This window comes from Salvelinus alpinus, chromosome 2, assembly GCF_045679555.1.
Source record: "Salvelinus alpinus chromosome 2, SLU_Salpinus.1, whole genome shotgun sequence".
Lineage (NCBI taxonomy): Eukaryota > Metazoa > Chordata > Actinopteri > Salmoniformes > Salmonidae > Salvelinus > Salvelinus alpinus.
Genome location: NC_092087.1, coordinates 56,484,246 through 56,588,146, shown reverse-complemented (window position 1 = coordinate 56,588,146; position 103,901 = coordinate 56,484,246). Strand labels below are relative to the sequence as shown.

The 103,901-nt window shown below is 41.9% G+C and overlaps 1 protein-coding gene across 3 annotated transcripts; it reads left to right on the top strand.

Moving 5' to 3' along the window:
- Nucleotides 1–6,579: 6,579 nt before the first annotated feature.
- Nucleotides 6,580–75,129, top strand: LOC139565377 (N-terminal EF-hand calcium-binding protein 1-like). 3 transcript variants are annotated; one of them, XM_071385681.1, is made up of 14 exons: nt 6,580–6,868; nt 14,427–14,451; nt 44,195–44,303; nt 53,067–53,092; nt 55,588–55,685; nt 66,093–66,229; nt 68,560–68,655; nt 68,984–69,105; nt 69,425–69,504; nt 70,206–70,259; nt 71,056–71,147; nt 71,715–71,792; nt 72,272–72,363; nt 74,894–75,129. In XM_071385681.1, the coding sequence occupies exons 1-14, from the start codon at nt 6,743–6,745 to the stop codon at nt 74,917–74,919; spliced, it is 1,161 nt and encodes a 386-aa protein (XP_071241782.1). In that variant the 5' UTR covers nt 6,580–6,742; the 3' UTR covers nt 74,920–75,129. The 3 variants fall into 3 exon arrangements, with proteins under 3 accessions (XP_071241782.1, XP_071241774.1, XP_071241790.1); XM_071385673.1 differs by having other exon boundaries at nt 71,038–71,147; nt 74,894–75,126; XM_071385689.1 differs by lacking the exon at nt 68,560–68,655 and having other exon boundaries at nt 71,038–71,147; nt 74,894–75,124.
- Nucleotides 75,130–103,901: the final 28,772 nt, after the last annotated feature.

The following is a 103,901-nucleotide window of genomic DNA, read 5'->3' as shown; positions in this document are numbered from 1 at the left end:
CCAGTGAGCTGAGATAAGGCGGGGCTTTACCTAGCAGAGACTTATAGATGACCCTGGAGCCAGTGGGTTTTGCGGCGAATATGTAGCGAGGGCCAGCCAACGAGAGCATACAGGTAGCAGTGGTGGGTAGTATATGGGGCTTTGGTGACAAAACGGATGGCACTGTGATAGACTACATCCAATTTGCTGAGTGGAGTGTTGGAGGCTATTTTATAAATGACATCGCCAAAGTCAAGGATTGGTAGGATAGTCAGTTTTACGAGGGTATGTTTGGCAGCATGAGTGAAGGAGGCTTTGTTGCGAAATAGGAAGCCGATTCTAGATTTAATTTTGGATTGGAGATGCTTAATGCGAGTCTGGAAGGAGAGTTTACAGTCTAACCAGACACCTAGGTACTTGTAGTTGTCCACACATTCTAAGTCAGAACCGTCCAGAGTAGTGATGCTAGGCGGGCGGGTGCAGGCAGCAATCGGTTGAAGAGCATGCATTTAGTTTTACTAGCATTTAAGAGCAGTTGGAGGCCACGGAAGGAGTGTTGTATGGCATTGAAGCTCGTTTGGAGGTTTGTTAACACAGTGTCCAGGGAAGGGCCAGATGTATACAGAATGGTGTCGTCTGCGAGGAGTTGGATCAGAGAATCACCAGCAGCAAGAGCGACATCATTGACACATAGAGAAAAGAGTCGGCCCGAGAATTGAACCCTGTGGCACCCCCATAGAGACTGCCAGAGGTCCGGACAACAGGCCCTCCGATTTGACACACTGAACTATCTGAGAAGTAGTTGGTGAACCAGGTGAGGCAGTCATTTGAGAAACCAAGGCTATTGAGTCTGCTGATAAGAATGCGGTGATTGACAGAGTCGAAAGCCTTGGCCAGGTCAATGAAAAAGGCTGCAGAGTACTGTCTTTTATCGATGGTGGTTATGATATCGTTTAGGACCTTGAGCGTAGCAGAGGTGCACCCATGACCAGCTCGGAAAACAGATTTCATAGTGGAGAAGGTACGATGGGATTCGAAATGGTCTGTGATCTGTTTGTTATCTTGTCTTTCGAAGACTTTAGAAAGGCAGGGCAGGATGGATAAAGGTCTATAACAGTTTTGGTCTAGAGTGTCTCCCCCTTTGAAGAGGGGGATGACCACGGCAGCTTTTCAATCTTTAGGGATCTCAGACGATACAAAAGAGAGGTTGAACAGGCTAGTAATAGGGGTTGCAACCATTTCGGTGGATCATTTTAGAAAGAGAGGCTCCAGATTGTCTAGCCCGGCTGATTTGTAGGGATCCAGATTTTGCAGCTCTTTCAGAACATCAGCTATCTGGATTTGGGTGAAGGAGAAAGGAGAAGCGGGGGGGGGGGGGGGGGATTGGGCATGTTGCAGAGCTGTTGGCCGGGGTAGGGGTAGCCAGGTGGAAAGCATGGCCAGCCGTAGAAAAATGCTTCTGGAAATGATCGATTATCGTAGATTTATCAGTGGTGACAGTGTTTCCTATCCTCAGTGCAGTGGGCAGCTGGGAGGAGGTGCTCTTATTCTCCATGGACTTTACAGTGTCCCAAAACTTTTTGGAATAATGCTACAGGATGCAAATTTCTGTTTTAAAAAGCTAGCCTCAGCTTTCCTAACTGACTGTGTATATTGGTTCCTGACTTCCCTGAAAAGTTGCATATCGCGGGGGCTATTCGATGCTAATGCTTCACCAATGGTGGAACAAACTCCCTCACGACGCCAGGTCAGCGGAGTCAATCACCACCTTCCGGAGACACCTGAAACCCCACCTCTTTAAGGAATACCTAGGATAGGATAAAGTAATCCTTCTAACCCCCCCCCCTTAAAAGAGTTAGATGCACTATTGTAAAGTGGTTGTTCCACTGGATATCATAAGGTGAATGCACCAATTTGTAAGTCGCTCTGGATAAGAGCGTCTGCTAAATGACTTAAATGTAAATGTAATGCAATATGCCACATGATGTTTTTGTGCTGATCAAGGGCAGTCAAGTCTGGGGTGAACCAAAGGCTATATCTGTTCTTAATTCAACATTTTTTGAATGGGGCATGCTTATTTAAGATGGTGAGGAAGCACTTTAAAGAGGCAGGCATCCTCTACTGACGGGATGAGGTTAATATCCTTCCAGGATACCCGGGCCAGGTTGATTAAAAAGGCCAGCTCGCTGAAGTGTTTTAGGGAGCGTTTGACAGTGATGATGGGTGGTTGTTTGACCGCGGACCCATTACAGACGCAGGCAATGCGGCATTGATCGCTGAGATCCTGGTTGAAGACAGCAGAAGTGTATTTAAAGGGCAAATTGGTCAGGATGATATCTATGAGGGTGCCCATGATTTAGGGTTGTACCTGGTAGGTTCCTTGATAATTTGTGTGAGATTGAGGGCATCTAGCTTAGATTGTAGGACGGCCGGGGTGTTAATCATATCCCAGTTTAGGTCACCTAACAGTACAAACTCTGAAGATAGATATGGTGTCCAGGGCACAGCTGGAGGCTGAGGGGGGTCTATAACAAGCGGCAACGGTGAGAGACTTATTTCTGGAAAGGGGGATTTTTAAAAGTAGAAGCTCGAATTGTTTGGGCACAGACCTGGATAGTATGACAGAACTACACAGTAGATTGCAACTTCGCCCCCTTTGGAAGTTCTATCTTGTCGGAAAATGTTGTGGTTGGGAATGGAAATTTCAGGTGGCCTTCCTAAGCCAGGATTCAGACACGGCTAGGACATCAGGACATTGTAGTTCACATGGAGACAGCTGTGGGCAAAGCTAACCTCTGAAAACCCTACTGGAAAGTGTTTGAGAGCTAGGTTTCCACTGACTCAAGTTAACTCCATGGTGAAGGAAGTTTGATGAACTCCACCAATGGAGTTGAGCAGAGCCCAGGCTTTGTTTCGACTAGATAACACAGCCACAAAGTCAGATTTCCCACCCACAAAATCTAAATTGGCTTAAAAAATTTGTCTTGTCTTAATTTAAGGTTAGGGTTAGGCAAGTATTATTGTAATATTTTTTTTTTGTTGGGGGGGGGGTAGATCAGCTTTAATATTGCAGATAGATTGTAGCTTCCATCAATGTAATTGTCTGCATCATTTCTAATCCTGTAACGGCTGTCTTCGGGTGAAAGAGAGGAGGACCAAAATGCAGCGTGATGATAATCCATATTTTAATTAGGATATTTAAACGACGAACAAAAACAACAAACTGACAGAAGGAACCGAAAACGCTACAGTCCTGAACATGGGAACACAGAACCGATGAACACACGAACAGGAACAATCACCCACAAACAAACAGTGAAAACAGGCTACCTTAATATGGTTCCCAATCAGAGACAATGACAAACACCTGCCTCTGATTGAGAACCATATTAGGCCAAACAACAAACCCAACATAGAAACACAAAACATAGAATGCCCACCCAGCTCACGTCCTGACCAACTAAACAAAGACTAAACAAAGGAAATAAGGTCAGGAACGTGACAAATCCCCCATATATTTTTTTGTAAATATATACAGTATATAAATATATTGTCCTTATTATTTTCCACAAACCCCACCACCCATCCCCTAATTGGAGTAAACTAATGGACAACACTTAAGCTTCTACTTCCAGCTCATACATGCTATATACATTTTACGGACAATGTATTTTACAATAGTTCTTTTTTGTTTTAAATCCCACCCTTCAACTACCTTCAGTCCCTCCCATCTATCTCTGAAGACCATCCAGTGGGATTTCTATTTGCCATATATTTTTAACTGTGCTGTTTCACAAAAGTTCTGAACCTATATACATTTTACGGACACAGTATATTTTTTACATTGGTTATCTTGTTGTTTTAAGTCCCAAAGTTCAGCTCCACTCAACCACTCCCATCTATCTCTTAACACCATACATTTTTATTTCTATTTGCCATATATTTTTCAACTGTGCTGTGATGTTTCACAAAAGTTCTGAACCTTTCTCTTCTAATAGTATCTACAGATTGTAAATGAAAGATACACATTTTTGCTAAAAGTATTGTAATATTATTGATCGGTTGACTATGTTGCAATTCTTCAGCCATTCCTGGACCTGCGACCAAAAACAAGTTACATATAGACAGTACCAAAATAAATGATTCTGTCTCTTCGCAGCAAAATCTGCAGAGCTGGGATGGTTGTATACCCCAAATATATAACATATTTGGTTGCAAGAATTTGTATAATAATTGAAATGGAAAAATGTGATGTTTTGAATCCAGCGTCGTTTTGTGTATCAATTCATAAACCATGTGCCATGGAATCGGTACATCGAAAATCTCTTCCAAACAAATTTTCAATCTATATGGCACAGCTGTCAATTTTTTGGACCTTAAATGAAACTGGTATACTTACTTATCAGAATTTTCTTTAACCAATTTTGGTTTTTGATGCAGGGCCGACAGACAAGTTCCTTACTTTCCCCCCTCTTCCATTTCTGCAGTAATGCTGCAATTAGTTGGTTGTAATTGTGGATAGAGCAGACATTTCCATATATTTTAGTTAGCTGCATGTGTGACATAACTCCACCAGTCCTATTTATGATATAATTAACAAAGATTCTACTTGTTTGTTGTTGTTGAAAAACAGGTTAGGGTTAGACAAAGTTAAGGTTAGGTTTAATATCTGATTTTAAGAAGACACATTTGATAAATGGGCGGGGATTAGCCATAGTCATGACTTTGTGGCTATGTTAACAAGGGAAGACCGCTTGGGAACATCTGTGTCATGTGACCAACGTAAGGCGATGTGAGCAACAACATAGCTAGTAGGCCACGTTTTTTGCATGATAAATAAGAATTTCTAGAAATTAGAGATTCACTTCCAAAATGAAAATAAAATATTTTTACACATGGAAACTAAATCTTGTGGGAGCCAAAACAAGATACAATAAAGAAAATGTTAAACAAGCAACATTTATTTATTAACTAGAGTTTAGGTTTTGCTTGTTTGAAACAGGATTACAGCAATACATATTCATAAGAGTACACAAATCACAATCTCTGCACTGGACCTTCAGTGACAAAAGCTCTCCCCTGCACAGGTTGGGGTGCATATGTGAGAAGGGGAAAATAAGTATATATTAGAACAAATAATATGTTCTATTATATTATCTACAATGTATTGTTATCCATAGCCTATACTTTGTGTGTGTGTGTGTGTGTGTGTGTGTGTGTTTAAAAAAATATATATATCTGGTATTCGCATTCATAGGCTAGCCTATCACCAGCAGATGGCAATGTCTGGCCCAACAAACCTCAGACATCTATAGTGGGGTCAGAAATGATTAACACCCTCGATAAATGACTATAAAATATCGAATTCAAATACTGAGCTATATTGTATGCTCCCCCCAAAAAATGGAACTTATATTATTTTATACTAATACAATTACTCAGAGAAAGAGATTTTGTTAAACAAGTAATACAAAATTATTGACACCCCTGTTTTCAATACCTTTCAATACCTCCCCTGGTGAGGATAACACCACTGATCCTTTAAAAAAAAAAATTGGGAGGAATCTTAGACCATTCCTCTATACAAACACCTTCCAGATCCTTGATATCCTTTGTATGTACTCATGGACTGCCCTCTTCAATTCAAACCACAGGGTTTCAATGGGTTTTATGTCTAGAGACTGAGTTGTAAAATGTTGATTTTGTGGCCAATTAACCATTTCTGTGTGGATTTTGATGTGTGCTTGGGATTACTGTCTTGCTAGACGATTCACTTGCAGCCAAGTGTCAGCCTCCTGGCAGAGGCAACCGGGTTTTTGGCTAAAAGTTTATAATGAGGTTGACCTTAATAGGCCCCAGGACCAGTGAAAGCAAAATAGTCCCATAACATCAAAGAACCCCACCATATTTTACAGTAGGTAAAATGTAGATGCTAAACCTACCACTGGGGTGTACGCGGCCAAAGAGCTCTATTTTCATGTAATTTGATCAAAGCATCGGTTCCAATCCAAGTGCCAATGCCGTTTAGCAAACTCCAGGCATTTACCTTTGCTGTACAACATTTTGGCCACACACACCAGTAGTGGGTTTGGCGTTGAAATGAGAATGCATGAGCAGAAAAATATGGTGGTGGATCTCAGATGTTATGGGGCTATCTTGTTTCCACTGGTCCTGGGGCCCTTGTTAAGGTCAATGGCATCATGAACTTTACCCAGTAAAAAAGCTTGTATCATAAATAACTACTCATTATTATTTGTAGCTTGGTCACATCAATTTACCCATGATACATCACAGTTTTGATTCTCTCAAACAGGACCATTATCTGCTCATTTCGCTGAGTCTACCTTTAACCTACAGTTAGAGTTAGGCCAAATTTGATTTCCTTCATATCAACATCCTTATTGTAGCTCTATCAATCTTATTCGCTTCTAATGTTTGAAATTCGCCTATTCTAGCCTTTTCTACCATTTATATTGTAAAATAATGTTATTATTGCGCCACGTGGTAGCTTTTCCTCCTCTTGCCTTGCAGGGATGCGCAACAAAGATTTTGACCAATCAGCGCTCTAGAAGGTGGGGTTACCTACCGCAGAAAGTTGCAGAGCAGCATCACTGCTGGAGCACGGTTGCAGATCAACATCACTGTTGCAGCACTTTTGTCTCGGTTTAACAGGGCAGGGCGACACTTTTGAACCCCTTGTCAAAAGGCTACACTTTCCAAAGAGCAGGTGTCTACAAGTCGGCTATACATCTTCCACATCAAGATGTTGGCGTGCACAGAGATGATCACTATGTGCCTTCAGTCGGCGAAAAATAAGCATCTTCGCGCTCAGCAGGAACAACCGCAGCCACTGCATAGCCCTGTTAATGGACTTCCAATTTTCAAAGATGTAAGTAGTCACATATTCTCTCTGAAAGCTCTGCACACTGCTGTCAGAAACAATCAACCCTATTGAAATTCTTTATTTGCCTATGGTTGATGTATGTTAATTTGGGGGGTGGGTATAATTTGTTGAACGTTCCAACAGGAATCTGTTCCAATAACTTCGTAAATAACAAGGATGCCAACAAACAACGCATATAAAGTAGCATGATCAATTCACCTAGCTAACTAGCTGCCGAATAGGCATCAACTCACCACGTAGCTTATTCTTAATGTTTGTACATAGGCTACCAGAGTGAGGACAAACATTTTTCAGAATAAACGTGGTGAGTGAAAAACTAAACAAAATTGCCTCCCTACCTGGTATCTTATTCTCCCGCGATACAACTTTGTATGCGTTGTTTGTTTACAACCTTGTTATTTACTAAGTTTTTGGAACAGATTACTGTTGGAACGTAACACAAATTATACCCACCCTTGTAAGCATGCACAAAAACTATTATGCAGAGTTGAACTATAGGCTAATTGTGTTAAAAACCAGTGAACCTCTATGTATTTATAATCAATCATCATGGAGATTAACTACTTGTTTTGTAAGCATCTTGTTTTAAAAATTAATGGTAAATACATCTTGCCATATTGTGGCTAAAGACACCATTATCGACCTACTGTAACCGACACAAACATTCAATTGAGGTTAAGTGCCCATATCTCCACCACACCTTGCTGCACTCATTGACTCCTGATATGATATTTGACTACTATGTATTGAACTCAACCTTTGTGTGTGTGTGTGTGTGTGTGTGTGTGTGTGTGTGTGTGTGTGTGTTTAACAAGAATAGTAAACAAACAAATTTGACCAACTGGGGACATTTTGTTAGGGTTAGGAGCTAGGGTTAATGTTAGGTTTTTTGGGTTAGGGTTAGTGATGCACCGATATTACATTTTTGGCCGATACCGATATCCAATATTTTCCTTGCCAAAAAACCCAATACCGATAACCGATATTTAAAATTTTAGCGGCCTTTTTACGCATTCTAGTACAGTTAAATAGTTAACACACACACATGGACGCAGCGGTCTAAGGCACTGCATCTGTGCAAGAGGCATCACTACAGTCCCTAGTTCGAATTCAGGCTGTATCACATCCGGCCGTGATTGGGAGTCCCATAAGGCGGCGCACAATTGGCCCAGCGTCATCTGGGTTTGGCCGTCATTGTAGATAAGAATTAGTTCTTAACTGACTTGCCTAGTTAAATAAAGGTTACACACACACAAACACACCACACTGACCAAAAAGTTATTTTGTTGGCTTTACGTATGTCCCCATTACCAGTAAAACATAATCAAAACCTATTTCTTTCACTTGCTGTGCTGTTTTGTTGTTCAGTCGTTCCATTCTCAACCAGGATTTCTATGGAACACCGTTTGGGTCTTTGCGTGTCAAAAGAGACACTATTTAAAACTATTTGACCAATTGTTGACCAATCAGGACCTGAATATGACTGCACGTCACATAAAAATTTAACTCGATCATACATTTTTTTACGTAGTTATTACACATTGATTACACTATCACTTGTATTTCATATGTCACAACGATTCATCGATACGTATGCTATGATGCTAGTAAAGTTGTCTTGTGCACCTACAGTGCTGGTCATTAAAAAAACGCTAGCTAGCTCATGAATGCAAACAATGTTCTTCCCCAAAAACATAGCAAAATGACCATCTGTTTGACTAGCTATAGTTAGCTAGCTAACTATATAGCTAGGTGATATAGTTAGGTGTCATCATCTAAAATAACCCTAATTTATAAGACAGTTCTTATTTGATTCATGGTGGTCGGACCCATCTATGTGAAGCTAGCCACAATAAGGATTAGCCACAATAGTGGACTTTGCAGTTAGTCTTTGTTAGGTTCTTATTTTTTAGAGTAAATAACTCACGGACACGAGAGAAGCTTAACCAAGTTTAATTCTTCCCAAAGGGTCGTTACAGCTTTAATTCAGACAAACATTCAACACAAGCACTGATATTTAACCCTTTCTCCTAGGCTGAGTCTCCTCCTCCACAACCGAACAGCCAATGCATCTCTGTTACTAGACAGAACCTTAGTGATATCTATTCTTCCTCACTTCACCTAACCTGACCTCTACCCCAAAGTGCTCACTCCTTCCCAACTCAAGGCTGTCATGGTTATTGATACCAGACTGTGTCTCGTCTCCGCCCAGAGGATCCCTGATGGCTAACAACATATCCTGACAATGTAAACATGATACATTACCCTCTCTCCCTCAGTGACATTGTTAGTTTCTAAGATCTCCACCCGTCTCCCCTTATCAATGCCTGTCACATGTAATCGCTTCCCTGCACTCAACACATTCCAAGCTTAGTTGCACCCAGTATATACCTTCCTCCTATACCCCTTAAAGTCTGGTGTAGACCCTCAACCTTAGGACTTCATCAGTGACATGAATAAGTAACATTTCATATTCTCAGAACCCAACACCTTCAAAATAAAAGTATAGCATAATTCTACTATTTGTGTTCATTTGCATCACTTTCAATTACATACTTTTATTTTGAAGGCAACCTGCAAATTCCACTATTGTGCCTAATCCTTATTGTGGCTAGCTTCACAACACATAACCCGGTCCGGTCGAGCATCACTAGCCAGATGAATCTAGCTGGCTGCATATAACGTTAGCTTTGGGCAACAGGGTTAAGTAGCTGGCAAGCTATTTATTTTCATGAACTGAAGTTCAACTTCAATAGTTGAACAACAAGTGGCAACCTAGCTAAGACTTACTCACAAGGATTCCTAAATCATCGCTAAGAATAATGAAAATGACTGCAGTTTCTACTGGTCATTGTTTTCAGGCTGGTTGTATTGGTGCTAGCTAGGTACCAAGCTAAAGCTAGCAACCCCAGAAGTTGCGGTCGAACAAATCTTTCTTTATTACCTATGCGGTATTGTAAACACATCGTTTGTGGCCGGTGTTTGCTTGTTTGCTGACTGTTTTGTACAGCTTTGACAGTGCTACTATCTTTTTTGACATGCAAAGACCCAAACGGCGTTCCATCGTATGTATGTCATGAAGCTAATAGCAGTGACGCTATTACTGTGTAACTCCGGTAGGGCAACATCGGAAAAATAACGCACTTGGTAGTGTTAACCGGTTCTCGACCAGTCAGCGAAGCCAACATCACCCACAACAGAGAATGGTTGATTGTCAAGGGCAATGAAATTCCATTGTCTTGCCTTTTTTGTTACTCTTTGAAATGACTGCTTGACTTGTTGACTGCTTGATCCCAAAAGCAGACATTGTGGGCTAGTTTCAGAATGCTGTGTTGCACGCATAGTGCAAAATTTTACGTGGCGTCATTACATCATGTCCCTTCGTTATATAGTAATTCATGTCGGCTTTGACATCGGTTTTACACATCGGCATTTAACTAGTGAGTGGCTGATACCGATGTTTTCATTTTAGCTAATATCGGCCAATTCCGATATGTTCACCGATATATCGTGCATCCCTAGTTAGGGTAAGAGTACAGGTTAGGGAAAATATGATTTGAATGGGACTGAGTTGTGTCCCCACAAGGTTAGCTGTACAAGACTGTGTGTGTGTGTGTTTGTTGGGTGGTATCACTAGGGTTGGGCAGTATCCAGATTTTCATACCTTCATACCGTTCCTGTACCACACCGGGGTATTTGATATTACTGACAGGGGGCGCTATTGCTCTCCAAACCTAAAAAAGTATTTAAATTTTTTTATTTTTTTTGGGACACAACATATTTAGGCACCAAGGATCTTGATCCTGGATGGGATTGTCTTTGCTGTAACAAAGAAGTTTGGTCTAGCAAGCTAGCCACTTAGCTAGTAAGTTAGCAAACCAAATGTATAGCTGGAACCCTTAGTTAGAGATCATTTATTTGGCACATCTTAGATAGTTATAAGCAGCAGCAATGTTTCTGCAAAGCTTGACACAAGCAATAATGGAAGCAATAATGGAAAAGCTAGATAGACTGCTGTTTACATCGGCTTTTACAGTAACCTTGAATACTAGCACACTAAAGTGACAGTGTAGTTTTTACAGCATCCCTTGTTTGTTGGTTTATTTGTTCCTTGATCATCACAGTGAGTTTGGATCTGTTAATTTGTGTATATCTTATTCATATAACACACCGAAGCTCCGTTGAGGTTTTTACTGCCTACTTTTAATTGGATTCTTGTTTCTTTGTTTCATCACAGTGAGTTGGGATCATATGTTATTTATGTGACCCTCTCTCCTCACCATGCACTAACCAAAGGGAGAATAATGAATGCGCTTAGATAAAAATATGTCTTTGCCATCATCTCCTTGAAAATGTATTGTGCAGTTCAGAATATTGATTTATTGAGATGAATGCACTCCTGCCTGACAATGCCAACTGATGCCAACTTTTATTAGATTTTCTATCGCTCTCGAGATAAACAACCCAAATATAGCGTAAGAGAATGTTTGGCTAATTCACTTGGTTGATAAGTGGATGAGCTCTTTGTGATATGAATATATTACAAGGCTAAATAGTTCTGCGATACCGTTGTATATTTTGCCCTTGGAAATGTGTCATCTTATGTCATATTTTCCCCTATAGGTAACATAGAAAAGTCACAGTTTATGATAGCATTTTGAAATCATTGGAGTGTGAAGCTGTGCGTAATATTTGTAAATCGGACACAAATAATCATGGTCTTAAGCTGCAATTTGAACGCAATAGGAATACAACCTCAGATCTCAACTTCTTGAATTAGGCAGAAGGAGAAGGCAGACGCTTCAAAAGACTCTCCTCTGAAGGTTTGATGGCTTCTTTGTTGACCGTGTGTAAAATATTTGTGTGTACGTGACTGTGCGATCGTGCATGCGTTTCCGTACACTGAAAAACAGGAAGTTACGACGAGGGAGATCATCCTCAGGCAGTCACTTGGGCAGCAGTCTCCTTCCCCTCAGAGAACAGTGTCAGTAGGACTCGAGGTTCCCACTAGTTTAACACCTTCCCACGTGCCATCTGAAACAGACGCTCTGGGAAGCAAGACTGACCTTTATCTGCACGTTGTAAATGATGCATTATCCTCTCAAAACACTTTAGCAAAATATGGGGCCTTTCTCACTGCCATCTAGAAGCAAATGCCAAGTAAATAATATTTAGACAGATAAGAGAATGTGTTGGGCCAATTAGAGATAATGGGTTTCTTTAATACATTTTCTTTCATTTCCAAGGAAGACAGGAAAGCTAAGGTGTTACATTCAATGTGAATTGAAGTGTAAAATAGATGTCTTCAAATCTGTCATTCAAACAAGCAAAATTAATCATGTGAATGTACAGTTGAATTCGGAAGTTTACGTACACCTTAGCCAAATGCATTTAAACTCAGTTTTTCACAATTCCTGACATTTAATCCTAGTAAGAATTCCCTGTCTTAGGTCAGTTAGGATCACCACTTTATTTTAAGAATGTGAAATGTCAGAATAATTGTAGAGAGAATTATTTATTTCAGCTTTTATTTCTTTCATCACATTCCCAGTAGGTCAGAAGTTGACATACACTCAATTAGTAATTGGTAGCATTGCCTTGAAATTGTTGAACTAGGGTCAAACGTTTTGGGTAGCCTTCCACAAGCTTCCCACAATAAGTTGGGTGAATGTTGGCCCATTTCTCCTGACAGAGCTGGTGTAACTGAGTCAGGTGTGTAGGCCTCCTTGCTCGCACATGCTTTTTCAGTTCTGCCCACACATTTTCTATAGGATTGAGGTCAGGGCTTTGTGATGGCCATTCCAATACCTTGACTTTGTTGCCCTTAAGCCATTTTGCCACGACGTTGTTGTCACGTTCCTGACCTTATTTTCCTTTGTTTAACTTTGTTTAGTTGGTCAGGACGTGAGCTGGGTGGGCAGTCTATGTTATGTGTTTCTATGTTTAGGTTCAATGTGTTGCCTGATATGGTTCTCAATTAGGGGCAGGTGTTTGACGTTTCCTCTGATTGAGAACCATATTAAGGTAGGCTGTTCACACTGTTTGTTTGTGGGTGATTGTCTTCTGTCTTTGTGTTCTGCACCAGATAGGACTGTTTCGGTTTTCACATTTCTTGTTTTGTTGTTTGTAGTGTTCTAAATTATTCTTTATTAAATCATGTTGAACACTAGCCGCGCTGCATTTTGGTCCTCTCCTTCATCCCAGGAAGAAAACCGTTACAGTTGTAAGTATGCTTGGGGTCATTGTCCATTTGGAAGACCCATTTGCGACCAAGCTTTCTTTAACTTCCTGACTGATGTCTTGAGATGTTGCTTCAAAATATCCACAATTTTCCATCCTCATGATGATATTTTGTGAAATGCACCTGTCCCTCCTGCAGCAAAGCACCCCCACAACATGCTGCCACCCCCGTGCTTCACGGTTGGGATGGTGTTCTTCAGCTTGCAAGCCTCTCCCTTTTTCCTCCAAACATAACGATGGTCATGATGGCCAAACAGTTCTATTTTTGTTTCATCAGACCAGAGGACATTTCTCCAAAAAATACAATCTTTGTCCACATGTTCAGTTGCAAACCGTAGTCTGGCTTTTTTATGGCGGTTTTGGAGCAGTGGCTTCTTCCTTGCTGAGCGGCCTTTCAGGTTGTGTCGATATAGGACTCGTTTTACTGTGGATATAGATACTTTTGTACCTGTTTCCTCCAGCATCTCCACAAGGTCCTTTGCTGTTGTTCTGGGATTTATTTGCACTTTTTGCACAAAAGTACGTTCATCTCTAGGAGACAGAACGTGTCTCCTTCCTGAGCGGTATGACGACTGCATGGTCCCATGGTGTTTATACTTGCGTACTGTTTGTACAGATGAACGTGGTACCTTCAGGCGTTTGGAAATTGCTCCCAAGGATAAACCAGACTTGTGGAGGTCTACATTTATTTTTTAATTTTTTTTTGAGGTCTTGGCTGATTTCTTTTGATTTTCCCATGATGTCAAGCAAAGAGGCACTGAGTTTGAAGGTAGGCCTTGAAATACATCCACAGGTACACCTCCAATTGACTCAAATTATGTCAATTAGCCTATCAGAAGCTTCTAAAGCCACGACAATTTCCTGGAATTTTCCAAGCTGTTTGAAGGCGCGGTCAACTTAGTGAATGTAAACTTCTGATCCACTGGAATTGTGATAATGTGAAATAATCTCCCAAGTGATGGAGAAATCAGATTGAGCAATTGCTTGTCACATTTAAGGGTTGTTTTATGCTCTTTGTATTGAGTTAGGATCCCTTGTAAAACACATAAAATCTATGAGTATGAATAAATGTGTGGATAAGTGGATGTACGCATTTTTCTGCATGCTTGTTTCCTTGTTACAATATATATTTAAATTAGGATGGAATAGCGTACCCTCAAATGCTCCATTAACACAAAAGAATATCACAGTCTCTGGGAACTGTCTTTATGATGAATTACCCCAATTTGAAATAGCCTTGCAAGAAACCCTATTTTGACGCTTTGTTAAAATCAATACCTAAGTGTTTTCCCTTTTCTTTCAGATTTTCTGCCGCGCTGACAAAAACGGTGAGTAAACAACAGATTTTGTCTCCAGTGAATGTGTTGTTTTTACAGTTCTTGTTCCATTTCTAAAGGATCATCCTCACACGATACCATTTAGGGGGGAAATATGCGGTTGTTATTATGGTTCATTCAATCGTGGCTTTCGTGGCATTCCCACAGAACTAATATGCATACATTTTAAAAAAGAAAGTAAAACGCAGGCCTGTTCCGAATGGACCCAAGGACAGTCAGACCCATTTCTGAAAAAGCCTGTGGAAAACAGACCCATGCCCGTTCGGATCCGAGAGACTCTTTCAGATCCGAGGGTAGAGAGAGAGAAAGAAACCTCCGACCTGGCACAGCCAGTGCCATCAATAAACGAGGGATATTGGCCAAATGTGTTTTCAGCACACATTACGTGTCCTTAACAGCCTATAACAAAGTACAAAAACACAATTCCTTGTGTTTCGATGTGTAGCATATGCAAAACTTTATAGCCTATTTTAATCGTTTTTACTTTGCTGAAACAATACTTGTCCACCTCACAGTTCAGCTGTCAGATTTGAGCGCTAAATGCATCCAGGCATTGCATGCATAGGCCTAAAAGCGTAGTCGTTCACTGTATGACATTAATATAAAAAATAAAAGTTCAATAGCTTGATTTATTTTGTTGCTGTGGGCTCAGTTTTATCACTAGCACATAGAAGGCCGCAACTTTGGCAGCACACGCGCCAAACATAAAACAGCTTGTTGCATTGTTGCCATATACATATAATCCATAGAAGGGTTTTGGAACCAATTTGACCGTGAAACTCCTTGGTACGCTAGCAATGGCTGCCAGTCCTGACTTGGGAACTGCCATCTATGGATTATATTTCTGTGATTGGTTGTGGCTGTCAGTTTGCCTTTCTCCCGCCTCTCATCAGCAGCAGGTGCACGTAAAGGTGAGCGTCCGATACCAGTTTCAGCTGGACCTGGCCAGCCTAAGCTATAGGCCTACTTTTTATTGAGTTGCAATTGGCTTACACTGATAAAAAGCTTGCACAGTTCTCATCACCTCACACATTAAATGAACAGAGTACGGGTCCAATCAGGTTCCGTCAGTAAATACATTTTAAATTGCACATACCTGAGATCCGTGGCAATATATCAGACCTGACCCAGATCCGAGACAAAGGTCAGAATTGGGTCCCGGGTCAGATCTTGGAATTTTGGGTTTGGTGGACCCGTGAAGACCTCTAGTGTAAGTCAATTTTTCTCCATGGAAAACTGAATGGTGAACAATTACTGCTTATCCAATCATAGCTAGGGCCAGGAGTGTTTCCTGGTCTGGTCACAGGATCAGGAAAAAAACTTCTGGGCTCTATCTCAATTAAAGACACAACAGCAATTTATTTTAATTGTTCCTGTTGATAAACAATATCAAGTATAAATAAAACTGGACTAGACATTGAGAGAATGATTTTCAGAGGGCTGAGAAACAAGGCGATCTCCGAGTTAAGAAAATCGAAAGCCATTTTTCATTAACGTCACAAATTAGGTGAAAGGTGATTGTAAACAAATTTGGAAAAAGATAGACAGTTTCAGGCAAGACAAATTCAAGGGAGATATAAAACTGAAAATGTATGTAAGATTGATCGAGGATAGCTACTCTATAGCCACTACTTTTAACTATTTCTTTATTCAGTCTGTATAAGATCTGGGGGCGAAAGTTTACAGTGAGCACGATATGTATCACCCAATGCGAGACTCACTCAAAATGTTTGATATGATTCCAACTACTGAGGTGAGATTTAACAAAATCTTAAGCAGCTTGAAAACCACTAAAGCCAAATATGGTTTTGATCGTGGTTTTGATCGTGTTCTTTAAAACAAAGATATTTTAACCTCCCCAATAACACATTTGATTAATTTATCCATTAACCAAGGTATATTCCCAAAGGAATCGAAGTCAGATGTTGTTACCTTCATATAAATCTGGAGTTTTTTTTTATGATCAATAATTATAGACCTATAAGTATTTTGCCAATCATTTCTAGGGCTGCAGAGAGGGTAGTTGCTGAGCAATTGACAGATCATTTGAACACTAGTGATTTCTCATTGCACCCTATGCAATTTGGTTTCAGAGCTAATCATTCTAATGAGTTAGCAAACTGTTATTCTTTGGAGAATGTTAAATTGAAACTTGACAAAGGGGGAGTGGTAGGAGCTGTGTTCTTAGTAGGGATACACGACATATCGTTGAGCATATCGGAAACAGACGATATTAGCTAAAAATGCTAACATCGGCCCGATGTCTAGTTTAACACCGATGTGCAAAACCGATGTCAAAGCTGACGTGCATACCTATATAACGTAAGTAGATGACGTAATGATTCCACGAAAAATACAGCGCTACACAGAACAGAAGCAGAAAAATACTAAGCAAACAAGTTCAAGTTGAGCAGTCATTTGAAAGAGTAAGAATTTCCACGAGACAACTCAAAGGCGAAATCCATTAACGCCAAGATAATGGAATTCATTGCCCTTGACAATCAACCGTCCTCTGTCGTGGATGATGTTGGCGTTCGCCGACTAGTCGAGCCCTGGTACACACTATTTTTCAGATGTTGCCCTACCAGAGTTACACAGTATTGTTGAAACGTACATCTATGAGCTACTTGTTTTGGGCGTCACTGCTATTAGCTTCACGACTGACATTTGGACAAGCGGTCAGCCCCATGAGCATGCGGAGTCTGACAGCACAGTGGGTCGACCAGGATTTCGTACTGAGGAAAGCCATATTGCATGCTCAAGAATGTGCTGGTTCTCATACCGCCGCTGCCATCTCAATGGCATTTGAAACATGAACACACTCTTAGCGCCATTCGAACTGACTCAAGAAATAAGCTAATCAACTGCGCCTGCAGCAGACGTGATACCTTCTGTTGTGGCATTGAAATGCCTGCTTGACAAAACTGTCGACACATACCGTGGGGTTAAAACTTAAGGTTAAAATACAAACCGTGGGGTTAAAATACTCAGTGGCATTCTCTCTGAGCCTCTTTACTGTGTCGCCACCAAGCTCGATGCTTGGTACTAGGACCTCTACTTCGATGCAGAAAAGAAACAGGGTTTACGTGAAATGGTGAATACTGTACACAGCTGGACAATATGGAAACGGACACAGTGACACTGCGCACCGAGAAAGAGAGGCCACGGACAGACAGAGCTGAAACTTCACTGCTTGACACGTATGATGAAATCCTGGTTGAGAATTAAACGACTGAACAAATGAACGAAACAGCACAGCACGTAAGTGAAAAAAATAGGTTTTGATTATGTTTTACTGGTAATAGGGACATACATAAATGCCAACAAAATAACTTGTTCAGGTTACACACACTAGCAAGTCAGTTAAGAACAAACTCTTATTTACAACGATGGCCAAACCCGGACGACGCTGGGCGAATTGTGCTCCGCCCTATGGGACTCCCAATCACGTCCGGAGGTGATAGTCTGGATTCGAACCAGGGACTGCAGTGACGCCTCTTGCACTGAGATGCAGTGCCTTAGACCGCTGCATCCATGTTTGTGTGTGTGTGTGTTAACTATTTAACTGTACTAGAATGCTTAAAAGGCCGCAAAAATTTGAAATATCGGCATAGTTTTCTTTAGTCAAGACAAATATTGAATATCGGTATCAGCCAAAAATGTCATATGGGTGCATCCCTAGTTCTTAGATATCCTTCAACCTGCACCTATGGACTGACCTCAATCAATTTAAACCACGGGTTTTCAATGTGTTTCAATTCCGGAGACTAGTCCTGACCGATTGGTGCTTTTTGAGGTTGGTTCAATTTTGGTTTGATTATTTCTTTTTTTAAATAAACATTTTTTTTCTTTTTCGGTTTCATAATTTTTTGGGGACATTGTGGGTTGAATGCTGTAACACTGAATAAAACAATTAATAAAGGTCCCATGATGGTAGTGACTCCCCATTACTGCTTATCATAAACCATAATTGATTCACATTACTTTAATAAAAATATCTGATGACTTTATTATTTCATTCCAAGTCATAATTTCATCTCTATAGAGCTGATACCTATGCTGTCTGACAAAATCCCTATTTTAGTAGTTTATAAGTAATTAAGGCATACTTTTATGACTGTCACGCCCTGACCTTAGTTATCTATGTTTTCTTTATTATTTTGGTTAGGTCAGGGTGTGAATGCTGGTTTTGTATTGTCTATGGTTTTTTGTATCTCTAGGGGTTTTGGTAGTCTAGGTATATGTAGGTCTATGGTGGCCTGAATTGGTTCCCAATCAGAGGCAGCTGCTTATCGTTGTCTCATATTTAGGTTGCCATTTTCCCTTTTGGTTTTGTGGGTTCTTGATCTATGTTTAGTTGCCTGTCTGCACTATCCATATTAGCTTCACGGTTCGTTTTGTTATTTTGTTCGTTTTGTTCAGTGTTCGTTCTTTAAATGAAGAATGTACGCTTACCACGCTGCGCCTTGGTCTCCTCCCTTTGACGGCCATGACAGACTGCTGAGTATCAACTAAAAATCACTTAGATCATGTATTTTCATGCCGGTGAAGCAACTAATATATGCCATTTTAGCAGACACTTTTATCCAAAGCAGCTTATGGTCATGCCTATGGGTGGTCCTAGGAGTCGAACCCACTACCCTGGCGCTACAAGCACGATGCTTTACCAACCGAGATACAAAGGACCACCCTGCTGCTTTCTATTCCTCAATCGTGTGTTCTTTCTTCTGTGTCGCTCTGCACAGACCGGACAAGTTTAAGTGGGCGTGCAATGGATTATGGTCATTGTAATTAATTACCATGGTTCTGCGCTAAACTATGTCTACTGTCTATCTCTACTACATCGCACAGTTCAGGCTTCATCTGATTTACCTCTACAGAAACTGCACATTGAGCTCACAGAAAAAACCTAGACTGAAATGTAATTCAAATAATTTAACCGATGCTGGTCAACTAATTGTTTAAAAAATACCCGACATTTTGGTTAATCGCTCAGCATTTTACAGTAGGTATGGGGTTCATTTCTGCTCACTCGTGGCCAAAGAGCTCTATTTTCATGTCATTTAACCAAAGCACAGGATCCAATGCTGTTTAGCAAACTCCAGGCGTTTACATTTGTTGGATGACATGAAAATAGAGCTCTTTGGCAATGCACACCAGTGGTGGGTGTATGCATGCTGTGATATTTTCTCACATTTCCTATTGCGTTACAAGTTGGACGCAAGCAGGAGAAACGACAACCAAACTATTGAAATCTCTGTACAAGCGTGCATTGAAAGTTTTTGATCAGAAACCAAATTATTATTGTTATTAAATTTCCAAGCTGTCTGTCACATTCTGACCGTAGTTCCTTTGTTATGTCTTTATTTTAGTTTGGTCAGGGCGTGAGTTGGGGTGGGCATTCTGTTGTTTTTCTATGTTTTGTTCTGGTATGGTTCTCAGAGGCAGGTGTCAGTCGTTGTCTCTGATTGGGAGCCATATTTAAGTAGCGTGTTTTTCATTGTGTTTTGTGGGTGATTATATTTTCTGTTCTGGGTTTTGTTTCACCGTACAAGAGTGTTCGTTTGTCGTTGTATTGTTTTTGTTCAGTGTTCATTTTTCATATTAAACAATATGGACACTTACCACGCTGCGCATTGGTCCTCTTCTTCCAACCACGACAAGCATTACTGTCCCTCATACCATCACGATCACCTAATCATCCCCAGTTTACAATTGGCTCATTCATCCCCCTCTCCCCTGAAATTATTCCCCAGGTCATTGCTGTAACAAAGAACCTGTTCAGTCAACTTACCTGGTAAAATATTTGTTAAAAAAATTAATCACCACCATTGTTTGATTCTCGAGAAACTATTTTGTTAAGTTTGGAAAGTTTCTGTAAATGTTTTAAATCAAACAATGCTTTTTAAATGTTTACATGAACTTGCTCCACAACCCTTAAGTAGTCAAGTTACTGCTTTGCTATCTATATGGTCACATACTAGGGGAGAGTTTGTGTAGAATAGTTTTAGGTGAGACCACACATCACAATCGTATCAAGTTCACTTTCCCTCAACAAATTATTTTTCAGCAAAGTCTGTGCTAGTGGGAAAAGAAGTGTTTATTTTTACATTGCTATTGGACCTGTAATTTGTAAAAACCCATAGCAAAAAACAGCAACAAAATAATTTCCTAAAAAATATACACTGCTAAGTTTGGGGTCACTTAGAAATGTCCTTGTTTTTGAAAGAAAAGCAATTTTTTGCCCATTTAAATTAACAACAATTTGATCAGAAATACAGTGTAGACATTGTTAATGTTGTAAATGACTATTGTAGCTGGAAACGGCAGATTTTTTAATGGAATATCTACATAGGCATACAGAAGCCCATTATCATAAACCATCACTCCTGTGTTCCAATGGCACGTTGTGTTAGCTAATCAGAGTTTATAATTTTAAAAGACTAATTGATCATTAGAAAACCCTTTTGCAATTATGTTAGCACAGCTGAAAACTGTTCTGATTAAAGAAGCAATAAAACTGTCCGCCTTTCGACTAGTTGAGTATCTGGAGCATCAGCATTTGTGGGTTCGATTACAGGCTCAAAATGGCCAGAAACGAAGCACTTGCTTCTGAAACTCAGTCTATTCTTGTTCTGAGAAATGAAAGCTATTCCATGCGAGAAATTGCCAAGAAACTGAAGATCTCGTACAACGCTGTGTACTTCTCCCGTCACCGAACAGGGCAAACTGTCTCTAACCAGAACAGAAAGAGGAGTGAGAGGCCCCGGTGCACAATTGAGCAAGAGGACAAGTACATTAGAGGTGTCTAGTTTGAGAAACAGACGCCTCACAAGTCCTCAACTGGCAGCTTCATTAAATAGTTCCCGCAAAACAGTCTCAACGTAAACGGTGAAGAGGCGACTCCGGGATGCTGGCCTTCTAGGCAGAGTTGCAAAGAAAAAGCCATATCTCAGACTGGCCAATAAAGATTAAGATGGGCAATAGAACACAAACACTAGACAGAGGAACTCTGCCTAGAAGTTCAGCATCCCGGAGTCGCCTCTTCACTGTTGACGTTGAGGCTGGTGTTCTGCAGGTACAATTTAATGAAGCTGCCAGTTGAGGACTTGTGAGGCGTCTTTCTCAAACTAGACACTAATGCACTTGTCCTCTTGCTCAGTTGTGCACCGGGACCTCCCTCTTTCTATTCTGGTTAGAGCCAGTCAAAAAGGAAATTTCAAAGTGACCCCAAACTTTTGAACAGTAGTGTATATTTGTTGTTGCTGTGTTTTGCTATGGGGTTTCACAAGTTTTAGGTTCAATAGCAATGTTTCCAATGATTATTATGTACAATGTCTTGACTTCTGGGTGGAAACTTGTCTGTATGTTCTGACCTGTTTTTTGTTATAATTTTTATTTTATTCACCAAACTGGTTCCGCTTAAATTAAGTGCAGCTTATAAAGGCTTCATAAAGCGTTCATAAGCACTATACAAATGTGTCACAAATCATCTAACTATGTCATGCTTTATAAAGGGATCATAAATGTGGCATAACTGTGTGACTTAATTACCAATGTCAAATGTGTCATAACCCACTAGGTTGAATATGACAAACATGTGCTTTATAAAGGGTGACATGTTTGGCTTCAGAATGACACATGCTCCAAAGAGAAGTCATGTTAGTCACACCAGGCAACACTTACCTTGATGAAAGCCCCCAACATAAAGAGAATGAAAGTAGCTTTCTTCTGGAATCAAGTTACATGTTCCTCAGTTCACAAACAGCAATATAAGGAGCCATACTGTGCAGTGCTGGGCCCAGTCAGGTCTCCCCCGCTGAAAGATCAGCCACAAAATGTTGACACCATTGTAACAGGTTGTAATCGAGCCCTGGTCTCCAGCATGGGACAGAACGGGAATACCTTGTGGCTAGGCAGTCTCAGGTAGGACTATTCGAAATCATCTTGGCTCTGACACACACACACACACACAAATGCCTACAGTTAACCTGTGGATCTTGGGAACCTTCATAAATCAGCAGAACATTTATAAACAATGTATTAACACGTCATGTGGTGTCCTGTAATACTTTGTTTGAATTGCGACACCTTTTGGTCATTCATAACACACACATCTTAATGAGGCAAAGTTAAGAAATCATCACTATCAGCTAAAACAAATAAACATTCAAGAGAAGTTTAAACCATACATTTCCTTTTATTTTTACATTTTAAACCCTTTCCATTAATACCCCACCCTCATTTATCACATCTCTAACACATTGGATGGCAAGTTAAAACAATACAAATACATGGAGTTTCCAAAAGTCCAGCAATGCAATTACATTGAACATTACACAGGGTTGTGAATAGTGTTGCTTGTCCCGGAGCTGGCGAAAAAACGGTTCTTGCCTCTCTGCCTGCTGGTGGTACTGCATGTTGGTTCCAAGATGGCGTAGCAGACAGACGTCTTTGTCTTGTCTCGTCTCGGCTCATGTATATATCTTTTTATATACACTGCTCAAAAAAATAAAGGGAACACTTAAACAACACAATGTAACTCCAAGTCAATGACACTTCTGTGAAATCAAACTGTCCACTTAGGAAGCAACACTGATTGACAATAAATTTCACATGCTGTTGTGCAAATGGAATAGACAAAAGATGGAAATTATAGGCAATTAGCAAGACACCCACAATAAAGGAGTGGTTCTGCAGGTGGTGACCACAGACCACTTCTCAGTTCCTATGCTTCCTGGCTGATGTTTTGGTCACTTTTGAATGCTGGCGGTGCTTTCACTCTAGTGGTAGCATGAGACGGAGTCTACAACCCACACAAGTGGCTCAGGTAGTGCAGCTCATCCAGGATGGCACATCAATGCGAGCTGTGGCAAGAAGGTTTGCTGTGTCTGTCAGCGTAGTGTCCAGAGCATGGAGGCGCTACCAGGAGACAGGCCAGTACATCAGGAGACGTGGAGGAGGCCGTAGGAGGGCAACAACCCAGCAGCAGGACCGCTACCTCCGCCTTTGTGCAAGGAGGAGCAGGTGGAGCACTGCCAGAGCCCTGCAAAATGACCTCCAGCAGGCCACAAATGTGCATGTGTCTGCTCAAACGGTCAGAAACAGACTCCATGAGGGTGGTATGAGGGCCCGACGTCCACAGGTGGGGGTTGTGCTTACAGCCCAAAACCGTGCAGGACGTTTGGCATTTGCCAGAGAACACCAAGATTGGCAAATTCGCCACTGGCGCCCTGTGCTCTTCACAGATGAAAGCAGGTTCACACTGACCACGTGACAGACGTGACAGAGTCTGGAGACGCCGTGGAGAACGTTCTGCTGCCTGCAACATCCTCCAGCATGACTGGTTTGGCGGTGGGTCAGTCATGGTGCGGGGTGGCATTTCTTTGGGGGGCCGCACAGCCCTCCATGTGCTCGCCAGAGGTAGCCTGACTGCCATTAGGTACCGAGATGAGATCCTGAGACCCCTTGTGAGACCATATGCTGGTGCGGTTGGCCCTGGGTTCCTCCTAATGCAAGACAATGCTAGACCTCATGTGGCTGGAGTGTGTCAGCAGTTCCTGCAAGAGGAAGGCATTGATGCTATGGACCGCCCGTTCCCCAGACCTGAATCCAATTGAGCACATCTGGGACATCATGTCTCGCTCCATCCACCAACGCCACGTTCCACCACAGCCTGTCCAGGAGTTGGCGGATGCTTTAGTCCAGGTCTGGGAGGAGATCCCTCAGGAGACCATCTGCCACCTCATCAGGAGCATGCCCAGGCATTGTAGGGAGGTCATACAGGCACGTGGAGGCCACACACACTACTGAGCCTCATTTTGACTTGTTTTAAGGACATTACATCAAAGTTGGATCAGCCTGTAGTGTGGTTTTCCACTTTAATTTTGAGTGTGACTCCAAATCCAGACCTCCATGGGTTGATAAATGTGATTTCCATTGATCATTTTTGTGTGATTTTGTTGTCAGCACATTCAACTATGTAAAGAAAAAAGTATTTAATAAGAATATTTCATTCAGATCTAGGATGTGTTATTTTAGTGTTCCCTTTATTTTTTTGAGCAGTGTATTTCTCTTCGCATTCTTTTTAATATTTTTCCTAAACCTCAACTTCAAAATACTCCCCTATAACCCGCCTCACCCAATGTGGTGTGGATCTGTTTTTTTTCCTAAAGTTTTTCTATTTACCTCCGAACCGGAATACCTCAACTCAAGCTAGCTAGCTATCAGCTATCAGTCAGCTAACCTTTAGCTCGGAAAGCTCTTGCCAGTTCGTACAACGCGTTTCAAACCAGAGCATATCGGACCCATTTTTCTCTCCATATCCCCGGATTACTACTGCAAACTCTGAACCTTTTCATCTGGATCATGGCAGCTAGCTAACCGCAACCCGGATTGTCTACTCCTGGCTAATGTTTCTGTCCCGGAGCAAGCACCAACTAGCCCATGCTAGACCCATCTCCCGGCTAGGGCTCCTGGGCTACTCCTGAAGCCCACTCCTCGGCTACAATATCCGGACCCCTTCTACTGCCGGTACGGGGCATGGAACCCCGCCAATCCTTCACGACTGGAATACCGACAATCTACCCGAGGAACCCAACAGGCGCGACGTCCCCTGAAGGCCCATTCTGCTAACTGCGGCCTGCTAGCTATCTATAGCATATTGGACTGTTAGCTGATCCACCGGCCAGTTTCTTGGACCACTATGCCCATTTTGCCAATTGGACTTGGACCCCTCTGCTACTTGGAACCCTACTAATTCCACGACTGGTCTATCGACATCACCGCACGAGGAGGCAAAAATAGACTTTTCCCCATTATGCTAGCTTGCTAGGGAGGAGGTCATGTTCCAAGCACACTAAGACAGTCGTGAAGAGGGCATGACAAAACCTATTCCCCCTCAGGAGACTGAAAATATTTGACATGGGTCCTCAGATCCTCAAAAGGTTCTACAGCTGCACCATCGAGAGCATACTGACGGGTTACATCACTGCCTGGTATGGCAACTGCTCGGCCCCCTACCGCAAGGCACTACAGAGGGTAGTGCGAACGGACCAGTACATCACTGGGGCCAAGCTTCCTGCCATCCAGGACCTCTATACCAGGCGTTGTCAGAGGAAGGCCCTAAAAATGGTCAAAGACTCCAGCCACCCTAGTCATAGATTGTTCTCTCTGCTACCACACGACAAGTGGTACCGGAGCGACAAGTCTAGGTCCAAGAGGCTTCTAAACAGCCCCTACCCCCAAGCCATAAGACTCCTGAACATCTAATCAAATTGCTACCCAGACTATTATTTTTGAGATCAATACCACATTCAGTGTGGTTCATCTTAGGGACGTCTGTAATGGCTGTCAAAGTCGTTCTCCTCCTCAGACGAGGAGGAGCATGGATCGGACCAAGATGCGGATTGATAATTGTACATGTTTAATGTAAATAACAAGAAAACACTACAAACTACAAAACAACAAACGTGACATACCTCAAAACAGTCCTGTGTGGTCCAAACACTGACACAGGAAACAAACACCCACAAAAGCCTACTGCCTATGGCTACCTTAAATATGGCTCCCAATCAGAGACAAATGAATGACAGCTGTCTCTGATTGAGACCCAATCTAGGCAGCCATAGACATAACTAGACAACCTAACAAACACTATCCCATACACATACAACACCCATAGACTAACCAAACACACACAACATACAATGCCCACCCCAACTCACGCCCTGACCAACTAAACATAATCAAAATAACATAAAAATAGGTCAGGAACGTGACATAACCCCCCCCTCAAGGTGCGTACTCCGAACGCACCACCAAAAGTCTAGGGGAGGGTCTGGGTGGGCATCTGTCCACGGTGGTGGCTCCGGCTCTGGACGCTGTCCCCACACCACCATAGTCACTCCCCGCTTCCGTATCCCCCACCCAATGACCACCCTCCAACTAAACCCACCTAACTGAAGGGGCAGCATCGGGATAAGGGGCAGCACCGGGATAAGGGGCAGCACCGGGATGAGGGACGGCAGCTCCGGGCTGAGGGACGGCAGCTCCGGGCTGAGGGACGGCAGCTCCGGACTGGCTGGCGGATCCTGGCTGGCTGGCGGATCCTGGCTGGCTGACGGCTCTGGCCGGTCATGGCTGGCTGACGGCTCTGGCCGGTCATGGCTGGCTGACGGCTCTGGCTGGTCAGATCTGGCGGAAGGCTCTGGCTGATCCGGTCTGGCGGAAGGCTCTGGCTGATCCGGTCTGGCGGAAGGCTCTAGCGGCTCCTGTCTGGCGGACGGCTCTAGCGGCTCCTGTCTGGCGGACGGCTCTAGCGGCTCCTGTCTGGCGGACGGCTCTGTAGGCTCATGGCAGACGGGCGGCTTTGCAGGTTCATGGCAGACGGGCGGCTTTGCAGGCTCATGGCAGACGGACAGTTCAGACGGCGTTGGCTGGGCAGACGGGCAGTTCAGGCGCAGACGGGCAGTTCAGGCGCCGCTGGGCAGACGGCAGACTCTGGCCGGCTGAGACGCACTGTAGGCCTGGTGCGTGGTACCGGAACTGGAGGTACCGGGCTAAGGACACGCACCTTCAGGCTAGTGCGGGGAACAACAACAGGGCACACTGGACTCTCGTGGCGCACTCTAGGCCTGGTGCGTGGTACCGGAACTGGAGGTACCGGGCTGAGGGCACGCACCTTAGGGCGAGTGCGGGGAGAAGGAACAGTGCGTACCGGGCTCTGGAGACGCACAGGAGGCTTGGTGCGTGGTGCCGGAACTGGAGGCACTGGGCTGGAGACACGCACCATAGGGAGAGTGCGTGGAGGAGGAACAGGGCTCTGGAGATGCACTGGAAGCCTGGTGCGTGGTGTAGGCACTGATGGTACTGAGCTGGGGTGGGAAGGTGGCGCCGGATATACCGGACCGTGAAGGAGGACACGTGCTCTTGAGCACCGAGCCTCCCCAACCTTACCAGGTTGAATGGTCCCCGTAGCCCTGCCAGTGCGGCGAGGTGGAATAGCCCGCACTGGGCTATGCAGGCGAACCGGGGACACCACCTGTAAGGCTGGTGCCATGTACGCCGGCCCGAGGAGACGTACTGGAGGCCAGATACGTTGGGCCGGCTTCATGGCATCCGGCTCGATGCCCAACCTAGCCCTCCCAGTGCGGCAAGGTGGAATAGCCCGCACTGGGCTAAGCACGCGTACTGGGGACACCGTGCGCTTTACCGCATAACACGGTGTCTGACCAGTACGACGCCCTCTCACTCCACGGCAAGCCCGGGGAGTTGGCTCAGGTATCCTACCCGGCTTCGCCACACTCCCCTTTAGCCCCCCCCCAAGAAATTTTTGGGTGAGCCTCTCATACGTGCTGCCTCCTCATACCAGCGCTCCTGGGCTGTGGCTGCCTCCTTCTCCTCCCGAGAGCGGCGATTCTCTCCCACCTTAGCCCAGGGTCCTTCTCCATTGAAAATTTGCTCCCAACTCCATTCCTCCTCTCTCCATTGCTTTAGTTCTTGCCCTCCTTCCTCAATCCGCTTGGTCCTGTTGTGGTGGGTGTTTCTGTAATGGCTGTCAAAGTCGTTCTCCTCCTCAGACGAGGAGGAGCATGGATCGGACCAAGATGCGGATTGATAATTGTACATGTTTAATGTAAATAACAAGAAAACACTACAAACTACAAAACAACAAACGTGACATACCTCAAAACAGTCCTGTGTGGTCCAAACACTGACACAGGAAACAAACACCCACAAAAGCCTACTGCCTATGGCTACCTTAAATATGGCTCCCAATCAGAGACAAATGAATGACAGCTGTCTCTGATTGAGACCCAATCTAGGCAGCCATAGACATAACTAGACAACCTAACAAACACTATCCCATACACATACAACACCCATAGACTAACCAAACACACACAACATACAATGCCCACCCCAACTCACGCCCTGACCAACTAAACATAATCGAAATAACATAAAAATAGGTCAGGAACGTGACAACGTCCATGATAGCGATGACATGATTCAAGTTGATAGGCCACTTTGGAGTTGATTTATGGTGGTTTAAATTAACACGTAACAGATTTTTTTATTTGTAAATAAATCTATTTTTTTTTCATCAATCCCTTAGCTTTTCTCAAACTACAGTAAGTCAGGGCTACAGACTGAAACCATTTAATCACATTTTGCGACCCTTTGACTTGGCTGTGCGAGTTACATTTGAAATAGGTTGTACTTGTGCAAGCTGCACACTCTACCTGGTCACCTCAATCAAAACGTCCTGTTTTTTGGGATGTTAAAACCATGAATTTGTTCAACAGTAAAGTGCATTATCCTCATGATTCCTGTAATAAGTGTCTGCCCTGCCGCTGTTCCTGCCTGTTTCGCTGGGGCTGGCTGTTGTAATGAACGGGCCTCACACACTCTCCCACTCGTGTGCCCTCATGATTGTATAACATTTTAAAATGTAAAAAAAAAAAAAAGACTTTGGAAGCAACTACATTAGTCCATATTGAAGAGAGGATGGTCTCAGCTTTCTGTAGGTATACTTTTTATTTCTTAACGATCATTATTGAGCTCAAAGCACACTGTTTTACAATGAAGATATCTGATATGGCTTTGAAATACGGAGCGTGCTAACTTGCGTATCGGCCATTGTGAATGCAGTAGCCCTCATTACAATGTTTTTATTAGGACGTTACATTTACTGTTAGATGGCTACTAGCAGTAGGTGTTATATTCACAGTTAGTGATCTAGCTAATGTGTTTTGAGTTTCCACTACCACAGGTGGTAAATTGGCACCAATTCAATTAGGCCTATATTTAAAATTAGTGCACATAATGATAAAGGCAAACTCATCTATATGGAGAGAAAAAATCTGAACATTCTGGAGCCATATTTTGACAGTAAAATACAACCAAAAGTAAACCCAAAATTCATGACAGTCACTGGATTAGGTTGCATATCAAAATATGTTGAATCATGCATTCCTACTTGGACACGTTACAGTAGATGTAACAACCCACTTTGTAAGCCTCATACTACCGACATGCGTAATTAGAATTAAGTATTTGGAGCATATTTTTGCATATTAGCATATGTGCTAATATGCATTTACTGGTATAGTGTGGCCATTGAATGCATCAACATTATTTTCTCAAACTCTTTTGGTCTTTGGACTATTTTGATGAGTCCAAAGACCAAATTTGGAGTGAGTCTGACTTTTTAGTCAATGAGAAGATTTTGTAATGATTTTTGTAACCATTAGTGTTACATGGTTAAAAATGTGAATCGTTTCCTTATTTTTTAAGATATCAATGCCAAACTTAACATGGTTCACTGACGACCTTAAGTTGTTGATAGGCCATTGTGGAGTGGATTTACAAAGGATTTAAATGGACATGTAAAATCAGATTTTCTGATTTGTCAATAACTCAGCCATCTCTTAACCAATCCCTTAGTTCTCAAACTAAGTTAAAAGCCTACAGTGCAGTCAAAAATGTGATTTTCCTGTGTTTTAATATACCTTATATTTCCACACTATGAGGTTGGAATAACACTGAAAGTATGACAATTATGATAATGCCTTTTAGTGTAAGCGCTGTTTGAAAATACATTTCATCCTGTTTTGTTGGGATGGAGTTTTGGCCTGCCTGGTGACAACACCAGGTGCTAAATCAGTTAATAGACCAATAAGAGTTCCAAACGTCTGCCAATAATGGAAATTTTTTTGTTTTCTTTTTGACCATTTTAATTGAAAACAATCAAAGGTACCTAATTGTTAACCAGAAAATATTTGATTTTGAGATTTAAAAAAAACGGCTGCATTAGACCTTTTTAAATGTGCTACACCTAGAATTTCCTAGAACTTTTGTCCTATGTGGAATCGAGGTGAATTACAACAGCACAAGGCTGCATTCGAAACCAATCACACCCTCATCCCATTTCCCCGTACGTGGTGGAGACTCACGCATGAGCTTTTTACTTTCGGTTTTAGGCCACCGGCTTCAAACAGCTGTAAAAGCATACTTTTTTTGTTTATTTAGATGATACAATGATTCTCACAAACTGACAATGAGTAAACAGTGTAGAATTTTAGTAACCAGGAAATGACAGAGTGATTTCTACATGGACCGCTTGACCCGATTTCCACAAGATAACACAGCCACAAAGTCAAAACAGCTTTCCCATTTTGATAACAGATGCTGCTCCGACGGGAGAAATCAATAGGTGAATATCACAGCCAATCACAACACTGGCGGATAAATAATACTGTGAAACACGATCATTCCACTATTACTGTAGATATATTATGGAATTCTGATGAGCAACCCAAAGTTGTGGCAAAATGGCTTAAGGACAACAAAGTCAAGGTATTGGAGTGGCCATCACAAAGCCCTGACCTCAATCCCATAGAACATTTGTGGGCTGAATTGAAAAAGTGTGCGAGCAAGGAGGCATACAAAGAAATTCACCCAACTTATTGTGGGAAGCTTGTGGAAGGCTACCGAAACGTTTGACCCATGTTAAGCAATTTAAAGGCAATGCTACCAATTACTAATTGAGTGTATGTAAACTTCTGACCCACTGGGAATGTGATGGAAGAAATTAAAGCTGAAATAAATAAATCTCTACTATTATTCTGACATTTCACATTCTTAAAATAAAGTGGTGATCCTAACTGACCTAAGACACTGTAGGCTACACCTCAGTAAGCACGGACCGATGCTGATGCCTTTTGGGCGTCTTTTTTGGATGCAGTCCAGACCAGCCTTTCCACGGACATTGGTTTTTGGTCCGGACAAAATCTGAATCAGTCATAGACGTCTATGTTTGGTTCAGATTTGGTGCGGTCCAAACCGGCCTTGATTTCATCATCTCCGGACATCGATTTTTTTGTCCGGTCTTTGATTAGGCCCAAACATCGACGTCTATAAATTACGTCTTTTCAACTTTCATTCAGAACCCAAAATGTGCGTGATTTCAACATCCAAAAAATGCATAGTTTCAACCTTCATTCAGAACTGAAAATAAACCTGATTTCAACATCCAGAAAATACGTTTTTATTTCAATGTCTGGGAAAAATGCATTTTCTTAGTCCTGGAAAATACATATTTTCACCTTCAGAACCTAACACGGAACCCAAACCGTCTGCGTGCGTGCGCTATCGTGCATAAATGTATTTTGTCCCCCTACACCAAACGCAATCACGACACGCAGGTTAAAATATCAAAACAAACTCTGAACCAATGACATTAATTTGGGGACAGGTCGAAAAGCATTAAACATGTATGGCAATTTAGCTAGTTAGCTTGCACTTGCTAGCTAATTTGTCCTATTTAGCTAGCTTGCTGTTGCTAGTTAATTTGTCCTGGGATATAAACATTGAGTTGTCATTTTACCTGAAATGCACAAGGTCCTCTACTCCGGCAATTAATCCACACATAAAACGGCCAACCGAATCATTTCTAGTCATCTTTTCTCCTTTCAGGATTTTTCATCTTTGAACTTATATGGTGATTGCATCTAAACTTTCATAGTATTACCACGACGACCGGCAAAACATTTCGTCTTTCAATCACCACATGGGTATAACGAATGAGATGGCACGTGGGTACCTGCTTCTATAAACCAATGAGGAGATGGGAGAGGCAGTACTTTCAGCGCGATCTGCGTCAGAAATAGAAAGGAGTTATATTTTAGCCCTTGGCATCGCAGACGCTCGCGAGCAGTGTGGGTGCAACAATTGAATAACATGGATTTCTACATTTATTTTGAGAAGCTTGCGCACGCGACGTGTCCGGTCTGGTCAGCATGTAACTTCAACGCCTGGAAAATACGTGTTTTAGACTTAATTTTGCTTACTGGGACTATCCTAGTTTTGCAGGGTTGGCATTTTTTGGTCTTGCCTAGGGCGTCAGAACGGCAAGGACCGGCCTTGCCGGGAGTCATAACCCTCTTTAGGGGCATGTATTTCCAGCATACCGATGCATGGTCTTTTTTCCCTTCCATATAAAGTATTTAAAGCACAACTGAAGGCAACAAACAACTTCTCTGATAAAAAAAACTCCCTATGTGGCATCGATATTAGTCAAACATTGTAGTGTCAAAATTGACTGCAGTGTAAATATAATAATTTTGGTCATAAAGTCAATCTCATCCAAAAGTTCATCATGACCTACTTGAGCATTGGTTTTTCATTTTGACATTGCAAACTTGCCCAGTAACACGGGATACACAGCTGCGGTGATTGCACTCTATCCAATGCTACCGCAGAACACACAGACTGAGACTGACATGCCCAGCAGCACAGCGGATTGGACTTAGTTTACATAAGAGAGCACGTCGCACATTTTTTACTTATTAAATACCGTAGCTAGATATAAAACTGCGCGACTAAAACTTCCTCTGCAAAAACTTCTAATTTAATTACAAAATTCTTGAGTTATTAGATGCATTCTTACTACTTTGAAGAACTGATACTGGCATTGTTCCTATGGTGACTCATGGGAGACACATCAGTAACTGCCACATCAAACCACAACGCCAAGACTGAAATCTAGTTTCTTAATTAGCAACAGAGAAACACATGCGGAATCTGTGCTTTCAGTTGCTCCTTAATAATACAATTATACTGCTTAAAAATGATGGAATGCATATCAGTAGCACCGTTGAAATGTAATTAAACTTAGGATTAACCATCATTTTAATTGAATAAAAGTTCCCCCATAAACTAAGATTTAACAACTTCCACTTGTCAATGTTTTGTTTTCTTTGTTGGAGGACTGGAAGCATATTGATATTCACTATCTTATCTAACTCTAATGTGAACATAATCCCCAGATAATTCATACCCTTGAAATTAAAAGGGGTTAACCATAGCTGATGGGAATATTGTAGAGACTGGCATAGCCTCAGATTTATGCCAATTAGCCTTGTATCCAGAAATAATAGAACATATCTCCACAGTTTTGAGCAGTGGTTGGATCAATGACATGAAGTTTTTAAAATCAGCAACACAATGTCATCAGCATATAAGAACAAATTGTATTCCTCTCCCTCATTATATACTTGTTGAATATCAGGGTTTCCCCTTATAGAGATCGCCAGAGGTTCTTTCACTATCAAAAACAGTAAAGGAGAGAGAGGGTCCTCCAGTTTTGTAGATCTAGATAAATAAACAATTGCAAAATCATTCCATTAGTCTGTACAGCTGTCATCGGACCTGAAATACAGGACATCAATTCATAAACCCAGAACCAAAACCTAATCTACTGAGGACAAACTTGAGAAACCAGGGTAGATTTATTCAGCCACAAACGTCTGAAGCTATCACTTGAGTTCCTATTTTTGACACAGCCAACCTGGTCAGTGTGGATGATATCTGGAATAGTTCTCCAGTCTAGAGGCAAGACTCTTAGATAATATCTTTCCATCCACATCTATAACTTCCAGTGCGGTCAGGTCTTTATCCTTTTTGGTGATTGACGTTATTAAAGCCAGGCATACACTACACAATTTTGGTACTGATTTTAGATGTTCCAGACAAGTTTTTGTGATCGGGCACAAAATCCCCCTGTCGTTGCCTACACAGGGCGCGCAGCCGTCACCAATTCTCATTTAATGTGAGCAAGTCAGAGATACAATCTGAGGGCTACTGATCCCATCTTTGAGCAGTCCCAGACATCCCAGTATTTTCAAACAAAGACAAAAAATGTAAGTGCCTTTGAGCAAGGTATGGTAGTAGATGCCAGGCGCACCGGTTGGTGTCAAGAACTGCAACGCGGCTGGGTTTTTCACACTCAACAGTTTCCCATGTGTATCGAGAATGGTCCACAACCCAAAGGACATCCAGCCAACTTGACACAACATGCGTCAGCATCGCTGTGGAACACTTTTGACATCTTGTAGGGTCCATGCCCCGACCAATTGAGGCTGATCTGAGGTCAAAAGGTGGGGGTGCAACTCAATATTAGGAATGTGTTCCTAATGTTTGGTGTACTCAGTGTATTTCAATATATTGTTGTATATTTGTCAATACAGCAATATACTGATAAAGTATATATGGATGACATTGTTTCCGTTAGGAAAATGTGGCACTATACAACGTGACAGGGAAGATTTTAATTTACCTGGACCCATGTGGATTGGGTGCATAGCACATTAGGGCATCCACCCACAGTTCTCAGAATGACATAAATCACATTTAGATTATGGTAATGCATTTGCCAAAATGCAATTTGTGGGAAAACACCATTCTAAACAGCGCACCTGATAGCGGTTCCATATGTGACAGAGATAACAAATCTCTGTTAGAAACTTAGAAAGAAGTGGAATTTAAGGTCCAACAACTAGGATGGGTTTCTGATATGAGTAGGATTGTGGCTTTTGGCTTCTGAACAACGTTCATATGAAAACCAATGGAACAGCAGAGAAATGGCATAGCGGTGGGTCCAATAGGGAAGTAAATGGAAATGCATTTGCCAAAATTATAATTTCTCCTGTTTATACTAAAATTATTCAAATAAAAAAAATACTTCACCAGAGAGCATGACTTCACCACAGAAGAATTGACGACCATTAGCTTCTTTAAAAACAATAGCTGTGGATTGTTTCAAATCACAAGCTTGTAGGCCTATGCCTATTTGGGAAGCCCGCAATTTGGGCAGAGCGCATGTCAATAGGCCTAGCTGATTATTGAGTCACAGATCCAGTCACTGGGGATTTGAACTGGCTCATGCTGTTATTCTCTTCTAACCAAGGTAAATTCTCATAAGTACTTTAATCCCACAGCAGGCTACTCAATCGCTCTTCCTTCTGTCTGACCCCTCCGTACTAATGGATGAAATAAGCCGAAAACATGGCAATAATGTGCCTTTCTAAGTCGTCCTGGTTTCTACGAAGACAACATTTCCACCTAGAGCTGTCAAAAAAGTGAGCTCCCAGTAGTCACCATTGGGCTGCCAAAGAGCAAGGCATCAAATATAGTGGCTGGACGGCAAGACATGAGAGGTTTTCAATGAAAGAAGGGCACAGTCAGATGTTGAAGGCACACATCTATATCGGGATCTGTACAACATGAACTAGATCTAGTATCTATCCTTTCCTTCATCCTGTTTTTGAAACCTGTAAATGACATTATTTTGAAATAAGAACTATAGAAGAGTGCAGACGACCTCCCATTGTTTCTAGATAAAGCATCAAAATATTGTACCAGGTTTACTGCATATCTACTTCTATATCCTAAAAACTCAGATTGTGGAAGAATATTCCTTGGAGATTTCAGCCGTATTTGCCTGATTTGTCTTATCAATGAGCCACAATTCTGAACAAAGCCATTGACTGCATCATATAGGACCTAGTTAAACGATGAACCCTTTCATTTTGTCAAAATTGGCCTTTTCCTATTACCAGAACAAAGTTGTAAACATTGACTTTAATTCTGTTTTTAATTCTGTTGAAATACAGGACATCAATTCATAAACCCAGAACCAAAACCTAATCTACTGAGGACAAACTTGAGAAACCAGGGTAGATTTATTCAGCCACAAACGTCTGAAGCTATCACTTGAGTTCCTATTTTTGACACAGCCAACCTGGTCAGTGTGGATGATATCTGGAATAGTTCTCCAGTCTAGAGGCAAGACTCTTAGATAATATCTTTCCATCCACATCTATAACTTCCAGTGCGGTCAGGTCTTTATCCTTTTTGGTGATTGACGTTATTAAAGCCAGGCATACACTACACAATTTTGGTACTGATTTTAGATGTTCCAGACAAGTTTTTGTGATCGGGCACAAAATCCCCCTGTCGTTGCCTACACAGGGCGCGCAGCCGTCACCAATTCTCATTTAATGTGAGCAAGTCAGAGATACAATCTGAGGGCTACTGATCCCATCTTTGAGCAGTCCCAGACATCCCAGTATTTTCAAACAAAGACAAAAAATGTAAGTGCCTTTGAGCAAGGTATGGTAGTAGATGCCAGGCGCACCGGTTGGTGTCAAGAACTGCAACGCGGCTGGGTTTTTCACACTCAACAGTTTCCCATGTGTATCGAGAATGGTCCACAACCCAAAGGACATCCAGCCAACTTGACACAACATGCGTCAGCATCGCTGTGGAACACTTTCGACATCTTGTAGGGTCCATGCCCCGACCAATTGAGGCTGATCTGAGGTCAAAAGGTGGGGGTGCAACTCAATATTAGGAATGTGTTCCTAATGTTTGGTGTACTCAGTGTATTTCAATATATTGTTGTATATTTGTCAATACAGCAATATACTGATAAAGTATATATGGATGACATTGTTTCCGTTAGGAAAATGTGGCACTATACAACGTGACAGGGAAGATTTTAATTTACCTGGACCCATGTGGATTGGGTGCATAGCACATTAGGGCATCCACCCACAGTTCTCAGAATGACATAAATCACATTTAGATTATGGTAATGCATTTGCCAAAATGCAATTTGTGGGAAAACACCATTCTAAACAGCGCACCTGATAGCGGTTCCATATGTGACAGAGATAACAAATCTCTGTTAGAAACTTAGAAAGAAGTGGAATTTAAGGTCCAACAACTAGGATGGGTTTCTGATATGAGTAGGATTGTGGCTTTTGGCTTCTGAACAACGTTCATATGAAAACCAATGGAACAGCAGAGAAATGGCATAGCGGTGGGTCCAATAGGGAAGTAAATGGAAATGCATTTGCCAAAATTATAATTTCTCCTGTTTATACTAAAATTATTCAAATAAAAAAAATACTTCACCAGAGAGCATGACTTCACCACAGAAGAATTGACGACCATTAGCTTCTTTAAAAACAATAGCTGTGGATTGTTTCAAATCACAAGCTTGTAGGCCTATGCCTATTTGGGAAGCCCGCAATTTGGGCAGAGCGCATGTCAATAGGCCTAGCTGATTATTGAGTCACAGATCCAGTCACTGGGGATTTGAACTGGCTCATGCTGTTATTCTCTTCTAACCAAGGTAAATTCTCATAAGTACTTTAATCCCACAGCAGGCTACTCAATCGCTCTTCCTTCTGTCTGACCCCTCCGTACTAATGGATGAAATAAGCCGAAAACATGGCAATAATGTGCCTTTCTAAGTCGTCCTGGTTTCTACGAAGACAACATTTCCACCTAGAGCTGTCAAAAAAGTGAGCTCCCAGTAGTCACCATTGGGCTGCCAAAGAGCAAGGCATCAAATATAGTGGCTGGACGGCAAGACATGAGAGGTTTTCAATGAAAGAAGGGCACAGTCAGATGTTGAAGGCACACATCTATATCGGGATCTGTACAACATGAACTAGATCTAGTATCTATCCTTTCCTTCATCCTGTTTTTGAAACCTGTAAATGACATTATTTTGAAATAAGAACTATAGAAGAGTGCAGACGACCTCCCATTGTTTCTAGATAAAGCATCAAAATATTGTACCAGGTTTACTGCATATCTACTTCTATATCCTAAAAACTCAGATTGTGGAAGAATATTCCTTGGAGATTTCAGCCGTATTTGCCTGATTTGTCTTATCAATGAGCCACAATTCTGAACAAAGCCATTGACTGCATCATATAGGACCTAGTTAAACGATGAACCCTTTCATTTTGTCAAAATTGGCCTTTTCCTATTACCAGAACAAAGTTGTAAACATTGACTTTAATTCTGTTTGTCACAGCTTTTAAAAGAGTAATAGCCATTTGGTTGGGTTGTCGTTAGCTACAGTATTTTAAGTGAGAGGAGGTGGCGGTAACGGCCTTGCATCATCCTCCCAGCCAGCACATTACAAATTCAGAACAGCCATGAGGTGTGCCACGGAGCACGGCGAACAGATGGTCCTCAAATTTGCCCTTGAATTGAGCATAATCATTAGTCTGGAACTTCTGCCATATTGAATTATAATCATTGTTACCTTGTTGTGCGCAATTTGGCCAGATTGGCCTGACTATTTGGGCAGTTCGCTGGGAAGTAGCTCTGAGTTCTTTTTGAGTGTTATGATATGGTTTGCCCTTTCAAAGTGCTGTACTTTGTGTCCTAGGCAAGAGCTGAGAACTCGAGCCAAAGGCTGCAAGCCAATAGAGCTCTGCTACCCAACATTATACATCGAGTTAGGGCCGGGAAGGGCCTGTTTTTTTTCATCGGCAGGTAGCTTAGTGGTTAGAGAGTTGGGTCAGTAACCGGAAGGTTGCTAGATCAAATCCCTGAGCTGACTAGGTAAAAATCTGTTGTTTTGTCCCTGAACAATGCAGTTAACCCACTGTTCCTAGGCTGTCATTGTAAATAAGAGTTTGTTCTTAACTGACTTGCCTAGTTAAAATAAAAATCAACTAGAGTATTGGTAGGGCTCAGGTATCACTAAATTGACCACTAACATTTTGAATCTGAGCCATTTGCTTGTGCTCTGCTACACAGCACAGTCATATCTGATTCGAATCATAACATGGTGTCAGAAGCGCTTCGACCTCATCAAATATAAGACCGGACTATTTCACAGAAAATAATGGTCCTTGAGTTTCGTCAGAGTTTAGTGTGACAAAGTAGCTCACAGATTTCTCATGCCTCATCATTGAGGAGAGCAGCCCAAGCGGAGCCATTGCTATGCATGCAGAGCGAATTGCCTGCTCGCAGGGAGCGAGAGCGAGTGACAGACAGAGAAGAGCATCTAATGGTTTTTACTAACTAAGGAATTTATTTCTAATTTTGGGTTTCGGGCAGGTCTGGGTTTTAAATTTGGCAAAAGCAATCAGGCCTGAATGTCACGGGTATGGTTAGGGCTCAGGCTTAAAATTCATGCCCGTGCAGGGTTCTCCATCCCAAATGACACACTATTCCCTATATACACTGCACCAAATACCCTAGTTTCAGAGTCCTAATTACCCTGACACCTCATAAGACTCTAGCCACTTCCATGCCAGTTTGAAGAACTTAGGTGTTTTATCTCTGAACACTGGTTTCTCCACCGACTGCTGGATAAGGGGAACCATGAGGTGTTAACAACACTCAGTTGAGACTAGAGATCCTGACTGCCAATGTGTCCAGCCATGACCGGTATTTAACATAATACAAAACTCCCCATCAAAATACATCAGTTTGAGCTAGAGATATGTTTTTTTGACACTATATAAGAGTATTTGAGGTTTGGGGCAAAGCATTGAAATCTGTATCAGAGGCACAGTGTCATGATCGTCGTAGTGAAGAGACCAAGGCGCAGCGTGATGTGAATACATTCTTTTTTAAATTAATGAATGAACCACTAAACAAACGTGCCACTAACTACAACGAGTGCTGACATGCAACTACACATAGACAACTACCCACACAGACAGGTGGGAAAAGGCAACCTAAGTATGGGTCTCAATCAGAGACAACGATAGACAGCTGCCTCTGATTGAGAACCACACCCGGCCAAACACACAGAAATACAAATCATAGAAAAAAGAACATAGAAAGCCCGCACCAAATCACACCCTGACCAAACCACACCCTGACCAAACCGTGACACACAGTTTATTCCAGTTCAGAGAATTATGAATCGCTGTACATATTGCCTGTATAACGTGCAGTTTGCCAGGACTACAGAGACAGTAACTGTGGTAGTACCAGTTTCAAGCAGGGCTGCTTTTTAGGCGTTTATTTTTTACATTTTATTTCACCTTTATTTCACCAGGTAGGCAAGTTGAGAACAAGTTCTCATTTGCAATTGCGACCTGGCCAAGATAAAGCAAAGCATTTCGACACATACAACACAGAGTTACACATGGAGTAAAACAAACATACAGTCAATAATACAGTAGAAAAATAAGTCTATATACAATGTGAGCAAATTAGGTGAGATAAGGGAGGTAAAGGCAAAAAAAGGCCATGGTGGCGAAGTAAATACAATATAGCAAATAAAACACTGGAATGGTAGATTTCCAGTGGAATAATGTGCGAAGTAGAAATAGAACTAATGGGTTGCAAAGGAGCAAAATAAATAAATAAATACAGTAGGGGAAGAGGTAGTTGTTTGGGCTAAATTATAGATGGGCTATGTACAGGTGCAGTAATCTGTGAGCTGCTCTGACAGGTGGTGCTTATAGCTAGTGAGGGAGATAAGTGTTTCGAGTTTCAGAGATTTTTGTAGTTCGTTCCAGTCATTGGCAGCAGAGAACTGGAAGGAGAGGCGGCCAAAGGAGGAATTGGCTTTGGGGGTGACCAGAGATATATACCTGCTGGAGCGCGTGCTACAGGTGGGTGCTGCTATGGTGACCAGCGAGCTGAGATAAGGGGGGACTTTACCTAGCAGGGTCTTGTAGATGACCTGGAGCCAGTGGGTTTGGCGACGAGTATGAAGCGAGGCCCAGCCAACGAGAGCGTACAGGTCGCAGTGGTGGGTAGTATATGGGGCTTTGGTGACAAAACGGATGGCACTGTGATAGACTGCATCCAATTTATTGAGTAGGGTATTGGAGGCTATTTTGTAAATGACATCGCCGAAGTCGAGGATCGGTAGGATGGTCAGTTATACGAGGGTATGTTTGGCAGCATGAGTGAAGGATGCTTTGTTGCGAAATAGGAAGCCAACTCTAGATTTAACTTTGGATTGGAGATGTTTGATGTGAGTCTGGAAGGAGAGTTTACAGTCTAACCAGACACCTAGCTATTTGTAGTTGTCCACATATTCTAAGTCAGAGCCGTCCAGAGTAGTGATGCTGGACGGTCGGGCAGGTGCAGGCAGCGATTGGTTTAAGAGCATGCATTTAGTTTTACTTGTATTTAAGAGCAGTTGGAGTCCACGGAAGGAGAGTTGTATGGCATTGAAGCTCGTCTGGAGGGTTGTTAACACAGTGTCCAAAGAAGGGCCAGAAGTATACAGAATGGTGTTGTCTGCGGAGAGGGGGATCAGAGACTCACCAGCAGCAAGAGCGACATCATTGATGTATACAGAGAAGAGAGTCGGCCCAAGAATTGAACCCTGTGGCACCCCCATAGAGACTGCCAGAGGCCCGGACAACAGGCCCTCCGATTTGACACACTGAACTCTATCAGAGAAGTAGTTGGTGAACCAGGTGAGGCAGTCATTTGAGAAACCAAGGCTATCGAGTCTGCCGATGAGGATGTGGTGATTGACAGAGTCGAAAGCCTTGGCCAGGTCAATGAATACGGCTGCACAGTATTTTTTCTAATCGATGGCGGTTAAGATATTGTTTAGGACCTTGAGCGTAGCTGAGGTGCACCCATGACCAGCTCTGAAACCAGATTGCATAGTGGAGAAGGTGCGGTGGGATTTGAAATGGTCGGTAATCTGTTTGTTGACTTGGCTTTCGAAGACCTTAGAAAGGCAGGGTAGGATAGATATAGGTCTGTAGCAGTTTGGGTCAAGAGTGTCCCCCCTTTTGAAGATGGGGGTGACCGCAGCTGCTTTCCAATCTTTGGGAATCTCAGATGACACAAAAGAGTGGTTGAACAGGCTAGTAATAGGGGTTGCAACAATTTCGGCAGATCATTTTAGAAAGAAAGGGTCCAGATTGTCTAGCCCGGCTGATTTGTAGGGGTCCAGATTTTGGACCTTTCAGAACATCAGCTGACTGGATTTGGGAGAAGGAGAAATGGGGAAGGCTTGGGCGAGTTGCTGTGGGGTGTGCAGTGCTGTTGACCGGGGTAGGGGTAGCCAGGTGGTAAGCATGGCCAGCCGTAGAAAAATGCTTATTGAAATTCTCAATTATAGTGGATTTATCTGTGGTGACAGAGTTTCCTATCCTCAGTGCAGTGGGCAGCTGGGAGGAGGTGTTCTTATTCTCCATGGACTTTACAGTGTCCCAGAACTTTTTTGAGTTTGTGTTGCAGGAAATACATATCTGCTTGAAAAAGCTAGCCTTGGCTTTTCTAACTGCCTGTGTATATTGGTTTCTAACTTCCCTGAAAAGTTGCATATCACGGGGGCTGTCCGATGCTAATGCAGAACGCCACAGGATGTTTTTGTGTTGGTTAAGGGCAGTCAGGTCTGGAGAGAACCAAGGGCTATATCTGTTCCTGGTTCTAAATTTCTTGAATGGGGCATGCTTATTTTAGATGGTGAGGAAGGCATTTTTCTAAAATAACCAGGCATCCTCTACAGATGGGATGAGGTCAATATCCTTCCAGGATACCTGGGCCAGGTCGATTAGAAAGGCCTGCTCGCTGAAGTGTTTCAGGGAGCATTTGACAGTGATGAGTGGAGGTCGTTTGACCGCTGACCTATTGCGGATGCAGGGAATGAGGCAGTGATTGCTGAGATCTTGGCTGATAACAGCAGAGGTGTATTTAGAGGGCAAGTTGGTTAGGATGATATCTCTGAGGGTGCCCATATTTTTACGGCTTTGGGGTGGGACCTGGTAGGTTCATTGATAATTTGTGTGAGATTGAGGGCATCAAGCTTAGATTGTAGGATGGCAGGGGTGTTAAGCATGTCCCAGTTTAGGTCACCTAACAGCACGAGCTCTGAAGATAGATGGGGGGCAATCAGTTCACATATGGTGTCCAGAGCACAGCGTTAGGCTACTTGGAGATGAAACTATGAGAAATCAAGGGGCCTAGCTTTGGAAATTTGAGAGTAAAGTTAGTTTATTTCTTAAATTGTTTGTGTTTATTTTATAAAGTATCATCATTTTTTATACAATTTATTATACATTTTTTATGTTAATCTCAATTGTCAACCAGCCTTTTTAGCTTGGCCTTTAATCAATCACGGCTTTGTGTTTTATGTTCTTTGATAACATTTGATCTCTTTTATTGCCGTGCTTGTTTTTTAATTTTATTGTTTTAAGTGTGTTGCTATTTTAAATGAACTTCAAATAAATTCGAAATGAAGTTTGATTAGATATTGGATCTTTAATTGATGATTGTATGAATATAGACTCCATTAACTTTATAGTCTATCACTCTTAAGACATTTTTAAAATGTGTGAACTAGGTTAAAGACCTAAATTGGCCGGAATTGGGGCGTTATATGAGTTCAATAGACACGGTGTTAGGGGCTATTAGCATGACCTTCCAGAGCCGACTAATCAAGACTGATCCAGCTCTGTTTTTATTCTGACTTCTCAATACTGAGCTTCTACTACATATCATTAAAGATATTCTCCCTTGCATGTACACACTCGGAAACAGACCATTTTACGCATTGATAGTACACTACTTTTGACCAGAGCTTTATGGGCCCTGGTCAAAAGTACTATATAGTAAATGGAGTGTAATTTAGGATGCACCCAAAGTGTTATAAATCTGCTGATGACTTCCTTCTGTCCGTCAGTACGCCCAGTCTGGCTAGCCAGCTGCTGACTCCAGCTCCAACGTTTGTCTGTCTAGTCCTCCTGCCAAGCGACAGCTTAACACCAGGAACATGTTCATCACAAATCAGACAACTAAGGGCACTAAGCTCTCAAAAGTAGTGCACTATGTAGGGAACAGGGTGCCATTTGGGACGTAACCATTTAAGCTATTATATGTAGGCCAGCTCTATTTCGTCCAGACCCGGGTTCAAATAATATTTGTTTTCTATCAAATAATTTAAGCTGAGTTTGTCTGGCATAAATGGATGGACAAAAAATGGAATAGTCCCAAAAGTGCGAACTCCAAACATCTGGCACAGGCATGCCGAATCAAATGCTCATAGCATTTGAAAGACCGCAAATAGTATTTGAACCCTAGTATGATTTCCTTTGGCCATGTGTCTCAGTCATTGATGCATAAACTGTGGTCTTGTGTTGTCTTTCAGATGATGGAAAACTGTCGTTTGATGAGTTCAATGCTTATTTCGCAGACGGGATTCTCACCACTGAGGAGTTGCAGGAGCTCTTCTACTCCATAGATGGGCGGCAGAATAAGTATGTTCCCTCTCTGTGATTCCTCATGAAACTAGAACAAAACAAGACAATGATTTTGGGGGGATTTTCACGACATTTAATCCATAGAAGGGTCCTTTAGTAGAAGGAGGAAGGATTGTTGACATATATTTGACATTTGTATTTTAAAGCATAATTGAGAAATAATTGAGGCTGGAGTATTTGTGACATTACATTTTGGTCTTACCGAGGCCTCCTTTAAGACACCATCATGTCTCATCTGTAGGAACTAAAAAGCAACATTTTGGTTTCATATTACGCTTTACTGCTTGCTCTAAAATATGAGTAGTATTTTCTTACATTAATTTCTTACAACAATTTTCTTACATTTAATTTATGAATATTGGTATTATGAAGCTTTACCGCTTGCTCTGTAATATGAGTAGTATTTCCTTACATTAATATCTTACAACAATTTTCTTACATTCATTTATGAATATTGAAAATATACCATTTTAGATTTGGCACATTTTTCATATTGTTGAGCATAATATACTCTACAGGAATATCAAAGTTCCAGAGTGGGATCTCTGCTACTTTTAGAGTTAGAATAAAATGTGTAAGCATTACCAACAGCGAAATGGAAAATGGATTCAAAATGGTCGCCCTCTGCTGGTGATTTGCAGGATGTGTAATGATACAAGTAAAAGGAGGGTTGGGATTGCTTACATTCTCTGTATATAAAAAAACCATTAGAACTAGCAGAGATCCCACTCTGGAACTTTGACATGCCTGTAGAGTATATTATGTTCAACAATATTGATATTGCAAGCTAGACACTTAGCAAACCAAATGCATAGCTGTGGCCCTGAGCTGGAGAAAATGTATTAAGCACTCAGTTAAACTTACAGTTATAAGATAGCTGGCAAACATCAGTAGGGAATATCAAGTGTAACTTGAACACCTCTCTTGCGATGCACAACAGTGGACGTTTTTTTTACGGTATTAAAATTAACCTGTGGGTATTTTTTTAATTATATATTTTTTTAATGTAGCTACAGTATATGATCACACTGGTAATAGGTCACTTGTTGTATTACTTGTGAGGCTGAGTGAGCATAATCATTTGCTTTTTTTACTGGAGTGATGGTCAGCCTCTCACCCGACTCACCATCCCTCCTCTCTCCCTCCCTCTGCTGAGAAAAGGGGAATCAGTCTTCCAGCTGATGGCGAAACTAAAGTCGCACTGCATTATTTTGGCCTCATGCACCAATTCATCTTGTTACTCCTATGACCAGAGAAAGTTACATTTTCCTTGATATTAAAAAAGGCACAAGCTGCAAATAATAACAACGCAAGCTTATCAAAACCTATTCCCCCTCAGGAGACTAAAAATATTTGGCATGGGTCCTCAGATCCTCAAAAGATTTCACAGCTGCACCTTCGAGAGCATCCTGACGGGTTGCATCACTGCCTGGTATGGCAACTGCTCGGCCTCCTACCGCAAGGCACTACAGAGGGTAGTGCGAACGGACCAGTACATCACTGGGGCCAAGCTTCCTGCCATCCAGGACCTCTATACCAGGCGGTGTCAGAGGAAGGTCCTAAAAATGGTCAAAGACTCCAGCCACCCTAGTCATAGACTGTTCTCTCTGCTACCGCACGGCAAGCGGTACCGGAGCGCCAACTCTAGGTCTAAGAGGCTTCTAAACAGCTTCTACCCCCAAGCCATAAGACTCCTGAACAGCTAATCAAATGGCTACCCAGACTATTTGCATTTGTACCCCCCCCCCCACACACACACACACACACTGCTACTGCTCTCTGTTATTATCTATGCATAGCCACTTTAACAACCCTACCTGCATGTACATAATTATCTCAATTACCTTGACACCGGTGCCCTCGCACATTGACACATTGACTCTGTACCGGTACCCCCTGTATATAGCCCCGCTATTGTTATTTACTGCTGCTCTATAATTATTTGTTTTTCTCATCTCTTACATTTTTTTTACTTACATTTCTTTGGTATTTTCTTAATACTGCATCGTTGGTTAAGGGCTTGTAAGTAAGCATTTCACTGTAAGGTCTACACCTGTTGTATTCGGCGCATGTGACAAATAAAATTTGATTTGATTTTGATTTGAAAACACTTTGCTATACTCCTCTATTGCAGCTGCAGTGCTGGTTGTAGCGTGAGTGGAAGTAGGGAGAATGTGCATTTTATGGCTTATAAAACTGTTGAACAAAGTGTTGACAGTGCTGAATAACAATTTAAACATGAACTTACTCCTAAAACAGAAGCTCTTTGCTGTATTCGTTGAGTCTCTCTCTAGTCATGGTTTTAAAACTTTAGAAATCTCACATATCAACTTTGCGTTCTAGGCTTCTTTTTACAGTATATGGCGCGAGGAAACTGCAGACACAGTGATCTGAACTATCTGATTGGCCAGCGGTAGGGCTATAGGGTGCGCTTTATTTGCCCTCTGGGCTTGCCGGGTAGGCGGAGTTCTACCTTCAGGCACATGAAATGGTTCAAAATGGGAATACTTTGCCTTCCCGGCGCTAGGGCTGCTAAATCAAGTGCACCTACCGCCAACAGCTCAAACCAAATAAAGAAAATAGGAAAACGAAAGGCTTTATCATTGGGTTTTTTACAGAAATATTTGGTGATCGACTAAGATTAGCGATCGACCGGTTAGTGACCAGTGATCTATATCGTGGAAATTCTAATCAATAATGAGGAGAGACCAGGTCAATCACCAATCAGGATATTACTTTATTCAAAACGTATTAATAAGGAAAGCATGTCACACCACACACACCAGTGAATGATGTGAGTGCTCTGCAATAATGATGGCTGGTCGACAAACCACCCTTAGATGATTAGTTGAAAGCCCAACAAGCGGATTTGAGCCACAGCATTTTATAGCAAAGTACATCCTCCTGAATGTTCATGACAAACAACAGATGTGTGGAATGAGTCACAAGGTTAGGATTCGTATGAAAGAAATGAATCATTCACAGCGGACAGTATCTGCTGTAAAGACTATTCTCATTGTGTGGAAACCAGGGACTGTCCCCCAAAACAAGGTTCCCCTCATCATTATCCATACCCGAGCCATCTCCACCCTGGTACCTCCCAGTACACAAACACCAACTCATGCTATGGAATGCGGTCTTTAGGTTTTATCACCAAAGGCATCGTAAATCCACTGGCAGCATTAAGCCCCAGAGGCCCAATTCAGAAGACCACGCACAGATGAGTGGTCTAAGAACCTTATTCTATTCCATAAAACAACCATTTGATGCAATAAAAGTATTATAACATAATCTTGTAATTTTGCTCTCACATCTAATATGAAGTTTTAAAATCCCAAACTATCCATTTAAAAGCCAGCTTTTTCCATAGCCTTTTTCTCTCCTGAAGTGGCAAAAGTTGAACTTTCCATTGTTTAAGCCTGTTGAATGGAAATGTATATTAATTGAGCATCTACCGACGTGCTCCCCCAACATGAAGAATTTCACAAAAGTATAGAATTTGAAGTCCAACAAAACCCTTGTTAGGGAAATTAGCTTGTCCGTCAAAGTCCCTGCAGCTCAGATGAACAAATCGAGAAACCAAGATTGCCTGAAGAAGTTGTATACACAATTTTGAGATTATGTTAATGATTATGGTAATGAAAACCATTCTGGAATGGCAAGGGCATTTTCCCCCACAGTGAAGATCACCCCCTTCCCCAATACACGTGTAAATATTGGACTTTAAATTGTGCCTTCCTGTATTATACTTATGCTAAAATGTTTATTCTATTCTTCTGAGCCACATTTACTTTATGTTCATATTCTTGTCTTTTATTATTTCTTATTATTGCATTGTCGAGAAGGAACCTGCAAGTAAGCATTTTGTTGGACGATGTATACAATGCGTATGCCGTACATACGACTAGTACAACTTCAAACTAATGTTACTCTTCTAATGGAAACACATTGGCAGTTAAAAGGTAATTCCCTTTGAAGTGACAAAGGGCGTTGGGGCTTGTTGCTTTGAAAACAATTTTTTGCTTCAACGTTGATGAACGACAGTGGATGATAGTAGGAGCAATGCAGTTTGCACATGCCAATTACACAAGTCATTAACCAAGTTAACTTTTGCTGTTAATTTGGCCGTCCAAGCAGAGCCAGTAAAGGTCGTTAAATACCAGCAAAGAAGCACTCTCTCTGGATAAGGGAGATGCTTTTATACGTGCACATATTAGGCTCACACTGCATAACATGTAATTGTCTGCATCATTTCCAATCCCCCATAAAACATCATATATACTGTATATATTTTTTATATATTTTCCTTGTTTATTATTTTCCCCTAACCCTACCACCCTTCCCCTAATTGGAGTAAACTAATGGACAACAATACTTAGGCTTCTACTTCCAGTTTATACATACTATATACATTTTACGGACACAGTATATTATACATTAGTTATTTTTGTTTGTCTGTTTTTAGTCCCAACCTTCAGAGATACCCTCAACCCCTACCACCCACAGTATATCTGAAGACCATTCAGTTTTGAGTTTCTAATTGCCATATATTTTCCTACTGTGCTGTGATTTCCCAAACGTTCTAAATCTTTTATTCTCATAGTTTCTACAGATTCTAAATTAAAGATAAACATTTTTGCTAAAAGTATTATTATATTACTGTTCGATTGTCTATGACTTTTCAAATCAGCCAGCAGTGCTATTTGCAGAGTTATCTACAGGTAAATGTTGCAATTCTTCAACCATTCCTGAACCTGCGACCAAAAACAAGATACATATGGGCAGTACCAAAACAAGTGATCTAATGATTCTGTCTCTTCGCAGCAAAATCTGCATAGCTAGGATGGTTGTATCCCCCATACACATTAAACAAAAATATAAACGCAACATGTAAAGTGTTGGTCCCATGTTTCATGAGCTGAAATAAAAGATCCCAGAAATGTTCAATACGCACAAAAAGCCTATTGCGCTCAAATGTTGTACACAAATTTGTTTACATCCCTGTTAGTAAGCATTTCGCCTTTGCCAAGATAATCCATCCACCTGACAGGTGTGGCATATCAAGAAGCTCATTGAACAGAATGATCATTACACAGGCGTACCTTTTTGCTGGGGACAATAAAAGGCCACCCTAAAATGTGCAGTTTTGTCACACAACCCAATGCCACATATGTCTCAAGTTTAGAGGGAGCATGCAATTGATATTCTGACTGCAGGAATGTCCACCAGAGCTGTTGCCAGAGTATTGAATGTTCATTTATCTACCATAAGCCGCCTACAATGTTGTTTTAGAGAATTTGGCAGTCCGCCCAACCGGCCTCACAACCGCAGACCATGTGTATGGCGTGTTGTGGGAGAGCAGTTTGCTGATGTCAACTTTGTGAACAGAGTGCCCCATGAAGGTGTTGGGGTTATCGTATAGGCAGGCATAAGCTATGGACAATGAACACAATTGCATTTTATTGACTGGCAATTTGAATGCACAAAAATACCGTGACAAGATCGTGAGGCCCATTGTGAAGCCCATTTTTTAAAGGTATCTGTGACCAACAGATGCATATCTGTATTCCCAGTCCATAGAAATCCATAGATTAGTGTAACGTCCTGACCAGAGTTCTTATGTGTTGTGCTTGTTTTAGTGTTGGTCAGGACGTGAGCTGGGTGGGCATTCTATGTTGTGTGTCTAGTTTGTCTGTTTCTGTGTTCAGCCTAATATGGTTCTCAATCAGAGGCAGCTGTCAATCGTTGTCCCTGATTGAGAATCATATATAGGTGGCTTGTTTTGTGTTGGGGATTTGTGGGTGGTTGTTTCCTGTGTCAGTGTTTGTGCCACACGGGACTGTGACGGTTAGTACGTTTGTTGTTTTGTATTCTTGTCTAGTTTTCTTGTCATTAAATCATGGAAACTTACCACGCTGTACATTGGTCCTCCGATCCTTCTCGCCTCTCCTCGTTGGAGGAGGACGACTTAGACTGCCGTTACAGAACCACCCACCTAACCCGGACCAAGCAGCGTGGAAACGGGCAGCAGCGACAGCAGCAGCGGTACAAGGAGGAATGGACATGGGAGGAAATCCTAGACGGTAAAGGACCCTGGGCAAAGCCAGAGGAGTGTCGCCACCCCAAAGCGGAGAGGCGGCATTATGAGGCGCTAGCAAGGCAGAGCGGCTGGAAGCCCGAGAGGCTCACCCAAAAATGTATTGGGGGGGGGGGCTAAAGGGGAGTGTGGCGAAGTCAGGTAGGAGACCTGCGCCAACTTCCCGGGCTTACCGTGGAGTGAGAGGGCGTCGTACTGGTCAGACACCGTGTTATGCGGTGGAGCGCACGGTGTCCCCAGTACGCGTGCTTAGCCCAATGCGGGCTATTCCACCTCGCCGCACTGGCCGGGCTAGAGTGGGCATCGAGCCAGGTGCCATGAAGCCGGCTCAACACATCTGGCCTCCAGTACGTCTCCTCGGGCCGGTGTACATGGCACCAGCCTTACGTAGGGTGTCCCCGGTTCGCCAGCATACCGGTGCGGGCTATTCCACCTCGCCGCACTGGCAGGGCTACGGGGAACACTCAACCTGGTAAGGTTGGGCAGGCTCGGTGTTCACGAGCTCGTGTACTCCTTCACGGTCCGGTATATCCGGCGCCACCTTCCCACCCCACCCCAGCCCAGTACCACCAGTGCCTACACCACGCACCAGGCTTCCAGTGCGTCTCCAGAGCCCTGGTCCTGCTCCCCGCACTAGCCTTGAGGTGCGGGTCTCCAGTCCGGTACCACCAGTTCCGGCACCACGCACCAGGCCTACTGTGCGCCTCAGCAGGTCAGAGTCGGCCGTCTGCCTAACGCCGCCTGCACTGCTCGTCTGCTCAACGCCGCCTGCACTGCTCGTCTGCTCAACGCCGTCTGAGCTGCCTGCCTGCCCAGCGCAGGCAGGGGGGTACTGTAACGTCCTGACCAGAGTTCTTATGTATTGTGCTTGTTTTAGTGTTGGTCAGGACGTGAGCTGGGTGGGCATTCTATGTTGTGTGTCTAGTTTGTCTGTTTCTGTGTTCAGCCTAATATGGTTCTCAATCAGAGGCAGCTGTCAATCGTTGTCCCTGATTGAGAATCATATATAGGTGGCTTGTTTTGTGTTGGGATTTTGTGGGTGGTTGTCTCCTGTGTCAGTGTTTGTGCCACACGGGACTGTGACGGTTAGTACGTTTGTTGTTTTGTATTCTTGTCTAGTTTTTGTCATTAAATCATGGAAACTTACCACGCTGTACATTGGTCCTCCGATCCTTCTCGCCTCTCCTCGTCTGAGGAGGACGACTTAGACTGCCGTTACAATTAGAGCCTCATTAATTTATTTCAATTGACTGATTTCCTCATATGAACTGTAACGCAGTAAAATCTTTTAAATTGTTGCATGTTGCGTTTATATTTGTTGGCCCTGGTATACTGGTATACTTTTTTATTAAGTACAATTTTCTTTAACCAATTTCGGTCTTTAATGCAGGGCCGACAGACAAGTTCCTTGCCTCCTCCCCCTTCCACTTGCCTCCTCCATTTTTGTGGTAATGCTGCAATCAGTTGCTTGTAATTTTGGATAGAGCAGACATTTCCATGTTTTTGTTAACTACATGTGTGACTTAACTCCACCAGTCATATTTATGATATAATTTACAAAGATTATACCTTTTTTCTTTCATGCCAAAAATAATGTATTTTTTTTGTCAATTAGTATATTTTTGAGTTTAACCATAATATTTGTGCTGTCTTTTCTGGTGGATTAAACTGAAATTGCAACCAGCTTTCTATGGCTTGTTTTAAAAATAGTGATATTTTGGAGATGATTTCATTTCCAAATCCCCGAAAGTGAGGTTGTAATCTGAATAAAGGGAAAAAGGCCATTCTTGAACACGGGATAAGCCATTTTTGCTAATCTACTAGAGAACCAGTTCGGAGTTAAGTATAGCTTTTGTATGACTGAAGCCTTTAGTGAGAGGTCCAATGCTTTAACATTGAATCATTTCTGCCCTCTGAAGTCATGTTCATTTAATTTTGTCTGGCCTGCCTTTCCAAATAAAGTGGAATATTTTTTGCTGTATGTATTGTATTATAGTGAGATTTCTTTCTTTCGGGATATGAATACAGAGTATGTCCACTTCACCATCATACCATTTTATTTGTAAACTACAAGGTAATGTAAAAGTTATTTTTTTTAAATACGTTCCAATATGTAATATGGTACGATGTCATTTCGATAGCCATAATAAATAAATATGCCGAAAGTGGAAAACCTTGTTTTACTCCTCTTGACAGTTTCACATAACATTTTAGGTGGTCGCCTTTTATGTGGTCATTTCTGCCCAGCCATACATTTCAGCCTAGAGAAATCTGACTTGAATATTTCAAATATTGTTCCACAAAGTCCATTTCAATTAACATAGAAATGATATTACCAGAGAGGAGTTCACATTTCTTTAATCAAAGCCTGTAGGCTTCACTCAGACACACTAAGTGGAAAAGTGTGAGGTGAATTAAGCGTTATTCAGAGCTCGTAGTAATCATCTTGCTATCTTTTATTGAACCTGTTAATTCCTGAAAGTTTTACAGTACATTGGGGGTACCCAGCTTCATGACGTGGTGCAAAGTTTCCCTCTGTAGACTTCGAAATTCTGTCCATGCATTCCCAAGGACTTAAATGAAACACCAGAAATCTTTGAAATGCCTGTAATTCAATGAACTCTATTTCTTTCCCCATCTATTTATTTTCCGATACATTGCAGCAACCTAGATACCGACAAACTATCAGGTGAGTGTCTGTTTTAATGTGGCCTATCCTTATATAAAATTAACCCTGCAATCTCTCCAACATGCCTCCAGTAATACATTATTCTCACTTTTGAATCTTTTGTGCTCAACAATTCTCTTTCATAATAAGGTCCGTATCTTTCCAGTGAGCACACCGCGTCATTTCAATGTGGAAATGTGGGTCATTTTTGGTTGAGATGTTGATCAATGACATTTCAACCTTTTTATTCACCCACTCAAAAAGACAGCCAGAAGTTTATTGAATTCCCAATGTGTTATCACTATGCTTTCAACCATCTAAAAGCACAAACAAATTATAATGAAAAAACAGTGTCTGATATTTTGTATTTATACAACAACTTAATGTGTTATCACTGTGTGTATTCTAATAGCACAACCAAATGACCTAGATTGTAGTTGAGATTACATCGAAAGTACTGTACATAGTGCAAGTGATCAATGCTGTTCCATATGTATATTGTAAAGATCACAGATCTGCGACCTTTGCACGCTACCTTGAACATGCATGCTTTCTATGATTGCATAATACGAATTTTATAGTTGCAGTCAACTCAAAATGTGGCCATGGATGTGTTACTCATTTTAAGGTTGAATAAAAAACTGTTACATTAGTTTGGAAGACAGCCTAAAGTTATTAAGGCTATTTATAGTATTACAAAAGTCATATAGAATTGTGTTAAGTTGACAACGCAACCAAATATCAACATTTGAAGTAGATGTATATTTTGTGCCACTGACTTAGTCTGAATTTAATTCCAGTTTGTCCTCAAATGTATATTTTGAATGTTGGATTCACTTCGCCATATCAACCAAAAATCGAATTTAAAGAATAGGACTAAATTAAGTCAAACTTTATTTATAGTTCAGTCCTATTCTTTAACTTAATTTTGGTTGAAATGTAGACGTGTCCAACATATTCATTATTAACCACACAGTCATTAACCACACAATAATATTCATTATTATTAGTTGAATTGAAACAATAGCTGTTGATGACTCCGCAAATGCTGTATAGGCCAAAATACTATCATTGAATGACTTCGATAGCAACACTGAATCTATTTAGATATTAAGAGATCTCTCAATAATCATTCTCATGATAGTACTTTCGTGGTAGTCAGTGACAAATATCAGAGCTAAACTGGGCTTGGTTAAAACCCTGGATGGGAGACCAAATGGATTGCGGAAGATAGATCAACTCTCCAGTAGGAGGGGCTGCCCAGCCTATTATTTGATCTTGGATATAACATTTAAGATCTGACGTTGTTTCAAAGGTACAAATTCTAGATAATTTCCACAAGGTTTGTCTATGTTGAAAATTGGTTACCATGATGCCAATTCTGCGGTTGAAATTTCACCCTGAAAACAACAGTTGATTACTTTTTGCAATTTTTTTTACCCTTTTTTTCTCCCCCATTTGGTAATTACAGTCCTGTCCCATCGCTGCAACTCCCGTGCGGACTCGGGAGAGGCGAAGGTTGAGAGCCGCCGTCCTCCGAAACACAACCCAGCCAAGCCGCAATGCTTCTTGACACAACGCCTGCTTAACCTGGAAGCCATCCGCACTAATGTGTCGGAGGAAACACCGTACACCTGGCGACCGTGTCAGCTTGCATTGTGTCAAGAAGCAGTGCGGCTTGTGTTTCGGAGGACACGCGGCTCTCGACCTTCACCATTCAGCCAGTTTGTGCCCAGTGGGTTATTGCTGTGATAAGTTGTCATCAGCATAATCATCATAACAATGTCATTCTGATCTTCATTATCCTCATAATCAACATTGTCATGCTGATCATCATCCATAACCTTCTATTATTATAAGTATGGGTATAAACTTATTGACACATCTAGATATCCAGCTTATGAAAATTAGTGGCAGATGGCCTGGAAAGCCAAGAAGTAGGACAAGAACCTGTAAACACTCACTTCCGAGAATAAACCTGCTGCATAATTTATTGAATGGGAAAAGCATCAGTCAGTGGAGCAGCTTGACATGGGGGGGATGTTGACTATCTCTTATCACTGTAAGTGCTTTCTCTGTGTTATCTTGGAGTTAGTGCATTGAACGTCAATCAATGACTGCTTCATAGGCCAAGGAAATCCGGGGCACTCTTAGATTGGTGAAAGTTAAAATGCCCTGATTGATTTGACATTACCATAATAAAGTATAAGAACAATGTTGGCACACTTAAGCGTTTCGGTTTACTTACTTTCCAACTTTATGAGAGATTATAACAGTTGATCTAATCAATGTCCGGTCTTGTGTCTCAGGATGTACTGTTCTGTTTTGTTGTTTGATCAGTCTAAGGTAGTTACGACATTTTTCATAGACATTTTTTTAGATCAAAGTGTGCATTATGGGCAAAGATATTGCAATATTAGATATTCAACTGAATGTGTTATTCGTACTGTATAGTATAAGAAACTGGTGTCGATGTTAAATCTAAAAATAGGTTTGCTTTTTTTCTTTAATTTCAGATTACTTTGCTCAACACTTGGGGGGATATGTGAATGTCCTCTCTGCTCTGGAGATCCTAAATGTTGCCGTCTTGAAGGCTATGGACAAAACTAAAAAGGTACACCTTTGTGATTACTATTCTGAGACATCATATCCATGCTCAAGGTTTACTGTCAAATAGATGAGTGAATCCAGTCATACAATCACACTTTGAAAATGTGACCTTCTTTACTCTGCACAATGACGTAATCACTGATTTAACACGATTGCACAGGTGAAAGCAAGAGTTCCACTTAACAGCTTAGTGACTGTGAGTTAAAGAATTTACCATACCCATGTCTTTTATTATGAACAGTAAATGCTCCACAGTCCATTGACTGGGGATACAGAATATACTCAGTCGCTATTCATGTTATAAACAAGTACAAAGGCCAATGAAAAATACGAAAGGCTGATCCGGGAGGACCATGTAGAACGGGCACTAGTAGAGAGCTATTCGGTGCCAATGGATAGGGTTCAGCCACCACAGGTCTGTCTGGCAAGAACCAAGATATCTTCAGACAAGTTTATTGCAGGTATTGGGTTCAACACACTTCTCTGTAATGATGGCTCATAGTAAAAGTGAGAGAGTAAAAAAGTGGTTCTATGGAAAGATAGAAGACAACAATAACCATGAGGATAGGCTTACAGACAATATACAGGCCCAGTAGACTGTGGAGTTATGCGTGCTAGTATCTAGAATACACATAATGACATATATGGTTGATTTTGCAAATACGGGCACTTTTGGATGTTAAATGTTTTGGGAAATGAAACCTCTTGAAACTGCTTTTTATCTATCTGAATATTTTCATCACGCTGTCTGGAAACAATATCTAATAGTGGCTGAGACCATACTATTTAAGAATATCAAGATTTTTATCGGTTTCCCCAAATACCCGAGGGGAAATGTCATTACCACCACGTCATAAAATGTGCTATTTTAGTTGAAATGGAAATGACAGAAATTGTGCCTAAGGTATTTTATATAAAATTTGCACATTATGTTTTGTCCGTCGTTAGGATACCAAGGCGCAGTGTGGTAAGCGTACATCTTTCTTTATTAAGATGAACACCAACAAAACAACCAAAGAATAAACGAACGTAAGGCTCTGTAGCGCTAAACAGCAACTATACAAAGAAAAGATCCCACAACTGAAGGTGGGAAAAAGGGCTGCCTAAGTATGATCCCCAATCAGAGACAACGATAGACATCTGCCTCTGATTGGGAACCATACCTGGCCAACAAAGAAATATACAAACTAGAATGCCCACCCAAATCGCACAGGGGCATTGTCATGCTGAAACAGGAAAGGGCATTCCGCAAAACTGTTGCCACAAAGTTGGAAGCACAGAATTATCTAGAATGTCATTGTATGCTGTAGCATTAAGATTTCCCTTCACTGGAACTAAGGGGCCTAGCCTAAACCATGAAAAACAGCCCCAGACCATTATTCCTCCTCCACCAAACTTTACAGTTGGCACTCTGCATTGGGGCAGGTAACGTTCTCCACTAATCCCAGATTAGTTTGACGGACTGCCAGATGGTGAAGCATGATTCATCACTCCAGAGAATGTGTTTCCACTGCTCCAGAGTCCAATGGCGGCTAGCTTTACACCACTCCAACCGACGCTTGGTATTGTGCATGGTGATCTTATGCTTGTGTGTGGTTGCTCGGCCATGGAAACCCATTTCATGAAGTTCCCGACGAACAGTTATTTTGCTGATGTTGCTTCCAGAGGCAGTTTGGAACTCGGTAGTGAGTGTTACAACGTAGGACGGACGATTATGGCACGCTACGCGCTTCTGTTCTGTGAGCTTGTGTTGACCGGGGCAGCTCTAGCAGGGCAGAAATTTGACGAACGGACTTGTTGGAAAGGTGGCATCCTATGACGGTGCCACGTTGAAAGTCACTGAGCTCTTTGGTATGGACCATTCTACTGCCAATGTTTGTCTATAGAGATTGCATGGCTGGGTGCTCAATTTTATACACCTTTCAGCAACGGGTGTGGCTGAAATAGCCGAATCCACTAATTTGATCCACTAATTTGAAGGGGTGTCCACATACTTTTGTATATATGGTTTATGTCCTTGTTCTCTTCTTGGTTGATTTAAGGGGCATCTTATAGAACAATATTAAATAAATAATTAAAGTCAGTAATATCCATTGTAAGTCACATAAATAGACATCGAAATCACTCAATCATCCTAACATAATAAAACATGTAATGGTCTTATTTTGCAAATAAGTGTTCCATTTCAACATAACCATGATCATATGGGTAATTTGTTTGTCTTTTCAGGTTTTAAAACCTGTTTGGGATAGGGGGCAGCATTTTCACGTTCGGATGCCCAGAGTAAACTGCCTGCTACTCAGGCCCAGAAGCTAAGATATGCATATTATTAGTAGATTTGGATAGAAAAAACTGTTTGAATGATGTCTGTGAGTATAACAGAAATCATATGGCAGGCGAAAACCTGAGAAAAATCCAACCAGGAAGTGGGAATTCTGAGGTTTGTAGTTTTTCAAGTCATTGCCTTTCGAATATACAGTGTCTATGGAGTCATATTGCACTTCCTAAGGCTTCCACTAGATGTCAACAGTCTTTAGAACCTTGTTTCAGGCTTCTACTATGAAGGGGGAGCGAATAAGAGCTGTTTGAACCAGGTTTTCTGGCAGAGTGCCATGAGCTAAGTCAGGCCCACGGCCGTGAGAGCGAGCTGCGTTCCTTTTCATTTCTAAAGACAAAGGAATTGTCCGGTTGAAACATTATTGAAGATTTATGATAAAAACATCCTAAAGATTGATTCTATACATCGTTTGACATGTTTCTACGAACTGTAATAGAACTTTTTTGACTTTTCATCTGGACTTTCATCTGGACTTCCCCGCGCCTTGTGAATTTCGATTGGTGTACTAAATGCGCTAACAAAAAGGAGGTATTTGGACATAAAGATTAACTTTATCGAACAAAATGAACATTTATTGTGGAACAGGGATTCCTGGGAGTGCATTCTGATGAAGATCATCAAAGGTAAGTGAATATTCATAACGCTATTTCTGACTTTTACTGACTCCACAACATGGCGGGTGTAACGAAACTCTAATTCTTCCTCCTCCTCGGACGAGGAGAGGAGAGAGGGATCGGAAGACCAATTTGCAGCGAGGTATGATGACATGATTATCTTTATTAACAAGACGAAACTAAACACACGAAGAACACTTGATAATTTTACAAAACAACAAAACGACGTAGACAGACCTGAACGAGAGAAGTTACATAAAACATGAAGAACGCACGAACAGGAACAGACTACATATACTAACGACAACGAAACAGTCCCGTGTGGTGCGAACATACACTGACACGGAAGACAACCACCCACGACAAACAATGTGAAACAACCTCCCTATGTATGTCTCTCAATCAGAGGAAAACGAAAACACCTGCCTCTGATTGAGAGCCATACAAGGTCAATTAAACCTGACACTTAACATAGAACAAACAACACAGACTGCCCACCCAGCTCACGTCCTGACCCACTAAACACAACAATACAAAAGGAAAACAAGGTCAGGAACGTGACATTACCCCCCCCCAAGATGCAGACTCCGGCCGCAAAACTCAACCTCAAGGGGAGGGTTTGGGTGGGCATCTGTCCACGGTGGCGGCTCCGGCTCTGGACGCTGTCCCCACACCACCATAGTCACTCCCCGCTTCCGTATCCCCCTCCCAATGACCACCCTCCAACTAAACCCACCTAAATGAAGGGGCAGCATCGGGATAAGGGGCAGCATCGGGATAAGGGGCAGCACCGGGATAAGGGGCAGCTCCGGGCTGAGGGACGGCAGCTCCGGGCTGAGGGACGGCGGCTCCGGGCTGAGGGACGGCGGCTCCGGGCAGAGGGACGGCGGCTCCGGGCAGAGGGACGGCGGCTCCGGGCTGAGGGACGGCGGCTCCGGGCTGAGGGACGGCGGATCCTGGCTGAGGGACGGCGGATCCTGGCTGAGGGACGGCGGGTCCTGGCTGGACGGCTCTGGCAGGTCCTGGCTGGACGGCTCTGGCAGGTCCTGGCTGGACGGCTCTGGCAGGTCCTGGCTGGACGGCTCTGGCAGGTCCTGGCTGGACGGCTCTGGCAGGTCCTGGCTGGACGGCTCTGGCAGGTCCTGGCTGGACGGCTCTGGCAGGTCCTGGCTGGACGGCTCTGGCTGGTCCTGGCTGGACGGCTCTGGCTGGTCCTGGCTGGACGGCTCTGGCTGGTCCTGGCTGAACGGCTCTGGCTGGTCCTGGCTGGACGGCTCTGGCTGGTCCTGGCTGGACGGCTCTGGCTGGTCCTGTCTGGCGGAAGGCTCTGGCTGATCCTGTCTGGCGGAAGGCTTTGGCTGCTCCTGTCTGGCGAAAAGCTCTAGCGGCTCCTGTCTGGCGGACGGCTCTGAAGGCTCATGGCAGACGGGCGGCTTTGCAGGCTCAGTCCAGACGGGCAGTTCATGCGGCGCTTGGCAGACGGACAGTTCAGACGGCGTTGGGCAGACGGGCAGTTCAGGCGCCGCTGGGCAGACGGCCAGCTCTGACAGCTCGGGACAGACGGGCAGTTCTGGGCAGACTGGCAGACCTGTAGGGAGGAGACGGAGAGACAGCCTGGTGCGTGGGGCTGCCACAGGACCCACCAGGCTGGAGAGACCTACAGGAGGCTTGATGTTAAAAGGAGGCACCTGAAGGACCGGGCTGTGGGGGAGCACTGGAGCTCTGGTGCGCAGCCTTTGCACCACTCCCCCAGGCTGGAGTACTATTCCAGCCCGTACCCTCCAGAGTACAGGCACAGGTTGAACCGGGCTGTGGATGAGCACTGAAGATCTAGAGCCTACTACGCGCACCTCTCTCTTAGGCTCCACTCCCACATTTGCCCGGTACGAGCGAAGCGTAGGCATAGGACGCACTGCACCCTCCCAGCGCCCCGGAGACACAGCACGCAGAGCCGGCGCAGGATACCCTGGACCGAAACTGCGTACCGGAGACCAGACGCGCTGAGCAGGCACAATACGCCCCGGCTGGATGCCCACACTTACACGACACTTTCGGGGGGCTGCCCTATAGCGCACCGGGCTATGGGCACGCACTGGCGACACCGTGCGCTTCACCGCATAACACGGTGCCTGACCAGTGACGCGTTGCTTATAATAAGCACGAGGAGTGCGCTCAGGTCTGCTACCTGGCTTAGCCACACTCCTTTCTAGCCCCCCCCCAAAAAAATGTATGGGGCTGCCTCTCGTACCTGTCGCGCTGCCTTTCTGCCTCCTCATATCGCCGCCGCTCAGCTTTCGCTTCCTCCAGCTCAGCTTTGGGGCGGCGATACTCCCCAGCCTGTGCCCAGGGTCCTTCTCCGTTCAAGATCTCCTCCCATGTCCATGAATCCTGGGATTTCTGCGGTTGCTGTCGCTGCCCTTTTCCCCGCTGCTTGGTTCTGGTAATTTGGTGGGTGGTTCTGTAACGAAACTCTAATTCTTCCTCCTCCTCGGACGAGGAGAGGAGAGAGGGATCGGAAGACCAATTTGCAGCGAGGTATGATGACATGATTATCTTTATTAACAAGACGAAACTAAACACACGAAGAACACTTGATAATTTTACAAAACAACAAAACGACGTAGACAGACCTGAACGAGAGAAGTTACATAAAACATGAAGAACGCACGAACAGGAACAGACTACATATACTAACGACAACGAAACAGTCCCGTGTGGTGCGAACATACACTGACACGGAAGACAACCACCCACGACAAACAATGTGAAACAACCTCCCTATGTATGTCTCTCAATCAGAGGAAAACGAAAACACCTGCCTCTGATTGAGAGCCATACAAGGTCAATTAAACCTGACACTTAACATAGAACAAACAACACAGACTGCCCACCCAGCTCACGTCCTGACCCACTAAACACAACAATACAAAAGGAAAACAAGGTCAGGAACGTGACAGCGGGTATCTGTATGGCTTGTTTTTGTGGCTTAGTGCTGTACTCAGATTATTGCATGATGTGCTTTTTCCGTAAAGCTTTTTTGAAATCTGACAGCGGTTGCATTAAGGAGAAGTATATCTTTAATTCTATGCATAACACTTGTATCAAAGTTTATGATGAGTATTTCTGTAAATTGATGTGGCTCTCTGCAAATTCGCCGTCTGTTTTCGAGGCACAACATTACTGAACATAACGCGCCAATGTAAACTGAAACTTTTGGATATAAATATGAACTTTATCGAACAAAACATACATGTATTGTGTAACATGAAGTCCTATGAGTGCCATCTGATAAAGATCATCAAAGGTTAGTGATTCATTTTATCTCTATTTCTGCTTTTTGTGACTCCTCTCTTTGACTGGAAAATGGCTGTATGTTTTTCTGTGACTAGGCACTGACCTAACATAATCGAATGGTGTGCATGATGGCTAGATTAACAAGAAGTTAAGCTTTAATTTGGTCTATTGCACTTGTGAATGAATGAAAGTTAAATATTTCAAAAAAATATTTTTGAATTTCGAGCTCTGCCATTTTAGCAGATGTTGGCTAGGGGTTCCGCTACCTAGCCTTAGGTAAGTAATAATGTATTAACTAATACATTTAGTCATCACCACCACATTCTGTCTTTACCATCACAGTTCATTATGTGGTGGTAATGACGTGTGGTGGGAATGACATTTTTACAGTATTTGGTCATAAATAGAAGGGATTCCAGCATGCTCCAGTTGAACAGCTAGCATACAATGTATCCTAAATACACATAATTAAAACATAATTGGAAAAAATCTAACATCATTTGATGAAATTATAGCCTATTTGGAAATATCTTCTCAAGTCATATTTACCTTTCTTTTCCTATCATTTCCTGGCATCAAAATTGGAATTCCCCTCCATGACATCCATGTGCTCCACTGTCACTATTCATATCCATGGTAACCAAGGTTATTAAAAACGGTTATTATTATTTGCTTGTCATGGTGGTCATGACACAACACCTAGAGACTACTGTATTTTGTGTAATTATTTTTTTTTTGATATATCAAATGGCTTATGCTTATCTAATATGTGTATAGTTTCCATTTATTTGACTCTTTTTTTTAAACAGAATTAGACTTTTGTAAGTGTAATACATAGAAGATTGTCAAAAGTCCGGGTGTGAGACAGGACAAAAACAGTGGAAATAAGAACATTTTGAAAGCTTAAAAAAAAAAAAATTAAGGTCATTTTAATCTCTACCTTGAGATTTGTTTAAAACATATTTTATTTAACTAGGCAAGTCAGTTAAGAACATTCTTATTTACAATGACGGCCTACCCCAGCCAAACCTGGACGACACTGGCCCAATTGTACTCCGCCCTATGGGACTCCCAATCACGGCCGAATGTGATACAGGCTGGATTTGAACCAGGTACCACAGTATCTCTATACTGCTTATGCCAAGATATAATGTAAGGGGCAAAACCAAATACACTACAGGCTATAGAAATACACTTACAGGCTAAAGACCAAAATACTGGTAAGCATAATAACTGAAAACATGACTGGAACGTAACCAACGTCTGCACATGTGCACAAGACCACGACCAACTTGGAATAGTAACTGTGCCGCAAGCAAAGGTACAGGCTAAATTAGGCTACATGCTACATAAGGCTAAATACAGTACACGGTAGCATGAGGCTACAGTACATAAAGGTTGTAAATGTCCGTAACATGGCTATTAAAGATACTATGTCTATAAGCAAACAGTATTAACAGAATAATTCTAAACAAGGCATGTGGCACACAGCATAAATGAGCTAGCATGACTGGCTAACATCTTGGCTAGCAGGCTTGAACAAGCAAGACGGACATGGAAAACTAAAATACCTTTTAAACATTATAAACATGGTAAATAACTAGACTGCCTTAGCAACACCCAACTAAAGAAGCAATGGCATGTGCCGTACTTACACTTAAATGCAAGCACTAACACAAGTCAAATGCGGATAGGTACAGTTCAATGAGTCCGTTCATTTCTGACTGCAATCTCACTCTGAAGGCTGCAGCATGTGGTTCAGTGAGGTGCACAGGGAATGGTCAACTATGATTGGCTGGTAGAAGTGGCCAGCTGCCTTCAGAGTGAACTTGGAGGTACAACTTGGCGGGACTAATATGGTGAAAATAAGAGGTGTTGGGCAAATATACAGAACAAAAATATAAATATTTCAACGATTTCACTGAGTTTGAGTTCATAAAAGGAAATTCTCTGGCAACAACTCTGGTGGACATTCCTGTGGAATTGTGATGTGTGACAAAACTGCACATTTTAGAGTGGCCTTTTATTGTCCCTAGCACAAGGTGCACATGTGTAATGATCATGCTGTTCAATCAGCTTCTTGATATGCCACACCTGTCAAGTGGATGGATTATCTTGGCAAATGAGAAATGCTCACTAACAGGGATGTAAACAAATTGTTACACAACATTTGAGAGCAATAAGCTTTTGTGCGTATAGAACATTTCTGGGATATTTTATTTCAGCTCATGAAACATGGGACCAACACTTTACATGTTGCATTTATATTTTTGTTCAATATACTGTTTAACAGCCACCGTGGGGAAAACAAATGTTCTTTGCCATCTGCACCCATTCAATTTAGCCTAGATTTTGTTCTTAAAAAACACTTTTTTTGATTCTCATACACTTACAATGTTGTTTTGAATATTGCTTGAACGGTGGCTAAGGTTATATTTGGTTGTGATCGTTGCTAAATACCTATTTTTGAATGTCGCAGTTGTTAGCTAGAATGCTAACGCTCATTGACATAGACTTTAGCAAAGCTAGCCAAAGAACCATTTTACTAGTTGAAGTGTTTTTTTAAGTATAATGCAGTTGATTTGCAACGATGACACAAACATTAAATTTAGCACGACATTCAATCCAAGCAGCCTTACAATCCATTTATAATCGAAAAGTAGTGTGAAATGCACTTATACGTAAAATATAAATAGGTTTTATTTTTGCTGGTGGTCTATGAGAACTCCCCCGTTTTTTCCCCCAAGGTGGGGAAATTGAGAATACCAACTTGAGCGATACTCTATAGGATAGATAAAGGCTTTAGAACATACCCTATGTAGAATGTACCCTATGATATAGGCTACAGAATATACCCTACCTATGTATTGTATTATGAACAGTAAATGCTCCAGTCCATTGACTAGGGGCTAGTTTTGACTTTGAGATTTTAAAAAATAGACCCCTTTGCACAGATGGAGGCAATCTAGCTAGTGTGCCTCGTAAAAGTGATGAGTCCAGCAACAATACTGGTGTAGAAATAGTCAAGCCAAGCATATCTGCATTCATTACCATCATATTACGGGCCAAACATAAATACAAATAATTTGTAGAAGCAAATTAACCACAAGAAGCAAAAAACAATATCATATTTGACTGAAAACATAATAATTTCAAATCCTGTTTCTATTTGTATACATATATCTCTGGGCCAAATTGCATCTACACTGGGTATTTTTTGTGCATAGAGTTGTATGGTTTGTTAAACTTTTGAAATCAATGTTTTTTCCTACTGAAACTTAGATGATATTGGAGGGGAGCAGAGAGAAAATCTCTGAGCCATTTAAAAAAGTTTCAACATTGGCCAGCCCAGGAATCAGTGAAGCACATCAGTGAAGGAATGAGAAAAACCAGCGATCCCTGTTAGAAATGAGGGGGCTGTTACTGCAAAATTATGCACCCTGTCACAATTAAAGCCCCATTCTTCCACTCACTTCCTTATACAGTTTAAAAAGGAAAATCCATAGAGGTTTTTGCTTCGCTAGCGATTGTTAGCAGCTGTCACAAATATCACCACCAAGGCCCTAGACTAGAACTCCCCCTTGGTATTTATCAACAGTACACTTAGAAAGAAAGGTGCCATCTAGAACCTTAAAGGGTTCTTCAGCTGTCCCCATAGGAGAATCCTTTGAAGAACCTTTTTTGGTTCAACGTAGAACCCTTTTGGTTCCAGGTAGAACCCTTTTGAGTTCCTTGTAGAACCCATTATACAGAGGGTTCTACATGGAACCCAAAAGAGTTCTACCTGGAACCAAAAAGGATGTAGCAAGGGTTGCCTCCCAAATTGTACCCTATTCAGCATATAGTGCACTACATTTGACCATGGCCCATATTACAATTACATTCTTGTTAGGAGTCTCCCGCTAGTTACATTTAGAATAGCTGGTATTGTATGATATGTATGACAATATTTTGAAAAGGCCAAGAATCATGTATGTGGTGAAAAGTAACAAATTCATTTGAGTAAAACGTGTAATGACCTTTGGTAGCTGTTACTATATGGCTGTCGTGAGCTCAACAGCTCTTATAATTGATTTGGGCTCTCCGAGTAAAGGTTGCCAACCTGTTCTCTCGTTCTCTCTCTCTCTCCGCAAACACCTTCCCTCCATCTCCTCTCCCTTGTTAGGAGTACCAGGACTCCTCTGTGCTGGGACAGTTTGTGACCCGCTTCATGCTGAGGGAGACCTCCAGCCAGCTGCTCTCTCTCCAAATGTCCCTGCAGTGTGCCATGGAGGCCGTGGAAGAGCAGAGCAGACCCGCACCGTAAGTCGCTAGTGCTCAACACACCTAAACACTATGGCACCACCCCACTACTAAACACTATGGCACCACCCCACTACTAAACACTATGGCACCACCTCACTACTAAACACTATAGCACCACCCCACTACTAAACACTATGGCACCACATCACTACTAAACACTATGGCACCACCTCACTACTAAACACTATGGCACCACCCCACTACTAAACACTATGGCACCACCCCACTACTAAACACTATAGCACCACCTCACTACTAAACACTATGGCACCACCTCACTACTAAACACTATGGCACCACTTCACTACTAAACACTATGGCACCACCTCACTACTAAACACTATGGCACCACCCCACTACTAAACACCTTGGCACCACCCCACTACTAAACACTATGGCACCACCCCACTACTAAACACTATGGCACCACCCCACTACTAAACACTATGGCACCACCCCACTACTAAACACTATGGCACCACCCCACTACTAAACACTATAGCACCACCCCACTACTAAACACTATAGCACCACCTCACTACTAAACACTGTAGCACCACCCCACTACTAAACACTATGGCACCACCTCACTACTAAACACTGTAGCACCACCCCACTACTAAACACTATAGCACCACCCCACTACTAAACACTGTAGCACCACCCCACTACTAAACAATATAGCACCACCTCATGATGTTGAGATTTGGGGGGATGCTTCACAGAAAGAGAGCAAAAAGGGGGAGAGAGACTAGGGAGAGAGAGGGTGGGGGATAGAGAGAAAGGATGAGAGAAAGACGGAGCGGAAGAGGGGAGAGAGAGCGATTGAGAGAGACTCACAGAGAGGGAGGGGGGTCAGAGCGCCAAGGAGTCACTGAGATGGACAAAAACCGATAGAAGGGTAATAGATGTAGGGGAGATAGACACACAGACACATACAGAGAGAGACACATACACACACACTCCTAATACAGCCTGATACTGTGTCCTCTTTTCTTTTCATCTGCGGTCGTGTTCTACGTGCTGTGGTGCCCTTTGGGGCTTCTACCTTGCTAAGCAGGAGAACTGTCCCAGTCACACACTCCCTCGGCTTTGGGGATAGGTAAACAATTTTTAAAGCAATTCTTTTGTATTTTCTAAAGTCTAGCAACTTTGCGAGCAGGCATGCCAGCTAAGGTTGTTAGACAAGCTACTCTAACTTGATTGATAGCTAGTTATGAGTTTGAGAGATTGGGAAGCTGTCTAGCTTGTTAGCTGAAGCATACTTTATAAAACTGCTAGGTGGCTAGTATTACTGAGAAACAACAAAACATGTTGGTTTTATTTATTCATCAAGAAGGAATCAATAGGCTAAATAGCTTGATCAAATTAATTTACAAACATACCTCCTGCCCATCACCGGCAGCTAAAATCAAATCAAACTCGACACTCTCTCTCCTTCTCCACCGACGATACTGTCCGCATGCACTAAAGTATCTAGCATCCTGCCTAGCATATCTTTGCTCCGTGGTGCACCTTGGAATTAACCACTTACTAGGAAGAATGGGGGGGGGCATGACGCCTCTGCTTTTCAGTCGACAGAAAAAACCGCTATCATACACAACATCCTGTGAACTGATGTGAGACGGTGTCATTTAACTGTGTTCTCTAAAACATGTCATGAACATGTGCTGTGTAATGGGTACTCCTGGATGGATTATATGAGTGGATAGTGCAGTAATGAATAGACTACAGCTTTCTTTTTGCGTCACGAATGCATCAGGACACTGGTCAAATACGCATAATTGGGGTAATTAAATGTATCATTACATCATGCTGTCCTCTCTATTGTTTAAGTGGACCTATGCATGTGTCCGGCATGGAGCACCCCTATTAGGATGGTTAAACATTGACACAGATAGCCAGTGACAGATGGCAATGTGCAGAGCCTTTGCACCTTATTCCCTACGTAGTGCGCTACTTTTGACCTTAGCCCAATGGGCCCCTGAATATGGTGCCATTTGGGACGCAGACTCTGAGCAGCCCAATATTGTGGAGTCCACTGTGGTGCTCCTCTGGGCGTCAGCACATTTATTGGCCATAATGAAGTCGATTTGGGGGGGATGAGTCACAGAAAGAGAGCGAAAGGGGGGAGCGAGACTAGGAAGAGAGAGAGGAGGGGGGAGATACAGAGGGAGAGGGGTCAGAGCGAGAAGGAGTCACTGAGATGGACAAAAACAGAGAGGTTATAAATGTAGGGGAGATACACACACACAGAGAGAGACACATACACATATACACACACTCCTAATACAGCCTGATACTGTGTCCTCGTTTCTTTTCATCAGCGGTAGTGTTCTACGTGCTGCAGTGCCCTTTGGGGCTTCTACCTTGCCCAGCAGGAGAGCTGTCCCAGTCATACACTCCCTCGGCCCTGGCGATAGGTAACCAGTCTTAACCTGGAGAAAACAGCAACTCTCCATCCATCTACTCTGTCACACACAAACACAGAGGCACAAAGACTCAACCAGACTCAGATGGACACACACACATTTCATCTTTGATTTTGAAGTGTTAGTGTCACCCCTGAGCAGTCAATACCATGTCCTACACTACCCATGGGGGTAAGTACAATGTTGGGCTTGTTATTTGGAACTATCCACAAAATGTCTTCCACTCTTCTTTGTCGTGTTTTGGTTCGACCAATGTACATCCCTCCTTTTTCTTTTTTACTTTTATTCCTCCTCCTTTTCTCGTTCTGTCTGTTTTCAGGAGAGCGGTGAAGGTGGCGGAGCATCCCTCGGCGCAGAGAAACAGCAGACGACGTGGCCGCAAGTTTCAGAAGAACATGTGCCTCTCCCCTATCCACCCCTACTCAGGCATCCTCACTACAGGTAATACCAATGCTAGTGTAACTGCTGGGAAATAGCTAGCTAGTTAGCGGTGCGAGCTAGTGGCATTTCAATCGGTGACGTCACTCGCTCTGGGACCTTGTGGTTGTTTCCCTTGCTCTGCGAGGGCCGTGGCTTTTGTGGAGCGATAGGTAAAGATGTGGGAGGCAGTTGATGTGTTCAGAGGGTCCCTGGTTCGAGCCCAGGTTGGGGCAAGGAGAGGGACGGTAGCAAGGCTGTTACATTAATGATGTTAACCAGGATCACTCTTAGAACTAATTGAATAGGATCTATGTGGGTGTGGGCGTGTGTGTTTCTCTAGGAGTGACCATGGAGATTGATGACCACTGGTGCTCCCAGGTCAACAGGCTCCAGCAGCTATTGGACAAGCTGGAGTGGCAGGTACGGAACTGTCCTGGGTATATCTCATCCTGACCGCGCCTTTACGTCTTGCTCTATTGCTCCGTGCTGCTCCTACCTTTCTCCTATCTCCCCTTACCTTTGTCGCTCTCTCTTACTTTAACTCCCTATGCTGTCTCTATCGCCTGTCTGTCTGTCTGTCTGCCAGCCAGTCAGTCTCTCACTCTCTCTGTCTCTTTCTAGTTTGTCAATCTACACTGCAATATCAGAGCAATTCGTAACCTGCAGCATGTACTGTAGTGCAATATCCATCGTCACCTCACAGATTCTCGTTCCCTTTGCAGTGAGCTAATACAATTTAATATTATAGCTTATTGCTCTGTCTCGTGGTTGGATAGAAATAGAGGGTTGCCAATGTACAGGCAGAGGTTGGAAATTAACTCCAGTCAGAATGTGTGTCAATGATGCAATGTATTGGATAATTATAGTATATACCTGCATGAGAAAATTATATTCTAGTCAGACTTGGGTTCAAGTAGTATTTGTTTTCTTTTCAGATTGAGTTTGATTGAGCCATATGGGTGTGGTTTACACTTTGGGGACTATTCCATTGTGTCTGGAAAGCTCATACAAGCAGAGCTAAAGTATTTGAAAGAAAAAATGCTTTTTGAAACTGGGAATTATTCAAGTCCTGGTCAATGTGAGTTCGACCATTATAACTAGGTTTCCAATGGTCTTTCCAGGGTCCAAAGTTGGAACCCCTGAAAGAAGATACGCTGGCCAGTACATACAAATCTGTGAGTGATGATTGTTGTTTCTCTAAATTCGATACAACTTTATTAATACCCTCAGGGGCAACTTAGGCCAGTCATTGGACTTTAACGGCACAGTTATCCAATAAAAGTTTTTTTTAAGTCCGTGTAGCTCATCTTTTTAAGTTTCCACATACACCCCATTTTTTACAGTGTCAATTTGTTTTTGTTTTACAAAGCGGGCCGCACATGACGCAATCCAAATGAATTCACATTAGCATCCGCCCCTGGGTGACTAACTAATCTGCAGAACACCTCCAATGTTTCACAGGAACCCTCCAGATTTATCATTCACACATTGAGTTTCCCCTCACAGGCTAAAAAAAAAACACTCCCCTATCTGCTTCTAAAACCTGTGTCTTGCCTATAGCTCGGGTACAGGAGCTCAGAGGAGCATTCGATGTAATCTCGCAAACACCTTACTGTTCCTGTCTTTCTTGCACTAGCACTAATCTTTTCTTATTTGCCGATAGCTGCTTTTTTAAAAGACCTTTTTACTTGAGATAACTGATATCTGGTTGTCTTACCTACCTTAGTTGAATGCCCTGACTGTAAAGCCTAAGTTATACCTTATGTACATAAGCAAGGCAACAACTCAATTAGCTACCTAAAATGACAATACTTGCTTTGAGGTCGCCATTTTTTTGCAGCTAATTGTAGTTATTGCGCTGCTTAAGTTGCTCTGTAAAGGAGTCGAAGCTAAATGACCAAAAAAGGAAATGTATGTAAATGTTGCGTTTCCTTGTGGTCTCCGTGCCAACAGAACATCCTGCTGGTGCAGACGCAGATGTCGGCAACGGAGGACCTCGAGGAGTTCCAGAAGCTGCTCAAGAGCTATGTGGATGCCACGTCCAACCACAGCGACAACTTGCAGTGAGTCAAATCAAACAATCAAACTTATTTTATCAAGCCGTTTTTTTTACATCAGTATAAAGTGCATTACAGTTACCCGGCTTAGACCCCAAAGCACAGTGGCTTGGCACAGGGCAATGCAGGGCACGCGACTCACCACCAATTGATTCACGTGACCTGGCCAGAAAAAAAATGTAACTAAGGCCAAGAGTTTTTCCTGGTCAAATCACGTTGGCAGGAAAGCCTATTCCTAGATGATAGAAAATGTCTCACCAATGGGATTGTTCTATTTGATCCCAACTATGGCATGCATAATACTTTCCAAAAGTTCCTAAGAATTAGTGACATACTTTTTCATAGGTAACATTGATTGATCCATTAAAAGACGTTCAAAAAACAGCCACAGTTATGCATCATGAATGAATTTGTGCCGTAAGTGCTCCTTTAATGCAAATGAGATCTTATTTACTGATTGGGCCAGATGCTAACTTCAACTCTCTTGCGCTCTTTCCTTTCTCTCTTGACCTCTCTCTCTTTCGGCCTCTCTCTCTCTTTTTCGGTCTCTCTCTCTCTCTCTCTCTCTCCTAGTGTGTCTATCCAGAAGCTCCCAGGAAAGTCGTGCTACATAATGTATGAGTTTTGGCAGGATCGCATCTCCTGGATGAGGTGTGTGTGTGTGTGTGTGTGTGTGTGTGTGTGTGTGTGTGTGTGTGTGTGTGTGTGTGTGTGTGTGTGTGTGGGTGTGGGTGTGGGTGTGTGACACTGGCAGGCTGCTCATCTCGCTGATGGAAGCTCTCCACTGATGATGAGCAGATGGCCCATCTCTCATGTCATGACACACACACTCACACACATACACACCATTTCTCAGGGTTGATTTATACACACCAATATATACAGTATGCCATCTGCAGTATAGCTCAAACTCTGACACTGTAATATTTGCGTTTTAATGTCTTTGCATTCAATAGTATGTGCATTTACATTTTCTCATAAATTGATGTGCATATCTTCAGTGCAAAGTCTTGTTATGTCATGTTGTTTACTAACTAAGCCGTTCCACTATTCAATATTGTTAATACGGATGATTGTCTTACTGTAATGTCAAGTCTATCGCTTGTTGCTGTGTTCCTGTCATTCCCTAGCTACCTGCAGTCTAATGCCAGTAAGAAATTCCAGCGTTGTGTCATTGATACATTGGAGGATTCCGAGCTTGTGTCTACCATGCTGCTCCCAGGTAAACTCAAGTGTGTGTCCATGTGTGTTTGTGTTCGATTCAATACCTACCTATATTTACAGTATCACTTGTGTTTATCCTGCAAATGTTTTCACATTATTGCTCGACAAAAGACCCAAAACATACACAATACAAATGTCCTGAGGCAAGTACATCGTTTCACACTGGTCTTTGAGCGATTACAGTAGCTTAAGTATGTCTTGGAAACAAGACATACTCCCTGTGGCAGGGTTCCCCAACTGGCAGGATTCCCCGAATTTGGCCCCGGGTGATTGTGTTTATCCGCCCACCCCCCCACACCGACATAAGACTGTAAAAACACCAGCCAATCAGCTACAAGTCATCTTCATTTTAGAAAACTGTTCTAAAGGGTTCCCACACATAATAGAGAGATCTACAGTTGAAGTCGGAAGTTTACATACACTTAGGTTGGAGTCATTAAAACTCGTTCATCAACCACTCCACAAATTTCTTGTTAACAAACTATAGTTTTGGCAAGTCGGTTAGGACATCTACTTTGTGCATGACACAAGTCATTTTTTCAACAGTTGTTTACAGACAGATTATTTCACCTATAATTCACTGTATCACAATTCCAGTGGGTCAGAAGTTTACATACACTAAGTTGACTGTGCCTTTAAACAGCTTGGAAAATTCCAGAAAATGATGTCATGGCTTTAGAAGCTTCTGAAAAGCTAATTGACATCATTTGAGTCAATTGGAGGTGTACCTGTGGATGTATTTCAAGGCCTACCTTCAAACTCAGTGCCTCTTTCTTGACATCATGGGAAAATCAAAAGAAATCAGTCTGGTTCATCCTTGGGAGCAATTTCCAAACGCCTGAAGGTACCACGTTCATCTGTACAAACGATAGTACGCAAGTATAAACACCATGGGACCACTCAGCCGTCATACCGCTCAGGAAGGAGTTCTGTCTCCTAGAGATGAACGTACTTTGGTGCGAAAAGTGCAAATCAATCCCAGAACAACAGCAAAGGACCTTGTGAAGATGCTGGAGGAAACCGGTACAAAAGTATCTGTATCCACAGTAAAATGAGTCCTATATCGACATAACCTGAAAGGTCGCTCAGCAAGGAAGAAGCCACTGCTCCAAAACCGCCATAAAAAAGCCTGACTACGGTTTGCAACTGCACATGGGGACAAAGATCGTACTTTTTGGAGAAATGCCCTCTGGTCTGATGAAACAAAAATAGAACTGTTTGGCCATAATGACCATCGTTATGTATGGAGGAAAAAGGTGGAGGCTTGCAAGCCGAAGAACACCATCCCAACCGTGAAGCACGGGAGTTGCAACATCATGTTGTGGGGGTGCTTTGCTGCAGGAGGGACTGGTGCACTTCACAAAATATATGGAATCATGAGGGAGGAAAATTGTGGATACATTGAAGCAACATTTCAAAACATCAGTCAGGAAGTTAAAGCTTGGTTGCAAATGGGTCTTTCAAATGGACAATGACCCCAAGCATACTTCCAAAGTTGTGGCAAAATGGCTTAAGGACAACAAAGTCAAGGTATTGGAGTGGCCATCACAAAGCCGTGACCTCAATCCTATAGAAAATTTGTGGGCAGAACTGAAAAGGCGTGTGCGAGCAAGGAGGCCTACACACCTGACTCAGTTACACCAGCTCTGTCAGGAAGAATGGGCCAAAATTCATCCAATTTATTGTGGGAAGCTTGTGGGAGGCTACCCAAAACGTTTGACCCAAGTTAAACAATTTAAAGGCAATGCTACCAAATGCTAATTTAGTGTATGTAAACTTCTGACCCACTGGGAATGTGATGACATTTATAAAAGCTGAAATAAATCATTCTCTCTACTATTATTCTGACATTTCACATTCTTACAATAAAGTGGTGATCCTAACTGACCTAAGACAGGCTCATCTCGCTCTAGCGACTCCTTGTGGCGGGCCAGGCACCTGCAGGCTGACTTCGGTTATCAGTTGAACGGTGTTTCCTCCGACACATTGGTGCAGCTGGCTTCCGGGTTAAGCGGGCGGGTGTTAAGAAGCGCAGTTGGGCGAGTCATGTTTCAGAGTACGCATGACTCAACCTTCTATCCCGAGCCCGTTGGGGAGTTGCAGCGATGAGACAAGATCGAAATTGGGGAGAAAAAGGGGGTAAAATACAATACAAATTGTTTCAGTCAAATATTGTATCTGTTTGGGCTTCTTGTGGTCTACAAATCATTTGTAATTGTTCCAACCCCCCGACCATCACCTCAAGAAATAACATCCCACTGCTGAATCTAGTTGATCATCCCTGCCCTATGGAGACAGACCAGAAAGCAGACCTGGGTTCCACTATTTTCTATTTTTATTTAACCTTTATTTAACTAGGCAAGTCAGTTAAGAACAAATTCTTATTTACAATGACTTTTGCAATTATTATTTTGGTTCCAATGTGCCAGGCAAGCTCAATCAAGCCCAGCAAGTATTTGAGCCCAGGTCTCCTAGAAATGAATTGTTATTTACCCATTTTTCCCCAACTCCTCTCTTTTTTCCTGTAGCATCCTGGTGGATTATGACTGACTAAATAGCAGCAGACCATGTATCCCGCCCCCACACACACACAACACAACCTCAAGACAAGAAATTCAACATTTCATCCAAGTGTTTCGGTTCAAAGCTACCGGACACGGAACACTGCGTTAGAACAGCATCTTGCGGCATCTTTCTTATGTATAATAAAAATATTAGGTATATAAAGTACCAGTCAAAAGTTTGCACACACCGACTCATTCAAGGGTTTTTCTTTATTTTGACTATTTTCTACATTGTAGAATTATAGTGAAGACATCAAAACTATGAATAACACATATGGAATCATGTACTAACCAAAAAAGTGTTAAACAAATCAAAATATATTTTAGATTCTTCAAAGTAGCCACCCTTTGCCTTGATGACAGCTTTGCACGCTCTTGGCTACCTCATGAAGCTGGTTGAGAGAATGCCAAGAGTGTGCAAAGCTGTCATCAAGGCAAAGGGTGGCTACTTTGAAGAATCTAAAATGTAACATATATTTTGATTTGTTTAACAATTTTTTTGGTTACTACATGATTCCATTTGTGTTATTTCATAGTTTTGATGTCTTCACTATTATTCTACAATGTAGAAAATAGTAAAAAATAAAGAAAAACCCTTGAATGAGTAGGTGTGTCCAAACTTTTGACTGGTACTTTATATACATAATATTTTTTATCTTTAATACTACTAGTCACCTAGAAATGTTAAGAAGTTGGCTTTAGCTAGCCGAGGTAGGTTCCCAATCTCCCAAACTCATAACTACGGTAGCTACCAAGAAGCTGTTTCAGCCTATCAATCAAGTTAGTTAGACAAGCTATCTTAACTGGTTGGTAGGCTTTAAAAAAGCATGCAATTACTAAATGTGCTGAATAAGACTCAGATTTCTTTCAATCTTTTACCCAGATTTTAGAAGTGATGCAGAGAAGCATATTTAGTTTCTTTAAAAAAATAGCCACCAGTTCAGGCGGTACAGACAGCATTGGGCATAATGATTATGGCTCTAGATTGCACAAAAAGCTGTTTCAGGTGTTTGAAAAATGCTAAATTCTCCAACCCCCTGCCATCGACTAAGACTGGTCATTACCGTAATGTGCCGTAAAAGCGGCAGACATGAAAGTGATTCCCAAAAGCCAATGGCGATTTTTTTTTAAAGCTAGAATTCATCACATGGCTTGAATCAAAAGACTCTAGTTTAGTCATAGTGCATTTCAACAGCACGAAGATATTATATAGTTACTGCAACATGATGCATGCTTTTTAATGACTTGCTAGATTTAACTTGCTTAACTCTTCAGTATAATTGAAGAGAACAACTGGGGCTAGCAGTTTAAAATGCATGCAGACCAACGTTTCACAGAGTCTCTGAAATTTGTCACTTTGTATTTTCGCGGGATAGCCTGAAGAGAATGTCTTTCCTTAGATAGGAACCAAGCTGTGATGTTGTGTTTTGAATGCTGAATGGTTCCTACTGTTGGGTGGGGGAGGTATTGATGTTGCACCCCGCTGCTTTGGGTGGGGGAGGTATTGATGTTGCCCCCTACGACGCAATCTTTTTATAGTTAGGTTTGTCACGTGGTTATGTTTCTTTGAGTTACATTGCCCGTCTTTTTAAAAGAGTTTGTCCCAGATAATTGACCTGTTTAAAAAATCTATGTACCGACATATACAGTGGGGAGAACAAGTATTTGATACACTGCCGATTTTGCAGGTTTTCCTACTTACAAAGCATGTAGAGGTCTGTAATTTTTATCATAGGTACACTTCAACTGTGAGAGACGGAATCTAAAACAAAAATCCAGAAAATCACATTGTATGATTTTTAAGTAATTAATTTGCATTTTATTGCATGACATAAGTATTTGATCACCTACCAACCAGTAAGAATTCCGGCTCTCACAGACCTGTTAGTTTTTCTTTAAGAAGCCCTCCTGTTCTCCACTCATTACCTGTATTAACTGCACCTGTTTGAACTCGTTACCTGTATAAAAGACACCTGTCCACACGCTCAATCAAACAGACTCCAACCTCTCCACAATGGCCAAGACCAGAGAGCTGTGTAAGGACATCAGGGATAAAATTGTAGACCTGCACAAGGCTGGGATGGGCTACAGGACAATAGGCAAGCAGCTTGGTGAGAAGGCAACAACTGTTGGCGCAATTATTAGAAAATGGAAGAAGTTCAAGATGACGGTCAATCACCCTCGGTCTGGGGCTCCATGCAAGATATCACCTCGTGAGGCATCAATGATCATGAGGAAGGTGAGGGATCAGCCCAGAACTACACGGCAGGACCTGGTCAATGACCTGAAGAGAGCTGGGACCACAGTCTCAAAGAAAACCATTAGTAACACACTACGCCGTCATGGATTAAAATCCTGCAGCGCACGCAAGGTCCCCCTGCTCAAGCCAGCGCATGTCCAGGCCCGTCTGAAGTTTGCCAATGACCATCTGGATGATCCAGAGGAGGAATGGGAGAAGGTCATGTGGTCTGATGAGACAAAAATATAACTTTTTGGTCTAAACTCCACTCGCTGTGTTTGGAGGAAGAAGAAGGATGAGTACAACCCCAAGAACCCATCCCAAACGTGAAGCATGGAGGTGGAAACATCATTCTTTGGGGCTGCTTTTCTGCAAAGGGGACAGGACGACTGCACCGTATTGAGGGGAGGATGGATGGGGCCATGTATCGCGAGATCTTGGCCAACAACCTCCTTCCCTCAGTAAGAGCATTGAAGATGGGTCGTGGCTGGGTCTTCCAGCATGACAACGACCCGAAACACACAGCCAGGGCAACTAAGGAGTGGCTCCGTAAGAAGCATCTCAAGGTCCTGTAGTGGTCTAGCCAGTCTCCAGACCTGAATCCAATAGAAAATCTTTGGAGGGAGCTGAAATTCCGTATTGCCCAGCGACAGCCCCGAAACCTGAAGGATCTGGAGAAGGTCTGTATGGAGGAGTGGGCCAAAATCCCTGCTGCAGTGTGTGCAAACCTGGTCAAGAACTACAGGAAACGTATGATATCTGTAATTGCAAACAAAGGTTTCTGTACCAAATATTAAGTTCTGCTTTTCTGATGTATCAAATACTTATGTCATGCAATAAAATGCAAAGGAATTAGTTAAAAATCATACAATGTGATTTTCTGGATTTTTGTTTTAGATTCCGTCTCTCACAGTTGAAGTGTACCTATGATAAAAATTACAGACCTCTACATGCTTTGTAAGTAGGAAAACCTGCAAAATCGGCAGTGTATCAAATACTTGTTCTCCCCACTGTATATATATATATATCGTAGTAATACATTTTCCCCCAATTTTTCCATAGTTGAATTTATTTCATTTGTAAGATAATAATAATAATAATAATAATAATAAGAGAATCAGGCATATTCATGTGTATATGGATGTGTTGTCATTGTGCTTTTGTCGTTAATTAAGTATATTTTTCATGTAGAAATTCAACATATTAACTTTAATAAAAGTCAATGGCCAGTCAGCCTACTCAACTGTTTTGAATTTCTACTTTAGGTATACAGGTACACTGAGAAAAAAGTTATATCTAGAACCTAAAAGTGTTCTTCAAAGTGTTCTCCCATGGGGACAGCAGAAGAACCCTTTTTTCTAAGAGTGTACTGTCAATAAAAGGTTATTACTTCAAACCTTTTCTCTACGAAGTATTTTAAAGTCCACTGTAGTTGAAAGCGATAACACATTTAGAAACTTCATTTCAAGGGCATTTGGCAGGCTCGCATCGAGCACTTTCTTTCCATATTGTCAAGACTTCTTGCCAAGAAAAACGATTAATTTTAACCTCATAAATAATGGTTTGTATGACACGGTGACATGACAGAAAAAGAATCAACTCCCTCTGCATAGACATGAAGATGACTGGGAAAGAGCTTGACAAAAGCACTCGTCTCTCCTTGACAGTGAAATTAGTTTGAGTGTGTCGCTGTTGAAATCATTGTCAAGTACTTCACGCTCAGATGCGGTGTGGTCATTGTGTCGTATGTATGGTATATGGAGAGAGGCTATCGGAGATTTATTGAGGGCAAACCTGTAGGTCCAGTTTACCGCACACAGATTAAGCAGGTTCAATGGAGATTCTCCATTCAAAGTGCTTTTTAGTCCATGACTAGTCTTAATCTGTGTCAGGGAAACCGGCCCAAAGAAATACAATACTAATAGGGACACGTTTCCGGGACACATATTAAGCCTGGTCTTGAACTAAAAAGCAAACTCAATGGAGAATATTGAAAATGCTTTTTAGTCCAGGATAAGGTTTAATATGTGTCCAGGAAACCACCCCATAGTTCTGTTAATTCTGTGAGCTTACCTTTGGTGGCATCATATACTTTGTATCATATCCTTTGTAGTGTGTGTGTGTGTGTGTGTGTGTACCAGAAGTCTTCACAAGGATAGTGAAAAGGAAAAATCTGACAAGAGGGGACATTTTTCCGGTCCTCACAAGAAAAAAGGCTATTTTAGGCTTAATGGTTAGGTTTAGGGTTTGGGTTACAATTAGGGTTAGAATTAGCTTCAGGGTTAAGGGTTAGAATTAGGAGTTAGGGTTAGGTTTAGTTTTAGGGTTAGGGGTTTAGTGTTAAGGTTAGGCTAACCTCATTGCAAACCAAAAAAGGGAAGCCTGGGGAAGTTCCATGGCAGAAATCAATTAAAGAGGGGTCGGAACCCAGTGTAAATCAGTGACACCTCGCAACACGTCAAACCAATCAAATGCCTTGTTTGGGCAGAGCTCCAAAGGTGCATGCTAACCAGATTAGTGCCGTAGGAGCAACAGTGCATGAGGACAATTTATTTTTAACAAAACAAAAAAGCACTTTTGACAAAACGTTTTAGAACGTTTGCAGCACGCTGTTTTTCACAGCCTTTCTCTGTTATTTCTAGATGCACTAAAGCTGCAGCAAGAGGGGAGAAATGGTCCACAATGCCAGCCATATCAATATATATATATATATTTTTTTAATCTTGACGTTTCTGAAGTGATATTTGGCTGTAAAGGCTAGTATGAGGGACAAAAAGTAGCTAGCTACTTCAATTTCTCTCACGATTATAAAGCCAACAGCATATTATTGACGTAAAAGGTTGACTATGTTAGCTCAGTTACTAGGGTTGCAAAGGGTCGGAAACTTTACGGTATTTCCGGAATTTTTCCATGGGAAGTTAAGCCCGGGAATTTTGCTTTAAATTCATCATAAGAAGTTAGCTTATAACATTGCACCTTTTTTGTGGGATACACATAAGGCAATTATAGGTCTTGTGGCATATTTTGGTTAAACTATCCCCAATTCAATGGAATTGCAACCCTCTGCATGCACAGTGCATTCTTCCATCACATGTGCAGTGCACTCTTCCATCACATGTACAGCTGATTCTCAAGATCTTGCACACTAATGAGATGCTATTGAGCCCACACTACTACACTGTCTGAGCCAAGGACTACATGCTTTCTGGTAAGTTTTGATTACAATACTGGGTGGGGTAAATATATTTTATGACATATATTATTTTTTGTTAACTAGTAAATAGTAGCCTACAGCAAAGTGTGTTTAAATAATTTCTAACTTGTTAATTTCTGCTAGTTTGTTTTTGCTACCATGTGGGTTATAGCTTGCTTGAGCCTGCTAACTGAGGAGTGTTAATTCACATGTTTCATTTTAAAACATTTATCTTACAAAGCAGTTGTTTAATCTAACTACTTAACTATGTATCTGTACATGGAATTGTATTTCATTTTTTAACACATTTTTTTCTAATCTTTACAGAAGAATGCCACAGGCACTATCTGATGTGTGGAGACATTTCACTGCAGCTAATGTAGAAGGAAAAGCTACATACATTTGCAAATACTGTGCCAAATCATATGTGAAGAATGCAACAAAGATGCAGGTTCATCTGGCCAAGTGCATAAAGTTCCCTCAACGCTCACAACAAGCAACCTCTGACAAAAGTCCCTCTACTTCTATTCGAGGTGAAAATGATGAATCAGACACCTTATCGATAGCAACAGCTCATGGTCCTCCTGGAATCAGAAGTAAAAAAATAAATAAAAAATTGACTGGAGGAACATAGTCAGAGAAATGCTGATGAATGTCTTGCTCGAGCTGTGTATGCAACTGGTTCACCTCTGATGCTCGCAGGCAATATGTATTGGAAGAGATTTCTGAATGTTCTTTGCCCAGCATATACCCCTCCAACCAGACATGCTTTATCTACTCATTTGCAGGATGCAGAGTTCAACAGAGTTCAAGTGAAGGTCAAGCAAATCATAGAGAAAGCAGACTGTATTGCAATAATCTCTGATGGGTGATCGAATGTTCGTGGGCAAGGAATAATCATCTCCACCCCTCAACCAGTATTCTACAAGAGCACAGACACAAGGGACAACAGACACACCAGTCTCTACATTGCAGATGAGCTGAAGGCAGTCATCAATGACTTTGGACCACAGAAGGTATTTGCACTGGTGACAGACAATGCTGTGAACATGAAGGCTGCTTGGTCTAAAGTGGAGGCGTCCTACCCTCACCCATTGGCTGTGCTGCTCATGCATTGAATCTGCTCCTCAAGGACATCATGGCACTGAAAACAATGGATACACTCTACAAGAGAGCCAAGGAAATGGTTAGGTATGTGAAGGGTCATCAAGTTATAGCAGCAAACTACCTCACCAAGCAAAGTGAGAAGAATAAGAGCACCACATTGAAGCTGCCCAGCAACACCCATTGGGGTGGTGTTGTCATCATGTTTGACAGTCTCCTGGAGGGGAAGGAGTCTCTCCAAGAAATGGCCATATCACAATCTGCCGATATGGACATCCCCATCAAGAGGATCCTCCTGGATGATGTATTTTGGGAGAGAGTGGTAAGCAGCCTGAAACTCCTGAAACCTATAGCAGTAGCCATTGAACAGATTGAGGGAGACAATGCCATCCTGTCTGATGTTCAGACTCTGCTTGCAGATGTAAGAGAAGAAATCTGTACTGCCCTGCCCACTTCACTGTTGCTCCAAGCAGAGGAAAATGCAGTTCTGAAATACATCAAAAAGCGTGAAGACTTCTGCCTGAAGCCCATACACGCTGCAGCGTACATGTTGGACCTCAAGTATGCTGGCAGTAGCATCCTGTCTGGTGCAGATATCAACAAGGCCTATGGTGTCATCACTACTGTGCCTCGCCACCTTGGCCTGGATGAGGGCAAGGTTCTTGGCAGTCTGGCGTAGTACCCTTCCAAGCAAGGGATTTGGGATGGAGATGCAATATGGCAGTCGTGCCAACATATCTCATCAGCCACCTGGTGGAAGGTATTTTGTGGATCTGAGGCTCTTTCCCCTGTTGTCTCCATCATCCTCCAAATCCCACCAACATCAGCCGCCTCAGAGCGCAACTGGTCCTTGTTTGGGAACACACACACCAAAGCACGCAACAAGCTGACCAATACAAGGGTTAAGAAATTGGTGACCATCCCGGCAAATATGAGGCTTTTTGAGCCTGACAACAAGCCATCCTCAACAAGTTTGGAAAGTGACAGTGAAGGTGAGGCCTCAAGAGTCGGATGTTCAAGAGGTGGACATTGAAGAGGTCCAGGGAGAAGACATGGAAGCCTGAGAGGAAGACAACCAAAGCTTTAGTTTCTAGACTATCATTTTACAGATGTATGTGGAAAAGGTTTTTGGGAGATGCGATGGATAATTTTTTTCTGTTGGAAGGATTTATGTCTACTTATGATAAGGTCAAAGGTTTGTTTCTGTCTCCATATGATATGGTAAATATATCCAATGCAAAAAACATCTATATTTAAAATGGCATTAATATTAATTTGCAGATATTTCCATTAATTCCCATATATTCCCATTCATTCCCATATATTCTCGTTAATTCCCACTGCAAGTTTCCACCTCTGAATATTCCCCAAAATGTGCAACCCTACCAGTTACTCGCTTATCGAAGGTCAGTGACACAGACAGTAGCCTACATGGTTGCTCTATCTATGGGAACAACCAGGGCCATAACTATATATGAGGGCACCAAGGTCCGGACCTCTGTCATTTTTTTCCTGATATATTTTGTACACAATAAAGGCAATCTAAATATTGCTCCCAGTGTTTCTCAAAGCTCCGAACGCTTATATTCTTGATCTGAGTGAATTCTAATCACGCCTGTCTCTTTGCGAATGAGTGGAATCCTGAATAGTGGTTTGTTCGTTGTTTGTAAATAAGAATTTATTCTTAACTGACTTGCCAAGTTAAATAAAGGTTACATTTAAATGAATCAATAAATAGCCTGCGTCCAGTGGATTTGCCTCCCGAATTTGCCTTCTTAGCAGCACATTCACCACTCTCAAACGGCTAATCCACCACCTGGTAAATAGTCACTTATAGATACCTACAGTCAGTCAGGTGGGTAGTCTGCAGAGACTTCTATTGCAGTAATGTTCAAGGGCTCTTGCTAGTATTACTTAGCCAGCCAGAAGAATGACGTAAGAAGCTAACATTAAACAGAGCCTACCTCAGCAGGAGCAAAAAATAGGCTACTAAATTCTCATAACTTTGCTTTACAGAGAGTAGGCTACTGAGAAGGACAGTGATGTGGCGCTCAGTGGTGAGGCTGAGGCAGGCTGCAATGCATGCAGGAGAAGCAGAGGAGACAGAGAGAGAGGAAGCAAGCAGAGAGAGAGGTTAGTGCAGGGGTTCCCAAATCTGGGGTCGGGCCCCATGTGGGGTCCCCTGAGAAAATCTGTACTAATCTTATCAAACAAGTTAGGAACAAACTTTTTTTTTCTCAATATGAACATCACCTTCCCTACAGGCCTAGGCATACATAAAAAATCAGTTAAAATGCAAACTATACAGTTCTAAAAATATAATAAATCTTTGTTTAAATTGGTGGTTGTTCATCTTATCTCAAACGCCCACTGGAGTTTATAGTTGACCTATTACCCACCTTTTTTACCACTACATCACTGATATTATTACAGAATCGTACGTAATCATCAAATAATTCATGTGAATGTGATAATACGATCATCTGTGTGCTCCATTGATATCTGTTTGTGTGGCGCTTGATTGCTAATGACTAGGAATACAAATGTGAATGCTATGTCAAAATAGACTTGATGATTTTATGCAATTCATCATTACAACTGACTGAACAGTCAACTGAGGTAAATTAACCTACAGCAGCTAAGGAGATAATGTCTGGGGTCATTTTTTCTTCTGGACCTAAAACTCAAACCCTGGTTACGGCATTGGGAACAACTGCAATCATTTTGTAATCAACATTGCTAAAATGAATAAAATAAAACCAACCTCTAAAAATGTTACCTGTAATTCTCATCTCCTGTAACCTAATTGTCAAGGGTTGGGTTTGCACTAAACAATTGTATATGTCGGCACTTAAAAGGCATGTACAAAATAAATTTTGTCTCATATACATTGTCTACTGGTATCATTTTAACTTGAGAACATATAGCTCAACATGTAAACGATGTGTGAATTTAGCTATTCTCTGCTTCAGATAACAGATGCCCAAAAGGCCAGTAATGCCATCATACTGTAGGCTTATGGCTGAATTGGTGATGCATGCCATATGATAAAATTGATTTACATAGCTGATATACACCGAGAGACAATCAAAACTTCATCACTTCAAAATGTACAAACAAGCTCACTCGTATGCAAAGATCTTAGTCTCAAAAACAATAGATCATTGAGTAGTAACAAGTAGGCTGTTATTACTAAAGCATCATTTCAGGTGAAGAAAAAAAAATCCGTACCAGCGGTGGCTAACCTTGCTCCACTGATCCCTGATCTACTGGGTGAGCAGACTTCTATTCTATTCCAGCCCAGCAATCGCACATTCATTAAATTTGCTAAATTAAATCAAGTATGTTATTGCTGAGCTGAAACAGAACCCTGCATAACCAGCCTGCTCCAGTCTGTGTGATGTTTAACTGTATTTTTTTTTGTATACAACATTTGCTAACATATGTAGGCCTACACATATAGGATATACCCTTAGTCTCTCAAGACATTCCTTGGGACCTCTCTCTTCGTCTGCAAACAGGATTCCTTAGCTTTCCATATCTGAGGACAGAAAACATCCCAGAGAAACAGGCTTCGTTCAAATTAGACGGCACTGAATATTATGTTGCTTTTATCACTCTGTCCTCCCAAGTTTTTAAATAAATAAAATATGTTTTTAGCAAAGATTGGCATACGTTTGCATCTTTACAGGAAGAATGTGTTGTGACTGCATTTATTAAAACAGAAATAGCAGAGGTGTGCTTCAGAAATAGCAACTTGGATTAATTAGGACGATGGTTGCATTTCCGTGAATAGGGTGCAAATGTATGCTCAAGATATGTCATCTTCGTGAAGAAGCAGGATCATTTTAGACGCCTGAACAGGTCAAATAATTTGGCCGCTGGGCATTTCATGCCACGTCCTGACCATAGAAAGTCTGTATTTTCTATGGTAGAGTAGGTCAGGGCGTGACTAGGGGTTTTTAGTCTAGTTTATTATTTCTATGTGGGGTTCTAGGTTTTATTTTCTATGTTGGTGTTTGTGTATGATTCCCAATTAGAGACAACGATTACCAGCCGCCTCTAATTGGGAATCATACACAAACAACTTAAGATGCATTTTTTCCACCTGTGGGTTATGAGATATTGTGTTTGTGTAGTGCCTGTGAGCACTCCATTACTTCACGTTTCGTTTGTTTCTGTTTTGTTTTGGTGAGTTTCAGTAATTAAACATGTGGAACTCTACGCACGCTGCACCTTGGTCCGACCATTATTACGAACAACGTGACATTTCATGAGTCGAATTTAGCCCATTCAGACGTACGACGATGAATATTACATATCATGTAAGGATATCTATTGAGGGGGGAAAAAATTATATGGATACATAAATGATCAGGTAATGACTACAGATTTGAGACATTTCTGAAAATATGTGGATTTGTTCATGCGTAAGTATAAAGGCTTAGATACAGTATGTCAGAATGTTGACTGACACCCTTTCCGGAGTCAGAATATTCTACAAAAATCTAAGCAGGTCTTGAACATATCTTACCCCAGATATCTTCCCGGACTCACGGTTGCAGTGAAGTCCGGATTGGATGCATGTAGAAACTGTCCCATTATACAGAATATCCTAGCTCTGTATATGAAATTAAGAACTTGCGTATCTGGAGCATGTCTACACCTTATATCTAATAAAACATATGTGTGTGTATATGTGTGTGCGTGCGTACCGTGTGAAATTAGCTAATAATGTTAGAAATCTATGGAGCATTTAGAATGCATGTTTCCCTTCCTTATCATGAAGTTGCTCCACAATTACTCCATAATAACCTGAGTATACTGTACAGTGCCTTTAGAAAGTGTACAGTGCCTTTGTGTTTCAGCCTGAATTTTAAAATGGATTACATTTGAGCTTTTTTGTCTCTCCCCTACACACAATACCCCATAATGTCAAAGTGGAATTTTCTACATTTTTACAAATTCATAAAATATTAAAAACTGAAATGTCTTCAGTCAATAAGTATTCAACCCCTTTGTTATGGCAAGCCTAAATCATTTCAGGAATAAAATGTGCTTTTTTAAATTTTATTTCACCTTTATTTAACCAGGTAGGCAAGTTGAGAACAAGTTCTCATTTACAATTGCGACCTGGCCAAGATAAAGCAAAGCAGTTCGACACATACAACACAGAGTTACACATGGAGTAAAACAAACATACAGTCAATAATACAGTAGAAAAATAAGTATATACAATGTGAGCAAATGAGGTGAGATAAGGGAGGTAAAGGCAAAAAAAGGCCATGGTGGCGAAGTAAATACAATATAGCAAGTAAAACACTGGAATGGTAGATTTGCAGTGGAAGAATGTGCAAAGTAGAGATAGAAATAATGGGGTGCAAAGGAGCAAAATAAATAAATACAGTAGGGGGAGAGGTAGTTGTTTGGGCTAAATTATAGATGGGCTATGTACAGGTGCAGTAATCTGTGAGCTGCTCTGACAGCTGGTGCTTAAAGCTAGGGAGGGAGATAAGTGTTTCCAGTTTCAGAGATTTTGTAGTTCATTCCAGTCATTGGCAGCAGAGAACTGGAAGGAGAGGCAGCCAAAGGAAGAATTGGTTTTGGGGGTGACCAGAGAGATATACCTGCTGGAGCGCGTGCTACAGGTGGGTGCTGCTATGGTGACCAGCGAGCTGAGATAAGGGGGGACTTTACCTAGCAGGGTCTTGTAGATGACCTGGAGCCAGTGGGTTTGGCGACGAGTATGAAGCGAGGGCCAGCCAACGAGAGCGTACAGGTCGCAGTGGTGGGTAGTATATGGGGCTTTGGTGACAAAATGGATGGCACTGTGATAGACTGCATCCAATTTATTGAGTAGGGTATTGGAGGCTATTTTGTAAATGACATCGCCGAAGTCGAGGATCGGTAGGATGGTCAGTTTTACAAGGGTATGTTATTTCATAGTTTTGATGTCTTCACTATTATTCTACAATGTAGAAAATTGTTTTTAAAAATTAAGAAAAAATGACTAGGCCAAACTTTTGACTGGTACTGTATATTTAATCAATTTTGAATTCAGGCTGTAACAACAAAATGTGGAATAAGTCAAAGGGTATGAATGCTTTCTGAAGGCACTGTAGTTATGACTTACATTTTCTCTACATACTGTAATAGGTTATTCCTCCACAATCGTAAGAGGGATTTCTGTGCTTCAACAGAAATTCAACAGACTTTCATTGCTTTCATTGCATTCAACAGACTTTCATTGTCAATCATTTGCACCACATCAGTTGAATTTGTCTGCTTGGATTGTGTATTTTGAGTCATAGCCAACCGTCGAGATCACCTGTCAAGAGTGTCACGAACCGGCTCAAAGCCCGTAACAAAAGGGAGACAACGTGGAGATAAGGAATAACAAAAAATATTTATTAACTAAGGTAACCTAAATGCAATTAACAATGGTGTGTAATCAGTAATGTAAGTGATTGTTTTGTTTGCATAAATGTGATAATGCAGTGTTGAAAGGTGCTAAAGCAAACAACCAAAAAACCACAACAAAATCTATGACGGTGTCTGCATGGAGAAAGTCTCCTCCATGAATGGGGAAGTGGTGTATTTATCCTGGGAGACACCAGGCCCAGGTGTTTCCCATGTAGCTGACGACCCTCCCAACTCCGCCCACCGGCATCCTAATAAGGAAACAAGAACAAAGAGAGAATACGGCAGACAGAGTGGGAGGGTCGTCACAAGAGCAGCATTTTGCAAACCAATACATTTATTCATACAACTCATCAAGATGAATAAAACAAAGTATGTCATTGTTCTCTTTTAATATTTTTGGTTTGCTTGAGTTATCCCTTTTCTATGAATATTAAGCTACACATTTATTTGTTTTCAAATCTGGCAACATAATGGCACATCCACAGATGTAGCACACTGAAAACAGTTGCCTCGTGATTGAAATTTGGTTTGGAAATGAACCTACTCCAGAACCATACAGTATGCCGCTTGAATGAATATGCAGTGGATAGCAAGGACATTAGATGTAGATGAGGGCCAGTCATGTGTTAGCGCCTCCTGTTCCTCCCCATCTGTGGCTGAGACGCAGCATCCTCACACACACACACACACACACACAAGATGCGGCCACAATAATTAGGCGGCCTGTGAATAACATTACCGTCTTGAGGAAAGAGTGGTCTTACTGTATGTGTCACACTGTTGCCACATTGACTAGGCTGTAAGAAATCTGGGACCATATTCATAAAGTGTATCAGAGTGGGAGTGCTTACTTAAGATCAGTTTTGTCTTTTAGATCACAATTAATAACATTACATGGACAGGGGGAAAAGTAGATGAGCTCTCATACATTTTTGTAAATGCAGGCCCTAAATCTCCGAAGTGGTTTTACTTTTAAATCGATTTCTTCACATTTAAATCCAGATACATACATTTTACATAGAATGGGCAGCGGTGCACAGTTTATTTTCAAGACAGAGGGAATACAACTTCAAAGGAATAGAAAATGAAGGAAGAGAAGAACAAAGTTAAAACAAATAAAGTGAAGTAGAAATAAAGACAGCTATAAAAAGTGACACGTGCAAACATAGGTGTGAATCCTAACTTCCACTAAAGTCAAACTTTTAACTTAGTCTTACATTGACATCAATGCATAACTACAAAACAATTGGACTTATTAAGTGGAAGGTAAAGTAATTGCCCAGTGAAAATCTAACTTTAAAAAGTTCATATTTATTCTGTTAATCATATCCAAATAATGTTGTTGACTTGTCCAATAATTGTATTTGTGGCCTAAGTATAAATTGGAGAAAAAAATACTTAAAAAAACCCCCACCTCAAGCCTGTATCTCAAACAGACCGCTTAAAAAATGCTTGCTCTTTCCTCATAGAACATAACGTAATCTCTCTGAGGAGGATGAGCTGACCAATCAGCAGTGTACTTGCGTTAATATTTTTAATGACCGTTATACACCCACACCATTCTGTTGTTGGGGTATGTCCACACCATTCAACACAGAAAAGCTACTTTTTACATACTTAATTACCATTTTTTGGAAGGAAAACTATTTAACTCATATTGCAAGTAATTATGGGTCATATTTCATTGAAATCTGGAAACACTGGGCAGTTACTTTAAGATTCACCACTAAAGGATATATATTTGCCTCACCAGAATCAGAAAGAATCGTCTGAATAGGCCCTTCGTCTCTAGTCTTCACTGTGTTCGTATCCTACTAAGTAATCTTGATTTATATCTCAACGATACACAAGGATTTATCTTATTCTCTCTTCTCGCCTTTGAATTACTAGAGGGAGTTCTGCTCTACAGAAAGTGCTCGGTAACATAAATACCAATGCACCGTGGAATAATACATTGTTCTTTGAGAACACTGCTCTTAGAGTTTAGGGACTCCAGAGAATAATGTTTTTATTAGGTTGTGAAAGATTCCAATATTCCAGTAGTGTACTTATTGCTTGGTTCATTATTATTTTAAACCGTATGCTTAATACATTGGGCTTGTGTTGCTTTAGTTAATAGGCTGCTGTACAGTGTTCATTCTCTTGGGTATTGCAGATAAGACAGTGTTACAGATTAGAGTAACAATTTACCGAAAGTCAACAGGTATAATGATTTATTACTAGTTATAAGCATGTATGAGCCTTTTCAACTAACTCAACATGGCTGTTATAAATCAGAATAAAAATGACAACATACTTACAATGCATTATAACTGCATTACAATGCATTATAAATTAAGTATTATGCAGATTGTTAAAGCTAATGTACACAATCATTGGTTGTCTATAGAGGGGATTGTTGTCTGTAGAGCTCTTGCCTATAGATGATTCAGTACAATAGGTCCATCCATAGTGAGTCGTTTCTCAGAACAGCATTGTATACTGTCCTTGCCGTTCGCTATCCGAAGTAGTAGGTGGGAGAAATATACTGAACATTTATCATCCGACACACAGTGCCGCACTTGCTTTATTTTTCATTTTACTTAAATTCCTTTCAGTTGTAACCTTAACGCAAATGAACTCGTCAAGGCGTCACACTGTGAAAACCCATTTAAACACACAACAGTGAGAGAGAGAGAGAGAGAAGCATTTCCTGTTGTGTGAATTGTTGTACATTGGATTTGTGGAGACATCCAGCATAGGATTCATAAACTAATTTACTCGCTTTCTCTCTATATGATGAACACATTTTATTACTGTATGTACACTCATCTAGTACCAGGTCGGACCCCCCTTTGCCTCCACAACAACCTGAATTCTTCGAGGCGTGGATTCCACAAGGTGCGGCATTCAAATGTTGCTCAATTGGTATCAAGGGACTTAACGTGTGCCAGGAAAACATCCCCACACCATTACACCACCGCCACCAGCCTGTACCGTTGACACCAGGCAGGATGGAGTCATGGACTCATGCTGCTTCTGCCAAATCCTGACTCTACCATCAGCATGATGCAACAGGAACTGGGATTCGTCAGACCATTTTTTTTTTCACTCCTCAATTATCCAGTGTTGGTGATAGCGTGCCCACTAGAGCCATTTCTTCTTGTTTTTAGCTAATAGGAGTGGAACCCGGTGTGGTCGTCTGCTGCAATAGCCCATCTGTGACAAGGACCGGCAAGTTAAGCGTTCCGAGATGTCGTTCTTCACACCACTGTTTGCCTGTTTGTGGCCCGTCTGTTGGCTTGCACGATTTTTGCTATTGTCCTTCGACCTCTCTCATCAAAAAGCTATTTTTGCCCACAGAACTGCCCCTGACTGGATGTTTTTTGTTTATCGCACCATTCTTGGTAGACACTGTTGTGCGTGAAAAGCTCAGGAGGCCGGCCATTTCTGAGATACTGGAACCGGCGCTCCTGGCACTGGTTTGCCCATTCTAACGTTCAATCCAACCGTAACTAAATGCCTCGATCACTGTCTGCCTGCTTTATATAGTAAGCCACGGCCACATGACTCACTGTCTGTTTTCGTGAACAAGGTGGTGTACCTAATAAACTGGCCACTGAGTGTAGGATACACATACTGTATATGTGTTCGGTATATGTATCTGCAGATCCATTTGTTAATAAGTTACTTTTCAAATAGCCTCTCCTGCAGCAACGGTAAATCATTAATGCTACATCTCTCTTACAGACTGACAAAAAGCACAAAGTTTGTTGGCAATTATCTACAGATGGAGGGCGCGTTCCTCTGCCAATGCTAGATGACACAATAATGAATGGGCTTATCCTGCCGGGTCACGCTCTGTTCATAGCCGAAGTGTCCCAACTGTCAACATAAACGCCGCCACCGCCGGAAGTGGAATCACCGCCTGCGTCTGCGAAAATGCCGCGAATTGAGCTAGAGCGGTGTTTGTCAAACCCTGAGACATCCCGAAAATCGGTCTTCTCACAAAATTGTCTGTAGCTTCCGAATGGTTTGACCCCTCTATGGAAAGATGAGTCTCTCACAAACACAATGGTGTTTTGCTCTACGACCCCCATAAGCGTCTTGGGACTCGTCTGAAGTTGGTACAGTCGATCTGCCAACTTCTGTCTGTAGCATCCGAACAGTTTCGGCTACACACTACAATGACCCCTCTGTGGAAATGTGAGACTTATTTTGCTATAGAATGCCCACAGGCCTCACAAGACTTGGCTGAAGGTCCCCAGCACCATTTTTTCTTTATTATGGGGAGTGCTTGGAGCGGCACCATGTGAGGACGTACTTTTCTGAGCTCCTCGCCAGAACGTTTAAGTATTTAATTAGTTTGTTCCAAAACATATGGGCAGATTGTAATTTTGATCAAAATACCCCTCTAAAACGTGAGATTCAATTTTAAGGCTTACTGTCACGTTTTTGTCAAGAATCAGCCTAATGCTAACAGACCAGCTAGCCTAGCCAAGGACCATGAGGCTACACCGATGGCTGAACAATGCACAGCCGAGGCGACTGGACAAGAAGCTGTTCTACAGGCATTAATTGAAATGAAGCAGGAATTAATTGACAAAATGGATGAATAGGCAGAGATGCAGTCAGCAGAGCTACAAAACCAGGTTAGCCAGCTGAGAGAGGAGCTGAAAACTGCCACTGAACAGGCTAGATCCAACCATGAGACACTGGACATCCCCACGACCAGCCTGGAGATGGCAGCTAATGGCTACTTTGACTCAATCACCACACTGGAAAGGAATGTTCTCCAAATTAAAAAGGAAATCAAGGAACTTAGATAGAAAAATCTACATTTGGAGTCTAGAGTCCATCGTTCGAATTTATGCATGACGGGTGTGAGAGATAGACAGGAGGATGGCAAGTGCACTACAGAGTTGATCGCAGAGATGCTACAGCTGACACTCAGCCTGGACAAACCCCCGCTGCTAGACCGCGCACATCGCTCTCGTGATAAGAGGCCACTTCTAACAACAGAAAGAAGCAATCCTCTTCAAAGCAGCCGAGGCCAACAGGTGATATCCCGCTTAGAGACCAGACCCGAAGCTACCCTGACTACACTCAGGCGGTTACCAAGCAGAGAGCTGCCTTCAGGGAGGTGAGGGAATCCGTTATGGCCTATGGTACCCTGCGGATTTGAAGATAACAACCCCAGATGGTGTTCTTAAAAAGCTTCTCAGAACCAGCGCCAGCTAAGGATTTAATTCTGAAGAATTTGACATGCAAGTGAAGATTGAACACAACCGTAATTCCTTTCTCTCTTTCCAACTTTGGGTAAAATGATAGACTAGCAAACCATGTGGGTATCTGGAGGCTAGTTTTGCTTGCCAGTTTAAGGACTGAACTGACCCATCCAGCTGCATGGACGTTACTTTTGTTGATTTTTAATGGACTGGTTACCTGTGCTGCAAGGTACTATAACTCCACCTGGAGAAGATGGGTAACTAGCTGTAGCGTTATGTGATTTATCCAGTAATATGGTATGGTGTTATTGTCAGGTTAGCTAGTTAGCTAACATTTACGTTACAGATCGGAACTCTTTAGCTAACGTTAGCTGACATTATTTGTTCTCAATCTCAAGCTAATTATGACTAGAGAGGATCTGCACTATTCATGATGCTTAGACCAAAAGTGAAATTAAGAAAGTATTATCTTGTTATTTTCCTTAGATGGCTACCTAGTAGAGTGTGTATTGCACATTATGTACATCTAAGGATTTCACAATTTTGTTTAGCTCTCATCTTTTGAGGCAACCATTAGTTTATTTATAATTTAAAGCAAAGGATTTCCCTGTTTTGGTTTAATGCTAGTTTTTGCTTCTGTTTGAGCTAGCCTTGTAGCTAACCCATGTTGTTAATCCATGGTAGAAGCGCAACGCAGCCATAGTTGTTATCTTTCTCCACCATAGTTTGTAGTTATACATCTAAGCTATCATTGGATATCGTGGGATCTCTACTTTCATTGGTTTACTTCGCATTCGTAATTCCCCTCCGTTATCATGTAACTCAGTATAGCCCGTAGACATCGGACATTTATAAAAAATCTACGTCAGTACATGTCATACCAACTAAATCCACTACAGGGAATACAAGTTAATGGTATGATTATTGACCTGCATAGCCCTGCCATTTTAGCAATAAGAGGGGGTTTATCTGGGTGATTTGAAAGGGGCTATTGTGTATTGTGGCACATCACACTATGCACAAAAATATGTTTGTTATTTTTATTTTTAAGAGAGTTTTGATTCGTTTCCTTTTAATTGCCTGCTGACTGAGTCATTTGAGGTTATCCTAAATTAATAAACATAATTGAAGTGTTAGAAAACACAAAAGTAACAGGGTAACCACACTGAGATATTTACTCTCAGGTTCAGATAATATAAGTTACATAAACATTTACATTGAAAGGTTGTATGTTATGCTATATGGCAAGGAAGTTACTGATCACTGCATGTGTGTATGTATATATACTGTCATCAAGGCAAAGGGTGGCTACTTTGAAGAATCTAAATGAGAATATATGTTTGGATTTGTTTAACACTTTTTTGGTTGCTACATGATTCCATTTGTGTTATTTCATAGTTTTGATGTCTTCACTGTTATTCCACAATGTAGAAAATAGTAAAAATAAAGAAAAACCCTTGAATGAGTAGGTGTGTCCAAACTTCTGACTGGTACTGTATATATTTTTTTGGTCCAACAGCTGTTACATAGAATAGTATCAATGTAACTCGTTGCTTTATTTATGTTGTTACATTATGTTCTATCTGTATATCTTCTTTAAAAAAAACAATAAAAACAATTGCAATAAATAATGAATGGAAGTATAGTGCCTTCGGAAAGTATTCAGACCCCTTGACTTTTTCCACATTTTGTTACGTTACAGCCTTATTCTAAAATTGATTACTTTTTTTTTAATCCTCAGCAATCTACACACAACACCCCATTATCACAAAGCTAAAACATATTTTGAGAAATGTTTGTAAATGTATTAAAAACAAAAAACAGAAATACCTTATTTACATAAGTATTTAGACCCTTCTCTATGAGACTCACAATTGAGCTCAGGTACATCCTGTTTCCATTGATCATCCTTGAGATGGTTCTACAACTTGATTGGATTCCACCTGTGGTAAATTCAATTGATTGGACATGATTTTGAAAGGCACACACCTATCTATATATGCATGTCAGAGCAAAAACCAAGCCATGAGGTCGAAGGAGTTGTCCGTAGAACTCCGAGACAGGATTGTTTCGAGGCACAGATCTGGGGAAGGGTACAAAAGCAATTCTGCAGCATTAAAGGTCCCCAAGAACACAGTGGCCTCCAAGTTTTGCACCACCAAGTCTCTTCCTAGAGCTGGCCGCCCGGTCAAACTGAGCAATCGGGGGAGAAAGGCCTTGGTCAGGGAGGTGACACAGAACCTGATAGCTACTCTGACAGAGCTCTAGAGTTCCTCTGTGGAGATGGGAGAACCTCCCAGAAGGACAACCATCTCTGCAGCACGCCACCAATCAAGCCTTTATGGTAGAGTGGCCAGACGGAAGCCACTCCTCAGTAAAAGGCACATGACAGCCCGCTTGGAGTTTGCCAAAAGGCACCTAAAGACTCTCAGATCATGAGAAACAAGATTCTCTGGTCTGATGAAACCAAAATTGAACTCTTTGGCCTGAATGCCAAGCGTCACGTCTGAAGGAAACCTGGCACCATCCCTACGGTGAAGCATGGTGGTGGTAGTATCATGCTGTGGGGATATTTTTCAGCGGCAGAGACTGGGAGACTAGTCAGGATTGAGGCAAAGATGAACGGAGCAAAGTACAGAGAGATCCTTGATGAAAACCTGCTCCAGAGCACTCAGGACCTCAGACTGGGGTTAAGGTTCACCTTCCAACAGGACAAGGACCCTAAGCACACAGCCAAGACAATGCAGGATTGGCTTCGGGTGAAGTCTCTGAATGTCCTTGAGTGGCCCAGCCAGAGTCCGGACTTGAACTCAATCGAACATGTCTGGAGAGACTTCAAAATAGCTGTGCAGCAACGCTCTCCATCCAACCTGACAGAGCTTGAGAGGATCTGCAGAGAAGAATGGGAGAAACTCCCAAATACAGGTGTGCCAAGCTTGTAGCGTCATACCCAAGAAGACTCACAAAGTACTGAGTAAAGGGTCTGAATACTTATGCAAATGTGATATTTCAGTTTTAAAAATGTTTTTACCTGTTTTTGCTTTGTCATTATGGGGTATTGTGTGTAGATTGATATATTTATTTTTCATACTTTAATGGGTCTTTGAATTCAAAATCAAATAGCTAAATGTTCCTTGGTATGACCTTCTTAAAACAATTCCATATAGCTTAGTAGAACCCCCTCCCCCAGCTTAGACACGGCTTAGATTGTTATGGGTTCATAAACAACTGCAGTCGTGTTGTCAACAGCATCGTGGCTATTGTTGCCTTTTGACTGTAGTAAAACAGGAATCTCTGAAGTAGTCCCAGGTGAAGCAGGCATGTGAGGGAGGGGCAACTGTGAATGCGCAATGAACCGTCTTAGCAAAGGAACACGGCTGCAGACTTTTTTTGCAAGCGTCACAGTACAGCACAGCATACCGCACTCACCTTGGAAAAAAATATTGTACTGCATTAAATTGAAATAGCAATGATACTACGCCAGTGCCAAATATACTGTAAGCCCGCCTTTCTGTAGGATATTCCATTTGGAAAAAGCTCTGTTGGGTTGATTAGAAACTAAAATTATCTTGAAAATGCTGAGTCACACTGGGTAAGTTCCAAATGGCACCCTATTTCCTTCGTAGTGTACCATTTTTGACCAGGGACAATAGATAGGGCTCTGGTCAAAAGGGCACAATGTAAGGAATAGGGTGCCTTTTGAGACGTAACCACCGTGACCAATTAATCTGGAACCTGGTTGGAAAATGTGTGTTGTAGTTTGCTGGAAAGGCTGATAACCCTTGATTTTTTAGAATCCAAAAGTAAATCCCAATGTGATAGCTTATCCATATCCTGCCTTAGGCTACCATTAATTCCCTAGACAGTCTCCAAAAAACCCCAGTGCTTTGGAGAACACACGCTGTTTAAATCTGTCCCTTTGATCGTGTGTTGCACCAAAGCCTTATAACGTCAGGGGGGATTTAATGTGTATTGAAATTATATGATGCATAGAAATAAATAAAAAAATTGGATAATGAATATGTGGGGCTGGTTTGTGTGCATTTACAAAACGTCCTTGGCCGACTTGACATTGATATAAGCATGGCAGACAGATGTCATAAGAGGTCATAATAGGTGACGTGTCAATACAGCTGCATGACCATCCTCATGATATGATGATGATCATTTCAATCAGGATACCTCAATTTGAGGTTATGATCATCAATCTTAAGATTAGCCTGACAACAAGCCAAAACATTGGTTTGTTCATCCCATGTGACATGACGGTGTTAGATCATTTAACATCCACAGATGAGTATGACAGCATTTGAATTGTGTAAGATCATGACATTCAAAATTATCACAAAGGGGCGAATCCTAACGCTCACTCAAGTCAAATTTTCAATTGACATCAACACATGATTAAGTGCAAATTTGACTTACGTGGAAGTTGGGGGAATTTTTGTTGTTGTGTATAACTGGACCTTATTGTATGCATGGAGATTGTACAGAGCAGTGACCAAATCTAAAGTGACTAGTGTTGTGTGTTTCCCCCCTCAGGATAACATCTTGCACAGGTTTCCTCCTAAAATCTCTGTAGGTTTAGTTTTTGTGCTGTTCTTTACATTGTTTTTGTTAGGCAACAGATTTAAACAGATTAATTTTAACTTTTGTGAGTCAAATTTAGATAAACTAAGGGTCTGTGATGAAATTACAGTTTAAGTATGTAATTTATTATGTAAAGATCCAGCAATACCAAGTATAATTCAGGCCAAACAGAGTATACCTTGGAATCTTTTTGGTGTCACTACATACAGTAATTGCAGTCACTGATGTGGCCAGTATTTCTGTGGACCAATAGATTGGTTGGGTTGTTGTTGCACTACTGTCAGGCAACAAAACACGTACAGATGCGCACACATACAATTATATGTAAGGTCCCTCAAGTTAAGCAGTGCATTTCAAACACAGATTCAACCACAAAGACCAGGGAGATTTTCCAATGCCTTGCAAAAAAGGGAACCTATTGGTAGATGGGTAAACATTAAAAAGCAGACATTGAATATCCCTTTGAGCGTGGTGATGTTATTAATTACACTTTGGATGGTGTATCAATACACCCAGTCACTATAAAGATACAGGCGTCCTTCCTAACTCAGTTGCCGGAGAGGAAGGAAACCACTCAGAGATTTCACCATGAGGCCAATGGTGACTTTAAAACAGTTATAGAGTTTAATTGCTTTGATAGGAGAACACTGAGGATGGATCATCATAATTTTAAAAGAATAATGTACAAATATTGTACTATACAGGTGTGCAAAGCTCTTAGAGACTTACCCAGAAAGACTCACTGCTGTAATCACTGCCAAAGGTTATTCTAACATGTATTGACTCAGGGGTGTGAATACTTAAATAAATTAGGTATTTCTGTATTTAATTTTCCACAAATTTGTCCAAATGTATACAATTTTTTTTGTCATTATGGGGTATTGTGTGTAGAATTTTTTATATACTTAATCCATTTTAAATTCAGGCTGTAACACAACATAATGTGGAATAAGTCAATGGGTATGAATACTTTCTGAAGGCACTGTAGCTAGCTAACTCCTTATACCCAATGTTGACGTCCTACATACTTCTTTTTTTATTATTACCTCAGCCATATTTACAATTGAGGCAGATTAAGTAGAAATTGCAACCCGACTTCTCTACTCTCTCTACTGTCGCTAGCTAGCTACTGAAGCTAGCCAATGTAATCAAATCAATGCTTATCTAAAGTTAAATAGCTACAATAGCACAATGCCCGACAGTTTCAACAAACACAAGTAGGAACATTTTATAGGTAAGTCCATATTACCTTGATCGTTGGTATTAGCTACTCCTGGCCATATCTCCAACATTATTTGGACAGTTTCATCACGAAATCATACAGTCACGTGTCCCGCACTACCCAAGAGCAAGGGGTCAGAGCAGTGTGTGAATGAGACATGAGCTCCCCTAAATGCAACAAAATGCAAACCAGTGACAGTTGGTTCAGGTTCTTTCAATAACATTAATCTCTCTACTCTGCTTGTCAGCCTCTCTCTCTGTCTATATTGAGCTTTCACGAGCAAACTTGCAACCATTCAACTGGGCCATCAGTTTCCCACACCAAATGTGTATTTTTTTAACCTTAATTTAACTAGGCAAGTCAGTTCAGAACAAATTCTTATTTTCAATAACCAAAGCCATGAAAATGTTCAAATGGACCCATCATCCATGTCTTGCCCACACAAACAACCTGATTGTAAGAGATGCTCTGAAGGTGATGAAGCCCTGTGGACAAAGTGAAAGCAGCTGTGGAATACTTCCACAGGAGCACAGTAGGTGCTGAAAAACTTAAGTCTACACAACGCCAGATGAGGATGCCTGAGCTGAGGCCTAAACAAGACTGCACTACAAGGTGGAATTCAACATTTTATATGTTGAAGCGGTTTCTTGAGTCAAAGGATGCCATCATCTCTACCCTGGCCATTGTCAATTTGCCTGTTGATGCTCTGACCCAAGAGGGAAGGGAGGTGGTGGAGGAAGTGTGCAGAGTCCTGGAACCCTTTGAGCAGGTCACTGTGGAGATCAGTGGAGAGAGGTACAGTAAGCAGTTATTACTACATCATTATTTAATACAGTATTATATATGTATATGAGCAGTAGATGAGAATGTAGTATCAGTAGACAAAACATGAGCTGAACTAATAAGTTACTGTTCTCTCTTTTCAGCAATGTGAAAGCTTCAAAAATTATACTCATGTGTAAGGGTCTGCAGCGAATCACAGCCAGCCGCCAGAGAGAAGCAAATGTAACCACAGGACATGTGACAGAGTTGAAGGACACCCTTTGTTCATCAATGGACAGAAAGTTCCACAGAATGGAATATAATCACGTGCTATCAGAAACCGCTGCACTTGACACCAGGTTTAAGAAGTTAGCCTTTAGTGATGCCAGAGCGATTGATGAGGCTCTTCAAAGAATAACCTCAGATGCAGGGAGGAACAGCTCCAGCAGTCAGCTGGCTCAGGCACCAGGGCAACAGGAAGAAGAGGGAGCAGATGGAGCAGAAGCACCAGCAGTAGTGCCACAAACGTCTGCTGTTTGGATGCTGTTTGATGAGAGAGCAACTGGGGATACAGCACGAAGGAATCCCTCAGCAGATGGCATAATGGAGGTCCGATCCTATTTGGAGGACTCATTCAGTGTTAAAGTGTAAACAAATGTTTATATTTTATATTTGAGAGTCTTCAAAGTCGCCACCCTTTGCCTTGATGACAGCTTTGCACACTCTTGGCATTCTCTCAAACAGCTTCTCCTGTATATGCTTGTGGTCAGCAAAGAAAGTAAATGGGTACAAGTGACAAATACTCATTGAAGTATGGCCAATATGCTCACAGAATTGGATCATGTCTACAGAGGATAGCCGGACGCGAATAGTATAGAACCCTCAAACTCAACTCTGGACCTTGAAGCCAGTTCCACTGCTTGTTTAACCGGTTAACCTCTAATCAGGGACTTATTGGGTGCAATTAATTATCAGGTAGAACAGAAAGCCTGCAGGCTCCGGACCTCATAGGGTAAGAGTTGAATACCCCTGGTCTAGAGCATGTGGTGTAAATTTGAGTCTGTGCACATTTTCAGACGATGTGTGTGTGTACTGTACCTGGCTGCAGGTGAGTTCTGTTGGTCTGTACAGGTTTCTGGGCTTTGGGGGAAGTTCTGGATGGCACTGATACAGAGAAAGCGCGCAATGAACACTACAATAGCACACACAGACACAGATACAAACCCTCAGCTACAGGAAGGAGAGAAAATGTATATGATTCTATGTAAAAGGTACCAGTATAAATACAGGTATGTCAGCTGGGAATGGGGTGTTTGTCGAGGTTAAAACGTAAACTAAGCTTTCTTAACTTCTTATGGCTGGGGGGCAGTATTGAGTAGCTTGGATGAATAAGGTGCCCAGAGTAAACTGCCTGCTACTCAGGCCCAGAAGCTAAGATATGCATATTATTAGTAGATTTGGATAGAAAACACTGTGCAGTTTCTAAAACTGTTTGAATGATGTCTGTGAGTATAACATAACTCATATGGCAGGCATAAACCTGAGAGAAAATCCAACCAGGAAGTGGGAAGTCTGAGGTTTGTAGGTTTTCAAGTCTTTGCCTATCCAAGATACAGTGTAAATTTGGTCCGATTGCAGTTCAGGCTTCTACTGTGAAGGGGGAGCGAATAAGAGCTGTTTGACTAAGAGGTCTGGCAGAATGCCATGAATGAGTGAGCTGCGTTCCTTTTCATTTCTAAAGACAAATGAATTGTCCGGTTGAAACATTATTGAAGATTTATGACAAAAACATCCTAAAGATTGATTCTATACATCGTTTGACATGTTTCTACAAACTGTAATGGAACTTTTTGACTTTTCGTCTGGACTAAGTGCCTGCGCCGCGCGAACAAATAGAAGGTATTTGGACATAAATTATGGACTTTATCGAACAAAACAAACATTTATTGTGGAACTGGGATTCATGGGAGTGCATTCCGATGAAGATCATCAAAGGTAAGTGAATATTCTGTTGACTCCACAACATGGCGGGTATCTGTATGGCTTGTTTTGGTGCCTGAGCGCTGTACTCAGATTATTGCATGGTGTGCTTTTTCCGTAAAGCTTTTTTGAAATCTGACACAGCGGTTGCATTAAGGAGAAGAATATCTTTAATTCCATGCATAACACTTGTATTTTTATCAACATTTATGATGAGTATTTCTGTAAATTGATGTGGCTCTCTGCAAAATCACTGGATGTTTTGGAAGCAAAACATTACTGAACATAACCCGCCAATGTAAACTGAGATTTTTGGATATAAATATGAACTTTATCGAACAAAACATACATGTATTGTGTAACATGAAGTCCTATGAGTGTCATCTGATGAAGATCATCAAAGGTTAGTGATTCATTTCATCTCTATTTCTGCTTTTTGTGACTTCTCTCTTTGGCTGGAAAAAATGGCTGTGTTTTTCTGTGACTTGGCGCTGACCTAACATAATCGCATGGTATGCTTTCGTCGTAAAGCCTTTTTGAAATCGGACACTGTGGTGGGATTAACAACAAGTGTATCTTTAAAATGGTGTATAATACTTGGATGTTTGAGGAATTTTAATTATGAGATTTCTGTTGTTTGAATTTGGCGCCCTGCACTTTCACTGGCTGTTGTCAAATGATCCCGTTAACGGGATTTCAGCCGTAAGAAGTTTTAACACAGAATATGGAGCTGAAAGGATGATACACGTGCACACTTTATATACATGGAGGCTGGAGTGATAGGAAGACTTGACTCCATATGTCTCATCATTGAACTTCAACATCTCACTAGAATCCCAGCCAAGATTAGACTAACAGAGAGAGATACAAGGGAATGGAGGTTAGTGTGTGTATGTCCATTTCACCATGTGTGTGTCTGTCACCAGGACGAAGCCCTCTCTGTTTGCTGTCTCCTTTATCCCACCTCCTACAGCACTGTGCTCCCAGTTCACCTCCAACGAGCTGATCGCTGTGTCTGTGAATGCAACCACACACACGCTTTAATGCTCTCGGCTCAAATGTTTTGTACAATATTTGGACTCCTCAGTCCACGTTAGTTTTTTTCCTCATAATACAGCTCACAGAGACAAGGAGAGAGAGAGAGCGCGCGAGAGAGAGGCAGAGAGATGAGAGGAAGTGTAAGTCACCCATACACTAACACCAACTACAATGAACAAACCAATCAGTAATTAGGAATTGATGATTCATCATAGTGAGATGGGAAGTGAGTACTGAATGACTTCAACTACTTAGAATCACTGAGGTAGTTGTACAGTAGCACGGGGTGATAATAAAGACAGATGGAGACATTGGCCATGTCCGAAATCTGTCTTGCCTACCAACTACTTAAAATGCTTAGTGTGTACTTACTGTATCATAGTACATACTATTTAGAATGTGCTGTTTCGTAAAAAAGGAATGCAGTAAGCGAGAGAAATGTCAGCATACTAAGCTCCTCCGTATACAGAATGCTTCATCTGATGCGCGATAGTGTTAACTCCCGCCATTCGTTCATTTTGGTACAGCGTGTCAATTTCTCATTGTCAGCTGTTGTTCTAAAAGACGATTCTCTTCCTCAATAATGTGCAACGACTTCTACTAGATCAAACGGCAAAATGTGTATGACATCCCGGCATTTCATTTAAAGCATACAATTTCTTTATTTTTTTTCACGTATTGAAAATGCCTACTATTTAGAATGCAAGTACAGGTATTTGGACACGGCCATGTTCACCTCCTCTCTATTGTACCTTGTTGTGCTTCTACCTCATTGTTCCCTTTTTTGCTTTTCTTTTCTGGCGCCCACTCCTGAAGGAGAGGTTTTATTGAAAGAACAAGGCAGGCCGGTCCAGTATATTACCCTTCAGCAGTCTCTAATAATGGTCGCATTGTTGGACCATAGAAAGGGGAGGGAGAGAGAAGGTGAATAAGAGATCAGGACATGACAGAAATAATAAGTGAGAGATGAGATAAAGACCACCCACATCCACACACACCCTCCTAGTAACAGTCTGATTGCAGGTGTAGTCTACTTCTCATTGTTGCTGACGTCTATTGTGGATCATTGCTGATTCTCTTCCTCTCCTCGTCCTGTGATTGGTCAAAGATAGACTCCATGGGGGAATGCCCAGCCTGGTTCCTTCTGAAGTCCACAATCAGCTCCTTTGTTTTTATGACGTTGAGGGAGAGGTGGTTTACCTGGCACCACACAG

Coding starts and splice junctions, on each gene's coding strand:
- LOC139565377 (XM_071385673.1), top strand. CDS start 6,743: ATGTTGGCGTGCACAGAGATGATCACTATGTGCCTTCAGTCGGCGAAA. Junction 6,869..14,426: donor GACTTCCAATTTTCAAAGAT/GTAAGTAGTCAC, acceptor CTTTTCTTTCAG/ATTTTCTGCCGCGCTGACAA. Junction 53,093..55,587: donor AGATACCGACAAACTATCAG/GTGAGTGTCTGT, acceptor CTTTAATTTCAG/ATTACTTTGCTCAACACTTG.